The sequence below is a fragment of the Rutidosis leptorrhynchoides genome, chromosome 1 (assembly GCF_046630445.1).
Source record: "Rutidosis leptorrhynchoides isolate AG116_Rl617_1_P2 chromosome 1, CSIRO_AGI_Rlap_v1, whole genome shotgun sequence".
Taxonomy (NCBI): domain Eukaryota; kingdom Viridiplantae; phylum Streptophyta; class Magnoliopsida; order Asterales; family Asteraceae; genus Rutidosis; species Rutidosis leptorrhynchoides.
In genome coordinates, this window is record NC_092333.1 from 409,250,376 (window position 1) to 409,394,554 (window position 144,179).

General features: G+C 33.2%; 1 non-coding gene across 1 annotated transcript; it reads right to left on the reverse strand.

Annotated features, from left to right (window-relative positions):
* Positions 1 to 69,596: 69,596 nt before the first annotated feature.
* Positions 69,597 to 69,703, reverse strand: LOC139886745 (small nucleolar RNA R71). The gene has a single exon (XR_011772613.1). It is a non-coding gene; the product is annotated as a small nucleolar RNA R71 (small nucleolar RNA).
* Between the last annotated feature and the right edge of the window lie 74,476 nt (positions 69,704 to 144,179).

The window sequence follows — 144,179 nt, forward strand, 5'->3', positions numbered from 1 at the left end:
CATAACACTTAATAATTAATATATTATTATTAATATAATAATATAGGCCATAGAAATGACGTAGCACAAATAACAGTTAACGGTCGTTAAATAATTAACGGAAAAGATAACGGAAAAAGTAGGGTCGTGACAGTACCTTCCCGTTACAGAAATTTCGTCCCGAAATTTAAGCAGGTGCAGGGGTTGACTCAGCATCTGGGAACAAATGCGGGTACTTCTGCTTCATCTGATCTTCACGCTCCCAAGTGAACTCGGGACCATGTCTAGCGTTCCATCTAACCCGGACAATAGGAATTCGGCTCTGCTTAAGAGTCTTAACTTCTCGATCCATAATTTCAATAGGTTCCTCAATAAAGTGTAGTTGCTTATCAACATGAAGTTCATCTAGAGGAATGGTTTCATCGGCCTCGGCCAAACACTTCTTCAAATTCGATACATGGAAAATGTCATGAACAGCACCGAGTTCTTGTGGCAACCTCAAACGATAAGCCACGATCCAACTCTCTCAATAATCTCAAATGGTCCAACAAAACGAGGATTCAACTTTCCCCTTTTTCCAAAACGTACCACGCCTTTCCAAGGTGATACCTTCAACATAACACGGTCACCGACCTGAAATTCAATATCGTTCCTTCTCTTATTGGCATAACTCTTTTGCCTACTTCTGGTGGTTCTCAAACTTTCCTTAATCTGTACGATCTTCTCGGTAGTCTCATGAATAATTTATGGACCTGTGAGCTGAGCATCCCCAACCTCATTCCAACATATAGAAGACCTACACTTTCTACCATACAGATCTTCAAATGGTGCGGCTTTAATACTTGCATGATAACTGTTATTATAAGAAAATTCAGCCAACGACAAGTACCTATCCCACCCATTACCAAAATCAATGATGCATGCTTGTAACATGTCTTCCAACGTTTGAATGGTCCTTTCACTCTGACCATCTGACTGTGGATGATAAGCAGTGTTCATATACAATTTAGTTCCCAAAGCATCTTGTAAGGATTGCCAAAACCTCGATGTGAATTGACTATCTCGGTCTGAAATAATAAATACAGTGTGACGACCCAGAAATTTCCGACCAAATTTAAACTTTAATCTTTATATTATTCCGACACGATAAGCAAAGTTTATTAAGTTAAATCTCAAGAATTTTAAACTGTGTTCATACATTCATTATAACCTCGACCAAATTCCGACGATTCACGAACCGTTATATATAAATAGATATGTATATGTATATATATATTATAACTTGAGAATATTAATAAAGTATTAAACGTATAATACTTTATACGAACGTATTTGTTTCAATATGAATTTCTGCGAAATTAAAAAATATATATATTAAATGATTGAATTATCAGAAACATTGAATTATGATTACAAGTCTCTGTTGAGAGGTCCACTATGATTTGAGAAAATCTATTCCTCTTAACGATATTCAGAATAATTTGTAAAGCTATTTATAAATAAAAACAAAAAGTGTCATTTACGAAAGTTAGACAAAAGTTAGTGGAGAATTGGTTTCCATAATATTCTATTAATCTATTTTCAAACGTACAAAGACGTTTTCAGTTTAAAAAGAACTTTATTATTAAAACGTATATAACTTTTATAAATATCTAGAATCACTTTTGACAACTCATTACTTAACCAGTATAATAAATATAATGATATTTATATTTTATTTCATTAAATATATATAACGATTTAAATTAATATTATATATATTTATACGCATATTATACATACATAGTTTTTATACTTTTACTATACTTTAACTTTACATTTACTTTACTTTTACTTTACTTTAACTTTAATAATTCATACTTTAATAATTCACTTTAATAATTCATACTTTAATAATTCACTTTAATAATTCATACTTTAATAATTCACTTTAATAATTCACTTTAATAATTCATACTTTAATAATTCACTTTAATAATTCATACTTTAATAGTTCACTTTAATAATTCATACTTTAATAATTCACTTTAATAATTCATACTTTAATAATTCACTTTAATAATTTAAAAATCTATTATAAATAGAATTCAATAGGTTTCATTATTTCATAGAAACTTGAAAATATATTTCTCTAAACTCTCTCAATCGATTTATATATATATATATATATATATATATATATATATATATATATATATATATATATATATATATATATATATATATATATATATATATATATATATATATATATATATATATATATTTGCTCTGTATTATTTCAAGATATTATTAGTATACATAAAATATTACGACGGAGTGGTGTCCGAGTGATTTCAAAATAGTTTTTTTGAATGAGTCGAAGCTAAGGAAATTATGGGTTATAGCTATGGAGGTGATGAGTATGGTTCATGGGTATGCTCGTGAGGTCAATCTAGTGTTTATCATCTCCGTTGCGTCTACGTACTTTCCTGCAATATTGAATCTAAATATTGATACGTTCGTGAATCCGAGGCTAACCTTGCACTTGTTAAATGACGTTATATGTATTTTTACTACGAAATACAGTATTGTGAGTTTCATTTGCTCCCTTTTTAATTGCTTTTGCAATATATATTTTTGGGCTGAGAATACATGCGCTGTTTTATAAATGTTTTACGAAGTAGGCACAAGTACTAAAACTAATTCTATGTGGGTTTAAACCAGAAATATACCCTTAGCTTGGTAACATTAAACTACTTGTCTATGTACGGTAGGCGCGAATCCTAAAGATAGATCTATTGGGCCTGACAAACCCCATCCTGACTATGGGATGCTTTAGTACTTCGAGGTTATTTTAAACACACCTGATCTGGTGTACTTCAGAGGGTAAAACATGAACGTTAAGGCTTGTTACCGGGTGCCTACAACTTATAGAATACTTTTATACACGTGCGAGTGTACATATATTTATAAACGGAAATCTTGTGGTCTATTAATATATTGAAATGATTGTTATGATAAACCTATGAACTCACCAACCTTTTGGTTGACACTTTAAAGCATGTTTATTCTCAGGTATTAAAGAAATCTTCCGCTGTGCATTAGCTCATTTTAAGGATATTACTTGGAGTCATTCATGGCATATTTTGAAAGACGTTGCATTCGAGTCATTGAGTTCATCAAGATTATTATTAAGCCAATTATAGTTGGATGTATTATGAAATGGTGTGCATGCCGTCAACTTTCGTTGTAAAGAAAGTTTATCTTTTAAAAATGAATGCAATGTTTGTAAAATGTATCATATAGAGGTCAAATACCTCGCGATGTAATCAACTATTGTGAATCGTTTATAATGTATATGAACGGGTCCTTTCAGTTGGTATCAGAGCGGTGGTCTTAGCGAACCAGGTCTGCATTAGTGTGTCTAACTGATAGTCGTTAGGATGCATTAGTGAGCCTGGACTTCGACCGTGTCTGCATGTCAAAAGTTTTGCTTATCATTTTTGTCGAAAATTGCCTGCTTATCATTCTTAGTCTAGACACGTCTTACTGCATTGATTTCATGAATAGTGTATAGACAAAATTCATATCTTAGCGTATCTGCTAATCCATATCTTAGCATATCTGTTACTGTAAACTTTGCCTGACATATCTCGTAATTTCCTCCGTAATCTACGAAATCTTTTGCGCTATATATATAGATATTCTATGTAATTAGAATACCACCCGATAGCCGAAAAATCATTTCATATCGAAAAATTCTTTATTCAATCGAATGAAATGGAATTCGTCATTAGTTCAAGTCCCTCGAATTCCGATATGGAATCCCACTCAAGCTCCGAAAGCAGTGTGACCGGAATGGATCAACCAATTAGCCATCATCTATTATGAATGAATTGGGGATAGGTTCGTAGCCTCCTCAATAATTGGAGACAAGAAGAAGGTGATCCCTTCCATCCACCACATTGCCCTCTTGGCGATGAACCTGAAGCACTTACCGGCGAACCGGTCCGAAACACCATTTTCTCTCTCATTTTCAGAGTATCTCGTCACGATTATATACTACATCAAATTCTAGATTTTATTTATCCCCTCGTCCGAACCGACAATCACCTCGGCGTAATAGAAGAAGTCAACGCGCTTCGCGCTCGAGTAGTGGCTTTAGAGAATATGGTGCAAGGGTTACAAACACCAACAAATAACGAAGTATTAATTCATAATTTCAATTTTATTGAATAAATACTCCGTAAAAGTTATGTAATTTCTAAAGTCTTTAGGGATTATTCAGTTCTAGTTTCACCCGTAAATCAAATGAGTTTAATTTAATATTAACTCATTAAATCTATGTTACATCTGAAGAAAATATGCACATATATATTTTCATAAAGACTGTAATAAAATTCTGTTGTACAAAATATTAATTGTGAAATTTTTTTAACGGGTAGGTAATACCCGAGAGATATATAAATTCACAATTAATATATTACATTTTTCGAATCTGAATAAGCAAATCATCAACTATACTCCCAAAATCTCACAACAATATACATTCTTGTATAGAAATCAAAACAACCATTCTCACCCAAATTTGATTACGCATTCTGATTTTGACAAATCAAAATCCAAGTCATGATTTAACAGAAGACATCACTCTTAGATTCCTACATCTTTCAAAGCTATACTTTGACTTCAAAACCGTGTTAGAACATCATATCTATATTAACGATTACAAGCTGTGTTCAAACTCTTCGAAGTTTTCGAAGACACTTCAAACAATGAACAATCGAGATGATGATCCAACCACATATTACCCACATTTATGTACCTAAAAAGCTCTCGAAGCCAAAGTCATAGTTCGACGCGTATCCGTGTCAGACCCTTTGGCATTTATTAGCTAAAATGACTTTTCAATTCCTTTTCAAAGTAGACAGTTTTGTCACAGATCCAGCAAGTCAACTTCGACTTTTCAGTCGGACTAGTCTTATTATAACCTCGATAGATACGTTGCCCTTTCGTCATTGTTACTGGGGACCTTTCATATCTCACCACCTTAGCAATAAACTTACCAACAACTTTAATTATCTTTGACTTTTCGAAAAATCATTATATTTATTGAAATCACATCATTTACTCATTCGCATCTTGTAACGAGAATTGTCATACGAATCATCGAAAAACAATAACCAGTATTTTGAAATCTCGCAGCATGTCTACGCCAACAGTTATATGTGTACGTAAAACGTCTATCTCCTGGACTTACATACTTTGAATGTGAAGTTCTGAAAAATATTTTGAACTGCAAACTAGTTCTTGAAATGCTGATGAAGCAGCAAAAACTGTAAACGACCTTAACAGTAAAAAGTTGGATGATAAAGGATAGTATATTGGCAAAGCTCAGAAAAAGAGAAGATTTGGAACTGGAAAACGGATTGAGCAAAGTATGAAGGAGGCTGTGGACAAATCACAAAGGCTGAACCTACCTTCAAAGAATCCAAATGATTCAGTACTTGCTGAAGTCATTAACGAATACCTTGCTCCTGACTCTAAACCCCTGCGGACAATATCCTTCATCATCCTCTGATATTAGACATTCTAAGATATCATCGTATCTTTCATTATAAATATCATCCATACTTCTGAAGATATTTTTATAATTATTCTTATCTGAAATCATTTACCTCTTCGCGCTATCTGTATTATATCATAAAAGAAACTATTTTAGTTTCTAAATTCTGAAACATTTGAGTTTAAAATAGAAATATTCTTAAAGAAGTGTTGGGAGCTGAAGCATGAGTTAGTATAATATAATGAAACTTGATCAACATGATTATATTACAGTAATTCATGCTGAGTTTCTAAATGGAACATGATGATTCACAGATCATAACGTCATCATGTGCTATGTTACACGACTCTTGTATTCTCTTTGATCTCTAAATATCAAGAAAATATTTCTTGATGATTCGGCCTTTTCCGAGGTATTCTGGTAATTTGACAAGTCAAGATCGTGTCATTACAATTTCCTTCCTAGAACATTAACAATGTTCATTCCAAAATTTATATCTGCGAATTCTGGACCATTACAAGCGGTGCTTAATTGCAAGAAGAAGAAACGAAAGGACAAAGCTCCGAACTAGAAATGGGAGTATAAATCGTAGCAAATAGAAGAGAGCATTAACTGTGGATGACAATGATTATAGAAGAAGCAAGGACTTTGAAATATAAGGGAAGATATAAAACCCAACAACAACCCAGAAATCACAAACCGTATATATCAATGCATATAGCAATATACAGACACGGGAGAACTGAAAACACTATAAAACCAAGAGTATAGTAGAAGTAAATAGATTCTTCCGGAGGCAGATGAAAAAGAAGAGCGATAGATATGAAAGTGAGGAGTATATCAAGAATCAGCACTGGATGAAGCATATTGACAAATACTTTAAAATATGAGTTGAGAAGGTGTGAGTTGTAAGAAAACAAATGAGGTGGATTTATAGTGAAATATCCGACAGATAAATCAAAATGGATTATCGCATTAATTTGAAGAGGATCATAATTTCCTTAATCGCCGAATAATCAAATCCAATATAGATTACAAAGATTTTCTTTTCGGAGATCAATCGTGATGACGTCAAAAGATACGACGAATCACTATTATCTTATTTCATTCATTTACGATAACTTCACTCACACGCTTCAAGTAATCGAATTATTTTATCCATTCTTCTTGAACATGATAAAACTCTATAATTGTTATAATAACATTCTCATTGTTAGTCATGACGACCTCTATCAAATTTCGGGGACGAAATTTCTTTAACGGGTAGGTACTGTGACGACCCAGAAATTTCCGACCAAATTTAAATTTTAATCTTTATATTATTCCGACACGATAAGCAAAGTTTGTTAAGTTAAATCTCAAGAATTTTAAACTGTGTTCATACATTCATTATAACCTCGACCAAATTCCGACGATTCACGAACCGTTATATATAAATAGATATGTATATGTATATATATATTATAACTTGAGAATATTAATAAAGTATTAAACGTATAATACTTTATACGAACGTATTTGTTTCAATATGATTTTCGGTGAAATTAAAAAAAATATATATATTAAATGATTGAATTATCAGAAACATTGAATTATGATTACAAGTCTCTGTTGAGAGGTCCACTATTATTTGAGAAAATCTATTCCTCTTAACGATATTCAGAATAATTTGTAAAGCTATTTATAAATAAAAACAAAAAGTGTCATTTACGAAAGTTAGACAAAAGTTAGTGGAGAATTGGTTTCCATAATATTCTATTAATCTATTTTCAAACGTACAAAGACGTTTTCAGTTTAAAAAGAACTTTATTATTAAAACGTATATAACTTTTATAAATATCTAGAATCACTTTTGACAACTCATTACTTAACCAGTATAATAAATATAATGATATTTATATTTTATTTCATTAAATATATATAACGATTTAAATTAATATTATATATATTTATACGCGTATTATACATACATAGTTTTTATACTTTTACTATACTTTAACTTTACATTTACTTTACTTTTACTTTACTTTAACTTTAATAATTCATACTTTAATAATTCACTTTAATAATTCATACTTTAATAATTCACTTTAATAATTCATACTTTAATAATTCACTTTAATAATTCACTTTAATAATTCATACTTTAATAATTCACTTTAATAATTTATACTTTAATAATTCACTTTAATAATTCATACTTTAATAATTCACTTTAATAATTCATACTTTAATAATTCACTTTAATAATTCAAAAATCTATTATAAATAGAATTCAATAGGTTTCATTATTTCATAGAAACTTGAAAATATATTTCTCTAAACTCTCTCAATCGATTATATATATATATATATATATATATATATATATATATATATATATATATATATATATATATATATATATATATATATATATATATATATATATATATATATATATATATATTTGCTCTGTATTATTTCAAGATATTATTAGTATACATAAAATATTACGACGGAGTGGTGTCCGAGTGATTTCAAAATAGTTTTTTTGAATGAGTCGAAGCTAAGGAAATTATGGGTTATAGCTATGGAGGTGATGAGTATGGTTCATGGGTATGCTCGTGAGGTCAATCTAGTGTTTATCATCTCCGTTGCGTCTACGTACTTTCCTTCAATATTGAATCTAAATATTGATACGTTCGTGAATCCGAGGCCAACCTTGCACTTGTTAAATGACGTTATATGTATTTTTACTACGAAATACAGTATTGTGAGTTTCATTTGCTCCCTTTTTAATTGTTTTTGCAATATATATTTTTGGGCTGAGAATACATGCGCTGTTTTATAAATGTTTTACGAAGTAGGCACAAGTACTAAAACTAATTCTATGTGGGTTTAAACCCGAAATATACCCTTAGCTTGGTAACATTAAACTACTTGTCTATGTACGGTAGGCGCGAATCCTAAAGATAGATCTATTGGGCCTGACAAACCCCATCCTGACTATGGGATGCTTTAGTACTTCGAGGTTATTTTAAACACACCTGATCTGGTGTACTTCAGAGGGTAAAACATGAACGTTAAGGCTTGTTACCGGGTGCCTACAACTTATAGAATACTTTTATACACGTGCGAGTGTACATATATTTATAAACGGAAATCTTGTGGTCTATTAATATATTGAAATGATTGTTATGATAAACCTATGAACTCACCAACCTTTTGGTTGACACTTTAAAGCATGTTTATTCTCAGGTATTAAAGAAATCTTCCGCTGTGCATTAGCTCATTTTAAGGATATTACTTGGAGTCATTCATGGCATATTTTGAAAGACGTTGCATTCGAGTCATTGAGTTCATCAAGATTATTATTAAGCCAATTATAGTTGGATGTATTATGAAATGGTGTGCATGCCATCAACTTTCGTTGTAAAGAAAGTTTATCTTTTAAAAACGAATGCAATGTTTGTAAAATGTATCATATAGAGGTCAAATACCTCGCGATGTAATCAACTATTGTGAATCGTTTATAATGTATATGAACGGGTCCTTTCAGTTGGTATCAGAGCGGTGGTCTTAGCGAACCAGGTCTGCATTAGTGTGTCTAACTGATAGTCGTTAGGATGCATTAGTGAGCCTGGACTTCGACCGTGTCTGCATGTCAAAAGTTTTGCTTATCATTTTTGTCGGAAATTGCCTGCTTATCATTCTTAGTCTAGACACGTCTTACTGCATTGATTTCATGAATAGTGTATAGACAAAATTCATATCTTAGCGTATCTGCTAATCCATATCTTAGCGTATCTGTTACTGTAAACTTTGCCTGACATATCTCGTAATTTCCTCCGTAATCTACGAAATCTTTTGCGCTATATATATAGATATTCTATGTAATTAGAATACCACCCGATAGCCGAAAAATCATTTCATATCGAAAAATTCTTTATTCAATCGAATGAAATGGAATTCGTCATTAGTTCAAGTCCCTCGAATTCCGATATGGAATCCCACTCAAGCTCCGAAAGCAGTGTGACCGGAATGGATCAACCAATTAGCCATCATCTAATATTAATAATGATAGTTACTATAACATTATTAACGATAATACTAATAATTATCTTAATGATAATATAGTAATAATAATAATAACAATAACAATAACCATTTTTAAATAATGATATATATATTAATAATGATAATAATAATAATAATAATAATAATAATAATAATAATAATACTAATAATAATAATAATAATAATAATAATAATAATAATAATAATAATAATAATAATAATAATAATAATAATTGGATAATAATAATAATACTAATTATAACTTTAACGATAATAACGATAGTAATAATAAAAAAAAATAACAATTTTTAATGATAAATCCCTTTTATTGATAAAGATAATAATAATGATAATAATAAGATAAAACTAGAACGACGATAAAAATGACGATAATAATAATCATTTTTAATAAAAATATCGAAAATTCAATTGCTTATAACTTCTGATCCGTTCATCGAAACCATTCGATATCTAAAGGAAAAGTTCTTAATTTTTCGCTAGCTTTCCAAGGACATGCATATCTTATACCTTATCTCAACCGCAAGTGTAACTAATTCAAGATTCAACCTAACCTGTCTAAGGGCAATATCAAAAGTACAAGCATGCATAATCCTAAATACTCGAGCACTAGTCAGGGATACATTATTAGTATGTAAAAGTTAAATTATGAGTACTCACGTATCAATATTGAGATTCAATATTGCAGGAAAGGTACGTAGACGCAACGGAAATGATAAACACTATATTGACCTCACGAGCATACCCATGAACCGTACTCAATCACCTCCATAGCTATAACCCATAATTTCCTTAATCCTATCCTACTCGAAAAACAATTTCGAAATCACTCGGACAGCACTCCGTCGTAATATTTTATGTATACTAATAATATCTTGAAATAATACGGAGTAAATATATATATGTAAATCGATTGAGAGAGTTTAGAGAAAAATATTTTCAAGTTTCTATGAAATAATGAAACCTATTGAATTCTATTTATAATAGATTTTTGAATTATTAAAGTGAATTATTAAAGTATGAATTATTAAAGTGAATTATTAAAGTATGAATTATTAAAGTGAATTATTAAAGTATGAATTATTAAAGTGAATTATTAAAGTATGAATTATTAAAGTGAATTATTAAAGTTAAAATAAAGTAAAAATAAAGTAAAGGTAAAGTTTAAGTATAGTAAAAGTATATAAAACTATGTACGTATAATACGCGTATAAATATATATAATATTAATTTAAATCATTATATATATTTAATAAAATAAAATATAAATATCGTTATCTTTATCATACTAGTTAAGTAATGAGTTGTCAAAAGTGGTTCTAGATATTTATAAAAGTTATATACGTTTTAATAATAAAGTTTTTTTTAAACTGAAAACGTTTTTGTACGTTTGAAACTAAATAGATCAATCGAGTCTTTATGAGATTCAATCTTCCACTATCCTTTATCTAGTTTTCAATGATTGACAATTTGTTCTTATTTATAAATCACTTTACCATTTTCCGAATATTGTTAAAATGGAAAGATTTCTCAAATCAACGTGGGCCTTTCAACAGAGACTTGTAATCATAATTCAATATATCTGATAATTCAATCATTTGATCTTATCTTCTAATTCCATTAATAAACATTTTGAAACAGATACAATCATATAAAGTATTTAATCTAATATTTTGTTTACGTTTCAAGTTATAATATATATACACATATACATATATAATCATATTCGTTTAATGGTTCGTGAATCGTTGCAACTTGGTCGAGATTGAATGAATGTATGAACATAGTTTAAAATTTTTGAAATTTAACTTAACAAATATTGCTTATCGTATCGGAAACATATAAAGATTAAAGTTTAAATTTGGTTGAAAATTTCCGGGTTGTCACAGTACCTACCTGTTAAAGAAATTTCGTCCCGAAATTTGAGTGGAAAGGTTGTGAATGATAATAAGTATGTTTTCATGATGCATACCGGCTGAAAATTAGGGCCTGTTTACCTTTTTTTTTATTAAGTTCTATATGGGTATAGATGGCAGTATGGATATAGATGGCAGAATGCATTAATCAGTTAATGATTAATTTTGTTTACTTTTTATGCTGAATAAAAAGTCTGAATGATAAAATTTACCTTTTTACCCTTGAATTAATTAAATACATTATTTCTTTGGCAATCCTTCAAACAACATGGCAATCTTTCAAACCACCTAACGCTCCAAAACCAATATAATAGCACTTAATAGTTATCCTTTAAACCCACCCTAATTTTGATATTCTCTCTACCACAAAGAGAAGGCGAACGCTATATATCTTCAAATAGAGGGCTTCGTCAATTCATATAAACTGTGTACCACTACAATTTCCGGGAAATTTTGTCGGCAACCCGAAGTTCATTCCAACTTCGGCAACCCAAAAATTTTTTCTGCCAAATTTGTCGTTCAACCCAAAGTCCATCAGTACTATCTTTGCACTCCATTTCCCTACAAATCCTTCCAATTTTTAAACTATGATTGCTTTTAGGCGTTTCTCAATCTCTATCTATTTCCTATATGGGTCAATTTTAGCCAAGGACACTGTTGCTATTATTTAAAATCATAATCGGTAGTATTAAAATTAGTAATTTGGTGGTTGTTATTAAGAAATTATGTGTTGATAAAGGGAAGTGTATGTAGGGTGGAAGGGTAATATCGAGAAAGGTTGGTGAAAATAAAGACTAGATGGGGACAAGTGTGAATTTTCAGACTTTTGAATAATCTATCTATATAGAATTTTCATTAATTTAGAGGTCAAGTAAACACCATATGTGCTGACTAAATAAGTGTTATATTCACCTCAACCCTATTAATTCATTAGTAAACAGCCCCTTAGAGTTTTATCATCAGCGAATAATTTGGATAAACAATCCATTTATATGAAGAGTACGAATGAAGCTAACATAGAAGAGTGAAATGAGTAAGTGTAGATTCATTTTATCATTTGACGTAGATATGATTGATTCCCAGATTTCAAGGGATTTGAAGAAAATCTTCTTAATAAGATTTGACTCTCCGGTAATCAAGGGAATTAGGATCCGCTTTAAATGCGATCGTCCATTTTAATTGTTCTGTTGGATATTTTCTTATAAATTCACCTCCTTCGTTTCCTTACAACTCACACCTTCTGTTAATGCATTTTATGCAAGTCCCTAAACATCTACCCACGTCCGTTGCAGGTACAACAGTTTACAGGCCACCATGATTGCTCGTTATTATCCTATCCGTATTTGTATGTGGTTATAGGAACTGCAGGAACGAGATTTAGATGTTTAACTATGTTAGACTTAGTCAGACGTACGAGTGAAGCCTCACTAGTACGGCTGATAGGCTCATACGCACGGTTGATGCTGAGCTAAGTCACAATTACAACCTAAATGAGAAGACACGAGTGAGTGATCACCCGTACGGCTGATGAAGCTAACTCGTACGTGTGATGAATGAATCGTATGGGTGAGTCAACAGCAGGGGTATATAAAGTCTTATGTTCTTCATTTTAGGTTAAGCCTCTCATTTGTTACACACACTCAGATCTAGTGAGCTCCTCCGATTCTCTCTCAGTCCAAATCACCCAGGTGGTGAATAATAGCTCTAGGTGTTGATCTAATCACACTTGATTTAGTTGTGGTTTGACTAAATTAATCAAAAAAAAAAAAACTTAACCTATTCATTAGAGGGTTTGATTCACTTATTCCACCATTGTGTGAGTTAAATCTGTTGATTTCCAAGTTCCTAGCCATGTTTTATCACTTTCTATTCTTTCCCCCTCAACTCATATTTTAAAGTATTCATCAATATGCTCCATCCAGTTCTGATTCTTGATATACTTCTAACTTTCATATCGGTCATTCTTCTTTTTCATCTATCACCGGAAGAATCTGTTTACTTCTACTATACTCTTGGGTTTATAGTGTTTCTAGTTCTCCCGTGTCTTTATATTGCTATATGCATCGATATATATGGTTTATAATTTCTGGTTTGTCGTTGGGCTTTATATGTTCCCTTATATTTCAAAGTCTCTGCTTCTGTCTTCTATAATCATTATCATTCACAGTTAATGCTCTCTTTTATTTGCTGCAATTTATACCCCAATTTCTATTTCAGAGTTCTGTCCTTTCGTTTCTTCTTCTTGCGATTAAGCACCGCTTGTAATGGTCCAGAATTCACAGATATGAATTTCGGAATGAACATTGTTAATGTTCTAGGAAGAAAATTGTGATGGCACGATCTTGACTTATCAAATTACTAGAATACCTTGGAAAAGGCCGAATCATCAAGAAATATTTTCTTGATATTTTAGAGGTTAAATAGAATACAAGAGTCGTATAACATGGCACATGATGATGTTATGATCTGTGAATCATCACGTTCCATTTAGAAACTCAGCATGACTTACGGTAATATAATCACATTGATCAAGTGTCATTATATTATACTAATTCATGCTTCAGTTCCCAACACTACTTCAAAATATTCCTATTTTAAACTTGAATGTTTCAGAATTTAGAAACTAAAATAGTTTCTTTTATGATGTAATGCAGATAGCGCGAAGAGGTAAATGATTTCAAATAAGAAAAATTAAGAAAATATCTTCAGAAATATGGAGGATATTTATAATGAAAGATATGATGATATTTTAGAATTTTTAATATCAGAGGATGATGAAGAATATTGTCCGCAGGGGTTTAGAGTCAGGAGCAAGGTATTCGTTAATGACTTCAGCAGGTACTGAATCATTTGGATCCTTTGAAGTCAGGTTCAGTCTTTGTAATTTGTCCACAGCCTCCTTCCTACTTTGCTCAATCCGTTTTCCAGTTCCAAAACTTCTCTTTTTCTGCGCTTTGCCAGCACACTTCATCATTATCATCCAGCTTTTACCGTTTAAAGTCGTTTATATTTTTTGCTGCTTCATCAGCATTTTTTCCATTTTCGGAGAACCAATTCGTAGTTCGGAGTGTTTTTCAGAAACTTCACATTCAAATTAAGTCCAGAAGATAGACGTTATATATACACATATAACTGTTGGCGTAGACATGCTGCGAGATTTCAAAATACTGATTGCTAATTCCCAATGATTCGTATGGCAATTCTCATTACAATATGCGAATGAGTAAATGATGGGGTTTCAATGAATAATTATAATGACTTTTTGGAGAGGCTAAAGTCAAAGGGTAATGAAGTTGTTGGTACATCTGCTAATAATGTGGTGGAATGTAAAAGGTTCCCTGGTAACGATGGTGTATATCTCAAGGTTATAATAAGGTTAGTCTGACTGAAAAGTCGAAGTTGACTTGCTGGAGCTGTGACAAAACTGGCTACTTTGAATAGGAGTCGCAAAGTTATTTTTGCTAATAAATGCCAAAGAATCTGACTCGGATACGTTGTTTAAACTTTTACTTTGGTTTCAAGAGTTTTTCGGGTACATAACTGTGGGAAACATGTGGTTGGATCATCATCTCGATTGCTCATCATTCGAAGTGTCTTCAGAAATTTTCGAAGTGTTTGAACACAGATTGTAATTGTTAACATACATTTGTTGTTCTAACACAGTTTTGAAGTCAAAATATAGCTTGTGAAAGATGTAAGGATCTAAGAGTGATGATTTTGGTCATATCTCAAGTTGAATTTTGAGATTTCAAAATCAGAATATGTAATTAAATTTTGAATGAGTATGGTTGTTTTGATTTCTATAAAATAATGTATATTGTTGTGAAAGTAGGAGTATAATGGATGATTTGCTGAATCAGATTCGAAGAATGTAACATATTAATTGTGAATTTATATATCTCTCGGGTATTACCTACCCGTTAAAAAAAAATTTCACAATTAATATTTTGTACAAAAGAATTTTATTACAGTCTTTATGAAAAAATATATATGTATATTTTCTTCAGATGTAACATAGATTTAATGAGTTAATGTTAAATTAAACTCATTTGATTTACGGTTGAAACTAGAATTGAATAATCCCTAAAGGCTTTAAAAAGTACATAACTTTTACGCAGTATTTCTTTAATGATATTGAAATTATGAATCAATACTTCGTTATTTGTTAATGTATGATGTTCGGTTCGTGGAACTCTTGTGAATTTCGCAAAGTACGAATGATGTTATTTGAAAAGTTTCGGGCACATCGATGATGATAGTGTAAAATCAAATATATACTTGATTTATTATGAATTGGAATTTGTTGAATTGCGAGAGAGATTGTAGTTAACGCTGGTTAAGTTGCGGCCGAAGGACGTACATTATTGCATATTTGTAATATGAATTAACCGAGTAGTTAAGATTCACACACAATAGCTTAGCACGGAAAGATTTATTTCAAAAGATATATATATATATATATATATATATATATATATATATATATATATATATATATATATATATATATATATATATATATATATATATATATAATATACATATAATTTCTTCAGAGGAAATGAGTTAATTCTTCATAACTCGTTGATACAATATACACGTTAATGATTCGTAATGATGTCCATAGTGATTCTTGAACTGACGGAGTTTGTGATGTTAACGGTGTTATTGATTCGGATGTTGACTGTACTGACGATGCTGGTAATGCTGACGGTACTGTTGATGCTGTTGGTAAAGCAAGTATAGCTTGTTAATCACATACTATTTTTGTCAGGGTTTCTACTCTTCCTTCTATCATTTTGGTTCGCTTAACTGATTTATGGTTAGGGCTAGATTAGATAATCTCTAAGACTTTAGAGATTATATAATCGCCGCGGAATGTTTCTCCAATGAAGTTATGAATTAATACTTCGTCAGTTATTGTTGTTGGTACTCCTTGGTATCTATGGTGCGTATGACGTTGATGCTCATGGGATAGATTGTGAAGTTGAGGTTTACGACGCGGTTGTGGTTGGAGGTGGTAATGGTACTGTTGGCGTTGATGATGGTGGTACTGGTTATGCTGCTGCTGCTGCTGGTGTTTGTAATCTCTGCACCATATTCTCCAAAGCCACTACCCGAGCGCGAAGCTCGTTGACTTCTTCTATTACACCGGGGTGATTGTCGGTTAGGACGAGCAGATAAATAAAATCTAAAATTTGATGTATATATAATCGTAATGAGATACTCAGGAAATGAGCGAGAAAATGGTGTTTCGAACAGGTTCGCCGGTAAGTGCTTCAGGTTCTTTGCCAAGAGGTGAATTCGGTTGGTGGAAAGGATCGACTTATACTCATCTTCATTGATTAATTCGACTACGAAACCATCGGATGAATTGAGGATGGATGATTGGTTAATTCATTCTAGTGACGCTGCTTTCGGAGCTTAGGTGAACATCCATGTCGGAATAGCTGTCGGAATAACTATCGGAATAGCTATCGGAATCTGAGGGACTCGAGCTAGTTGAGGGATTCATTTCGTACGATCAGACGAAGTATTCTTAATGAGAAATAGATTATAGGATGTAGATTAGTACTCTGCAATACATAATTTACATATGCATATATAATACTAAAATCCCATAAGTTACGGAGGAATCTACGGAAGCTATCAGGCAAAGGTAACAATAACAGATACACTACGATATGAATTTATCTATACACTATCCATGCAATAGAGGCAGTAAGACGTGTCTAGACTAAGAGTGATAAGCAAATGATTCCCTAAGAATGATAAGCATGCAATTTTTGACACGAAATGATAAGCAAAACTTTTGACATGCAGATATGGTCGAAGTCCAGACTCACTAATGCATCCTAACAACTACTAGTTAGACACACTAATGTAAGACCTGGTTCGCTAAGACCACCGCTCTGATACCAACTGAAAGGACCCGTTCATATACATTATAAACGATTCACAATAGTTGATTACATTGCGAGGTATTTGAACTCTATATTACAAACATTGCATTCGTTTTTAAAAGACAAATTTCTTTACATCGAAAATTGACAGGCATGCATACCATTTCATAATATCCACTATCCAACTATAAATTGATTTAAGAATAATCTTTGATGAACTCAATGACTCGAATGCAACGTTCTTCGAAATATGCTATGAAAGACTCCAAGTAATATCTTTAAAATGAGCAAATGCACAGCGAAAGATTTCTTTAAATCCTGAGAATAAACATGCTTTAAAGTGTCAACCAAAAGGTTGGTAAGTTCATTAGTTTATCATAATCATTTATTTTCATCATTTTAATAGACCACAAGAATTTCATTTGCAGTTCTCATAAATATACGTCCCATGCATAGAGACAAAAATAATCATTCATATGGTGAACACCTAGTAACCGACATTAACTAGATACATATAAGAATATCCCCTATCATTCCGGGATCCTCCTTCGGAAATGATATAAATTTCGAAGTACTAAAGCATCCGGTACTTTGGATGGGGTTTGTTAGGCCCAATAGATCTATCTTTAGGATTCGCGTCAATTAGGGTGTATGTTCCCTAATTCTTAGATTACCAGACTTTAATAAAAAGGGGCATATTCGATTTCGATAATTCGACCATAGAATGTAGTTTCAATTACTTGTGTCTATTTCGTCAAACATTTATAAAAGCGCATGTATTCTCAGTCCCAAAAATATAAAGGGTAAAAAGGCAAATGAAACTCACCATACTGTATTTCGTAGTAAAAATACATATAACGTCATTGAACAAGTGCAAGGTTGGCCTCGGATTCACGAACCTAAATTAATTATATATATTTATGTGTTGGTCAATTTTTGTCTAACAAATTAGGTCAAGTCATAGTGTACCACAATCTTAATGCTCGAGACTAATATGCAAAAGTCAACAAAAGTAAATTTGACTCAAAATAATTTCCGAAAATCTATACATGATTAATATATAGTTTAAATATCGTCATTTTATATTTTTAAATATTTTAAAAGATTTATTAGAGTAAATAATATAATTTTTTTATTAATAAATAAAATTTTATATTAAATTTATATAATAAAATATACTTTTATATATATTAAGTAATAAAATTTATAGGGTTCATTTAATATCATAAAGATAATATGATAGGTATTATTAAAGTAAGTTATTACACGTAGTAAAATATGTTTGTATCACATATTTATTTGATAAAATAATATCTATAATAATAGTAAGTAAAAGTTGTATTATTTTGTAATAATAATTATTATTATAAAAATATCAATATTTATAATTACTAAGATGACATTATGATAAAACGATAATTCTAATTATGATAACTTTAATATTTACGATAATTTTTAATATTATCTTTAAAATAATAATTCTATTTAAAATAATAATTCTATTTAAAATAATAATAATAATGATATTTTATAGTAACAATGACATTTCTATTAAAATAATAATTTTTGTTAAAATGATAGTTTTAATACTAACGATACTTTTAATAATAATAGTAATGATAAAAATAATAAGAACGATAATTTTATCTAAATCAATATCTTATAATATTTTAATTTCATCATGATACTCTTACTCATTATTTCCTAATCGTTTCGTTTAATAGCTTTTAATCGTCTTTTATATCGTGTTCATAATAATGATAATAATAATAATCAAAATAATTAGGTGTTACAAATATTTGTTTTAATTACACTAATATTAATAATGATAGTTACTATAACATTATTAACGATAATACTAATAATTATCTTAATGATAATATAGTAATAATAATAATAACAATAATAATAACCATTTTTAAATAATGATATATATATATATATATATATATATATATATATATATATATATATATATATTAATAATGATAATAATAATACTAATAATAATAATAATAATAATAATAATAATAATAATAATAATAATAATAATAATAATAATAATAATAATAATAATAATAATAATAATAATTGGATAATAATAATAATACTAATTATAACTTTAACGATAATAACGATAGTAATAATAAAAAAAATAACAATTTTTAATGATAAATCCCTTTTATTGATAAAGATAATAATAATGATAATAATAAGATAAAACTAGAACGACGATAAAAACGACGATAATAATAATTATTTTTAATAAAAATATCGAAAATTCAATTGCTTATAACTTCTGATCCGTTCATCGAAACCATTCGATATCTAAAGGAAAAGTTCTTAATTTTTCGCTAGCTTTCCAAGGACATGCATATCTTATACCTTATCTCAACCGCAAGTGTAACTAATTCAAGATTCAACCTAACCTGTCTAAGGGCAATATCAAAAGTACAAGCATGCATAATCCTAAATACCCGAGCACTAGTCAGGGATACATTATTAGTATGTAAAAGTTAAATTATGAGTACTCACGTATCAATATTGAGATTCAATATTGCAGGAAAGGTACATAGACGCAACGGAAATGATAAACACTATATTGACCTCACGAGCATACCCATGAACCATACTCAATCACCTCCATAGCTATAACCCATAATTTCCTTAATCCTATCCTACTCGAAAAACAATTTCGAAATCACTCGGACAGCACTCCGTCGTAATATTTTATGTATACTAATAATATCTTGAAATAATACGGAGTAAATATATATATATGTAAATCGATTGAGAGAGTTTAGAGAAAAATATTTTCAAGTTTCTATGAAATAATGAAACCTATTGAATTCTATTTATAATAGATTTTTGAATTATTAAAGTGAATTATTAAAGTATGAATTATTAAAGTGAATTATTAAAGTATGAATTATTAAAGTGAATTATTAAAGTATGAATTATTAAAGTGAATTATTAAAGTATGAATTATTAAAGTGAATTATTAAAGTATGAATTATTAAAGTAAATTATTAAAGTTAAAGTAAAGTAAAAATAAAGTAAATGTAAAGTTTAAGTATAGTAAAAGTATATAAAACTATGTACGTATAATACGCGTATAAATATATATAATATTAATTTAAATCGTTATATATATTTAATAAAATAAAATATAAATATCGTTATCTTTATCATACTAGTTAAGTAATGAGTTGTCAAAAGTGGTTCTAGATATTTATAAAAGTTATATACGTTTTAATAATAAAGTTTTTTTTAAACTGAAAACGTTTTTGTACGTTTGAAACTAAATAGATCAATCGAGTCTTTATGAGATTCAATCTTCCACTATCCTTTGTCTAGTTTTCAATGATTGATAATTTGTTCTTATTTATAAATCACTTTACCATTTTCCGAATATTGTTAAAATGGAAAGATTTCTCAAATCAACGTGGGCCTTTCAACAGAGACTTGTAATCATAATTCAATATATCTGATAATTCAATCATTTGATCTTATCTTCTAATTCCATTGATAAACATTTTGAAACAGATACCATCATATAAAGTATTTAATCTAATATTTTGTTTGCGTTTCAAGTTATAATATATATACACATATACATATATAATCATATTCGTTTAATGGTTCGTGAATCGTTGCAACTTGGTCGAGGTTGAATGAATGTATGAACATAGTTTAAAATTCTTGAAATTTAACTTAACAAATATTGCTTATCGAGTCGAAAACATATAAAGATTAAAGTTTAAATTTGGTTGAAAATTTCCGGGTTGTCACAGACACGCGATCAACCTCGAATTTCCACACAATTTCTCTAAAATGATTTCTTAAACAATGTGCTAAGGATAGCACAAGAGACAAAACATCAAAAGTAATGAATAGGAATAACGATGACATAAAAATGTCTTCGAAGTACCAAGAATATCTAAAAGTCAAGAATGACGTTTTTCGGTTCAAAAACCAAAGCACATAGGCACAACGGCACAAAGGCACGTAATATAACAAGAATGTTATATACCTAAACATAATGGCTGACATTGAAATGCCGAGCATTTAGAAGTCAAGAATGACATCTCGCGTAAGATAACTCAAACGTTATATACATAACCATAATAGATGACATAGAAATGTCGAGAATTTCAGAAGTCAAGAATGACATTCCTCGGTTTCACCAACCGACGTGTTCTTATAAAAGATAAACTCGCATGAGTCGGAGGATACGTTTAAATCAGAATGGAAGTTCCTCCCGGATTGAGAACATATGAAGGAGATGTACGTATGATAACAATATACATACCAATACGATACAAATAATCACATATAATAATACATTATAGGCCGGGCTGTAGACTAGACTCACTAATGCACCCTATCGACTCGGGTAACGACATCAATGTAGCCTAATTCCCTACAACCAGAGCTCTGATACCAACTTTAACGACCCATCAAAGTACACTTGACGACCATCGTTATCTTGGTCCCACAGCTTGATCATAACTCTATATGAATTAAATAAATAACCTTGCATTCTTTATTTAAAAATGATTTCCTGTAAAGGAAACCTATCAAAATATGTAAGTTTAGAAAAACCATACATTATTACTTAACTAAAAGTTGACCAAAACAAAGTCAACAACATCCACTATTAAATGTATCAAAATAGAATGCAAGTTATTGTTTAACAAAAGCTGCCATCATAAATATGCAGACTCTCTAAGCATAGCGGAAGCAATCAATCATGAACCTGAGAATAAAACATGCGAGTAACTGTCAACAAAAATGTTGAGTGAATTATAGGTTTAATATTGTAAACAATATCTAATTTAAACCATAAAAATTTATGTTTGAAAGCATAAAAACTCCTTTTTGGACCACTAAATTATATGGTAGAAAACATATAAAAATATTATTCCATTTTTCGTGAGTCACATGGTAACCACTTAACCATTTATTTACCCTTGCCAAACACAATAAATAATATACACCGAACAAGTGTATCTACAACAAAATACGAAGTACTAAACATTCCGATTATAAATTGCTAGCGCGACTAGCTCGAAATAGGGTTGTCAAACCCGATAGATCTATCCGTAGGATTTGCGTTCACTAGTAGAAACCAGTGATTACAGTTACCAGACTAGGGAATATTTTTGTTCAACTCACAATGAATAATTTAAACCAACTTCCACTTGTGTCCAAAATATAAAATGAATTGCATGTATTCTCATCCCCAAAGATTTAAAATAGAAAATGGGACTATAACTCACCTTAAAAGTAATGAAGTAACCAACACAATTAAGCGAACAACAAATGTAGTACAGTGATCATGAATGATCACAACGCCGATCTATAAATAAAGCAGGTCGATATAAATAACTAACTTAGGTCAAGTCTTAGTATGATAGCTATTGTACATGTTGCAAGTAGTCATAGAGCAATACTCAATATGCATCGGTTTGATCGGAACAGCTTACGGACACACACTTTCTATTTTTAGAAAGTTTCTATTTTTAGCAGGTTTCCATTTTTAGAAAGTTTCTATTTTTGGAAAGTTTCTATTTTTGGAAAGTTTCTATTTTTGGAAAGTTCCTATTTTTGGAAAGTTTCTATTTTTGGAAAGTTTCTATTTTTGGAAAGTTTCCAAATTTAGAAAGTTGCTATATTAGGAAAGTTTATAAGTTAGGAAAGTTTCCTTAATTAGAAAGTCAACAAAAGTTAACTGAAAGTCAAAGTCAACCTTGATCAACCATAGTCAACGTTAATTTTAAAAGTGTAATTTATAGTAATAATATAAGTTATAACGTTTATTAAAGTTAAATATATCTAATTATGTCATAACATAAGTTTAATTAAATTAAAATGAATTATTAAAGTTAATATAAGTTTAAATGATATAATTAATATAACATAAGTATTTAATTAATTAATTAAATATTAGTCATAATGTAAGTATTATTAATTAATAATAAATTTTAAATCATATCATAAGTATTATTAATTAATAATGAATTATTAATCATATCATAAGTTTCTAATTATAATTATTAAATCATATGTATTTAATAATTAAATTATAATTAAATAATAACTAAGCCTTATAATAATTAAATAATTAATTAATCCTTATTATAAGTCTTATTATAGTAATCTCATAATATAAGTTTAATACTTATCATAAGTATTTTCCATTAATAATAAAAGTATTATTAATCATAAGCTTAATCAAAATGTTAATTAAATCATAAGCATTAATTAAATGATATAATAAATGTATATCATAAGTTGTAAATAATAATAATTACTTTTTTTTATCATAAGTAATTAAATGATAATGAAATCCATTATTTATAACATAAGTTTAATAATTAATCACAAGTTTTAAATCAAAAGTTCATCGGGTCGTATCCTGAGCCCCGGGTGTCGGTTTTCGGCGAGCCTTACATATATCTCCGCCTAAGCAAACCACCCGACACTTTGGTACACTCAAGAACACACCATGAACAGCCCACAAGTCATGATATGCAGCCAATACACTACTTGGAACTTCAATTCAACCAAAAACGTGTTTGAGACGTAACGGGTGATTCGTGGCTCGGATTGAGATGACCCGAACATGAAAGTTCATCCCACCATCAGTCCTAACACACTAACACACCCTAAAGTCACCAAATATGGTCACAAGGTCGGACCAAACCTGGTTCATACAAAAATCACATTTCAATCTTAACAAAATACCATTTTGATCATAATTAGGGTTCCGGGAATCGAAACGACATGAATCCGGAGTCTAAAATTAATGTCTTGATGAGAGGAACTCATTTATATACTTTATTTTATGATCAACCTCAGTTACAAAGTCAGAAACACACGAACAAGCTGCTGTCCCAATTTTATCAAACTGAAAAATATGTTTACGAGTAATTCTACGCATACAATCAACATTACAACAACTAATAATCATCATACTAATAATATAAACATAAAATACAGAAAAATAAATAAAAATTAAAAGTTCTAGGGTTAGGGTTTATACCCTAATCAAGAATCAATTAGTATAATCGCGTAGAGAACGGAACGAGGAACGCGATTGTATGAACGATCTCTAGATCCAAGCTTGAAAAATTGATGAAGATGATGATGTTATGGGGTGATGGTGCCATTGCCAAAGGGAGAAGGAAGAGGGAGGAGAGCAAATTAAATTTAGGTTTTTAATTAAAAGTGGAAGTGATAAAATTAAAATGCCAAAAAAAGAAAATGGGGAGTATTACTCCCTCCCCCTTGGAATTTCGGCTGAATAGGGGTGTGTGGAGTGGGCCCCACTATCCCAAGTTGCTAAGTGATTATTTCTCGATGGCCCGAAAGCCCAAACGAGTCCCGAAACGCGAAAACGCACTTACGCGATTAAAAATTCGGAAAGATAACAAACGCGCGACGAAAAATAAATATAAATACTATATATAATAATATGATCTTAAAATATCATATTTAAAATAATTAGGATTTAAATATCCCAAAAACGAGACCGTTGGTTTAAAACCGAAAAGATTCGCCGGATAGAAATCCGCGACACGTAGAAACGTATAAATTAAAATATGAATACAATTATTCACATAACACTTAATAATTAATATATTAATATTAATATAATAATATAGGCCATAGAAATGACGTAGCACAAATAAGAGTTAACGGTCGTTAAATAATTAACGGAAAAGATAACAGAAAAAGTAGGGTCGTGACAGTGACCCTTTCCATCCACCAAATTGCCCTCTTGGCGAAGAACCTGAAGCACCTACCGGCGAATCTATCCGAAACACCATTTTTAGCCTCATTTCCAGAGTAGTTCGACACGATTATATTCTATCCACAATTCTAAACCTTATTCATCCGCTCGTTCCTACCGACAATCATCCCGGAATAATAGAAGAAGTTAGCGAACTTCGCGCTCGAGTAATCAATTTGGAGAATATGGTGCAAAATCTACCAGCTTCAGCAACATCACCGGCACCAACATTACCATCAATAACAGCACCAGTACCATCAATAATCCATGCCTCAATATCACCATCTGTACTTCGAGTATGATCTTCGTGTACGTATCGTTCTACCTCATTTATCTTCGTTCGACATGGCGAATATGTAATCTCTAAAGTTTTAGAGATTATTTATTCTAGTTCCAACCGAAAACTAAATGAGTTTAATATTATGTTAACTCATTAAATCCATGATTACATCTGAAGAAAATATATATGTATATATGTTTTCATAATGATTGTAATTAAAAATTCTTTTGTACAAACTGTTAATGGTTAAAATATTTTAACGGGTAGGTAATACCCGAGGAATATTTAGATTTCACATTAATAAGTTACATTGTACGTTCTTCGATTCTGATTCAACAGTCATTTACTATCCTACTTACATCCACAGATATACGTATCCGTTCACCGCAGAATAACCATTTTTATTCAATTTCATATTTGAATTTTGACCTATCAGAATCCAACACGTGGCATAATGAAGAAAACATTTGACAAAATAAAATTTGTTAGAAACAGACAAATTAACTATGAGGAATTCTGTTAAGAATTCACGCTAACAAATTCCTAGCTAACTGTTCCTAGCTAACTGTTAATTCCGTATTACATTTATTTATCACAATTTATTTATCGCAATTAATTTATCGCAATTTATTTATCGCAATTTAATTATCACAATTTTAATTCTCGCAATTTTATTTATCGTCATTTAATTTCTGTTATTTATTTTACGCACATTATTTATCGTCATTTAAATACTGTTATTTACGCATTTTAAATATCGGGACACGCATACAAGGTTTTGACATATCATATCGACGCATCTATATATATTATTTGGAATCATCATAGACACTCTATATACTGTAATACTAGAGTTCGCTATACAGGGTTGAGGTTGATTCTATAATAATATATATACTTTGAGTTATGATCGAGTCTGAGACATGTACACGGGTCATGATACGTATTAATTAATTCGAATATTATAAGCTATGTATGAATTATTGGACCGTTAACTGTGGATTATCGACTGTGGACTAAAACATTGGACAATTAAAATGAATTAAAATATTGATTATAACATATGAAACTAAACATTTCTTCAAGTTTGCCACTTGATTTCATCTTAAACCTCATTTGTATCTTGACAGTTACAATCCACGTTCAAACCTTTCACGATTCTTGAAAATGCCTCAATCGAAAGGATGAACCAACCGCACTTTATCTACAGAAGGAAAGATTTATGCATATAGGTATGCACCTGAAAAACTCTCGAAAACTGAGTAAACGTTTAACACGTATTTGTGCTAATTCCTTAGTGTTATTATTTCCCAAAATAACTTGATAATTCCTTTCAAAGTAGCAAATTTTGTCACAGCTCCAGCAAGACAACTTTGACTTTTCATTCGAAACAACCATATTATAACTTTGATATATATGCGTGCTCTTTTATTGTTACCGGGGAACCTTTCACATTCCGTCATATTACCATTAGAGTTTAATCATCTAAAAACACAATTCTCCTAAAACCACCTCGAATTGATAACCGATGATTCAGATATCGTAGCATTAAATGCAGAGGAAACAGAAAAATGGTAGATGGTCAAAACGGCCAAACATTTGATGATAAAGAAAGGAGTATTAGGAACGCTCGATAGAAAATTTGGTACTGAAAAACAGATTGAGCTAACCATGAAGGAGACCAAGGACAAATACAAGGACCATACCATATATTCAAAGAATCCAAGTAATTTTGGATCCGATGAAACCTTCAACGAATATCTTGCTCCGTACTCATGTTAAAATCTTGCGGAAAATCTTTCTTCATCAACCATCGAACTTAGAAATTCCAAAATATCATCATAAATATCTTCGATATTTCTGAAGATATTTTCATAAATATTCTTGTCCGAAACTATCTATCTCTTTGTGCTATCAGTGTTACATCATATAGAAACTGTTAGTTTCTATATTATGTAAACTTTCGAGCTTAAAATATGAATGTTATTGAAGTAATGTTGGGAACTGATGCATGAGTTAGTATAATATAATGACACTTGATCAACGTGATTATATTACAGTAAGTCATGCTGAGTTTCTAAATGGAACATGATGATTCACAGATTATAACGTCATCATGTGTCATGTTATATAACTCTTTCATTCTGATTAACTTCTGAACATATCAAGAAAATATATTCTTGATAGTTCTATTCTCAGTGATTCTGGTAATTTGACAAATAAAATAGTGCGATTACGTCCCTTCTTGTTTAGAACATTAAGTTCATTCGAAGTTCCATACTTACGAATTCTGGACCGTTACTCGCTTTACTAGAGGTCGAGAGGATAATAAAAAGGCAAAGAGATCCAAAATATAAGAGAAAATATAAAGCTCAATAACAACACAGAGGTTACAAATTGTAGATATTAATACGAATAGCAATATAAAGACACAGTAGAATTAAGAATAGTATCACCCCAAGGTAATAGTAAAATTAAACAGATTCTTCTGGTGGAAGGTTAAAAAAAAAAAGGATGACATAAATGATAATTAGAAAAATATCAAGGATTAGAACTGGATGAAGCATTTTCACAATCTTTTAGAAGTAAGAACTAAGAAAGAAAGTATAGGAATGGTGAGAATAATGGAACGGAAGAGTTTGTTTATAATGGAAACAACAGACAGAGTAATCGAGGTAGATCACCGTACTAAATTATAGAGATCTTAATTTCCTTATTCGCCGAAGAATCAAATCTTTTAGATTTCGAAGATTTTCTTTGAAATCCCTTGAATTCCGGAATCCAACCATGACTAGTGAAGAGTTATGATGAAACTTGTCTATTTCTTTTCACTATTAAGTGATAGCTTCACTCGTACTCTTCGAATAATCGAATTATTTTATCTTTATTACTCAATGATGATAAAACTCTATTTATCAACTCACATTCGTCATGAAAACATTTTTTTTGTTAGCCATGACCACCTCACTCAAATTTTGGGACTAAATTTCTTTAATGGGTAGGTACTGTGACGACCCGGGAATTTCCGACCAAATTTAAACTTAATCTTTATATGTTCCCGACACGATAAGCAAAGTTTGTAATGTTGAGTCTCATAAATTTTTTGAACTGTTTACATGGATAACATTTACCCTTGACTATTTCCAATGATTCACGAACGATTAAATTGTAAATAAATATGTATATATATATATATATACATATATATAAATGTAAAGATATATAGTAATTTGAATTTATAAAATATAACTTAAACATTGAAATATGTAAAATAAGTTACAAAATAAATATGATGTAATTTAAAATGAATTTATATATATAAATATGTATAATTATTTTTATACAACATATATAAAATCTATAAATAATAATGAGTCAAAAAAAACTATTACATAATATGTTATATGATTAATAGGTATCACAAAATTAATAATATATAATGCAAGTTAAATATATAGTTGTTATATTAAAAATTATTACTTATATTATTATTATAATAAATATTGTTAATATCATTATTACAACTTGTAGTGAAATTAAAAATTATATTTATTATGATTAATATTGGTATTATTATTAGATATTATTATATTATCATTAAGAACTATTATTATTAATTTTTTTTATTAGAATAAAGCATTTCTATTATTATTGTTATTAGTATTTTTATTAGTATTAATGATATATTATCCCTATTACCATTATCATTATTATTATTATTAATTCTATTAATATATTTAATATTAGTATGAATATTATTAATAATAAACATATATAGTTATAATCAGATACATATATGTATACATATACCAGATACAGTGTGTATATAAATTCAGTGCATATACAGATAAAGATATATAAAAATAAATCAATACAGTAACTTATAAATATATAAAAAAAAATTATATACAGATATATATATGAATCTTACGCGTAATTTGTTTGAACCCAAATCTGTTTCCCATCTCAATCAACTTTCTTAAAATTTTGTTTCTGTCTAAATATGATCACACATCGATATCAATCAGGTACCAATTTGTTAGCAGTCTTTATCTCCATTAATTTTTTTATTTTAATTTTTGGTAACTGCTTATACTGTCGACTCCAATCAATTATATAACTCGATTAATACAAGCTGTTAAGAAGTTTATTCACTCTTCTATCACCAATTAACAAATACACATTTCAAATATCTACTGAAATTGTCTAATGGAATCAGAAATTTTAAGAAAACCAACCGGGTCCCCTGTTCATGTAACTTTTTAACAAAAGCTCGTTTATGAATCAAATTGCAAAATGTATAAATGTAGTGTTATTAGGAATTGTCTTTTCAAACTAACTGTAAAGTTTCAATCTTTAATTCATTCGGATGAGGTTGAATTTCTGAGTCAAAGTTATTTTACACAAAAGTCAAACGACTGGTTCTTGAAGAAATTCACAATTGTGTTTATGTTTCAAGTCAAATTATGATTATAGAAAGTTTATATGTGTGATTTTAAACCATGTTTATGTAGAAAGTTTAATCTGAAACATTCTAAAATTTCAAAATTGGTTTTGAGTTGTTTTGGTGTTCATCAGCGATTTATTTTTTTTCTTTTTCCAGCTTCTGTTATTTTTCCTTCTTATTCTTTTCTGTTTTAAATAAGTTAACCAATCCCTAATTTTTTTTGTATCTGTAATAAATTCTAAATTTAATTAAGAAACATATTGGGATAGGAGTTGTTCACGGATCGAGTTAAGTTTCAAAGGAGAAGAAGAAATAAGTTGAAACAGAAAAACAGTTTAAATAAAATTTGGAATGGTTAAACTTAAGAAAGACAGCACTGGAGCAATGGTTTGGGAGAGTGACGGGTGAAATGTCCCGTTCTTATTGATTAAAAACGTTCCATATTAATTGATTTCGTTGCGAGGTTTTGACCTCTATATGAGACGTTTTTCAAAGGCTGCATTCATTTTAAAACAAACCATAACCTTATTTCATCAATAAAGGTTTAAAAAGCTTTACGTAGATTATCAAATAATGATAATCTAAAATATCCTGTTTACACACGACCATTACATAATGGTTTACAATACAAATATGTTACAACAAAATAAGTTTCTTGAATGCAGTTTTTACACAATATCATACAAGCATGGACTCCAAATCTCGTCCTTATTTAAGTATGCGACAGTGGAAGCTCTTAATAATCACCTGAGAATAAACATGCTTAAAACGTCAACAAAAATGTTGGTGAGTTATAGGTTTAACCTATATATATCAAATCATAATAATAGACCACAAGATTTCATATTTCAATACACATCCCATACATAGAGATAAAAATCATTCATATGGTGAACACCTGGTAACCGACATTAACAAGATGCATATATAAGAATATCCCCATCATTCCGGGACACCCTTCGGATATGATATAAATTTCGAAGTACTAAAGCATCTGGTACTTTGGATGGGGTTTGTTAGGCCCAATAGATCTATCTTTAGGATTCGCGTCAATTAGGGTGTCTGTTCCCTACTTCTTAGATTACCAGACTTAATAAAAAGGGGCATATTCAATTTCGATAATTCAACCATAGAATGTAGTTTCACGTACTTGTGTCTATTTTGTAAATCATTTATAAAACCTGCATGTATTCTCATCCCAAAATATTAGATTTTAAAAGTGGGACTATAACTCACTTTCACAGATTTTTACTTCGTCGGGAAGTAAGACTTGGCCACTGGTTGATTCACGAACCTATAACAATATATACATATATATCAAAGTATGTTCAAAATATATTTACAACACTTTTAATATATTTTGATGTTTTAAGTTTATTAAGTCAGCTGTCCTCGTTAGTAACCTACAACTAGTTGTCCACAGTTAGATGTACAGAAATAAATCGATAAATATTATCTTGAATCAATCCACGACCCAGTGTATACGTATCTCAGTATTGATCACAACTCAAACTATATATATTTTGGAATCAACCTCAACCCTGTATAGCTAACTCCAACATTCACATATAGAGTGTCTATGGTTGTTCCGAAATATATATAGATGTGTCGACATGATAGGTCGAAACATTGTATACGTGTCTATGGTATCTCAAGATTACATAATATACAATACAAGTTGATTAAGTTATGGTTGGAATAGATTTGTTACCAATTTTCACGTAGCTAAAATGAGAAAAATTATCCAATCTTGTTTTACCCATAACTTCTTCATTTTAAATCCGTTTTGAGTGAATCAAATTGCTATGGTTTCATATTGAACTCTATTTTATGAATCTAAACAGAAAAAGTATAGGTTTATAGTTGGAAAAATAAGTTACAAGTCGTTTTTGTAAAGGTAGTAATTTCAGTCGAAAGAACGACGTCTAGATGACCATTTTAGAAAACATACTTCCACTTTGAGTTTAACCATAATTTTTGGATATAGTTTCATGTTCATAATAAAAATCATTTTCTCAGAATAACAACTTTTAAATCAAAGTTTATCATAGTTTTTAATTAACTAACCCAAAACAGCCCGCGGTGTTACTACGACGGCGTAAATCCGATTTTACGGTGTTTTTCGTGTTTCCAGGTTTTAAATCATTAAGTTAGCATATCATATAGATATAGAACATGTGTTTAGTTGATTTTAAAAGTCAAGTTAGAAGGATTAACTTTTGTTTGAGAACAAGTTTAGAATTAACTAAACTATGTTCTAGTGATTACAAGTTTAAACCTTCGAATAAGATATCTTTATATGTATTAATCGAATGATGTTATGAACATCATTACTACCTTAAGTTCCTTAGATAAACCTACTGGAAAAGAGAAAAATGGATCTAGCTTCAACGGATCCTTGGATGGCTCGAAGTTCTTGAAGCAGAATCATGACACGAAAACAAGTTCAAGTAAGATCATCACTTGAAATAAGATTGTTATTGTTATAGAAATTGAACCAAAGTTTGAATATGATTATTACCTTATATTAGAATGATAACCTACTATAAGAAACAAAGATTTCTTGAGGTTGGATTATCACCTTACAAGATTGGAAGTGAGCTAGCAAACTTGAAAGTATTCTTGATTTTATGTAACTAGAACTTGTAGAATTTATGAAGAACACTTAGAACTTGAAGATAGAACTTGAGAGAGATCAATTAGATGAAGAAAATTGAAGAATGAAAGTGTTTGTAGGTGTTTTTGGTCGTTGGTGTATGGATTAGATATAAAGGATATGTAATTTTGTTTTCATGTAAATAAGTCATGAATGATTACTCATATTTTTGTAATTTTATGAGATATTTCATGCTAGTTGCCAAATGATGGTTCCCACATATGTTAGGTGACTCACATGGGCTGCTAAGAGCTAATCATTGGAATGTATATACCAATAGTACATACATCTAAAAGCTGTGTATTGTACGAGTACGAATACGGGTGCATACGAGTAGAATTGTTGATGAAACTGAACGAGGATGTAATTGTAAGCATTTTTGTTAAGTAGAAGTATTTTTATAAGTGTATTGAAGTCTTTCAAAAGTGTATAAATACATATTAAAACACTACATGTATATACATTTTAACTGAGTCGTTAAGTCATCGTTAGTCGTTACATGTAAGTGTTGTTTTGAAACCTTTAGGTTAACGATCTTGTTAAATGTTGTTAACCCAATGTTTATAATATCAAATGAGATTTTAAATTATTATATTATCATGATATTATCATGTATGAATATCTCTTAATATGATATATATACATTAAATGTCTTTACAACGATAATCGTTACATATATGTCTCGTTTAAAAATTATTAAGTTAGTAGTCTTGTTTTCACATATGTAGTTCATTGTTAATATACTTAATGATATGTTTACTTATCATAGTATTATGTTAACTATATATATATATCCATATATATGTCATCATATAGTTTTTACAAGTTTTAACGTTCGTGAATCACCGGTCAACTTGGGTGGTCAATTGTCTATATGAAACATATTTCAATTAATCAAGTCTTAACAAGTTTGATTGCTTAACATGTTGGAAACATTTAATCATGTAAATATCAATCTCAATTAATATATATAAACATGGAAAAGTTCGGGTCACTACAGTACCTACCCGTTAAATAAATTTCGTCCCGAAATTTTAAGCTGTTGAAGGTGTTGACAAATCTTCTGGAAATAGATGCGGGTATTTCTTCTTCATCTGATCTTCATGCTCCCAGGAGAACTCGGGTCCTCTACAAGCATTCCATCGAACCTTAACAATTGGTATCTTGTTTTGCGTAAGTCTTTTAACCTCACGATCCATTATTTCGACGGGTTCTTCGATGAATTGAAGTTTTTCATTGATTTGGATTTCATCTAACGGAATAGTGAGATCTTCTTTAGCAAAACATTTCTTCAAATTCGAGACGTGGAAAGTGTTATGTACAGCCGCGAGTTGTTGAGGTAACTCAAGTCGGTAAGCTACTGGTCCGACACGATCAATAATCTTGAATGGTCCAATATACCTTGGATTTAATTTCCCTCGTTTATCAAATCGAACAACGCCTTTCCAAGGTGCAACTTTAAGCATGACCATCTCTCCAATTTCAAATTCTATATCTTTTCTTTTAATGTCAGCGTAGCTCTTTTGTCGACTTTGGGCGGTTTTCAACCGTTGTTGAATTTGGATGATCTTCTCGGTAGTTTCTTGTATAATCTCCGGACCCGTAATCTATCTATCCCCCACTTCACTCCAACAAATCGGAGACCTGCACTTTCTACTATAAAGTGCTTCAAACGGCGCCATCTCAATGCTTGAATGGTAGCTGTTGTTGTAGGAAAATTCTGCTAACGGTAGATGTCGATCCCAACTGTTTCCGAAATCAATAACACATGCTCGTAGCATGTCTTCAAGCGTTTGTATCATCCTTTCGCTCTGCCCATCAGTTTGTGGATGATAGGCAGTACTCATGTCTAGACGAGTTCCTAATGCTTGCTGTAATGTCTGCCAGAATCTTGAAATAAATCTGTCATCCCTATCAGAGATAATAGAGATAGGTATTCCATGTCTGGAGACGACTTCCTTCAAATACAGTCGTGCTAACTTCTCCATCTTGTCATCTTCTCTTATTGGCAGGAAGTGTGCTGATTTGGTGAGACGATCAACTATTACCCAAATAGTATCAAAACCACTTGCAGTCCTTGGCAATTTAGTGATGAAATCCATGGTAATGTTTTCCCATTTCCATTCCGGGATTTCGGGTTGTTGAAGTAGACCTGATGGTTTCTGATGCTCAGCTTTGACCTTAGAACACGTCAAACATTCTCCTACATATTTAGCAATATTGACTTTCATACCTGGCCACCAAAAATGTTTCTTAAGATCCTTGTACATCTTCCCCGTTCCAGGATGTATTGAGTATCTGGTTTTATGAGCTTCTCTAAGTACCATTTCTCTCATATCTCCAAATTTTGGTACCCAAATTCTTTCAGCCCTATACCGGGTTCTGTCTTCCCGAATATTAAGATGCTTCTCCGATCCTTTGGGTATTTCATCCTTTAAATTTCCCTCTTTTAAAAATCCTTGTTGCGCCTCCTTTATTTGAGTAGTAAGGTTAGTGTGAATCATTATATTCATAGATTTTACTCGAATGGCTTCCCTGTCCTTTCTGCTCAAGGCTTCGGCTACCACATTTGCCTTCCCCGGGTGGTAACGAATCTCAAAGTCATAATCATTCAATAATTCAATCCACCTACGCTGCCTCATATTCAGTTGTTTCTGATTAAATATGTGTTGAAGACTTTTGTGGTCGGTATATATAATACTTTTGACCCCATATAAGTAGTGCCTCCAAGTCTTTAATGCAAAAACAACCGCGCCTAATTCCAAATCATGCGTCGTATAATTTTGTTCGTGAATCTTCAATTGTCTAGACGCATAAGCAATCACCTTCGTTCGTTGCATTAATACACAACCGAGACCTTGCTTTGATGCGTCACAATAAATTACAAAATCATCATTCCCTTCAGGCAATGACAATATAGGTGCCGTAGTTAGCTTTTTCTTCAATAACTGAAACGCTTTCTCTTGTTCATCATTCCATTCAAATTTCTTCCCTTTATGCGTTAATGCAGTCAAGGGTTTTGCTATTCTGGAAAAGTCTTGGATGAACCTTCTGTAGTAACCAGCTAGTCCTAAAAACTGGCGTATGTGTTTCGGAGTTTTCGGGGTTTCCCACTTTTCAACAGTTTCTATCTTTGCCGGATCCACCTTAATACCTTCTTTGTTCACTATGTGACCGAGGAATTGAACTTCTTCCAACCAAAATGCACACTTTGAAAACTTAGCGTACAATTCTTCCTTCCTCAATACTTCTAACACCTTTCTCAAATGTTCACCGTGTTCTTGGTCATTCTTTGAGTAAATAAGTATGTCATCAATGAAAACAATGACAAACTTGTCAAGGTATGGTCCACAAACTTGGTTCATAAGGTCCATGAACACAGCTGGTGCATTAGTAAAACCAAACGGCATGACCATAAACTCGTAATGACCGTAACGTGTTCTGAAAGCAGTCTTTCGAATATCATCTTCTTTCACCAGCATTTGATGATACCCGGAACGTAAGTCAATCTTTGAATAAACAGACGAGCCTTGTAGTTGATCAAATAAGTCGTCGATTCTCAGTAGTGGGTAGCGGTTCTTAATGGTAAGTTTGTTCAACTCTCGGTAGTTGTTACACAACCTGAATGTACCATATTTCTTCTTGACAAACAAAACAGGAGCTCCCCACGGTGATGTGCTTGGTCGAATGAAACCATGCTCTAAAAGTTCTTGTAATTGGCTTTGCAGTTCTTTCATCTCGCTGGGTGCGAGTCTGTAAGGAGCACGAGCTATTGGTGCAGCTCCTAGTACGAGATCTATTTGAAATTCAACGGATCGATGTGGGGGTAATCCCGGTAATTCTTTCAGAAATACATCGGGAAATTCTTTTACAATGGGAACATAATTGATGCTCTTTTCTTCAGTTTGTACTTTCTCGACGTGTGCTAGAACAGCATAGCAACCTTTTCTTATTAGTTTTTGTGCCTTCAAATTACTAATAAGATGTAGCTTCGTGTTGCCCTTTTCTCCGTACACCATTAAGGGTTTTCCTTTTTCTCGTATAATGCGAATTGCATTTTTGTAACAAACGATCTCTGCTTTCACTTCTTTCAACCAGTCCATACCGATTATCACATCAAAACTCCCTAACTCTATTGGTATCAAGTCAATCTTAAATGTTTCGCTAACCAGTTTAATTTCTCGATTCCGACATATATTATCTGCTGAAATTAATTTACCATTTGCTAATTCGAGTATAAATTTACTATCCAAAGGCGTCAATGGACAACTTAATTTAGCACAAAAATCTCTACTCATATAGCTTCTATCCGCACCCGAATCAAATAAAACGTAAGCAGATTTATTGTCAATAAGAAACGTACCCGTAACAAGCTCCGAGTCTTCCTGTGCCTCTGTCGCATTAATATTGAAAACTCTTCCGCAGCCTTGTCTATTCATGTTCTCCTGGTTCGGGCAATTTCTAATAATGTGGCCCGGTTTTCCACATTTATAACAAACTACATTGGCATAACTTGCTCCGACACTACTTGCTCCGCCATTACTCGTTCCGACACCATTTGTTCCTTTCGTTCTATTAACCCCTGGTCCGTAGACCTCACACTTCGCCGCGCTATGACCATTTCTTTTACACTTGTTGCAAAATTTGGTGCAGAACCCCGAGTGATACTTTTCACACCTTTGTCATAGCTGCTTCTGATTGTTGTTGTTGTTGCGGTTATTATTGTTGTTGGGATGATTGTTGTAGTTGCTGTTGTTGTTGTTGTTGTTGTTGTTGTTGGGCTGTTTGTTGTAGTTGCGATTGATGTTGCGATTGTTGGGATAATTGTTGCGATTATTGTTGTAATTGCTGTTGTTGTTGTATTGGTGATTCTTATCACCGTTTTCCTCCCACTTTCTTTTGACTTGCTTCACATTGGCCTCTTCAGCAGTCTGTTCTTTAATTCTTTCTTCAATCTGGTTCACTAGTTTATGAGCCATTCTACATGCCTGTTGTATGGAGGCGGGCTCGTGTGAACTTATATTTTCTTGGATTCTTTCCGGTAATCCTTTCACAAACGCGTCGATCTTCTCTTCCTCATCTTCGAATGCTCCCGGACACAATAGGCACAATTCTGTGAATCGTCTTTCGTGCGTGGTAATATCAAATCCTTGGGTTCGTAACCCTCTAACTTCTGTCTTGAGCTTATTGACCTCGGTTCTGGGACGGTAGTTCTCGTTCATCAAGTGCTTGAATGCTGACCACGGTAGTGCGTACGCATCGTCTTGTCCCACTTGCTCTAGATAGGTATTCCACCATGTTAATGCAGAACCTGTGAAGGTATGCGTAGCGTACTTCACTTTGTCCTCTTCAGTACACTTACTTATGGCAAACACCGATTCGACCTTCTCGGTCCACTGTTTCAATCCGATCGGTCCTTCGGTTCCATCAAATTCCAAAGGTTTGCAGGCAGTGAATTCTTTGTAGGTGCATCCTACACGATTTCCTGTACTGCTAGATCCAAGGTTATTGTTGGTATGTAGCGCAGCCTGTACTGCGGCTATGTTTGAAGCTAGAAAAGTACGGAATTCCTCTTCATTCATATTCACGGTGTGTCGAGTAGTCGGTGCCATTTCCTTCAAAATAGTCAAATGGAACAAGTTAATCATACAGAATATTAAGAGTAGTTAATAGTATTTCGTAGCATAATATGAACTCATTTATAAAAGCTTTTTCTTCATATTAGCGTTTTATAAGTTTAAATTCGGGTAGTACCTACCCGTTAAGTTCATACTTAGTAGCTAATATACAATTCAACTACTACAATTCTATATGAAAAACTGATTATAATAGTATTTCGCGTTCAAACTTTTACACAATATTTTACAAACTTACAATACCGCTTATTTTACATATAGCATGAAATATAGCACACAATAAATTTGATACAAGATGGTTGTGAAGATAATTCTAGCTAGTACACAAGTCGTTCAGCAAAGGCAATAAAGACACGTAATTCATACGTCCAGAAACAAGTCATGCATTCTAGTTTTACTAGGACTACTTCCCATCCTTGGTCTTGTGGAACATAACCGTTATGGCCATTGATAAGACAGTGTGTTGTAACGTCGTCAAAGGGACGAGGGTTACGTAATGTCCAACAGTCCCGTAACAATCTAAAAACCTCATTTCTTACCCCAACTACCGACTCCGTCACTTGTGGGAACGTTTTATTTAATAGTTGTAGCCCGATGTTCTTGTTCTCACTTTGGTGAGAAGCGAACATTACTAATCCGTAAGCATAACATGCTTCTTTATGTTGCATGTTAGCCGGCTTTTCTAAATCACGGAGTCCAATATTCGGATATATTGAGTCAAAATAATTTCTTAACCCATTGCGTAAAATAGCATTTGGGTTCCCCGCAATATATGCGTCAAAGTAAACACATCGTAACTTATGGATTTCCCAATGTGATATCCCCCATCTTTCGAACGAAAGCCTTTTATAAACCAAGGCATTCTTGGAACGTTCTTCGAATGTCTTACAAACTGATCTCGCCTTAAATAGTTGTGCCGAAGAATTCTGACCGACTCTAGACAAGATTTCATCAATCATGTCTCCGGGTAGGTCTCTTAAAATATTGGGTTGTCTATCCATTTTGTGTTTTTATACTGTAAAATAGACAAGAGTTAGATTCGTAAAAAAAAATACTTATTAATACAAGCAATTTTTACATATATCATAAAGCATAAGCACACTATATTACATATATTACACCACACGAATACAACTATCTTATTCCGACTCGCTTGTTTCTTCTTCTTCGGTTTTGGTTCGTTTTACCAAGTTTCTAGGGATATATGATGTTCCCCTAATACGATCCGTCGTTTTCCACATTGGTTTAGAAAAACCTGGTGGTTTAGAGGTTCCCGGGTCATTGTTACAACTTAAGGACTTCGGGGGTTGACGATACATATATAGTTCATCGGGGTTGGAATTAGATTTCTCTATTTTTATGCCCTTTCCCTTATTATTTTCTTTTGCCTTTTTAAATTCAGTTGGGGTAATTTCTATAACATCGTCGGAATTCTCGTCGGAATCCGATTCATCAGAGAATTGGTAATCCTCCCAATATTTTGCTTCCTTGGCGGAAACACCATTGACCATAATTAACCTTGGTCGGTTGGTTGAGGATTTTCTTTTACTTAACCGTTTTATTATTTCCCCCACCGGTTCTATTTCTTCATCCGGTTCCGATTCTTCTTCCGGTTCCGATTCTTCTTCCGGTTCCGACTCTTCTTCCGGTTCCTCTTCAGGAACTTGTGAATCAGTCCACGAATCATTCCAATTTACATTTGACTCTTCATTATTATTAGGTGAGTCAATGGGACTTGTTCTAGAGGTAGACATCTATCACATAATATCAAACGCGTTAAGAGATTAATATATCACATAATATTCACATGTTAAAAATATATAGTTTCCAACAAAATTTGTTAAGCAATCATTTTTCAAGTAAACACGGTCGAAGTCCAGACTCACTAATGCATCCTAACAATCTCGATAAGACACACTAATGCAAAATTCTGGTTCTCTAAGACCAACGCTCGGATACCAACTGAAATGTCCCGTTCTTATTGATTAAAAACATTCCATATTAATTGATTTCGTTGCGAGGTTTTGACCTCTATATGAGACGTTTTTCAAAGGCTGCATTCATTTTAAAACAAACCATAACCTTTATTTCATCAATAAAGGTTTAAAAAGCTTTACGTAGATTATCAAATAATGATAATCTAAAATATCCTGTTTACACACGACCATTACATAATGGTTTACAATACAAATATGTTACAACAAAATAAGTTTCTTGAATGCAGTTTTTACACAATATCATACAAGCATGGACTCCAAATCTCGTCCTTATTTAAGTATGCGACAGCGGAAGCTCTTAATAATCACCTGAGAATAAACATGCTTAAAACGTCAACAAAAATGTTGGTGAGTTATAGGTTTAACCTATATATATCAAATCATAATAATAGACCACAAGATTTCATATTTCAATACACATCCCATACATAGAGATAAAAATCATTCATATGGTGAACACCTGGTAACCGACATTAACAAGATGCATATATAAGAATATACCCATCATTCCGGGACACCCTTCGGATATGATATAAATTTCGAAGTACTAAAGCATCTGGTACTTTGGATGGGGTTTGTTAGGCCCAATAGATCTATCTTTAGAATTCGCGTCAATTAGGGTGTCTGTTCCCTAATTCTTAGATTACCAGACTTAATAAAAAGGGGCATATTCGATTTCGATAATTCAACCATAGAATGTAGTTTCACGTACTTGTGTCTATTTTGTAAATCATTTATAAAACCTGCATGTATTCTCATCCCAAAATATTAGATTTTAAAAGTGGGACTATAACTCACTTTCATAGATTTTTACTTCGTCGGGAAGTAAGACTTGGCCACTGGTTGATTCACGAACCTATAACAATATATACATATATATCAAAGTATGTTCAAAATATATTTACAACACTTTTAATATATTTTGATGTTTTAAGTTTATTAAGTCAGCTGTCCTCGTTAGTAACCTACAACTAGTTGTCCACAGTTAGATGTACAGAAATAAATCGATAAATATTATCTTGAATCAATCCACGACCCAGTGTATACGTATCTCAGTATTGATCACAACTCAAACTATATATATTTTGGAATCAACCTCAACCCTGTATAGCTAACTCCAACATTCACATATAGAGTGTCTATGGTTGTTCCGAAATATATATAGATGTGTCGACATGATAGGTCGAAACATTGTATACGTGTCTATGGTATCTCAAGATTACATAATATACAATACAAGTTGATTAAGTTATGGTTGGAATAGATTTGTTACCAATTTTCACGTAGCTAAAATGAGAAAAATTATCCAATCTTGTTTTACCCATAACTTCTTCATTTTAAATCCGTTTTGAGTGAATCAAATTGCTATGGTTTCATATTGAACTCTATTTTATGAATCTAAACAGAAAAAGTATAGGTTTATAGTTGGAAAAATAAGTTACAAGTCATTTTTGTAAAGGTAGTCATTTCAGTCGAAAGAACGACGTCTAGATGACCATTTTAGAAAACATACTTCCACTTTGAGTTTAACCATAATTTTTGGATATAGTTTCATGTTCATAATAAAAATCATTTTCTCAGAATAAAAACTTTTAAATCAAAGTTTATCATAGTTTTTAATTAACTAACCCAAAACAGCCCGCGGTGTTACTACGACGGCGTAAATCCGGTTTTACGGTGTTTTTCGTGTTTCCAGGTTTTAAATCATTAAGTTAGCATATCATATAGATATAGAACATGTGTCTAGTTGATTTTAAAAGTCAAGTTAGAAGGATTAACTTTTGTTTGCGAACAAGTTTAGAATTAACTAAACTATGTTCTAGTGATTACAAGTTTAAACCTTCGAATAAGATAGCTTTATATGTATGAATCGAATGATGTTATGAACATCATTACTACCTTAAGTTCCTTGGATAAACCTACTGGAAAAGAGAAAATGGATCTAGCTTCAACGGATCCTTGGATGGCTCGAAGTTCTTGAAGCAGAATCATGACACGAAAACAAGTTCAAGTAAGATCATCACTTGAAATAAGATTGTTATTGTTATAGAAATTGAACCAAAGTTTGAATATGATTATTACCTTGTATTAGAATGATAACCTAATGTAAGAAACAAAGATTTCTTGAGGTTGGATGATCACCTTACAAGATTGGAAGTGAGCTAGCAAACTTGAAAGTATTCTTGATTTTATGTAACTAGAACTTGTAGAATTTATGAAGAACACTTAGAACTTGAAGATAGAACTTGAGAGAGATCAATTAGATGAAGAAAATTGAAGAATGAAAGTGTTTGTAGGTGTTTTTGGTCGTTGGTGTATGGATTAGATATAAAGGATATGTAATTTTGTTTTCATGTAAATAAGTCATGAATGATTACTCATATTTTTGTAATTTTTTGAGATATTTCATGCTAGTTGCCAAATGATGGTTCCTACATGTGTTAGGTGACTCACATGGGCTGCTAAGAGCTGATAATTGGAGTGTATATACCAATAGTACATACATCTAAAAGCTGTGTATTGTACGAGTACGAATACGGGTGCATACGAGTAGAATTGTTGATGAAACTGAACGAGGATGTAATTGTAAGCATTTTTGTTAAGTAGAAGTATTTTGATAAGTGTATTGAAGTCTTTCAAAAGTGTATAAATACATATTAAAACACTACATGTATATACATTTTAACTGAGTCGTTAAGTCATCATTAGTCGTTACATGTAAGTGTTGTTTTGAAACCTTTAGGTTAACGATCTTGTTAAATGTTGTTAACCCAATGTTTATAATATCAAATGAGATTTTAAATTATTATATTATCATGATATTATCATGTATGAATATCTCTTAATATGATATATATACATTAAATGTCTTTACAACGATAATCGTTACATATATGTCTCGTTTAAAAATTATTAAGTTAGTAGTCTTGTTTTTACATATGTAGTTCATTGTTAATATACTTAATGATACGTTTACTTATCATAGTATCATGGTAACTATATATATATATCCATATATATGTCATCATATAGTTTTTACAAGTTTTAACGTTCGTGAATCACCGGTCAACTTGGGTGGTCAATTGTCTATATGAAACATATTTCAATTAATCAAGTCTTAACAAGTTTGATTGCTTAACATGTTGGAAACATTTAATCATGTACATATCAATCTCAATTAATATATATAAACATGGAAAAGTTCGGGTCACTACAACGGGTATACGGGAGGTCGTGGGTTCAAGTCCCGGCTTGGGCAAATTGTTATTTTTTTTATCCTCTAAGGTAGTAAATCATTTTTATTAGTATTTTTATTAGTATTATTATTATTATTATTATTATTAATGTTATTATTAGTTATTGTTATTATTATTAATACTAGTATATTAGTTATTAGTATTAATATTTTTTGTACAAATAAAAAGTAGTAGATACCCTTTTATTATTATTATTATCATAATCATAATTGTAATTACAAGTGGGATTAATATTATTATTATTATCATTATTGCTAATATTATTATCATCCCCAATATTATTATTAAGTAAAATGTTATTAATATTATCATTAGTATTATTATAAATATTACTAAAAACATAATTTTTACCATTTTAGTATTATTATCAAAATTATGATTATGATTATTATCATTATGAAAATAATACAAATTATTATTATTTTCGTAAATATTAGTATTAGTATTTTTTTTAAATAATATAATTGTTAATATTAACATAAGTATTATTATTTGTATTATCACGAGTATTATTATTATTTAAATTACTAAAATCAGTAACATAACTATTGTTAACAGAAAAATTAATATTTTACAAATATAATTATTAATATCATTATTATTATCATTAATAGAATTATTAATATTATTATCTCATTAGTAATATTAAGTATTATAATTATTATCATTTTTACCACTATTAATATTATTTTTGGTTTTATTATAAATACTATTATTAACATACAAATGATATATATATATATATATATATATATATATATATATATATATATATATATATATATATATATATATATATATATGTGTGTGTGTGTGTGTGTGTGTGTGTGTGTGTGTTAAAAATATATTTAATACATATAACATAACGAAAATATATATTTTATATAACAACATGAATATATGAAACATATATATTATTAATATAAAAAGTATACAACTAATAAATTTATATATATTTGTTCGAATTACCATTACAAATATTAATATACATGATTGAATAATAGGTTCGTGAATTCGAGGCCAACCATGCATTGTCCAGTTATTCAATGCCGTCATATGTATTTTTACTACAAAATACAGTATTGTGAGTTTCATTTGCCTTTTTACCCTTTATATTTTTGGGCTGAGAATACATGCGAAATTTTTATAAATGTTTTACAAAATAGACACAAGTAATCGAAACTGCATTATATGGTTGAATGATCGAAGCTGAATATGCCCCTTTTTACTTGGTAACCTAAGAATTAGGGAACATCACTAATTTTGAGAACTAGTGCACGCCTAATTGACGCGAATCCTAAAGATAGATCTATGGGCCCGACGAACCCCATCCAAAGTACCGGATGCTTTAGTACTTCGATGTTGTTTTATATCATGTCCGAAGGATTTCCCGGAATGATAGGGGATATTCTTATATGCATCTTGTTAATGTCGGTTACCAGGTGTTCAATCCATATGAATGATTTTTGTCTCTATGCATGAGATGTTTATTTATGAGAACTGGAAATGAAATTCTTGTGGTGTATTAAAATGATGGAAATGATTATTTATGTTATACTAATGAACTCACCAACCTTTTGGTTGACACTTTAAAGCATGTTTATTCTCAGGTATGAAAGAAATCTTCCGCTGTGCATTTGCTTATTTTAAAGATATTACTTGGAGTCATTCATGACATATTTCAAAAGACGTTGCATTCGAGTCGTTGAGTTCATCAAGATTATTATTAAATCAATTATAGTTGGATATATTATGAAATGGTATGCATGCCGTCAACTTTCAATGTAATGAAAGTTTGTCTTTTAAAAACGAATACAATGTTTGTAAAATGTATCATATAGAGGTCAAGTACCTCGCGATGTAACCAACTATTGTGAATCATTTGTAATCGATATGGACTTTGTTCGGATGGATTAGGATGGGTCATTAGACGGCCCAACTAACAAGGCAAGATCACGGCCCAAGATCAATTGTCCGTTATTTGATTAATGAATTTTGAAGCCCAAGCCCAATTCTTACTAGATTAATTCGTGAATTAAGAGATAGGAAAAGGAAACCGTAATAGTCAGTTGTAACAGAAAAGTAAACAACACAGTAGCATCTTCATACTCCTCAACCCGTCCCTATTCATTCTCATCATCATCGCAGGTTATCATGGCATCATCCGTTCATCATATCTCTTCTTCAACATCATCATCGTTATCTTCATAATTCCATCACCATCATCGTTATTTTATGTATTACACCATCATCATCATCTCAAATATTCGCTAATCAACATAACTTTTTAATCAAATTTTGGAACAACTTTTATTTTAAAACTTCATATATATATATTAGACTTATTTTAAAAATAATTAAACGTCAACCGAAAGTTACAGACATTTACCATTTAAGCACAAAATTAATTATATTTAATATACACTATGTATATATATATATATATATATATATATACAATTTTAAATAACAAAATTTACTACGCACATAAATATATATTAAATAATTAAATTAAATATTACAATATATATATACAAGAAATATACATATAAAATAATAGTTTTTATTACAATGTATTTTATTGTACATATTTATTTATAACAATAAATGTATATAATAGTTTATTAATGTTCATGTTATTATATATATTATACATATATTTAGATATACACATATTTATATATATCCACATATTTACAAGCAATAGTTTGTGAATCATCGGGGACAGTCGAAGGTCACATGAATATATGAAAATAGTTCAAACCTTTTGAGACTGAACTTTACAGACTTTGCTTATCGTGTCGAATTCATATGAGGATTAAAGTTTAAATTTGATCGAAAATTTCCGGTTCGTCACATGATGAATGCAAACCAAATAATCCGTAACCGCTAATGGAAAGTACCTATTCCATTTGTCACATAACAAACAACACAATTAGGGTGGATTATCAACCAACCCAAATTGATACTTAGTGCAATTTTGACCCAATTGCACTTCCAAGTACAAACAACGCCCAAACTAACCAATAATCACTCAACGCTTGTGAAAATGGTCCTATAACGCCAATTAAACTGAAACACAAATATTAAATACTTGTCTTTCCCAATTTGACCCATAAACCCTAATTTTTGACCCAATTCAAAATTAGTCTTCCAAATACACCCAAATGGGTTCCAATACTTCTATAATCACTAAACCTAGTGATTAAACTTCAAATTACTAGCCCTAACATGGCCAAATCATCAACCAACCCAAAATCCACTAACGAGGGTCAACCACACCGCCTAAATCACCCATTATTAATTAGTGGGGTTTACTCAAGAACATACAAGTTCAAAACCCTAATTTGAAAAATAATCATAAGCAATGAAACTCAGACTCAAGACTTATCACTACCACCAAAACGTAGCTAGGAAGGAGGTGAACAACTTTAACTCTCGAGCTTTGGTGAGAAATGAGCTTCTTCCTCCTAGATCGGAGCTTTCTCACACTAAAAAGTATTTCTCACTCTAAAGAGATGAGAGTGAAGAGGATGATGAAAATGAGATGAAATGAGGTGGAATCGGTTTTGTGGCTAGAAATCCATCTCCCATGTGAACTAACCAAAAAGCCCCTCATTTAAACCCTTTTAAAAAGTAAGTCAGCACCAGCCCACATTAAAAGGCGCGACGCGGCTCTATAACCCGCGGCGCGGCCCAAAGCTAAAAATCATACCAGTCGTTTTCCAAAAGGTTCACCATCACCTCACACCTTAAGCGCGACGCGCCTATATCCACCGCGGCGCGGCTCACTCTTGGGAAAAAGGAATTTGGGATGTTACAACTCTCCCCCACTTATAATGGATCACGTCCTCGTGATCTAAACCTCATCGCAAACAAGGAAAATACGCCTTCCTCAACTTTTCGAGTTCCCACACAACCCTGGACCCTTCGATGCCGCCATTGCATCCTATAAGTCCCACTTCTTTGGAACGTAACGTTCTTTCCACACAACGATCCTCCATCATTCCTTGGCACACTCTAATTTACGAATTAGAGTATCCTCACCAACTATCAACTAATATGGGTCATCCACGCCACTCACACGGTGGTTGAACTTCCCACACGCTCTCCGACAACTCCAACCGACACACAATCTTACTCGATTCCCAACTCGTCCATCACTAACATACGGACCTTCGCCTTAACTGTCCATTAAGGATGATCTCGTCACTTCTCGCACATATAAGTCCTCAATACTCTAGAGAACTCACTCTCGAACGCGCTCAACATCCACATGTCTCTACATGAGATAATCAAAATCAACACCCTACGTCCCGCGATCGCTCACTAAACGGGACAACTTTCGGTAAATCGCTCGAACACGCCTACTAAACCGAGGCAACACCGTACCCTCCTGGTACATACTCCCCCACTTAGGGTTTTAACCCCACACTTTCACCGCCAAGATTATAACACCCCACGAAATTCAATATTCCACTACGCATATGACCGGTCTCGACGTTAGTCATACTCAACAACTCTCCGCTGAATTACTATAAGGCACTCGAACCTCGACATTTCAAATTAGTCAAATCATTAACGCCCGCTAAACACCGCAACCAAATCACAATTGTATCTTCGGGTTTCTCAGCAGTACCCAAGTATAAAGTAATCACATCAATGGAGTGAAGCATTCCACTAGCAGGTATAAGGAGGCACCTGATGCAGTGTTATGCAACTCCCATCACTACCACCGAGTCTCAAGAACTCGACCCTTACGAGGTCTACTCCTGGTGTCACACGTCACCCAATGACTCGAAGTCACACAAATCTAACGAACCTCGGGGCTTATCGCCCACAACTTTTCTAGCGACACCCGCTAGTCACAATTCGCTTAGGCCGCACAGCTAGCCTAAAACCTTCCACTCATAACTATGGAGATGCTCGGAAACACCAAGACTTACACCCTTCCGCACACCTTCACAACTGTTAACACGGTCACCTTCACATGTCAAAGCATGTCAACAACCATGACTCTACTCGCACACGCACGTGGTCGACGAAAGCGCCTCCCGTATGGCACTACCATGCATACACACGCGAAAAAGTGGTGGACAAAGAGTGAACAACACTCACACGCAAAAGTGGCCGACGAAGAGTGTACAACACTCGCCAGTCGCATCCAACCGCAATCATGGTTTACGAAAAATGAAATCTCACGGAATCATTCACCACATTACATCAAGTGGCCAACGAAGAGAGAATCCTTATGCCAGGATGTCACTCACCCCTTTACTCACGATGAGCATCAAAACACAACATTCTAGATAAGCCAATCACACGTCATGTACCCTCACATGGTGATAAAACACCCGGTACACACTAACCCAATAACACGTGCACACGAGGGAACGGTACTCGCACAATGACCGTTGGTACTCGCACAATGACCGAAAGTGTACATACGCCTTGTAACACTAACCCCTAGGTGGTATCGAACTCGCAAACTTAAACCCACCTAACACGCCCACGCACACATGATGATATGATATTGAATGATATGCCAACACGATGTGGTATCGAACACGCGAACTTTAAACCCACATCGCATCCACGCTCTTTTGGCCTCGATTACTCAACGAGCAGTGTAACATCGCGCCCTGTATACACTATAGTGAATCCGGGCGGATATTACTAACCGTACCACCGCAAACAAATAAATCCTTATATATATACGCATAATCATTCTATTCACTAGGACACTATCACACCCAATGTCCTACAGGTCTCACTCAAGCGAGTTTAACGACCCTAATACCCCCAAATGCCTAAGAAACAAAAGACTCACATCATAGAGTCAAGGCATCGCACATTAACCACACACTCTACCGAGTGTAACATAAAACCACAAACGTAAGCCGACCGTTCGCTACAACTTATCTCTAACGGAGAATAAAGTTCGCTAAGGCTTACATACACACCGTATGCTATAACAAAATGTACAACACACGAATATTACACTGAAAGTACCTGGACGTCTTCTTGCGATGCCCGTCCCTGCTAGCTCGGGACACTCCGTCATGCGATGCCCTTCATCACGGCAATAGAAACATACACCGTCATTACTATTCGATTCAGGGCATTCCCAGAATTTGTGACCCCTTTCACCACAATTAAAACATCTAGACGTATAAGAAACCAACATCCCTTTCCTCATACTACTCATACCCCCAACTGTGCTTTAAGCTCTCTTGCTCGGAGCGCCATATGAGTTAACCATTTTCTTACTCGAAACATTAACAATCATTGTCGAAGCATACGATTCAAAACCCTTAGCTATGGCAAATAGCTTAGCAAAGGAGTCCACTTGCCCAATGTTAATTCTCCCGTGCAAATCATCATTCAAGGTCTTAAGGAAATCCTCCATCAACAACCTATCATTATTAGCATACTCGGGGCAAAATTGAGCCTTAGACAAAAAGGTAGCCCTAAGAATATTTAGGTCCATAGACTCTTGTCTCAACTCCCGTATCTCATCACACATCCTTGTCAAGTCAGCTTGCGTTCGAAATTCTTCAAAGAATTCCTTCTTAAAATTATCCCACGACAACCTCATGAATGGTTCTTAACTAGCGATATCAATCTTAGCATTCAACCAATTCTTCACATTACCCCCCAACTGATAGTATTTCGTATGCCCGAGAGACGTATTAAATTAATGTGGCTAATATATTATGATCCAAGTCGGGTCATACCCAATAACAGGCTTACCGACACCTTATTCGTATTTAATCTTAACAATTGGTTTGTTAAATAAATACGCGACACTTGAATTTCAGAAAATCGGTTTTCTGAAACATTATCACTTGAGATAAATTATTTGGATAATTTATATATAATTATTTATAGGTTTAAATAATTATATTGTGTTATATTTTATAAAAGGTTTATAAAATATGAAAGTAACATAAAATTATACATGTCTTATATATATATATATATATATATATATATATATATATATATATATATATATATATATATATATATATATATATATATATATATATATATATATATATATATATATATCAAGTTTATATATATGCAAATACATTGTTGTTTTAAATACATAGTGGCAGATTTTGGGTCTCCAAGACTCATAAGCATGCATTGTTATTGTTACTTTTAAGGACACACAAGTCTATACATGCATAAGGAACTCTTAGACCAAGGATAGACTTATTCTCTCAAGGATAACTACAACTAAGAGCTTGAAAAAAAACTGCACATCCTGTTTTCTGCTGGAGCTGCTGCCGTGACCTTCTTTGGGTTCAAAAGGAGTTCTAAATTTGTTTTTCAAGCTCATAACTAGTGTCAAACAAAATCCTAACAAAAGGCATAGGTGTTGGGGTTATAGCTTGGGGTATGCAACACTTGAGGCTTCAAGTTAGAGGCTAGGTTCATCAATAAGTTCATCAACTTTCTGCTCAAATTAGTGTTGCTGCTGATTGGTTTATTCAAGTGCAAAAGAAGTGGTTTCAAGCTTGGATAGCAAGGTTATAAAGGCTTAAAGGTTCAACCAACTCAAGGGTGTGTTGAAGCATTATTTCTTCATCATCTTCTTGCATCAAAACAGCCCTTAAACTTAGTTTAAGGAGGTATAAAACACTCTTCCTTCTCTTGTTAATTGTAAGCATATATTTAACAACTTGATCCTTGTAGGATTTAACTTCAATTGGTTTAAAGATAACAAGTAAAATTTGATAATTACACGCTTCCGTTTATAATGATTCTTAAAGGTTTTAAGATTTATGAACTTGTTAAATCCCAACAATGGTATCTAGAGCCGAAGTTGTTGAAATATGCTTCGAATTGTTGTTTTAAAACCCATCAACTTTGCATTATAAGTACATGCATGAAAGAAGAATGCAAAAATTGTTGGATTTGGGTGGGTTTATGTTTAATGCCGAATTGGTTAGGGTCCAAAAGTGGGTTTGGGCTCTTCCATTTGGTTCATATTTGGTTGCATGTTGAAGTTCACAATCTATGCCTTGACCTTGTGTTGATTGCATGCTATATTTGGTTGATTTGTTATATTCATTTGGTTTGTAATAATAATTATTCAATGGCATGTAATAATTGTTCAATTGGTTTGTAATAATTATTTCATTTGGTTATGTAATTCATTTTATATTTGGTATGTAAAATAGAATAGGTTGTAATTTCATTTTCTAGATAAAATGTATTAGGATACATATTTTGTAAAAATGAAGATACAAGGTGATGAAGACTTGAAGAACACAAGGAGCATATGGATGCAAGATTAAGTGGGAGATTTGAAATCTCCTACTTTGTATGATTAACCCTTACCCGGTGACATTTGTTTTTGGCTAAACAAATGTCCACCAAAATGGCTAGATTGTGAACATACTTATTTTGCATGTGTAGTTGTTTGTATGTTTATGGATTGTATGTTTGATTGCAACAAATTAATCACACAAATTAACAACAAACAAAACGAAAATTTAATTGGTTAAATTAGACGTATTAACAACATGCAAAACGGCAATTTAAATGGTTAAATTGAAAAAGGCAACCAAAAACCTTAATAAATGGTTATTAAGAACAAAAAAAGGATAACGTATATAAAATGGTTTATATCAAGTAATTGGCTCAATTACAAGACATGAAATTGGTTTTTCATAAGTACCATACACTAAATGCATGTTGGTGTATGGCATAAAAGTTTTCTCAAACTAGAATTAACGAAAACTTAAAATCCCTTTTACAAACAAGGTAAACAAGTTTAACGCCATCCTATTGTGTGACACTTAAAAGTATTAGGGAACTCATGATGGGATAAAGGTCACCTAACCATTATGAGCAAACTAATATGATTAAGGTAAATTTCGCATGCTTGTGGGATAAAGGTCACCTAACCACTTGTATGTTAAATTTACAAGTCTATACAAATAGGACGACTTGATTTGGGAATCATGAACTTAGGGTCACCGAAGCATGAGGAACAAATAGGCGTTGATGGGATAAATATGCCATGCAAAAGGATTACATGATCCCATACTCTAGAAGTTGCAAATGGATTGCAATTGTCATTTATTGACTACCTAGCTAAATCAAATTGCGGGATAAAGGTCACCTAACCGAAATTTGGTTTACCGTTGGATTCTAGAATTTAATAACTCAATTGGATTTAAAGGGTATTGAATGTTAAATTAAAATCGACACTTAAATAAACTTTGTTAATTTTGTAGATGGCCGCAAATAACAACAACATGCAAAATGCACCACTTAACCTAAACAACCTATCATTAAGGTCTCTCCTCGAGAAAGACAAACTCAACCATACGAACTTTATGGATTGGTTCCGTAATCTTAGAATTGTCCTCAAACTTGAGGATAAGGCGTATGTGTTGGAAGACCCCATTCCCGATCAACCCGACGAGGATGATACGGAAGGCATGGCTTATTGGGATAAGTATTGCGCCGATTCGGTGCAAGTCGCTTGCCTAATGCTTGGGACTATGATACCCGAACTCCAAAAGGATTTCGAACATCATAGTGCATATGACATGATTACGCAATTGAAGGAGATGTTCCTTCAACAAGCACGTGTCGAGCGCTTCGAAACGGTTCGAGCGTTACATGCATGTCGTATGGATGACACCCAATCCGTATCCTCTTATGTCCTCAAAATGAAAAGCCTTATTGATCGCGCAAACCGTCTTAATCTCAACATATCTAATGAGCTAGCCACTGATCTTATCCTAAACTCCCTGTCAAAGAGGTTTGACCAATTTGTAATTAATTACAATAGGAATGGGATGGATAAGACCATTGGTGAACTTCATGGCATGTTAAGGACGGCAGAAACTAGCATGGGTAAGAGGGCTTCACCCGTGCTAATGATCAATGATGGTGGGTCCAAAGGTAACAACACCTCTAAGCCAAAGGCGGCTAAGAGGAAAGGACCCGCCCATCAAGGCAAGGGAAAGGGGAGGATGGTTACCCCAACCAAAAATAAGAACAAGAAGCAAAAGGTTGCCGGACAAGCAAACCCCAAGGAAGACCCGTGCTTCGGTTGCGGTGAAATGGGTCACTGGAAACGCAATTGCCCGGTCTACCTTAAGGAGTTGAAGGAAAAGAGGGATGCGGGGCAATCCTCAGGTAACATATATATGGTATATATAGAGCTTAGTATTACTTCTTCTAATACATGGGTATTAGACACTGGATGTGGAACTCACATTTGCAATTCTTTGCAGGGGTTCAAAAGAAGTAGCAAGCAAACGGGAACATCAAGTCTCTTTATGGGTAATGGAGCCAAAGTGCAAGTGAAGGCTCAAGGAGACTTTGTATTAAAGCTTCCAAGTGGTTTGGAACTTATTTTGAACAATGTTTTGTATGCACCGGATTTATGTCGAAACATTATTTCAGTTTCCTGTTTAAAACAATGTGGTTTTTATCTTAATTTTGTTAATGATGATATCCACGTTTATTTAGATAATGTATTTTATTTTAAGGCTTCGCCTTCAAATGGAATTTATGAATTGGTTCACGATGACACATCATCTAGTAGCTCAATATACCATACTAGCACCAAGAAACTCAAAAGGGATTTGAGTGATTCCTACTTATGGCATTGTCGCCTTGGTCACATAAACAAGAATCGAATGCATACACTCCAAAAGAATGGCCTTTTGAAATCAAATGAACTAGAATCGTTTGATGTATGTGAATCTTGTTTACAAGGCAAAATGACTAAAGCACCTTTCAAAGGGACCTATGAAAGGGCTAAGGACTTATTGGGATTAATACATTCGGATGTATGTGGACCCTTTAAGCCCATAACTAGGAATGGTGAAAGATACTTCGTTACTTTCATTGATGACTTCAGCCGTTTCGGATATGTCTACTTGTTAAAACATAAGGACGAAACTTTTGAAGCATTCAAAGAGTATCAAAATGAAGTACAAAATCAACTCAATAAGACAATCAAGGTACTTCGTACCGATAGAGGAGGTGAATACCTAAGCGATGCTTTCCAAGATCATCTTAGAAGTTGTGGGATTATCTCACAACTCACTCCTCCTGGAACACCCCAACTGAATGGAGTTTCCGAAAGGAGGAACCGAACCCTAATGGATATGGTTCGATCTATGATGGCTAGAAGCTCGTTACCTCTATCATTTTGGGGTTATTGTCTATGCTCCGCGGCTCGTATTTTAAATATGGCCCCAACCAAGAAAGTGGAACGAACACCTCATGAGATGTGGTTTGGAAAACCTCCATCTCTATCATACTTAAAGGTATGGGGATGTGAAGCTTACCCTAAGCGTTACGTCCCTAATAAGTTGAATGCTCGATCCACGAAGTGTATCTTCATAGGATATCCCAAGGATGATATGGGATACTATTTCTATGATCCTTCCGAGCAGAATGTATTTGTTGCTCGGAAGGCTGAATTCCTTGAAACTAAGTTCCTAATGGAAGGCAAAAGTGAAAGGAAGATAGATCTTGAAGAGGTCCAAGATCAAGTAGATGATACACAATTGGCTGACACTAGCACTCAACATGAAAATGTTGAGAGTGATCAGATGGATGATCAAAATACACAAGACGTTCGCAGATCTGGTAGGATTAGTAATCCTCCTGAGAGATATGGGTTTCTCATGGATGGTTGCTATGTGGTTGATTTGGATGAACCAATAAACTACCAAGATGCTTTATCAAGGATTGATAAAGATAAATGGTAGGAAGCCATGAATGCTGAGATGCAATCCATGTATGACAACCAAGTTTGGGAACTTGTTGCGCAACCTCCTGGCTCTAGGCTAGTTGATTGTAAATGGCTGTTCAAAATGAAAACCGACATACATGGAAACTTGGATACATATAAAGCTAGACTTGTAGCAAAAGGTTTCACTCAAACTCAAGGGGTTGACTATGATGAAACTTTTTCGCCTGTGGCGATGCTAAAGTCTATTAGGATATTACTTGCCATTGCTGCTCATTATGATTATGAAATATGGCAGATGGATGTCAAGACCGCTTTCCTAAACGGACATCTTGAGGAAGATGTCTATATGGTTCAGCCTGAGGGTTTTGTTGATCCGAAATATCCTAAAAAGGTATGCAAGTTAAAGAAGTCAATCTACGGATTGAAACAAGCATCTAGAATGTGGAATCATCGTTTTAATGAGGAGGCCAAGAAATTTGGCTTCATTAAAAATGGTGATGAAGCTTGTGTATACAAGAAAGCTAGTGGGAGCGCTATCATGTTCCTTGTACTATATGTGGATGATATATTGTTATTTGGAAATGATATTCCGGCAATGCAAGGTGTTAAAACTTGGTTAAGCAAATGCTTCTCCATTAAGGATCTTGGAGAAGCACAATACGTTTTGGGGATTGGGATCTACAGGGATAGATCCAAAAAACTGATAGGTTTAAATCAAAGTGCATACATTGAAAAGATCATGAAAAGGTTCAAGATGGAGAACTCTAAGAAAGGTTTGGTACCTATTCAAAAGGGAACACTTCTCAGTTCATCTCAGTGCCCCACCACGAAAGATGAACAAGAGAGAATAAAGAAAGTCCCATATGCATCTGCCATTGGGTCAATCATGTATGCAATGATATGCACTAGACCGGATGTGTCATGCGCTCTAAGCTTGACAAGTAGATACCAGAATAACCCAGGAAACAGTCATTGGATTGCTGTTAAAAGTATATTGAAATACCTTAGGAGGACTAAGGATATGTTTCTAATATATGGGTCTGGTGAGGAGGAACTCGCTGTAAAAGGTTACGTGGACACGAGTTTCCAAACTGATCGAGATGATTCTCGATCACAATCCGGTTATGTCTTCACGTTAAATGGAGGTGAGGTCTCTTGGAAGAGTTCAAAACAGGATGTTGTTGCATTATCCACTACAGAGTCGGAGTACATTGCCGCCTCATTGGCAGCGCAGGAAGCTGCATGGATGAAGAAATTCATCGACGACTTAGGAGTAGTCCCTTCCATTCAGGACCCTCTTGAGATCTTTTGTGACAACGAGGGTGCGATTGCTCAAATCAAGGAACCTCGTGCTCACCAAAAGACCCGTCACATTGAGCGGAGATTCAACTACATAAGGGATGAAGTTGAAAAGGGAAAGATATGTATTCGCAAAGTTCACACAGATCTTAATATAGCGGATCCTCTCACGAAGCTCTTACATGGATCAAAACATGCAGGACATGTTTGTGCATTAGGGCTTCGATATTCTAGTGATTGGTAATGATCTGTTTTAAGTATTGTAACGGAACGAAATTGTTCAAACTCACTAATGTAATTATGGTATTAATTTATTTTGAGTTATGTTCCTATTTTGCATATTTTATCCATGAATAAGTAATTATTCTAAATTCCGTAGTCAATCACGTTTGTGGGAGAAAATGTGAGGTTTAGACTATTATGAACTCGGATTGGTATACATTCACGAGATGAATGTGGTGCAAGGTTGCAACCAAGGTTCATAGATATTTGTGGGATACAAATATTGGAAGACCCGCTCTCAAGATTTACTGAATAGAGCCTTTGTGGTTGATCACATGTAATCTTGAGTAAAGGCGAATATCATTGTATCCTCTGACCTGAGATACATATTGGGTTCGGATATTTACCAAGTATCGTGCCTTGATTCTTTCCTTCGCTATTCTGAAATATGGTAGCTCATAAGGAAGAGCTCAGGTATAATGCAAGGTATATATATTTAGGACGTATGTAGTCAAGATGGAATTTGTCCCTCTTATTCGTTGAGAGTCAGATGTCTAAGGCCTGATAAAGTTAGATCTAAAAGAGAGTGATCATTCTGTGTCTCTTGGATTTAACATGACATCTAGGACGAAAGGAAACAATGAAAGATTCACCTATTCATGTTCGAGACGGGAACTCGAAAAGGATGATGTTATTGAATGGCACAAAGTCATAACATATTGGGGGTGATGGACGGTCGTTAGGTGGTATCCGTCACTTGCATTAATTTCTTACGTTTCTCGTGCAAGTGGGAGATTGATAGTATTTCGTATGCCCGAGAGACGTATTAAATTAATGTGGCTAATATATTATGATCCAAGTTGGGTCATACCCAATAACAGGCTTACCGACACCTTATTCGTATTTAATCTTAACAATTAGTTTGTTAAATAAATACGCGACACTTGAATTTCAGAAAATCGGTTTTCTGAAACATTATCACTTGAGATAAATTATTTGGATAATTTATATATAATTATTTATAGGTTTAAATAATTATATTGTGTTATATTTTATAAAAGGTTTATAAAATATGAAAGTAACATAAAATTATACATGTCTTATATATATATATATATCAAGTTTATATATATGCAAATACATTGTTGTTTTAAATACATAGTGGCAGATTTTGGGTCTCCAAGACTCATAAGCATGCATTGTTATTGTTACTTTTAAGGACACACAAGTCTATACATGCATAAGGAACTCTTAGACCAAGGATAGACTTATTCTCTCAAGGATAACTACAACTAAGAGCTTGAAAAAAAAAACTGCACATCCTGTTTTCTGCTGGAGCTGCTGCCGTGACCTTCTTTGGGTTCAAAAGGAGTTCTAAATTTGTTTTTCAAGCTCATAACTAGTGTCAAACAAAATCCTAACAAAAGGCATAGGTGTTGGGGTTATAGCTTGGGGTATGCAACACTTGAGGCTTCAAGTTAGAGGCTAGGTTCATCAATAAGTTCATCAACTTTCTGCTCAAATCAGTGTTGCTGCTGATTGGTTTATTCAAGTGCAAAAGAAGTGGTTTCAAGCTTGGATAGCAAGGTTATAAAGGCTTAAAGGTTCAACCAACTCAAGGGTGTGTTGAAGCATTATTTCTTCATCATCTTCTTGCATCAAAACAGCCCTTAAACTTAGTTTAAGGAGGTATAAAACACTCTTCCTTCTCTTGTTAATTGTAAGCATATATTTAACAACTTGATCCTTGTGGGATTTAACTTCAATTGGTTTAAAGATAACAAGTAAAATTTGATAATTACACGCTTCCGTTTATAATGATTCTTAAAGGTTTTAAGATTTATGAACTTGTTAAATCCCAACACCAACAAACTAGTAGCGAGTCTCGTTTTCTTGTCCGGAAGACATTTACTTGTACAAAAACAACCTTCGACATCCGAGATCCAACCGGTACTCACTAACGGATCAGGATCTTCGTAGTACATGGGAGGTTTAGTCACTCTAAAGTTCTTGTAACTAAACTCCTTTTCACCATCATCTCGAGGTTTGAGAAACCCCCTTTCAAACTCTTCTCGGAGCGCACTCATTCACTCCGTAACCGCGGCTTCAATCCTAGCCGTCATCTCATCATTGTCACTTCGTTCTCCATTCGAAGTCCCGCTTCTCGGCGTCATTCTAAAGTATGCAAATTGATAAAATAACGAAACGCAAATAAACCACACACAACACCGCCCCATATTGCTTAACACCCATCTTACATCACTTGTTAGACACGATTTGCACTCGTAACAATGGTAGCTTGTCATTATTAGATGTACACGCCATCTCACCTCATTAGTACAACGACTATCTTGCTCGATGATATACACAAACACAAACACAAACACAAACACAAACTCTACGCGATATAAATGCACGCAAGAATAATATCACGATACAAGCCACAATCTTAGTTAGTTCACCTACACACTAAGGCACTAACCAAATCCCCGTCTGACCCGTACTCCTACAAGTCCCGCAACAAATAAGCACACACAAAAGTCTAAGTCTAAGCACCTATCTCAAGTCGCCTAAATCCCTTAGACCATGCTCTGATACCACTTGAAACGACCTAAACAGTTATTAGACGCAATTTTTTTTAAAGAGGCTGATCATCTTTGTCATCCAGATTCAGCTGCTGCGCGCCAGATTCAGCTGCTGTGCGCCAGATTCAGCCGCGGCATGCCAGATTCAGCCGCGGCGCCACTTACCATGGTTACTGAAGGTCAGTAACCATCAAAGTCTCGGGTCCCAAATTGTTCATTAATTCGTGACGCGCCTCAATAGGCCGTGGCATGGCTTAGGCCTTGGCCTGATGCTGATTTCCATTTTAATTCATTAGTCTAATTTTAGCAACCACAAAATGTCAATTGACACCAAAAGATGTTTAATGAAATAAATACATAATTTAAGTTACTTTAGATCAACGAAACTGGCACGACGACCCCAGGAACACAATGACTCGTTTTAACATAACCTAAAAGACACTTTCGACCCAAAGCGTTTAAATTCTACATAAAGCCGAGCATGGTGATTGGGATTGCACTACCCAATCCTAGGTCCAATCTAAAAGCAAGTCTTCTAAAGCAACCCGCAATAGTACACTAATCCCCGCGCTTACCCTTGCCACCTCTTCCACGCGAATCTATAAAAATATAAACAACGAGAGGGTAAGCTATAAAGCTTAGTGAGGATAAACATACTATATACATACATATGCATAAAATGAATACTTACCACAAACACAAGTAATAAACACATACCGCATCCTTGTATAACTAAGCAAAGCTATACATAATGTACCACCATGCCAAACCGCAAGATTAGCTACGACACAACAACATATATATATATATATATATATATATATATATATATATATATATATATATATATATATATATATATATATATATATATATATATATATATATATATATATATATATATATATATATATATATATATACATACCCATATACGAAAATATAGCCAATACGACAAGGTTAACCCCTTAACCTCAAACACATGAAGGTTGGCCGACCTACACATGCTTAAGTAAATCTGAACTACACGAGATTCACTACCTTCCTCCCGACTACAATTGAGGATGGCCGAACTACACATGCCTTATGAATCTGAAAACCACACAAGATTCATACCTCAACTAAATGACTATAGGGTTGGCGAAACTACACACACCCGAGTGGATCTGAACTACACAAGATGCACACCCTAAGTCATAACAATACAAATGGGAATGTCGGAACTACACACGACATCGTGGATTTGAACTACAAAAGATTCACCATCCCAACACACCTCATCAACATCAACGGGTTTGACCTACTTGTCATTGTGAATCCGTAATGCACTAGATTCACTACCCCAAGGGTGATAACCCAAAATGAACAAACGTGCCAAGTGGATCCAAAACTCACAGAGGCCATCATCCCGCACACATGTAAAGTGAACCCGAACGCACAAGAATCACTCTACCCCACCCACACCCATCCTATGCATACATACGCATATAATATATTTACACTCACCTTGTCGCCTTGATGAATACAAACCAAATAATCCACAATCGCCAATGGAAAGTACCTATTCCATTTATCACATAATAAACAACACAATTCGGGTGGATTACAAACCAACCCAAATTGACACTTAGTGCAATTTTGACCCAATTGCACTTCCAAGCACAAACAACGCCCAAAATAACCAATAATCACTCAACGCTAGTGAAAATGGTCCTATAACGCCAGTAAAACTGAAACACAAGTATTAAATACGTGTCTTCCCCAATTTGACCCATAAACCCTAATTTTTTTTCCATTTCAAAATTAGTCTTCCAAATACACCCAAATGGGTTCCAAGACTTCTATAATCACTAAACCTAGTGATTAAACTTTAAATTACTAGCCCTAACATGGCCAAATCATTAACCAACCCAAAATCCACCAACGAGGGTCAACCACACCCGCCACTAGCCTAAATCACCCATTTATTAACTAGTGGGGTTTACTCAAGAAAATATAAGTTCAATACCCTAATTTGAACAATAATCATAAGCAATGAAACTCGGATTCAAGACTTACCACTACCACAAAATGTAGCTAGGAAGGAGGTGAAAAACTTTAACTCTCGAGCTTTGGTGAGAACTGAGCTTCTTCCTCCTAGGTCAGAGCTTTCTCATACTAAAAACTATTTCTCACTCTAAAAAGATGAGAGTGAAGAGAATGCTGAAAATGAGATGAAATGAAGATAAGAATGAGGTGGAATCAGTTTTGTGGCTAGAAATCTGGCTCCCATGTGAATTGACCAAAAAGACCCTTATTTAAACACTTTTAAAAAGTAAGTCAGCACCAGCCTACGTTATAAGGCGCGGCACGGCTCTATAGCCCCCGGCGCGGCCCAAAGCTAAAAATCATACCAGTCGTTTTCCAAAAGGTTCACCATCAGCTCACACCTTAAGGCGCGGCACGCCTATATCCGCCGCGGCGCGGCTCACACCTAGGAAAAAGGAATTTGGGATGTTACACAACCCAAGTTAACTCGGTTTATCTACCCTTTTATAGACCATATACTGAACCGATGTATCTTCTTCGAAGTACTAAACATTTCCTTAAAGACTAGCGCGACTAGGAAGGAATGGGGCAGTCAGGCCCGATAGATCTATCAATAAGATTCGTGCCTACGGTACTGAGCCCGTAGTTACAAGTTACCAAGCTAAGGTATATTTTTGTTCAACTCACTAATGAATAAGTTACCATTTTTCATTACTTGTGTCTAACATGTAAAAGCAAAAAACATGTATTCTCATCCCAAAAAGACTTGAAATAACAGAAAAATGGGACTATAACTCTCCTTAGAATGCATTGTAGATAATTCACAGATATACAAATAACATAGATCAGAAATGATCTAGACTTCAACCTAATTAATAAAAATTGGTCAGGTTATATCTAACTTAGGTCAAGTCAATCTATGATAGTCCAAGTGTTTGAAGTGGCTTTGGAATTATGTGACAAAAGATTTGAATAAGTATTACGCGTACTTCAAAAATTCATATCTTGAGTTCTACATATCCGTTTAAGATGAATCCTAAACGAAAATCGAAATGACTCATCGAGAGGAACGCAATGAGCAACAGAGTTTCATAGAAAAATCGTGGCACGGTTCCCGAAAATAGCACACTCAGTTTTGTCCGAATTTTTATATATCGAAAAATTGTGTTTTTAACATATTTTAATTGTTTAAACATCACCACAATTATTTCTAAGCACTATAACTATACATACATGCAAAATATCAACATAATTATGAAAAATTAAAAAAGATGGAGTTTTATGACTACCTCAAATCAATAAACGGAAAAGATAGATGTTTAGATCGCGTTGCAAGGAACCCGATTAATTATGAAGATGAGATTGTAATTAAGTGATGAAGATGATGATGGTGATGAATGTCGACCAACGAAGAAAAAAATGAGAGAAAAAGAGTTTTGATTATTTTTGTGATTTGATAAAAATGAGGATAAAATCAAATATTATGTAAATCAAATAAATTTCCAAAATTTTGAGATATATCCCCTTAAATGGCCGGCCCCCTTTTTTTTATTTATTTATTATTTTTTTAAAACAAAATATTATCCTAAATTAGTTTGATATTATCTCAGAAGTTAAGTAAATTTACACACACACACACACATACACACACACACACACACACACACACACACACACACACACACACACATATATATATATATATATATATATATATATATATATATATATATATATATATATATATATATATATTTGAAATAATATATAATCTATATACTTTTATTTATTTATTTAAATTTTAAAAATGGGCTAGATACGCTTTTGAAAAGGAAAATGTATTAGTCCATTGGGCTATGAAAATAATCGACTATATTGGGCTAAATTGGCCCAATTTAAAATTTTTGGCCTTTTGACATTGCCCCGAAAGATAAAAGAACTCGATCCGAATACTGTAGAATATTACACGATTTATGATACGTGAGAGGAATAAGAATTCACGTAATATAATATATGATTATTATTTAGGTTATCTAGAATAAAATCTTATTCACATAAAATGATATGGCAAGGACACCAATTAACAAAAGTTAAATACTTAACAGAAAAAGATAACTGAAAAAGTAGGGTCGTGACAGCCAACCCATTAATATTTGTAATAACGGGTTGTTTGAGCGGATTACATAAGAGATACGAATTGGGCTTGGGCCCAGATGTTGGATCCATTGAATTTAGGGGAATAGAAGGTATCTTTTGTGTTTTCCCAACGAATGGCGGACTACGAGCCACTCTAAAAGTACTTTCTAAATTGATTTTCAGATTATTTGCATCCTTAATCCTTGAAAGGAAGCTACAACATACCTTTGCAGCTAAAACTTTTTGCTTTTTTCCTTATCAAGTGCAACCTTTATCTTTTCAAATCCTAAATTTATAGTAGGGGTGTCAATGATTTCCACTGTTAAATTATTTTTGTCCGTTGACAAACAACCCAATTCAAAATCTAAATCTCTGTCGACATGATCATTATCTCCAGCCGGATAGGTGTCACCGGTTCCTTGTCGGTTGATGCCAACCCTCCTGCCCCTTCTCTTCAATAATGGGCACCTCTTGGTTGTTACAACCATGCTCCTCCTCCCTTATCACATTGCTAACACTTTCAATAAAATCATCATGAACGTCAAAATCGATGTGTTCCATGGGATTGAACTCTGTCCCCACTTCATGAACCCATAAGTTTATTTTCTGATATTTGTTTTTACATCAGCTATCACCTCTTTTTGGATAGAGCCAGCTTCAAACACCTCCATAAAATCAAACAATGATTCGGCTTAGGTAAGCTCATATGAACTTTTAGCAATGTATAAAACATTACCTAGCCCTTGTACTGCAGCTCCGATGTTTTCCATGCCACAATAATCAACTGGAATACCTTTTATTTCTACCCAAACGGCTCTTGAAAATGTTCCACGCCTGTATCTCATCAAAATCACTTTGATGAATTCCATATTTCCACTTTTCAGGCTTTGACATATGTTTTAAAAACTTTCAACATTTGTGCATCTCACAATACCTCCATACTTGCCCCAAAAGCAACATTTATCAATCTTAACCTTACATTTAATTATCCATTAAACTAACTTATCTTTAGAGAATAGGATTTTGTCGAATATTAAAGCTGTACGATCCATTTCTTTACCGATGTTCTCATTAAGTTGTAGTTGAAACTGTAAGTAAATAGAGGGGGGTGAATAGTTACTTAATACGTTTTTTAAAACTTTTTCGATTGATCACTAAACTTGAAGAACTATGATCAAACAATTCAACTCAAACTTGATGTGTGTGGTGTTTATGTTCAAAATGACAAGTAAATTAATGTAAAGTACATAGACACAAGGATTTATAGTGGTTCAGGTGGATGTTAACTAATCCACCTTAATCCACTCCCCGATTACACTAATCAGGATTTCTTGCTTCACTAAGCACTTTTCTCCAAACCCGGTGGAGATCCGATTTACAAGTCTTCTACTTCTTTGGTAGACAACAAACCTAATATTTCTAACCCTTTGAAAGACCAACTCCAACCTAGCTCAAATTGTCTTCAACTTGGACAAGTATTAATCTCCAACTAAGATTAATTAACTTCCTAAGTCCCTTTAAGGAAGTAGATTACTAAGTTAGCATATGCTTATACTAATTGAAGTTACAAGACTCATACAATTAGTGATGATAATCCTAAGACAATTCTAGGACATACATCACACTAAGTAAACTCACAAGATAAACAAATTTGATTAGTAAGTTTACAACAACTAAATTCTATATCTATAAGATCATAGAATCTTCTCTTGCTTGATCACATTTGAGTAGTAATTAAAGCCCTTGTGATCTCTGGAAATATGCCTTTGAAATGTGCAAGAGGGTCAGCTTCAAATGCTCTCCAATGCTTGCTATTTACGGTGGAATTCAAAAACTAGCCGTTACCAGACGGTCACTGTCACGGTCGACCATGGTTCGACCGTGGGCGCCCGTGTCCAAAATTTGTATCTGTTGTTTAGCCGTTTGACTCAGATTTGAACATCATATTTTGGAATCTTTACTTCATTTAGCACCTGCAAAAGAAATCCAATATCCTATACAAGTACTACATGCATTAAGTGTGTGAGATTTGGTCTTATTGTGTGAAAATGACATAACACTCCAAATGTGGTAAACCCAACATTCTTGGAGAAGTGTCTTGATTGTCATTTTGGGTAATCTTAATTTGGTCAAGACTTAGTTAGGTTCATTAATGCATTTGGTTCAATCCTAAAGACTAGTCAACATGTCATTAACTTCCTAGTTTCAATTAATCACAAATCATTAAGTGTAAGTTGTACTTGGACATGTTACACAATGTGTGTTACTAGACAAGACCAAATAGATTATTGACCATTATCATTGACAAAATTACTGAAATAGTCCTTGTGGTTTGTATCAAAATGATGGTTTCGTCCCTGTACTTTTTTTTCGACTGATTTGGTCCTAGTGGTTTGTCAATGTTGTTGATTTAGTCCCTATTTCTAACGTCCGTAAAAATTCCTTTAACTCCAGTCATGTGCCAAACATGTTAGGGTATTTTCATCTATTTCTTTTCTTTATTGACAAATTGCTGAAATGGTCCTTGTGGTTTGTACTAAAATTGTTGAAATGGTCCCTGTAGTTTGTACGAAAAGCTGGTTTCGTCCCTACAACCATTTCATCATTTTCAGATCCGGATCTTGTTTAGTCTGGGTAGCAGTGTTGCGATTCGAAATTTTCTGATCTGTATGAACACTTGAATTCGTGTTTAATTTGTTTAAATTTCAGATTTAGAACTCGATTTTGACTTTTATTATCTTTTGATCGATTTATATTTGTAGAACAAATTAGTTAAATCTAAAAATGAGGAAAGTTTCGAAAACACTTAGTGATGGTGTCTACAAAATTTAAGACATTAATTCCTCATAATGATTGAGTTATCGTTGTTTTTATGTTAAAAAAATGAAACTGAAATCGACTTTGTTTACGTTATTATTCTTACTTTTGGAAAAACTAAAATTGCAGATGTGTTTAAGATTACTTAACACAACTTTCTGGAAATTTTCGTTGCTTAATTTGGTGTATTGAGATACTTTTACACTCGCCGCTTAACTACCAAACCACCAGATCTGAAAACGAAGAAGTGGTTGTAGGGACGAAACCAGCATTTTCGTACAAACCACAGGGACCATTTTAGCAATTTTGGTACAAACCACATGGACGATTTCACCAATTTTGTCAATAAACAAAAGAAAGAGACAAAAATACCCTCACATGTCTGGCACATGACTAGAGTTAACGGATCTTTTTACGGCTGTCAGAAATAGGGACTAAAACAGCAACATTGACAAACCACTGGGACCAAATAAGTCAAAAAAAGCACAGGGACAAAATCAGCATTTTGATACAAACTACATGGACTATTTCAGCAATTTTTTCATTATTATTTGTGAACCATGTTACACTTAATTCCTTGAAATAACTAGTTATTTGAATCCTAGTGTTCTAACTTATAACACATAGCAAGTTTAAGAGCATGTTAACAAGTTGACAAATTAATGAGTATCAAACATATTAGCAAGTAGCAAGTAATACTCACATATAGCAAGAGATAGTTATTCTAATATCAACCATATAGATATTTGCACAGCAATATGGTTTAAGCTTTAGGAAACTTACTTGCAATATAAAACATTGGATGATTAATGTGTAAGCACACATTAATGTCCAACACAAGTATAAGGGAACAACAATCTCTAGTTGGGACTTGGTGATATTGCTCAAATTATACACGTTTTACCTCACAATATCTCCCTCATTTCATTCGGTTTTGAGGATCATTGGGCTCGAAAGTTGTTTATTTCCGCAAAAGTGTTGATTCAAGGCTTAAAACTCAAATTGGTGTAAAATTGACCAAAATCTAGCCTATTTAGTGAACCAAAGTGCACGGCAAGATCCAAAGTGGAAAGGGTTTGCAAAATGGGCAATTCCAAGTGAAAAATGAAGATTTTAGAAGTGCAGTATAGTGGTGCCGCGCACTAGACTCAAAAAGCGGCGCACCTTAACACTAAAAAGCCAAAATTCGAATTCAGAACTTGAAGATTAAAATTTTAGTTATAAGGTGCGGCGCACCTGCCTTATGGTTTGGCACACCCCATTCCCACGTTATAAGGTGCGGCGCACCTGCTTGAGGTGCGACGCACCTCGCTGTTTTTAGGAAGAATTTTTTGGGAACTATAAAAGGAATGAGATAGGGTTTCAAGGTCAGAGCTGCAGTTTTTAGCACGATTTTTCATCTCAAAACCCTAATTTCATCATCAAGAAGGAGATTAAGGCTAATTTGGAAGATAAAGCAAAAGCTCAAGAAATCTTATCATTAAATCTATCTAGTTTTGTCATTTGGGGTGTAATCTCCACCTTTATTTCTCTAGTTTGAATTGAATACTTGTAATGGCTTAATATGATGTTTATTTGTGTTTCAATGCTTATGATTAGTGTAATCTTAGCCATGCTTAGCTAATTTGATTGTGTTTGCTTATCTATGATTCTCGAGTGTAAGGATTTACCCTAAATCAATTGAATAAAGTTGTTTGAATGAAATACATGAGCAAGTGTTATTGTGTTAGCTATAGATCCATTGCTATGCATTTATTTTAGGTTTTACTTTGATTACATAGATTGAGTAGCTCTCTTAGTGATTTGAGAAGTGAATCAATTTGTCCTTCAACACCTTAGGTGATCTAGACAACTAGGTTAAGTGTTTCAAGTGATGGTGTTCTTAGTCTATGTTGGTTTTCAATTGACCTTTAGTCAACATAGTGGTGTTCGATTATCTTAAGTGATTTTGATAGTTGAAGGGTTCTAAGTGATTTCAACCCAAAATCTCAATGACCACTCATGCTTAACTTGATCTTGGAATACAATGCGTATGTGAGTTTGCAAAGTGTAATTTGATTAAGGTTTGGTAGTGATGCTAAACATTAAATAGTTCAACAACTAATACGATAGCAAAATGGGTAAAACGCGCAATCTAAGCATAGAGAGGATTAGGTAAGTGAACACTACTTAGTTAATTGATTTAGTTCTCAATATTTAGTTACTTGCTACTTGTTGCTAGTTATAATTCTTAGTTTAAGTTTTGTTCATTTGCGAAAGTTTAGTTGATAGTTAAAATCAATCAAACCCCCTCCCCAAATCAAACAAACCCTAGGACAATTAATAGTTTCAATTATTCAACTTACACCGCTCTCTTAGGACGAACTTGAAACGAATACTTACATTAAAGTGCTCGTTAGTTGTGTGTGCTTATTTGTAGTGTTTGAATCTAGTTTAAATTTTGAGGGTAATTGATGTATTATTCCACACGCATCACACTTTCTTGGCGCCGCTGCCGGGGAGCGGTTAGCTAGTTGAATATTTGGTTTAAGCTTTTAATTGTTTGATCCTTTTGTAAGGATTTATCCTTGCAAAAGTTACTTTTCTTGTTTTTATATTTTATTTTGTTTTTGGAAAACCACTTGTGTTTGTGTTGTGATTGAAGGTTAGGTACTTTGGTGTATGAAAAGAAGGTCCCAAACGGATCAAGAGTTTGCACATCCATTTTTTGATCTAGAGAAACACGTTCACGGGGTTTACAAGTGTAGAGAAAAAAGGGTATTAAGGAAAAATTTTGAGGTTTTGCCATTTTGCTTAGAAGAGATGGATGGTAACGGTCAACCAATTCACAATGAGGAAAATCCATTCGGTCATGGTATTCCCAATAATCTACCTCCGATTAATCAAGAACAACAAGATGATCCAAATGACACACCGATGTGGAACACTAGATTGTTGGCACCAACATTGGTACCTCCGGCTATTACTAAACCGCCCATCGGGGCCGATAATTGGAAGATCGAGGGCAACGTTTTCATAATGATCAAAGATATGCTATTCATGGGTTGATGGAAGACAATCCTTTCGAACACATTCAACACTTCAATGATGTTTATGATATCTATAAGAACAAAGATGTCACCGATGACGCTTTTAAGTTAAGGGCATTCCCCTTTACTCTTCAAGGTGATGCGAAAGCTTGGTTAAGAAATTTGCCACCCGATTCAATTAGGACTTTTCAAGATTTAAGCGATGCGTTTATCAATCACTTCTTTCCACCATCAAAGGTGGAACGACTTATAATGGAAATTAATGGATTCACTCAATGGGGTGATGAGTCTTTGTATGATGCATGGGTACGTTTCAAGAAGATGCTAAGAGCTTGCCCACCACATGGTTTAACTAAGAAGGAGTACATCAACACATTCTACCGGGGTACTAATGCTTTGACTAGACAATATCTTGATTCCTCCTTGGGAGGAGTGTTTATGTATAAATCACCTAATGCTGCCAAAATAATGTTAGAAGACATCTCGGTTAATAATTACGAATGGGCTCCTTTACCTCGAGATTTGACAAGGAAAAGTGTAGTTCAAGTAGAAAGTAAAAAAACGGCCAATTCACCCTTGCAAGCTTAAACAATCAATTTTAAATGTATGGGAAGGAGTTGAAAAAGCTACAACAATCGATAGTTGCTATGCAAGTAGATTGTCAACGATGCGAGGGCCCATATCTCACAAAGAATTTTCCTCAAATCAACCAATGCAACCATATTGATCTTGATGACATTCCCATGAATTCGGATGCTCATGTCAACTACGTGAGTAATCAAAACTATCAACGTGGTGGAACATCGAACCAAGGCAACAATTCCTATCAATCAAACCAAGGCTACTACAACCCTAGCCAAAAGCAATTTTGATTCAACACTCAAACCAATACATCACTCAAATTTACAAACTGAAATCGAAACCAAGGTTATAACCCGAACTATAACCAAAACCGAAACAAGAATTACCAATCTCAAAACCAACAACCTTAAAACAATCAACCTTATAACAACCAACCCAATTCGAATTACCAAGGCAGTCAAGGATATCAAAACAACCAAGGTTATAGTCAACCACAAAATAACTAAGGTTACAACCAACAAAACAATCAACAATCCCAACCTTCAAAGAGTTTAGAAGAAATCATGCAAAATTATATCAAGAAGGTGGAAACAATCAAAGCATTCTTGTTAAAGGAGAATGAGTTCTTGAAGAAACAATTGAAGCACCAACAAGCATCATTTCAAAACTTAGAAAGTACCGTTGGAAGACTTTCAAACCAAGTTGCCGAAAGACCTCAAGGCACTTTGCCATCCAACACTCAAGTCAATCCAAACAATAACTACAATAATCAAAACAACTAAAACCAAAACAACAACAACACAAGAACCATCCCCATTGAAAACGTCAACCGAATTGAGATTGTCGACGCCATTTACAAAAGAAGTGGTTTAACTTATGAAGAACCAAAAATCACAACACCCCCAACCCAAATATCCAACCCTATAACACCTTCTTCACAAACCATCGAGAATGAATCAAGTGTTCATGGGGAGTCGCAAGAAGCAAGGGTTAAAAAGAGTGAACCACCGAAGGTTAAGGGTAAAAAGAATGATGGCGCACCTTTGAGAAAGTACATGGAACCGATTCCATATCCGCAAAGTTGAAACTCAATGAAGGGACTTCATGGAAATGATGAAACAAGTTCATGTCAACATGCTGCTCATCCAAGTGCTTAAGAGCATGCCTAATTATGGGAAGTTTATTAAAAATCTTTTATCTTCAAAAGGCAAATATGAGGAGGTATCGGCCACATTTCTCGTAGAGGAATGCTCGGCCATTTTGCAAAAGCAAAAGATGCCTCCCAAATTGGGTGATCCGGGTCAGTTTGTAATCCCATGTAACATGGGTGGGTCAGAAGTGTATGATGCACTTGTTGACTTGGGGGGCTAGTGTAAATCTTATGCCCTATTCAATTTATAAAAAGTTAAATCTCGGTTAACTAAAACCGACCCGAATGGTATTTGTAACAAACCTGCTTTTTCCGGCACTTACGTTAACTTTCTGTTAATTAATTTAACGGCGATTACTTGACTTTTGGGTGTTTATGTGTAATAAATACATACTTGATCCTTAGAGGATTACAATAATTAATATGGGTTGATATTAATTCGAATAAATATTTTGGATAAAGAAATACGATAAAAACGTTACGGTTTTGATAACTGCTTTTTGAGCAACGAAACGCTCGGGTTTATTTTAATAATTATTAACTTTTTAAAAATATTTAATTTATTTGGGTTTTTGATAAATTAAACGGTTGGTTGCATTTTAACGATCGGTTTAGCATTTCGGGCCTTCGGTACGACTAAACGGCACTTGAAACGAGCCACGAGTACGCGCTTTTGCAAAACACGAGCCCGGGGACTCACCCCATGGGCCATTCGGCCGACCCCCACTCCCCTTCCCCCTTTTATTTTATCTTTTGTAACTTAAGGGACTTATTTGTAATTAGTATTAATTAAACCTAATATAAATTAGAGTGTAAGCCAAAAATTAATCAAACCCTCACAAGAAAAAGGCTGTAGTCGATCCTCTCTCCCTCCCCCTATACCGTCGACTTCATCATCATCACCATACCATCAAATTTTTACTTTTTGATCAAACCTCAAGCACAAACGTTGTAATTCCCTTCATCCTCTACGCGTTAGTATAATTCTTTTCGCGATCAAAGGTATATTTACATAAAATCTAATCTTTAAAATCAGATTTTTATAAAGGTTTCATGAATTAGGTTGTCTATTGCTCAAGTGTTGATGATTAGTGATTGTTAGATGCGATAAATCACTCGTTTTGATTGTTTGTTGCGAAAACGGAATTTGTTATTGTGTGTACAGTGATTTTAAAATTTTCAAATGCATGATATTATGTTATATTCAGAATCCTTGTGAAAAACTATTAATTTTAGGCTTTGGATTCGCTTGATTTCGTTTCCGGATGATCAAGTTATGGCCAATTGAAATTAACGTTGTGTTTTGTTGTGTAATCACAAATCTGGGTTTGATAGACCACGAATTGGATTCTAAAATTAAATACCACTGGATAGGTAATTTAAAAACACTCATGCACTAGGATATCATGTTTTTTGCTTATGTATAACTTGAGATATGATTAAATTAGTGTAAAAGTGGATTTATACAACACTTGCATGAAAATAGCCTTGTAATATAAAATATGTTAACTTTTGTATTTAAAGCTTTGAATATTTAAAATGTACACAAAAAGTACTTCACTTTTCATATAGACATCATAGTCTAATTGTATCTAGATCTTCGGATAATTGCGTACGAATGTGACTAGCTAAACTAGGATCGAAACAACAACTTGCTCTCTGTTCTATACTCTGTGGTTTGTGTTTATTGAATTAGCATGTATGCTTCTGGAAAATGAATCTTAACATGATATGTGACTTATGGTTGATTAATTGTAATCTATGAAACCTTATGCATTGGGCACAATAGGGCCATACATTGTGTAAATTCTGAATTAAGCTGAAATCTGAACATTCAACTTGCACGAATAAGCTGTACAAACTGACTAAACAAAAATTGCTCAACTTTTGATATGAATTAGTTTAACTTGTGCTTGAACCATGGCCACTGGTCTTGTATCAATTGTATGTCCCTATCTCCGGTTATAGCCAAAATGAAATCAGTGCGCGGTCAGAAACTGACTTGGCAAACTACATATGTACCCCTTCTGATTCCTGATTTTTAATTATTGTATGAGACCCTGTTTGGACTTTTTGGAATTTATTTTTAGTATACTTATGATCTGGAGTTTTCCATGTTTACTTGAATTTTGTACTATGAGATAATATGCTAAGTTTGCTACATGTACATGAACTTTGTGCACAACGATAAACTGAAATTGTGAGATTGATCTATTATGACCTAAAACGTGTTGTTTGACTTAGGTTTGACATGTTGACCAGCATTTGACATGAACCTACTGATGTTGACTTTAGTTGACTACTTTGACCAAGTTTAACTTTCGGTTTGACTTCGGTTGACTTTGTTTGACTTGCATGAACTAGTTGACTGTATGTTGACTTCTACTTTGAAACGCGTCAAGTCGAGCAATAAGACAACTTATACTATGAAACCACACTTGTTTAAGACATGTTTATTGACCAACCTAAATACGTATACTTAGGTTGCTTTACTCGGCACTAAACCATACAAGTTATTTGTCCACTTTTCAATCCGAGCTTTATTCAAAGGTGAGTCTACAGTCCTGCTTTTTACATGTTTTCAGGGATGAGAATACACACTATTATACTTACATTATCAAATGCTTTTGTATTGACACGAGTACTATATATGCATATTGAGTTTGTTTAAAAAGCCTCTAGCTTGAATACTTTTAATACCATCGGTGTAAGCATAATTTAGATGGACGAATCCGTTAGGTTGACAACCTCACCCTACATTATTAACTGTGGTGCATTTACTTTAAACATTAGATACTCTCGAACAAGTGTATAACATTTTATGAGGTAAAGGCGGGTATAGTGGTTTCTATACTCGGGTCATTGCTAGTATTCAGGTGCTCATAGATTATGCAAACGTTTCGCAACTTGGAGTTGTACTTGTAAAATCTCGTGGTCAATAATCTTGAACTTATTTTTGATAACTGTTTTTCAGATGCTATACAACGTTATGTAAAACTGTGGTTTACGAACAAAATGAGATTAAACTTGACATGGTATTGTTTACAGATATTTGAAACTTGACATAGTAGTGTCAACAAACTTTTGAAACGGGACACGGGGTTACCTACAAATATTTAACATTAAACCTTGGTGGTCTTCCACTAATAAACGTTTTTTGGAATATTATTTCTTAAACATACTGTATTGTTTACCTAAAACCTATCGATTCACTCAACATTATTATGGATCCTGTTTTGCGTGTTTTATTCTCAGGTATTAATTGCTTCTGCTGTAGAATATTGCTGTTACATAGAAGTCAAGCCAAGCACTGGGATCAGAGTTAACATTCCATTAAAGGGATTTTTGACGGGGTGTTACATATGGTATCAGAGCTTTGGCTATAGGGAACTAGGATACATTAGTGTGTCTAACCGTAGGGCGCATTAGTGAAGTCTAGTATATAGCTGTGTGTCTTGGATGACTTTTATACCCCATACTTGCACTGTTTGCTTCACAATACTACATATAGGGCTACACCTTACATCACATACATATACACCTTATACCCATATGATATGGACTTGAACTAAATGCTATACTACGAATCGCATACGTACACACGACACGAGGTTTAACTGATTTAAGTTGACTACGCCATCTTGAACTCATGGAGTGATGTCGAATGGAAATGTGAGATAGCGTAATGTAATGACCGGGATTACATTACGGTAACTCATATAGAAGTTCCGACATCGCAAAATAAGGAATTGGGGCCGAGTCAAGTAGGTTACTTGGATAAACAACGTTTAGAAAACAAACCGTGTAATCTCAAATGTGAGAAGAAACTTACCATGTGCAAATTGATTGTTAATATAACTTGTAAGTAGCTTGTTATCTTGACCTAACTCATCACTGCTCGACATTGTTTGTCACCACCGATCACTACTTGTCACTACTAAGACACTACTTGAATATACTCGTCATCTCATACCACTACTCAGAACTGTTTAACTCTGCTAACTACTACTCAACCCCATCTCTCACTGCTAGTCATGACTAATCACTACTTCTCACTGCTTTTCATTACTAAATAAGACTTTAGTATTTACTGCTATCCATTGATACTTGCTACTACTCAATACTACTCATTATTACTTACCACTACTAAGTACTACTCGTCACTACTAACACCTCCACACTTTACTACTCACTGCTGTGCATCATAACTCAATTCTGATACGTCATTAGAGGAGAATTTCCTGGTAACAGCCCGCACAATACGTAGTAGATATTGTCCACTCGATTTCCAACTTACCTATCATTCAGCCACCCGCCATTCATGATTTTGTTTTCCAATACGAGCCTACTGACTGATGACCATTATGTCTTACTGGGTGCATTGGAATACATGTGTATATACTTATGATGCGAGCATGCTATCTAACAACTTATACATCACTACAATCATCACTGCTTATCACAACCCATCGCTACTTATCGCTAACGCCATCACTCATTGCTACTAGTAATACTACTCGTTACCATATCCCTCCTCATTCTGTTCCAACGTACTATTCGTAAGCGGCAATCATTTTCATTATACCCACAAACAATACCAACCACCTTTGAACACATTGACGCAAACTACACTTCATCTGTTCCCACAAGACACACCCGTCTGGGAGTTTGTACCAACCCATTTCGATTAACTATCAGATTTTGTTCGAGTTGCCATTACACCTTGTTCATTTTCGTTTTCCATGAAATTCATCACGAGATTGTTCTCACTCATCGATCATACTGTTTATATATGCTGTCAACACCGGTGATGATAGAAGCTTTAACGCTAGAGAATTTGGTCACAACGTTTATAATCATGTACCTTCCTTAGGAAACGTGTACCCTATAGAACTATTAAACTGAGAAGTTTTAACCTCGTGGTTGAAACAAACTAGTTATCTAACGATACAACCAAGGCAGCTATAACCAGAAGGCTATTCGAATTCCTTTCACTGACGGTATTGGTGTACGGAGAGGAGATTAGTACACCGTCATGTTACACTAATCACTCGAAGGCCTAGAAGTATTTGAGATGAGAATGTCTCGCAATTCTGGCGCATGTGACTAAAGATGAGCCGACATTTAAGAGACCCGAATATTTCCCGACTATTAGAGATTGCCCTGAGGTTACACGACCACCCTACCGTGAAGTCGAATTTCGAATTGATTTGGTGCCAGCAGCTGCACCCGTTACGCGTATAATATACGGATTTTCACTTTTAGAACTATAAGAGCTTCCCATAGCGAAGAACATCAGGGTTGTAATGCCCTAATGTGACAGGTACTAGAAGGTGGGTCACATAACCATGAATTTCCGAGTTGGAGCTTTGGTCTTATTTGTTAAAAAGAAGGATGGGTCGATGAGATTGTGTATCGACTAAAGAGAATTGAACAAGTTGATAATCAAGAATCGGTATCTGCTACCGAGGATTGATGACTTATTTGATCAGCTACAGGGATCTAGTTGTTATTCAAAGATTGATTTGAGATCCGGGTGTCACCAATTGAGAGTCAAAGAAGCGGATGTCCCGACGATGGCGTTTAGGACACGTTATGGATATTATGAGTTTACAGTGATGCTGTTTGGTTTGACGAATGCACCAGCAGTGTTCTTGGACCTCATGAACCGTGTGTGTAAGCCATACCTAGATAAATTCGTCATTATGTATATTGATGATATATTGGTGTACTCCAAGAACAAAGATGAGCGAACAACATCTACGTTCGATATTGACCATGCTTAGAAAAGAGCAGTTGTATGCAAAGTTCTCTAAGTGTGATTTTTGGTTACCAGAGGTACAATTTCTTGGCCATGTTGTATGGGCCAATGGAATATAAGTCGATCCAGCGAAGATTGAGTCGGTTAAGAATTGGGAAACTCCAAAGACGCCAACTCGGATCTGACAATTTTTGGGTCTAGCTGGTTACTACCGGAGATTCATTGAAGGATTCTCTAAGATTGCCCGACCATTAACCGCGTTGACTCATAAAGGCAAGAAGTATGAGTGGTCAGAACCGCAAAATACTGCATTTCAGTTGTTGAAGAAAAAGTTAACAACTGCACCAGCATTGTCTCTACCCGAGGGAAGTGAAGATTTTGTTGTTTATTGTGATGCCTCACGTCAAGGAATGGGTTGCGTGCTTATGCAATGAAATAATGTTATTGCTTATGGATCGCGTCAGTTAAAGATTCACGAGCAGAACTACAATACGCACTACCTTGAATTAGGAGCTGTTGTCTTTGCACTTAAAATGTGGAGACACTACCTGTATGGGACCAAGTTTACTATCTTCACCGACCATAAGAGTTTACAGCACATATTCGATCAGAAACAGCTCAACATGAGATAACGACGTTGGATGGAACTGCTAAACGATTATAACTGTAAACTTCAATACCATCCGGGCATGGCAAATGTTGTAGCGGATGCTTTAAGCAGAAAAGAGCGAGAGAACCCCCTTAGGGTTAAAGCGCTTAACATAGTTGTCCGTACGAATCTCACATCACAGATCCGCGAAGCACAAGGGGAAGCCGTAAAACAAGAAAAAGTTGATATTGAATTTCTCAGAAGAATGGATAAGAAATTTGACATCAAGGAGGACGGAACACGGTACTTTGCTAATCGAATCTGGGTACCAAAGTTTGGTGGATTGAGAGAACAAGTGTTGGAGGAAGCACACAAGTTAAGGTACTCAATCCATCCGGGATCAGATAAAATGTACCAAGATTTGAAGGCATTTTATTGGTGGCCAAATTTGAAAGCTGACATTGCTACCTATGTCAGAAAGTGCTTGACTTGCGCTAAGGTCAAGGCCAAACATCAGAAGCCATCAGGGTTATTGACTCAACTAGAGATTTCCAGTGGAAATGGGAAGGTATTACAATGGACTTCATCACGAAACTGCCGAGAACGCTGGGAGGTTACGATACTATTTGGGTTATCGTGGAACATCTCACTAAGTCTGTACACTTCTTACCGATAAGAGAAACTGATAAAATGGAGAAGTTGGCTCAAGTTTACATTAAGGAAGTCGTCTCTAGGCATGGAGTGTCTATATCTATTATATCCGATCGCGACAGCAGATTCACTTCCAGATTTTGGTAGTCATTACAGAAAGCAATGGGGACCCGTTTAGATATGAGTACATCATATCACCCCAGACAGATGGCCAGAGCGAACGAACTATTCATACTTTTGAGGACATGTTGCTAGCATGTGTCCTTGATTTCGGAAACGGATGGGATAAGTACTTACCACTAGCTGAGTTCTCATAAAATAACAGCTACCATGCGAGCATTAAAGCTGCATCTTTCGAAGCGTTGTACGGAAGGAAATGTAGATCTCCCGTATGTTGGAGCGAATTAGGGGATAGTCAGTTGACAGGTCCCGAGATCATTCAGGAGACAACGAAGAAAGTCCTACAGATCCAAGAACGATTGAGAATGGATCGGTGTCGTCAAAAGAGTTACGTCGATGTTAGACGGAAGGACATAGAATTCCAAGTTGGTGACAAAGTTATGCTTAAGGTATCACCTTGGAAGGGTGTTATACGGTTTGGGAAACGAGGTAAATTGATTCCTAGATATGTTGGACCGTTCGAGATAACCGAAAGGGTTAGACCTGTGGCTTACAGATTGGAGCTGCCACAAGTACTCAGTGGTATACACGACGTTTTTCATGTATCCAACCTAAAGAAGTGCCTAGCCGATGAGAATTTGATTATTCCTTTAGAGGAACTGCGTATCGATGACAAACTTCATTTCATTGAAGAACCTGTCGAAATCTTACGCTGTGAGGTCAAACAGTTGAAGCAAAGCAGAATTCCTATCGTTAAAGTTCGGTGAAACGCGAGAACATGACCAGAGTTCACGTGGGAGTGTGAAGACCAAATGAGACTAAAATTCCCGCAATTATTTCCAGAAGAAATTACTTCAGCGGACGATCACTAAACTTTCGGGACAAAATTTTCAATAACAGGTGGGTAATGTAACAACCCTGCTTTTTTCGTCACTTCCATTAACTTTCTGTTAATTAATTTAACGGCGATTACTTGACTTTTGTGTGATTATGTGTAATAAATACATACTTGATCCTTGGAGGGCTACAATAATTAATATGGGTTGATATTAATTCGAATAAATATTTCTGATAAAGAAATACGATAAAAACATTACGGTTTTGATAACTGCTTTTTGAGCAACGAAACGCTCGGGTTTATTTTAATAATTATTAACTTTTTAAAAATATTTAAATTATTGGGTTTTTGATAAATTAAACGGTTGGTTGCGTTTTAATGATCGGTTTAGCATTCTGGGCCTTCGATACGACTAAACGGCAAAACACGAGCCCTGGGACTCACCCCATGGGCCATTCAGCCGACCCCACTCCCCTCTCCCATTTTATTTTAACTTTTGCAACTTAAGGGACTTATTTGTAATTAGTATTAATTAAACCCTAATATAAATTAGAGTGTAAGCCAAAAATTAATCAAACCCTCACAAGAAAAAGGCTGCAGTCGATCCTCTCTCCCTCCCCCTATACCGTCGACTTCATCATCGTCACCATACCATCAAATTTTCACTTTTTGATCAAACCTCAAGCACAAACGTTGTAATTTCCTTCATCCTCTACGCGTTAGTATAATTCTTTTCGCGATCAAAGGTATATTTACATAAACCCTAATCTTTAAAATCAGATTTTTATAAAGGTTTCATGAATTAGGTTGTCTATTGATCAAGTCTTGATGATTAGTGATTGTTAGATGCGATAAATCACTCGTTTTGATTGTTTGTTGCGAAAACCGAATTTGTTATTGTGTGTACAGTGATTTTCAATTTTTTAAATGCATGATATTATGTTATATTCAGAATCTTTGCGAAAAACTCTTAATTTTAGGCTTTGGATTCGCTTGATTTCGTTTCCGGATGATCAAGTTATGGCCAATTGAAATTAACGTTGTGTTTTGTTGTGTAATCAGAAATCTGGGTTTGATAGTCCACGAATTGGATTGTGAAATTAAATACCACTGGATAGGTAATTTAAAAACACTCAATTTTCACTAGGATATCATGTCATTTGCTTATGTATAACTTGAGATATGCTTAAATTAGTGTAAAAGTGGATTTATACAGCACTTGCATGAAAACAGCCTTGTATGATTAATGTGTTAACTTTTGTGTTTAAAGATTTGCATATTTGAAATTTACACAAAAATTACTTCACTTTTAATATAGACATCATAGTCTAATTGTATCTAGATCTTCGAATAATTGCGTGCGAATGTGACTAGCTAAACTAGGATCGAAACAGCAACTTGCTCTCTGTTTTATACTCTGTGGTTTGTGTTTATTGAATTAGCATGTATGCTACTGGAAAATGAATCTTGACATGATATGTGACTTATTTTTAGTTAATTGTAATCTCTGAAACCTTATGCATTGGGCACAATAGGGCCATACATTGTGTAAATTCTGAATTAAGCTGAAAACTGAACATTCAATTTGCACGAATAAAATGTACAAATTGGCTGAACAAAAATTGCTCAACTTTTGATATGTATTAGTTTGGATTGTCCTTGAACCATGGCCACTGGTCTTGTATCAATTTCATGTCCCTAGCTCCGGTTATAGCCAAAATGAAATTAGTGCGCGGTCAGAAACTGACTTGGTAAACTACAAATGTACCCCTTCTGATTCCTGACTTTAATTATCGTATGAGACCCTGTAAGGACTTTTTGGAATCGATTTTGAGTATACTTATGATCTGGAGTTTTCCATGTTTACTTGAATTTTGTACTATGAGATAATATGCTAAGTTTGCTACATGTACATGAACTTTGTGCACAACGATAAAATGAAATTGTGAGATTGATCTGTTATGACCTAAAACGTGTTGTTTGACTTAGGTTTGACATGTTGACCAACATTTGACATGAACCTGCTGATGTTGACTTTAGTTGACTACTTTGACCAAGTTTGACTTTCAGTTTGACTTCGCTTGACTTTGTTTGACTTGCATGAACTAGTTGACTGTATGTTGACTTCTACTTTGAAACGCGTCGAGTTCAGCAATAAGAAAACTTATACAATGAAACCACACTTGTTTAAGACATATTTATTGACCAAACTAAATACGTATACTTAGGTTGCATTACTCAGCACTAAACCATACAAGTTATTTGTCCACTTTTCAATCCGAACTTTATTCAAAGGTGAGTCTACAGTCCCGCTTTTTATATGTTTTCAGGGATGAGAATACACGCTGTTATACTTACATTATCAAATGCTTTTGTATTAACACGAGTACTATATATGCATATTGAGTTTGTTCAAAAAGCCTCTAGCTTGAATACTTTTAATACCATCGGTGTAAGCACAATTTTGATGGACAGATCCGTTAGGTTGACAACCTCACCCTACATTATTAACTGTGGTGCATTTACTTTGAACATTAGATACACTCGAACAAGTGTATAACATTTTATGAGGTAAAGGCGGGTATAGCGTTTTCTATACTCGGGTCATTGCTAGTATTCAGGTGCTCATAGATTATGCAAACGTTTTGCAACTTGGAGTTGTACTTGTAAAATCTCGTGGTCAATAAACTTGAACTTAAATCTGATAACTGTTTTTCAGATGCTATACAACGTTATGTAAAACTGTGTTTTACGAACAAAATGATATAAAACTTGACATGGTATTGTTTACAGTTATTTGAAACTTGACATGGTAGTGTCAACAAACTTTTGAAACGTGACACGGGGTTGCCTATAAACATTTAACATTAAATCTTGGTGGTCTTCCACTAATAATCGTTTTTCAGAATATTATTTCTTAAACATACTGTATTGTTTACCTAAAACCTGTAGATTCACTCAACATTATTGTTGATACTGTTTTGCGTGTTTTATTCTCGGGTATTAATTGCTTCCGCTATAGAATATTGCTGTTACATAGAAGTCAAGCCAAGCACTGGGACCAGAGTTAACATTCGGTTAAAGGGATTTGTGACGGGGTGTTACAGTATTGAAAATGGGAAATGAAACGTTTGGTACACCAATCGGCATAGTCGAAGACCTTGTAGTCAAAGTTGATAATTTAACTTTTCCAGCCGATTTCGTGAACCTCGAAATGAATGAGGATGAACATGTCCGAATAATTTTGTGACGACCTTTTCTAAACACCGCCGATACAATTGTTTACCTACAACAAAATAAATTAAGTATCGGGGTTAAAGACGAAAGATTTTATTTTATGTGCATGAAGTTGATAAGAAACCAAATTTTCAAGTGTTGAGTCTTTTTGTCAAATCGAGGTCATGGATTTATGTGAAGAAATTGAATTAAAAGATTTATTGTCGGTTGACACTTTGGATGTTGACCAATTTGATAAAATTAAGGATTTTGATGTTGATAAAGAGTTTGAAATTTTTATGAAATCTTGTGATGAAAACGATTTTGAAAAAGCTTGTGAAGGTATTGTTGATGAGAAACTTGGTGAAAATGTGTTAAGTAACCCCAACATGGTCAAGGAAGTAAATTTGGACCTAAATGTAGGGAGGATGTTGTTGGTAAAAAGGCCATTTTGGACCTAATTATGAAAAATGTTGTTGAGAAGGTGGTTAAACCCACCCAAGTTCTTAAAAAGGATGAAAAATGTGTTTTTGATAAAGTTAAAAGGAAGTCATTACAAAAACTGGTTTTAAAGGATATAGTCAATGTTGATAATCTCTATGTGAAACACCAAAGGTTCAAACCGGGTGACAAAGTCTTATTATTTAATCCAAATCTCAAAATATCACCCGGTCGGTCTAAATCGAGATGGCATGGGCCGTTTGTTGTTAAAAACCTACTTGAAAAAGGATTTGTTGAGTTGATTGGAAAGGGCAACCCATTTAAAGTTCACATGGACCGGGCTCGAACCCGCGACCTCTCGTTCCCCTACCAAACATCCAACCATCTACTCTACTTCTCATTTCTGTTTTTTAATTCATACCCATGTCTATATATGTGTATTCGGCCCAAGTGAAGAATATTATTTTGGCCCAATTCTTGTATGTCCAACTGAATTAATGAAACCCAACATGTATACTAGCCCAACAACTAAATTAAATCTCGGCCCACTTGAAATGCAAGCTATGTCTCGGTCCAAAATATTAATTAACCATGTCCTTATTATGTATATTGTGAGTTAGTAAAATAGCTGGAAAGTTTATCAATTGGTAGGGTTCGGTTTCAACTAAGAATAAAAGAAATAATATCACTCAATTATTCATAATCATTTTCTTTACTTCCACTCAACACCTTCACTTCCTGTCTCCATCATCAACATATTCGATCCTTATTATATTCTAATCATCATCATTTTATATACTTAATCCATCGTCTTTACCATAATGCATCATCATTATTATCAATATTGTGTGTGTGGGTGTTCTATAATCCGAGTAGTAGCGACCAAGACAGGAACACATGCATAGCAGCGAACCAGGAACACACTTACAGCAATAATTTGATGATCTAATAGTGGTGTTTGTCTTTGACGGTTGATAAAACAAATGATAGAAATATAAAAGTGAAGCAGCAGTTTTTACTTAAGTTTTCTTGCTGATGTTAATCGGAACAGTAAAAGGAAAACAGTATAAATGGCGGTTTGGGTGGGTTATCACACAGGAACAACAGCAAGTTTGTTGTGGTTCGATGGTGAGGTGGAATAGAACAGTATAGTAACAGAAATGTAATAATATAGCAGCTTGGATAATAACAGTAGTTCGAATGGTTTAGGTTTTTGATTGAGGTTTAATTAACGAAATAGGAAAACATGATAAATGATGCTTAACCATACATATAGCAGCAGGTTAATTTGGTTGTTATTATCACTTCAAACAGAAAAACAGTACAAAGCAGCAGCAGAACTTACGCATAATAGCAGTGGTTTCCGGTGAGTTTGATGAAGAAAGGAAACAAGAAGAATACTTGTGAAGGTGGTGGATGTAATGATGTTTGAAGATAGTGGTTCTCGGTTTGGGTTTAGCAAACGAAATAGGAACAAAATGGTTTGATGGTTGTTATATGGTTTGGTGTCGGGTTGTAGTGAGAGTGAAGATGGTGATTTGATTCTTAGACCGAAACATGACATGAATTGTAAAGGGTTCTTGAATGTTCTATCTTCCTATGTAGGTTATGTGTGTGTGTGTGTGTATATATATATATATATATATATATATATATATATATATATATATATATATATATATATATATATATATATTATATATATACATATAATAAATATAATAAATGCAGTTTTCAAAAAAGAAATAGTAATAAACAGTAATATTACTTATAATCATTCAATCTTGTTTGAAATTTTGTGAAACTTATTTCATTATGTCGGCTGAACAAAGACAGGTAACCAAATATCATTATAATAATATATATGAAATGTTAAAAGAATCTTGAAACACAGTATAGCCATCTTACAAATTGGATTATTCTACCGACAGTTTTTACGGACTGTGTATCGTGCAAAATCAGTGGCAGATAAAAGTGTTCAGAAAAATCCCATATTTTTAAATTAACTATATTTATTTATTTTGCTCATTATGGTATAAAATTCGATCATTAACTATTAAATAAAAATTACATTAATTATTCACTTCCAACCCCAAGTAAAATATAAAAAGTTTTAAAATTTAATAACTATATCCTAAATACATTTTTAGTAAGCCTAAAGTTTATAGAACTCATTTTCGAGTCACTGTTTATTTTAAAATCATATAAGTTTGAATTTTAACATGCTTAATATCATTCGAAACATCAACCGAGTATTACAATTATTTAATATTTATTTTTAATATACTTTTATTTATATATAGATATGTTTATAAATAATAATTATTATATATTTCATAACAACAACATTTAATATTTCAAATTATACTTCTAATTATTATTTATATATATACACACATATCTATTTACAAATAGTTGTTCGTGAATCGTCGAGAACAGTCGAAGGTCAATTGAATATATGAAAATAGTTCAAACTTTTTGAGATTCAACTCTGCAGACTTTGCTTATCGTGTCAAATTCATATTAAGATTAAGTTTAAATTTGGTCAGAAATTTTTGGGTCATCACAGTACCTATCCGTTAAAGAAATTTCGTCCCGAAATTTGATTTTGATGGTCATGGATGATAATAATTATGTTTTCATGACGCATACGAGTTGGGAATTAGAGTTTTATCATCATCGAGTAATATAGACAAAACAATTTAATTTTGTGGAGAGTACGAGTGAAGCTATCACAAAAGATAGAGGTTTAACTTCTGACGTAATCACGTTTGATTTTCGGATTTCAAGGAATTTAAAGATAATCTTCGAAATTTATATGTGATTTGATTCTTCGATAAAAGAGTAAATTAGGATCCTCTTTAATTAAATGCGGTAATCTATCTTGATTGTTCTGTCTGATATTTCGCTATAAATCCACTCTCTTCATTTCCTTATTTTCACAGCTCATATTTTCTATTTTTTCTTTCTCAATTTATGCTTTTGTTTTCCCTTCTAGACTTTAAGTAGCAAGTAATGAGCCAGAATTCGTAGATATGAAGTTTTCATATGAACATGACTAATGTTCTAAGAGAGATTGTAATAGCACAATCTTGATTGGTTAAGTTACCAGAATTCAAGAGAAAAGATAGAACTATCAAGAAAATATGTTCATGAAATGTTTATAGATAGGTAGAATGTAAGAGTCGTGTAACATGGCATATGATGACGTTATAATCTGTGAATCATCAAGTTCCATTAGAAACTCAGCATAACTTACTGTAATATAATCATGTTGATCAAGTGTCATTATATTATACTAACTCATGCTTCAGTTCCCAACACTACTTCAAAAATATTTATATTTTAAATTTGAATTTTTCTGAATTTAGAAACTAAAACAGTTTCCTTTCTGATGTAACACTGATATCGCGAAGAGATAAATGATTTCAGATACGAATAGTTATGAAAATATCTTCAGAAATATCGAGGATATTTATAATGAAAGATACGATGATATCTTAGAATTTCTAATATCGATGGATGATGATGATGATTTGTCTGTAAAGGTTTAGAGTCAGAAGCAAGGTATTCGCTAAAGATTTCATCAGAAACAGAATCATCTGGATTCTTTATGTACAAGTTTAGTCGTTGTGATTTGTTCAAAGAGATTTAAACCAAGGAGCAACGAGGTTGCTGGTACGTCTGCTGGTAATATGGTGGGAAAAAAAATTCTCCGGTAACAATAAAAGAGCAAGCACATATATCAAGGTTATAATAAGGTTAATTCAAAATGAACAATCGAAGTTAATTTGCTGGAGCTATGACAAAATTAGCTAATTTGAAAAAGAATTGCAATGTTATTTACGGTAATAACAATGCCAAAGGAGCTAGTACAGATACGTGTTAAAAGTTTACTCAGGTTCCGAGAATTTTTCAGGTGCATAACTATATGCATCAATCTTTTCTTCCGTATATGAAGTGCGGTTGGTTCATCCTCTGGATTGAAATGTTTTCAAGAATCATGAAAAGTTTGAACGCAGATTGTAATCGTCAAGATACAAATAAGGTTTAAGATGAAATCAAGTGGCAAACTTAAAGAGATGTTTAGTTTCATATGTTATAATCAATATTTTAATTCATTTTAATTGTTCAATGTCATTAGTCCACAATCGATAGTCCACACTTAACAGTCCAATAAATCATATATAGTTTAATATATAATATTCGAATTAATTAATACGTATCGTGACCCGTGTATATGTCTCAGACTCGATCACAACTCAAAGTATATATATAATTGTAGAATCAACCTTAAACCTGTATAGCTAACTCCAGCATTACTGCATATAGAGTATCTATGGTTATTCCAAATAATATATATAGATGCGTCGATATGATATGTCAAAACCTTGTATACATGTCCCGATATTTAAAGTGCGTAAAATAAATAACAGAAATTAAATGACGATAAATAAAATTGCGAGAATTAAAATTACGATAAATAAAATGCGATAAATAAATTGTAATCAGTTAGCTAGGAACAGTTACCTAGGAACAGTTAGCGTGGATTCTTAACAAAATTTCTCATAGTTAATTTGTTTGTTTCTAACAAATTTTATTTTGTCCAATGTTTTCTTCATTATGCCACTTGTTGGATTCTGGTAAATCAAAATCCAAATATGAAATTGGATGAAAATGGTTATTCTGCGGTGAACTGATACGTATATCGGTGGTTGTAAATGAGATAGTAAATGACTGTTGGATTAGATTTGAAAGAATGTACAGTGTACTTATTAATGTGAAATCTAAATATTCCTCCGGTATTACCTACCCGTTAAAATATTTTCACTATTAACAGTTTGTACGAAAGAATTTTTAATTACAATTTTTACGAAAATATACTTACATATATATTTTCTTCAGATGTAATCATGGATTTAATGAGTCAATATGATATTAATCTCATTTGATTTACCGTTAGAACTAGAATATATAATCTCTAAAACATTAGAAATTACATAATCGTCATGTAGAACGAAGATAAATGATGTAGAACGATTCGTAGAACGATGATTATGCTCGAGGTACAGAATGAGATATTGGGGCATGTGATGTTGAAACTTGTGTTGTTGGTGGTACTGTTGATGCCGGTGATGTTGCTGAAGCTGGTACGTTTTGCACCATATTCTCCAAATTGATTACTCGAGCGCGAAGTTCGTTGACTTCTTGTATTACTCCGGGATGATTGTTGGTTGGAACGAGTGAATGAATAAGGTTTAGAATTGTGAATAGAATATAATCGTGTCGATCTATTCTGGAAATGAGAGAGAAAATGGTGTTTCAGACAGGTTCGCCGGTAAGTGCTTCAGGTTCTTCACCAAGAGGGCAATGTGGTGGGTGGAAGGGATCGCCTTCTTCTTATCTCTAATGATTAAGTAGACTACGAACTCATCAGTTGAATTGGGGATGGATGATTGGTTGATTTATTCTGGTGACACTGCTTTCGGAGCTTAGGTGAAACTCCACATCGGAATAGCTGTCGGAATCCGAGGAATTCGAACTGGTTGAGGGATTCATCTCGTACGATCAGATGAAGTATTTTCGATAAGAAATAGATTATAGGATGTAGATTAGTACCCTGTAATACATAATTTACATATGCAGATATAATACTAAAATACCATAAGTTACGGAGGAATCTACGGAACTGTCAGGCAAAGTTTACAATAATAGATACGCTATGATATGAATTTGTCTATACACTATCTATGCAATGGAGGCAGTAAGATGTGTCTAGACTTTAAGGATGATAAGCAAGTAATTTTCGACACGAAATGATAAGCAAAACTTTTGACATGCATACACGGTCGAAGTCCAGACTCACTAATGCATCTAAACAACTATCAGTTAGACACACTAATGCAAAACCTGGTTCGCTAAGACCACCGCTCTGATACCAACTTTCATGACCCGTCCTAATCCATCTGGACGAATACATTACAATTGATTTCATCGCGAGGTACTTGACCTCTATATGATACATTTTACAAACATTGCATTCGTTTTTAAAAGATAAACTTTCATTACATCGACAGTTGACGGCATGCATACCATTTCATAATATATCCAAATATAAATAACTTAGTAATAATCTTGATGAACTCAATGACTCGAATGCAACGTCTTTTGAAATATGTCATGAATGACTCCAAGTAATATCCTTAAAATGAGCTAATGCACAGCGAAAGATTTCTTTCATACCTGAGAATAAACATGCTTTCAAGTGTCAACCAAAAGGTTGGTGAGTTCATAGGTTTATCATAAAACAAAAAAAATTCATCATTTTGATAGACCACAAGATTTAAATGCTGCATGGTACAAATGGGCCCGAATCCTATACCCACCTGTAATGTACATGCGATATCTTTTAAATACAGTACACCTTTCTTGTGTACGAAACCATTTTTCATAAATCTTAGTAACCGTGCACATATCTTGTGCACAAAAATAACATACACATAACCTGTGTATAAAATCATTCTCTCGATACATAACATTCACTTTTCATTGCTTTTATAGCTTGACTTAGTAACCGACCTTAACATATAATGCGCATAATAATATCCCCAAAACAGAACATCTCGTCTGTATAATAATCATATAAACTTCGAAGTACTAAACACCACGCCCACTAGCCCTCCCGTCTAGTGAACATTCTGGGTGGGGGTGTTAAACCCGGTAGCTACCTTTAAGATTCGCGTGAATTAGGGCCATACCCAATTCTAATTCTTAGGTTACCAAGCAATAATAATCAGGGGAAATATTCACAACAATTAGTGGCAATTATAACGTCCAACTAATTCAATAATAATCCACGAAACTTCTGTCTGCATAATAATTCATTCGAGGAATGTTTTGCTTGTGTCTATCTCATCAAACATTTATAAAAGCATTTCATGTATTCGTAGTTCAAAATATATTTCAAAAGCATTTAATAAAGCAGTTGTAAAAACGGCGCATGTATTCTCAGTCCCAAAAATGTAAAGAGTAAAAGGGAGCAAATGAACTCACTATACTGTATTTCTTAGTAAAAATACATATTACGTCATTGAACAAATGCAAGGTTGGCCTCGGATTCACGAACCTATATCAAGTATATATATTAAGTAATTTCATCTATTTATTATATAATATATATATATATATATATATATATATATATATATATATATATATATATATATATACACACATATATAATTAGTATTATATCAGTAATTTGTTATATGTATCCTATATATATATATATATATATATATATATATATATATATATATATATATATATATATATATATATATATATATATATATAATATGTTTAATATATAATTATATGTAAAAATATATATATTTTCATATGCAAAATATTTATTTGTCATAAAAATAATGATAATAATAATGATCTTTAATAAAAATGATAGTTTTAATAAACATGATAATTTTTGTAATAATGATAATACTAATAATAATAAGAATGATAATAATACTAATAATAATAATAATGATAATAATGATAACAATAATAATAATGTTAATAATCTAAAAGGAGACTACCTTCAAAGAGATTAAATAAACTTCCTAAAAAAATGTCAGAGCCCCCGGGCTCGAACCCGCGACCTCTCGTTCCCCTACCAAACGTCCAACCATCTACTCTACTTCTCATTTCTGTTTTTTAATTCATACCCATGTCTATATATGTGTATTCGGCCCAAGTGAAGAATATTATTTTGGCCCAATTCTTGTATGTCCAACTGAATTAATGAAACCCAACATGTATACTAGCCCAACAACTAAATTAAATCTCAGCCCACTTGAAATGCAAGCTATGTCTCGGTCCAAAATATTAATTAAACATGTCCTTATTATGTATATTGTGAGTTAGTAAAATAGCTGGAAAGTTTATCAATTGGTAGGGTTCGGTTTCAACTAAGAATAAAAGAAATAATATCACTCAATTATTCATAATCATTTTCTTTACTTCCACTCGACACCTTCACTTCCTGTCTCCATCATCAACATATTCGATCCTTATTATATTCTAATCATCATCATTTTATATACTTAATCCATCGTCTTTACCATAATCCTTATAATGCATCATCATCATTATCAATATTGTGTGTGTGGGTGTTCTATAATCCGAGTAGTAGCGACCAAGACAGGAACACATGCATAGCAGCGAACCAGGAACACACTTACAGCAATAATTTGATGATCTAATAGTGGTGTTTGTCTTCGACGGTTGATAAAAAAAATGATAGAAATATAAAAGTGAAGCAGCAGTTTTTACTTAAGTTTTCTTGCTGATGTTAATCGGAACAGTAAAAGGAAAACAGTATAAATGGCGGTTTGGGTGGGTTATCACACCGGAACAACAGCAGGTTTGTTGTGGTTCGATGGTGAGGTGGAATAGAACAGTATAGTAACAGAAATGTAGTAATATAGCAGCTTGGATAGTAACAGTAGTTCGAATGGTTTAGGTTTTTAATTGAGGTCTAATTAATGAAATAGGAAAATAGGATAAATGATGCTTAACCATACGTATAGCAGCAGGTTGATTTGGTTGTTATTATCACTTCAAACAGAAAAACAGTACAAAACAGCATCAGAACTTACGCGTAATAGCAGTGGTTGCCGGTGAGTTTGATGAAGAAAGGAACCAAGAAGAATACTTGTGAAGGTGGTGGATGTAATGATGTTTGAAGATAGTGGTTCTCGGTTTGGGTTTAGCAAACGAAATAGGAACAAAATGGTTTGATGGTTGTTATATGGTTTGGTGTCGGGTTGTAGTAAGAGTGAAGATGGTGATTTGATTCTTAGACCGAAACATGACATGAATTGTAAAGGGTTCTTGAATGCTCTATCTTCCTATGTAGGTTATGTATATATATATATATATATATATATATATATATATATATATATATATATATATATATATATATATATATATATATATATATATATAATAATGCAGTTTTCAACAAAGAAATAGTAATAAACAGTAATATTACTTATAATCATTCAATCTTGTTTGAAATTTTGTGAAACTTATTTCATTATGTCGACTGAACAAAGACAGGTAACCAAATATCATTATAATAATATATATGAAATGTTAAAAGAATCTTGAAACACAGTATAGCCATCTTACAAATTGGATTATTCTACCGGCAGTTTTACGGACTATGTATCGTGCGAAATCAGTGGCAGATAAAAGTATTCAGAAAAATTCCATATTTTTAAATTAACTATATTTATTTATTTTGGTCATTATGGTATAAAATTCGATCATTAACTATTAAATAAAAATTACATTAATTATTCACTCCCAACCCCAAGTAAAATATAAAAAGTTTTAAAATTTAATAACTATATCCTAAATACATTTTTAGTAAGCCTAAAGTTTATAGAACTTATTTTCGAATCACCGTTTATTTTAAAATCATATAAGTTTGAATTTTAACATACTTAATATCAATCGAAACATCAAACGAGTATTACAATTATTTAGTATTTATTTTTAATATACTTTTATTTATATATAGATATGTTTATAAATAATAATTATTATATATTTCATAACAACAACATTTAATATTTCAAATTATACTTCTAATTATTATTTATATATATATATACACACATATATCTATTTACAAATAGTTATTCGTGAATCGTCGAGAATAGTCGAAGGTCAATTGAATATATGAAAATAGTTCAAACTTTTTGAGACTCAACTCTACAGACTTTGCTTATCGTGTCGAATTCATATTAAGATTAAGTTTAAATTTGGTCGGAAATTTCCGGGTCATCACATTTAACAGTTTTGTTTGGACTTTTCATATGATCAATTGAATGCATGTAGTAAACACAGATGAACAAGAGGATATATTTTTTAAGCAAACATACTATTGTCTTAAACATTCAACCATAAGATAGTCAAACAAGTCCATAAGAACTTCTTAAAATTCATCACTTAAATCTTCGTCTTCCACATTTCCTGACCTACAAGTCAAGCTCCTGATCACTCCCTTTAGAAACTTTTCACCTTTGATTCTTTCTTCAAACTTTTAATTTGAGTTTGATAGATTCTATCCATTTTAGCGTTTTCCCATCCCCTTCTTCATCTTCATTATCGGAGATCTCAATAGCTCCTCTGCTAGTTATTTCCTCATTGGTAGTTCTTCTTAGTTTAGAAGTTGATCCTCCCGTTGTCTTTGGTGGTAAAATAGGTTTGTGAGTAAGTGGAAGAGAGTCATTGTTTGAGATATTGAGGTGTCTAAACAATTTGTTGAGATGCATTTCATATGGTAATGCTCGAATTGTTTCGGTGATAGTTCCGTTCATTCTGGTTGCCATTAGATAAGCTATATTCACCTTGATACCATGTTCCAGGCACCACATTAGAGCAAATTGAGTGGCGTGGATGTTGGAGTAATTTCCTGATTTGCAGTAGATATTATAGTCAATTACTTTATTCCAAACATCATACTCAGGGGAGAGGTGTCTTCCTAGTACTCCAGATCTTTCGATTTTAGGTCGAGGAGCATCCTCCTTGCATAGTGTATCGATCAGAGCCATTTTGTTAGAAATAAAACTCAGAAGATACGTCAGTTCATGACGCGTACTAAAGAATTCTTCACCATCTGTTGGAACTTGAAGAATGCAACCAAAGTACTTGAAAGAGTAGCGATATTTTTTGCCTTGAAGATTGAAGTGAACTTCATTATTCACAAAGTTGAAGTTTGCATAGAATTCTTGAACAACAGATGGGTAAATAGGACCATCAAGAGTGAGAAATGCTCCCCATTTAAGTGCTTCGAATTGTCTCACGAGTTCAGGCATTGATTGTGGGCAACTCTTCTCCCTTCAGCAATTTGTCGGTCAGAAAGAAACTCAATGTTGTAGTTAATTCTTTCTGTTTGATCTGTTGGTGTATAGTATGAATCCCTTCTTCTTGGTTCGGTATTCTTTCCTTTTCCTCTTGCCATTTTCTACACAATGATACTACAAATTAACTCAAAGTGTATGTATAATTCAATTGTAGGCAACGAGTTTTGTGTAAGACCCGAATATTTTATTGTACTTATGTGTGTATAAGTTATTCAAGTTGTAGGGTTTAGGTTGTATTTAATTAAAAGGCAAAAGAAGCTGAACTAGGCATTTGGCCCGCCGCTCGGCCTTATGGCGCACCGCGCCATTACGGGCTGACAGCTCACTTTATTTTTAATTAGATATTTTGAGGGCAATTGGGTAAATTCACTTGAGGGCCAACCTTAAGGCCCTAGATCAGTTTTGGGGAGCCTCATAACTCTATTTTCATCTACTTCACTTCTTCCAATTTAGTTTCTAGAGAGAGAGAGATTCTTAGTGAGGGAAAGCTTGAATCAAGGAGGAAGAAGGAGGCGATTTCGGATCAAAGTGCGGGTATTAAAGTTGTTCATCTTTCCTCTAGCTACGTTTTGATCATAGTGGTATGCTCTAATCTTGATTTCCTTGTTTAATTTGTGAAAGGGTTAGAGTTAGGTGTTAATGATGAACTTAAAACCCATTTGTGGGTGAATGGGGTGTTTTTGGATGAATTTCGGTCATGAAGACTCAAAGATGACTAACTAGGGTTTTCAAGTGTTAGATTGATGATTATAAACTTAATTGATTAGTTAAAGTACTAGAACACTTTAATGATATGTAAATGGGTGTTATTGGGTATGGATGACCCAAATGGGTGTGTTGACTTTGAAATGGGTCAAATGAGTCTTTAATGACCTAAGCGGCCTAGCAAGTATGAAAACGAGTTAGCCTTGTGACCTAAGTGTGTTTTAAACCCATCTTGACGAATGATTAGGGTTTTGGTGTGTGTTGACCCAATTTAGGGTTAAGGGTGCAAATGGGTTGAAATTGCACCTTGGGTCAAAATGGCTTAGAATGGTGAAAGGGTTTGGTTGACTGACTTGAGTTTGCTTTTGATTATATGTATAATGTGATAGGTACGTTACTTTGAGGTTTCGCAAGCTCGGGCATCTTTTCACAAGACTTTGAGGTGAGTGGAATAATTATATGCGTATGTATATAATGTATCTATTTGTTGTAGCGTGAAATGTGTAGTGTCGAAGTGCTAAGACACCATGTTTCACGTGAAGAGTGTAGCATCGAGGTGTTAAGATGCCACTCGGGTGTAGCATCGAGGTGTTAAGATGCCACCTAAGAGTGTAGTGTCGAGGTGTTAAGACACCACTCCGTAAATTAATGAGTGATGCATCGAGGTGTTAAGATGCCACTCGGGGTGATGTGCCGAGGTGTTAAGGTGCCACCCTAGGGGTTAGTGGTGTGAGGTATTAAGTGCCCTAACGGATGTTGTAAACACCGATGGCGTTTTCGCGAGCGCCGTTCCCTTGTACTATTGGTTAACCATGGTTATTTGTGTGGTAAGCATATTATATTATTCGAGTTATATTTATATGCGGTTGTTATGCTAGCTTGTGGTATTGGAGGTTTATAGCTTGTTATTGCGACGATAAGCTAATTGTGTTTGTTAGCATGTTTGCGGTTTGTGTAAGTGTATGCAAGTAGGTATAATTATATATGTATTCGTATAATTATTGCATTCACTAAGCTTTGCTTACCCTCTCGTTGTTTACTATTTTTATAGGTTCGGTTGTGAACAAGGGCAAGGGCATTATCATGGATTAGAGATCCCGCTTGTTGATTAGGGGACACTTTTTGGAAGTGTTAGTTCTTGGAGTTTGACCGAGACTTGGGTAGTTTAATCCCAAACGCCATGCTCGTAGTGTAGTTTGGTACTTAAACTTTTTGGCGGTCGAAACTCATATTTTGTATTAAACTCGTAAAACGGCCGAAGTGGGCCCCGCTTTGTAAAACTTATTTTACGTTTGAATTATGTTAGTTTTACATATTTGAATGTGTGGTTAAAAGTGTGTCGTCTAAAAATGTCGGGAACTGGTCGATCTTTTTCGTATTTTGAAACTTTCCGGACAGGCCCGAATGGCGCGCCGCGCGGCCATCCTGGCGTGCCGCGCCACTTCTCTGTACAGCAATATTTTTTTTTATTTTGTATTCTGGTCGCGGTTTGGTTTGGGTTGTTACAAGTGGTATCAGAGCATGGTCTAAGGGATTTAGGCGACTTGAGATAGGTGCCTAGACTTAGACTTTAATGTGTATGCGCTTTTTGCGGGACTTGTAGGAGACGGGTCGGACCGGGGATTTGGTTAGTGCTTAGGTCTATGTGAACTAACTTTGCACTAATCGTTTTGTGTTGTTTTAGCAATCATCAAGCGAGATAGACGTTGTACTAGCAAGTTAATGCGACGTGCTCGCGTAACAATGATTAGCTACCATTGTTACGGGTTCAAGACGTGTCAAACAAGCAATGTACGACGAGTATCAACCAAGATGGGGCGGTATGGTATATGTATGTCTTTCCTTTTCGTTTCGTTATTTAATCTATATGCATTCTTTAGAATGAAGACGGAAGATGGAACCGGAACGGACGCGCCTATTCATGAGGGGAAGGATGAGTTAACATTAAGGATTGAGGCGGAGTTCGAACGCTATATCTTGATTTTTGCCAACAAGGTTAAGCAAGTTCTCCAAGAGTCGTTCGAGGGAATAGTGACCGAGATGGTTCGAGACCGAGTGCCTAAGGTCGTGAAGGAAGAGTTAGAAAAGAGGTTTCCTAAACCTCAAGGTGACGGTGACGAAGGAGCAACTATGGGGATTGAATCTCATGCTTCAAAATTTGCTGATCACTCTTTGGGTAAGAGAAAGCTAGAATCAAGAGGTGCTCCTAGTGAAACGGCAAGAAGTACGCCCGGAGGTGTTGAAAAAGTGAAGAAGAGGAGTAAGACAGGTTATGGGCCTACGTGCTTTCGGTGTGGAGGACGAGGTCATTTTGCACGGGATTGTACGAGTGTACCTTTAAGCACGATCAAGTGCTTTATTTGCCAAAAGAAGGGACACCGTAAGTCGGAGTGTTCCGAATCGTTTGTAGATCGGGTTAGGAGGTTAGAGCGTGACTATCTGATGATCAGTGGAGCGCAAGGGTCCAACAATGATGTTTCAGGTATTTTCGTCTTTGGTACAAATATGCCTTATTATTGTTTATTTGTGCCGATGGATTCGTGTATGTATTAGGGACTTAAACTTTGCTTCAAGATCTATTTAGACTCAAGTGAACTCGGTGAAGATTCGGTTTGTTGATGGTTTTGATGATAGTGCACCAGGGTAGCGCCTGAGTCGTTGACTCGTGGAAACGCGCCCTGGGGACGAATGCATAGTGGTAATACATAGTATTGATTCGGGTGACATTCCTAATGGAAACACCCTATGATGACATTTGTATTGACGGACGAGGGCGTAAGACTTGGTGCAACCAAGCATTTCTTAGTGATAGGGTAAATGAATCCACTAAGCCATGAGAACGAACTTTGGAGTTAGGTTTTGAGCGCGTGTTCGCGTTTGTAGTGAAGTGGGTGAAACCCTTGAGAGCATGTGTGTATCGTTGACCGGATGCTTTCGTAGTGGTAACGGGTAGAAAGGATTTGATAGTTAGAAAAGTCTACCTTGCGGGTAGCGGTAATTTCATTCTAAAAGGATACGTGTTATGTTGACATTGTGCCATCACTTTAGTGGCGCAATCGGGTGACGGTAGACGTTAGTATTTATTATTATCGAATTGAGCTCTCGAGAATTCAGGAAGAGGGACCGACGCCAAGTATGGTCGTGTACGACGGTAAATGGCGAAATCGTTTGACTTTGTAATCTTGACGATTTGATTTAGGAACGAGGTTCTACGTTGGGAAGTTGGTAGTGTTACATCAAAGAAATTGTGTCCACTTTATTAGGATTTATATTCCTACCGAGGAAGCGTAATGGGATTTGAGAAAGGGTACGATGCCTCATTGTCGTATACTTTGGGTAGTAGTTACAAAATAGCCATTTTGTGTACTACGAGGAAATTAGATATATGTGTTTATTTGGGGTCATCTCTCTGTTGACCGCGTTTGACTTGTGATAGGTGATGAGGGATATCTGGAAAGATTAACTCTTCGTTACCACCCTTGGTTGTGATGGATGGCAAGCGGCTCTCGGGAAGAACCGTTACTTGTATATTTACGATTTTAATTGCCCGTAGGAATTGTGCACATAGCCGTTTTGTGCACATGGTTGTGAGTAATATTCGGTTTTACTCACACATTGGTATTAATAGTGCGGTAGCCGTGTTTCACTCACATATTGTTGGTAGTGTTGCAATAGCCGTTTTTGCGCACTACGGATATATCACGATAGCCGTTTTTGTACACCTTGAGTTTTGTATTGAATAACCTTCTTATTGTTAGTATTGAAAACTTCTGGTTGTATACACCGGTGGTTCAGTCATGAGGACCATGTTGTGTGACTAGTGATACAATAGCCGTGTTCTGATCAAATACTTGTGGTAGATGCGTATTATCCGTGTATGCGTACTAAGAGGGGTGTTAGGTGGAAGGTGTTATCCGTAAGGATTCATTTTTACTTGGCCTTCATCTTTTGGGTTGTTGACATTAGGTTGAGACTTGGTGGTTTTTAGCATTGTATTTGGTAAGGGTACACTAGGGGATTGATATCTTGGCACGAGATCGGTTAAGTTCTTCCCGATATAAGGGAATGAGCAAACTTTGTGCTCGGAATTGTGAAATTTAGTAAATTACGGGTGACAATTTGGTTATTAATGTTGACTCTTAGAGAATGATTGCCTAGAGAAGTTGGAAGAATACGTGACTACTTCGCGTATTCTAAGTGATCATTATAGACTTCGGATGTTGTATGTATTGCACGTTTCGGAATGCGTGCAAGTGTGTATTTAGTTATTGGAATAATCTTCAAATTAATGATTAATTGACGATTCGATTTCAATGGTGGTTTTGTGATTGTGTGGCGAGTGTTGTACGCTCTTGACGGCCACTCTTTTCTTTTATGATTTTGAGGGTGTACGCGGTGTGCCGTTCTAGAGGCATTTCCGTTAATCGCGTTCGTGTGCGAGTAGATTCTTGGTGGTTAACTATCCTTATGTATGTAGGTAACCGGGTTAATGGTTAGGACCAAGTTGGAAAGGTGTAAGCCTTGGTGTTCCAAGCGCCTCCTTAGTGTTGAGATGGAATATAAGTAGACTAGCTATGTGGCCTAGGTGGATAGTGACTAGCAGGTGCCGCTAGGAAGTCATGGGTGTCGAGCCGTAAGGTTCGTTAGATTTGTGTGACCGCATGTAGTTAGGTGACGTGTGACATCAGGAGTAGACCCCGTAAGGGTCGAGTCTGGGAGACTCGGTGTTAGTAATCGGAGTTGGATAACACAACGTCAGGTGCCTCCTTATACCTACTAGTGTAACTTTTGACCCCGATGATGTGATTGCTTTGATTTTGGGTACCGGTGAGAAACTTGAATTTACAACGGTGGTATAGTGTGATGCTTAGCGAGCGTTGACACTCAAATGATTTGAAAGACCGAGGTTCGAATATCTTATAGCGAGTCCTTGGAAGGATTATTTAGTATGACCAACGCCGGAGAATGCGGAAAAGTTCCTATCTAGTAGACGTGATGAGCGAACGGGTGTCGCTCATTTAGGAAAGGAAAGGTTCGATGGTCTTCAAAAAAGTCCCAAGTTGGACTTTGGAGTTAATTGCGAAGGTAGTTAGCGACGTGAGACGGTATGGCGAAGTTCCCGATAGAGGGATACGAGAGATTTTCGAAAAGTGTCGGGATGATTCCCGAATATTCCACGATTGATAGGCGTGACGACAATGATTGTCGGTGGATTGTACTACTTTTAGGACGATTGTGGAGTGTAGGGTACGAGTTTGGATACTCGGCGTAAGAGTAAACGGTTGTAGTTATTGGGTCTCGTGGGTTGATTACCCGATATCGTGAAATGATGGAGTGCTATGGCTTTTGGAAAGATATATTATGATGTTTTCACGGTGTATTTCCGAGTGAGTGGTGAGAATTTTAATCGAATGGAAGTGTGAAGTACGGTTGTTGTATTATGATGCGTTAGTGTACGAAGTGAGAACCCGGATGAGTGATTGCTACAAGTGTAATTCCGCATTGGAGACGGAAATGTTCAAGTTAGAGTGCTTAACTTCTCGTATTTGGTGCGGATCACGAGGACGTGATCCAATCTAAGTGGGGGAGAGTTGTAAGACCCGAATATTTTATTGTACTTATGTGTGTATAAGTTATTCAAGTTGTGGGGTTTAGGTTGTATTTAATTAAAAGGCAAAAGAAGCTGAACTGGGCATTTGGCGCGCCGCGCGGCCTTATGGCGCGCCGCGCCATTACGGGCTGACAGCTCACTTTGTTTTTAATTAGATATTTTGAGGGCAATTGGGTAAATTCACTTGAGGGCCGACCTTAAGGCCCTAGATCAGTTTTGGGGAGCCTCATAACTCCATTTTCATCTACTTCACTTCTTCCAATTTAGTTTCTAGAGAGAGGGAGATTCTTAGTCAGGGAAAGCTTGAATCAAGGAAGAAGGAGGCGATTTCAGATCAAAGTGCGGGTATTAAAGTTGTTCATCTTTCCTCTAGCTACATTTTGATCATAGTGGTATGCTCTAATCTTGATTTCCTTGTTTAATTTGTGAAAGGGTTAGAGTTAGGTGTTAATGATGAACTTAAAACCCATTTGTGGGTGAATGGGGTGTTTTTGGATGAATTTGGGTCATGAAGACTCAAAGATGACTAACTAGGGTTTTCAAGTGTTAGATTGATGATTATGAACTTAATTGGTTAGTTAAAGTACTAGAACACTTTAATGATATGTAAATGGGTGTTATTGGGTATGGATGACCCAAATGGGTGTGTTGACTTTGAAATGGGTCAAATGAGTCTTTAATGACCTAAGCGGCCTAGCAAGTATGAAAACGAGTTAGCCTTATGACCTAAGTGTGTTTTAAACCCATCTTGACGAATGATTAGGGTTTTGGTGTGTGTTGACCCAATTTAGGGTTAAGGGTGCAAATGGGTTGAAATTGCACCTTGGTCAAAATGGCTTAGAATGGTGAAAGGGTTTGGTTGACCGACTTGATTTTGCGTTTGATTATATGTATAATGTGATAGGTACGTTACTTTGAGATTTCGCAAGCTCGGGCATCTTTTCACATGACTTTGAGGTGAGTGGAATAATTATATGCGTATGTATATAATGAGCGTGAAATGTGTAGTGTCGAGGTGCTAAGACACCATGTTTCACGTGAAGAGTGTAGCATCGAGGTGTTAAGATGCCACTCGGGTGTAGCATCGAGGTGTTAAGATGCCACCTAGGAGTGTAGTGTCGAGGTGTTAAGACACCACTTCGTAAATTAATGAGTGATGCATCGAGGTGTTAAGATGCCGCTCGGGGTGATGTGCCGAGGTGTTAAGGTGCCACCCTAGGGGTTAGTGGTGCGAGGTGTTAAGTGCCCTAACGGATGTTGTGAACACCGATGGCGTTTTCGCGAGCGCCGTTTCCTTGTACTATTGGTTTACCATGGTTATTTGCGTGGTAAGCATATTATATTATTCGAGTTATATTTATATGCGGTTGTTATGCTAGCTTGTGGTATTGCAGGTTTATAGCTTGTTATTGCGACGATAAGCTAATTGTGTTTGTTAGCATGTTTGCGGTTTGTGTAAGTGTATGCAAGTAGGTATAATTATATATGTATTCGTATAATTATTGCATTCACTAAGCTTTGCTTACCCTCTCGTTGTTTACTATTTTTATAGGTTCGGTTGTGGACAAGGGTAAGGGCATTATCATGGATTAGAGATCCCGCTTGGTGATTAGGGGATGCTTTTTGGAAGTGTTAGTTCTTGGAGTTTGACCGAGACTTGGGTAGTTTAATCCCAAATGCCATGCTCGTAGTGTAGTTTGGTACTTAAACTTTTTGGCGGTCGAAACTCATATTTTGTATTAAACTCGTAAAACGGCCGAAGTGGGCCCCGCTTTGTAAAACTTATTTTACATTTGAATTGTGTTAGTTTTACATATTTGAATGTGTGGTTAAAAGCGTGTCGTCTAAAAATGTCGGGAACTGGTCGATCTTTTTCGCATTTTGAAACTTTCCGGACAGGCCCGAATGGCGCGCCGCGCCACTTCTCTGTACAGCAAATTTTTTTTTTTATTTTGTATTCTGGTCGCGGTTTGGTTTGGGTTGTTACATTTTGCAAACTTTAATTATCATCTAACACTTAAGTGTTTTGATTTTGATGTTAATGTTCTTCACATTTTCACTCTCAATTAGTGTCAATAAGTTTGCAACTAGATTATGATTTTCACAAAGTTCATACGTGTTCTAGATTCTTAAGATTATCATTAACACAATTATTATCACACTCAATTTGCAACAATGTAGTTTATATCATATGAACAATGATTTGATGAAAATCTAACCTAGATGTATAATGAACCCTAGAATTCTCCAACGTTAAATCAATGCATAGATAGGCATCACTGCCATCGTTTCTAAGTTGTTTTCAAGAACAATTTTGATTGTTTTCATCAATTTAGGTTTAGAGACATTCTAGTTAGGGTTTCTTCACAAGATTAGTAAAGAGTTCATCATACGAACACAATTGAATGATAGGAAATCAAAGATTAATCATACCAAAAGTAGGAATTGAAGTGGAGGGAATGCGTGTTCATCAATTCGCGGTCGATCTTCTCAGCCGTGCAGAGAGTTTATGTTTTGGATTGATTTTGAATGGAATGAAAAGTGGAAATTTTATTCAATTAAAAATAGTGTCAGGTCGCGCATGGTCGAAGTACGGTCAACCGTGGCATTGGTCGTGGAGGAAAACCTTCTAGAAGGTTGGAACAGGTGTCTGCGATCGAGTATACGGTCAATCGTGCTTCATCCGTGGATCTCCTGATGCAGAATTTCTTCACTTCTTCTTCTTTTAAGTTCGTTTTGACGATTCTTGGGTTTTATAGAATACTTGAGGACAAGTTTTTCTTTCCTAACATTGAATGATCACATTCATCCGATGTTTCATCATCAATGACACGTAATATACTAAATTTATATATATCAATATATATTTACACATATAGAGTACACAAAACATATTTACTCGTATGTAGCATGCAATTTATAATTTCATTTAAATATACAATCCTAATACAAGTAGACTTCCTTCAACATTCCTTTTAAAATCATTTTCAAAAACAATTTTTCATTTGTATGAAAAACCTTTTATTATTTTAAAGTCTTTTGAAAAGGTTATTCTAATTAGCATTTTGATCATTAGTTTTGATTGGTTTTAAGGTTACCCAATCCTTGACTTATCCCTTCCATTGAAATGCTAGTTTGGCCCATTCTTCCCATGTTTTCAATTCTCCTAATAATAGACAATGGACTTTGATTACATGATTTGTATTTGCTAGAGTCGTGACGCAAATTCATTTCAAAATTATCTTTTGATGAATTATAAATAGTTGTCTTTACAAGGTTTCTTTTCAAAGAATTATTTTTATCAATTGGAACTGTGTTAAGTTGCTTAACTTTGTGTAATTTTTTTTCTAAAAATTTTACTTTATCACGACTACTATCATATACAAATTTGATAGTTTTGTAATCATTTAGCAATTCTTTATAATTAGATGGATAGAATACATGTACCTCATTGCATTCCATGCTTGAGACATCATCTTCTTTGTAGGGAGATTCAACCTCTTCTTCACTTTAACCATCTTGATTGAAAAGATTCCAAGAACCCATGAGGCAAAAATCTTCCTCTCCATCCAAACCCTTTTCTTGAGCATCTTTCTAATTCCTATCAAGATCCCCAAGCTTCTTCAATTTCTCTGTTACCCTTTTACCCATTGTTATTTGTGAACCATGTTACACTTAATTTCTTGAAGTAAACTAGTTATTTGAATCCTAGTGTTCTAACTTATAACACATAGCAACTTTAAGAGCATGTTAACAAGTTGGCAAATTAATGAGTAACAAACATATTAGCAAGTAGCAAGTAATACTCACATATAGCAAGAGATAGTTATTCTAATATCAATCATATAGATATTTGCACAACAATATGGTTTAAGCTTTAGCAAGCTTACTTGCAATATAACACATTACATGATTAATGTGTAAGCACACATTAATATCCAACACATGTACAAGGGAAGAGCAATCTCTAGTTGGGACTTGGTGACCATCCTAAATGTATCTAAGTGTATTTTAGGATTACAAGTCTTTACTAGTTACACTTTAAAATTTTGTTCTTCATTTAGCCTTAATTTGTCACTAAGTAATCTTTAATTGTAATTAGTATTCTAGTGACATTAGCTTATGTGTGTTGGTACTTGGTGACCATCCTAAGAATGTCTAGACAAGTTTTAAGATCACAAGTTATTGATTAACACTTATGTGTTATACTCAATCATGGTTAAATTGTCGTTAAGGTGTAATTAAGCGTGATTAACCAAGATTAGCATTTTTATGACCAAAACTCAATTGAGTATGGAGGAGGAATCTATTCTAAGCGTGTTGAGAAAGGTTTCATGAATTATAGATGACGGGAAGTGGTCAAACTAAATTTGGTCAAAAATGGTGACAGTGAAATCTACGGTCGCACTGCGGTTGACCGTGGTGACGACCATGGTGACGACCATGGTGATGACCGTGCAACTTGTTTTCACAAAACTGCGTTGCAGATTCAGTTTGGGCTTCTATGGTCAGGTATACGGTCGACCGTCCCTTTGATCGTGTAACTTTAATTTCATTCTAAGGTTTGTTTGATTTGGTCATTTGCAAGATCAAGTATGGATTAGTGAACTTGCGTGTTTTATATTAAGATGTGTCATCACTTATGCATATGTATGTGTCATCATCAAAACATATTCTTTGGTTATTTGTCGGTTAGTCTATTAACCAACATTCAACCAACAGAAACATAGAATGATCTCCACCATAACTCTTTTTAACCGTTCCTTGTTTCTTTGCCAAAACATGGAGATAGTCCCTTCCTCTCCCATTTTTCCCTCTGTTGAATGAGGTTTTTTCGAACTTCGCAAACCTCATTCTTAGTTTCGAACCCATCAAGATCTTTTCGTTCAAAGAACTTATAGCATCTAAGGCTTCTTCAAAATTAACAAACCTTGTGAACGCATTATTATGTCTAGCTCTCCGGGCTATATATATTGAATCCAACCGAATCTTCTAAAGGCATTGCCAATCACCGAAGGGTTCACATATCTTAACATATTTCCCAAGTACACCGTAGAAATTCTCTTATCCTTGTGTATATGACTGCCTTCTGTTGTACCTGGACGATTAACATAGGAGTCATTCTTAACTAGATTGTTGCCCGTAACCAAATCGGCATACGTTTGAAAGTTAGTGTCAGTTTGAACGTTGGGTTATGTTTTCAAGTTGGGTTGTGGTTGTTGTGGAGTGTGAAGGTCAGTGTTAGGTTAAATGTTGGGTTGTGAGGTATGATGTGGTGAGTTAGAAGTTGAGATGGGTAGTGAAGTGTAAGTGGTGTTGATCGGAATGTCATCGGAGGTTTGTTTGGAAGGTTGTAAATATATGTTGAAGGTTGTGGTTTTTGATAAGTTGGTGGGGATAGCTGAAATGTGTACGGAGAGCATTGGAGGTTTCATAGGTTGAGTGGACTAATCATGAAATTCTGCTTTGACTTTACTTACTCCCCACTTATTTATTCCTTGTGGGGCCCACAACAGTAGTTTTCTTTTAATGCATGTACCAATCAATATATGGCTGTATATTCTTTTTCAATCTATTGTTATAAAAATAGCGATTAATTAATATAGTTAAAGTTAATATCTATTGTTGATACTTATTTTCGGCTAGCGGCTAACAAGTAATACAAAGCTAGAACTACTTAGCGTGATGAGGTAGGTTTCTGATTGATATTTTCCCTCGGGACGGATCCCTGCAGACCCGGTTCACGGCCAGAATGTTGTGGGGTGGCTTTATCAATCTTATGGAAACAAACTATGAGTTGGTCTGTCTAGCGCTCTGCGGCTAAGTTTTTAAGTTCTAGAGTGAGAAAGTACTATGTGAGAAAAAAGTGTGTTCTCTGCCTCAAGTCCAGTTAGTTGTAAACTGATGGCCCAGGTGACCTATTTATAGGCATGAATGCTCCGTGATACACGTGTCATGATGCTATTGATTGATTTATGTGAGATTTACGTAACTGACTTTATGCTAGATAGTGACGTGGCATGTGTGTTGCTCGCATGCTTACTTAAGGGCTTAAGCAAAGAAAGCTACATTCAGGGCTTACGCAAAACACTGGGTGGCCTTATATGTAATTTATTTATTGTTCTTGACGGACCACGCTGAACGAGTAAATGTTAAAAATGCGTTTAACACTGTTTTTATGTGTTCCAAACGGTTCTTCTTTATAGAAATGATGTTTTTATGCGTGTAAACCATATGATATACCATTAAGTCCCCCCAGTTTAATGTCTTCATTTTGTAAAAATAAAGAAATTAAACTATAATAAAGTTATAAAATGTCTTTTTCCTTGGGAAGATATACCTGCCATCGTGGCTTTTTACTGACTTGATTTGACACTTAATGATGACTTTTGTAACTATATTATTTATTTGTTTTAGATTATTCATGAAAAAATAAAATTATTTTTGTGTAATCCAAATCATCCACGTGTATAGCCAATATAAATTTCCCCAATTTTTAACCGCCTCTTGTTTTTTAAGTGGATTTAACCCTAGTTTGAAATTTTGTTTTTCAATATATCTGTTTTTACCTTATCTTCTTTCATAGTTGATCTTCACTTGTTCATATTCTTCTAATGGCTATTCTCGATGTTGCTGAAGTACACAGCTCTGTTACTCCATCATATTTAGCAAATATCAGTAAACAATTTCCACGATTGTTTGTTGTTGATGCAATTTCTCCATTACCCACTGATTGTGCTTCTCATCCACCTCCTGGAAAAGTAGCAGTATATGCTCGTGCATTTTCATTTTCTAATCTATGCCTTTTTTGGCTGTTTACAACTTCTATGGTGTTAGTGTTGGTTAATTCGACGCAAAATCATTATTTTAGAGATGTATTACCGAGCTCGAAATATAAATCCTTCTATTCGCATCTTTTCTCATTTAATGCATGTTAATACTTGTGATAAAGGTTGGTTTTGTTTTGATAAATGCCATGGACTATTTCGGCAATCTACTGATGCTGCGAATGATTGGCAAAATTCATTTTTCTTTATTAACAGCGATGCTATTCTAGATGCATATGTAAACGCCCATTTTTGGCAATATACAACACAACCTCGTTCAATTGTTCTTCCTAGATTGTCTCCTGATGAAAGAAAGCTTTTAAATGTAATGAAAGCAGATGCTATTTCAGATCGTAAATATGCCGAATGTATGCTTTCATTAACATCGATGAATGCTAATTGGGACATCTCTAATGATCTTCCGATTATCCTTCTCAATAATAAAGGTATGACCCTTACTCAATTACTGCCTCTAACTGTTTACTTTTCATGTATTTATTGTGCTACTTTTGTTTAATTTTCTACATAGATTTCTCCTCTTGCTGCCATGCTTTATGAAGATTATAGCGCCCTGTGCTTTACGACTGAACTTGTTACTGATGAAAAAGACGTTTCTCCAAGAAAAGTAGATGACTCTTCTTCCTCTCGAATGACATGGGCTGACTCTTGTAAATGTAGAGCTACTGGTTATTTGTCTTTTGAACGTATTGCAGATCATAATCTTTTTTTAATTTATAAGATGCCTAGTGTTAGAGGTTTTTACAATCCAAACCTTTTTTACTATCCAAAGATAAGTTTTAATTCAACACTTTCTTGTTGGGAAAACTTTTTTCATAATAACTTTCATTTTGCTTCAGCACCGTCATCCGCTCAACAACAGCCACTGATATTGGCTAAAAAGTCACGTTTTTACCCCGGTATTAAGGCCCCAAAACAATAAAGTTCCAAGATTTATGGCCAAAATGCCCACTTTTTCAGTTAAAATTGAAGATCAAGTGATTACGAAGACGGTGCAAAAAGAATCAAGAGAATCGGAGCTAAAACGAAGATTCTAGAGCGAAAACGGTGAAAGACAAGAAACCAAGCTACGATCAAAGAAATCAAGTTGCGAACCAGTGAAATCAGCAAACCAAACGGCTTGCCAAACAGCCTGCAAAAAGGGAAAACGGCCTGCCAAATGGCCCAGGAAAACGAGCATCAAAAACGGCTGACCAGTGCAAACGGGCATCTAAAACGGCCTGCCAAACGGCTTGCCAGCTGTTTGCAGGCCAAATCCACTTCTATTTAAAGGGTCTTTGTCATTCATTTTTACACACACTTCAATTACTTCTTTCTCTCTCTTTCTACAATATTAGTCATACTTTCAAGGTATTCGACTTCATGCGGGAAACCTAGTACCCGGAGAAGATCGTCGAAGATTGTATTAGGAGCGGTCTGGAGTTTGAAGTTGTCACTTTTGTATTCGGAACTCGTTTAATCTACTGGTACTTTTATCCTTTGTCTTTATATAATGTATTACATTATTATGCTTTGTAATATTGTTGCCATGATTAGCGAGTATTTATCTTTAGTGTACGCTATGATGTAGTCAGTTATAATTTCGAAATAATATTATGATTTGTGTATGTTGTCGAGATGCTTTCTGATTATGCTTTTAAACTCAATCGCTTTTCCAACTAATAGAACTAGTTATCGGCTCTGTTATTGGGAAGTCACGAACCCCGATTCAGAATACACTATCTGTGTCACCCCTTGGTGTGACAACCCGGAAATTTTCAACCAAATTTAAACTTGATCTTTATATGTTTTTCGACACGATAAGCAAAGTCTGTAAGGTTGAGTCTCAAAAATTTTGAACTGTTTCATATATGTAATTGGCCTTCGACCATTTCCGACGATTCACGAACAACTATTTGTAAATAGATACATATATTTAAATATGTATATGTATGTATGTATATATATATATATATATATATATATTTACTTTAATTTAAAATATAATTTGAAATAATATACGATTTAATTGTTAGAAATAAATATGTAAAATAAAATGCGATGTAATAAAAACTATTATTATAATATATATATATATATATATATATATATATATATAAATATATATATATATATATATATATATATATATATATATATTACTTGTAAATATATAAAATTTTATTAAATCTAATGGTTTAAAAATATATAAGATATTTATTTTAGTAGTTAAACTTGCTATTTAAATGTATATATATATTATATTGAAAATGAATGATTTCAAATCTATTTAGTAAACGACGGTTACACTCATTTATCTTTCGATCAATATTAAACAAGTTAAAATCTAACGTATGTGATTTTAAAATAAACGATGATCCGAAAATGAGTTTTACAAATTATAGACTTGTTAAAAATGTATTTAGGAACCATTTGTTGAATTTTAAGACTTTGTATATTTTTACCTGGGGTTGGGAGTGAACAATTAATGTAAATTTTATTTAATAGTTAATGACTGAATTTTAGACCATAAAGACTAAAATAATTAAAGATATTTAATCTTAAAATTTGGGGTTTTTCTGAAGACTTTTATCCGCCACTGATTAACAAAGGAGTACGAAATAATAGTGCGTGAATTAGTGTCGGTAGAATAATCCAATTCATGTTTGATGGATTTGCTATTTGAGATTCTGTTTCATTTACATTCTTCACATGTGATTATAGGATTATTATTATTATTATTATTATTATTATTATTATTATTATTATTATTATTATTATTATTATTATTATTAAATTAATTATTATTAATATTATATTTATATATAAAATATATATATATAGAAGAGATGTATGCAGAGAGATAGGCACATATAGCCAACACTACCCTATTCTCTTCAACCCCACACCACTGGCTGCTACCACCGTAGCACCATAACAACCGTCAACCACCACTTAAACTACCACTTCACCACCTCTATTTATCACCATCCAACACCACCCAAATGTTTAGTTCTGTGTTATTTAGATCACCACCATAACTCACCATCATACGCCATCTACTGCAGCTGCTAGCCGTCCAAACCACCACCATGGTTCCACCACAAACAACCACCACTTCTCCATAACCGCGATCACCACTGCTACTGCAGCTACTTATTTCTATTTCAATTCACAAATCACCCTTATTTTCTCTGCAACTATATCAAAACCACCATTTAAGAACCTGCAACTGTGATTTGCAGCTATGTTTTCTATTTCTGACGTGAACAACTGAAGCACCACCACCATACATCCACCTTACCATTCGACTGCAGCTGCTATTTACATCTGTTATTGTTCTTGTGTTTGTTTATAATTCCACCACCAATTACACACCACTAACACGAGGTGCTACTGCTTGACGATGGAAGATGATAAACAGGAAGATATATGATGATGAAGGTGATGATGAATAGTGAAGGTGATAACGATTAAGTGAATAATGATGAAGACGGTGATGATGACATGATAATGATGGTGAGGCACGATGTATCATGATGATGGTGATTATGAATTAAACGATGATGATGTTACGGATGTTATGATGTCGATGAGGCTGATGATCAAGATGATGAGATGGTGAGGATATCGTGATGATGATGAATGAGATATGATGATCATGATGAAGATTCGATTGATGATGATGATGCATCAAAGTCGTAACCTGCTATCATTAATTTTTTCCGGTTCTTTTTTGTTTGAGTTAATACGAAACCAAAACAATTTCATTTATTATTTTTTTCGGTCGTGAATGAGTTTATGATGATGGGCAGCCATTCATTTTTGTTTTGGGCCGGTATAATACTTTTCCTATTTGGGCCGAACCAAATTTTTAGTACGGTGATCATCGTGATTAATGATAAAACTTGAAGGTGATCGTAATGATGATGATGTAGAAGAAGAAGAAGAAGAGGAACATAGAAAATGAGTTAAATGAAAACAGAATCCATATTAAATCAGAAAGGAAAGTGCAGAAGGATGGTTAGGGGTGTTGGGTTTAAGCCAGAGGTCTCGGGTTCGAGCCCGGGCATAGCATTTATTTTTGGAACTTTTTTTTGAAAGGTAGTTATTATTATTATAATAATAATAATAATAATAATAATAATAATAATAATAATAATAATAATTATTATTATTATTATTATTATTATTATTATTATTATTATTATTATTATTATTATTATTATTATTATTATTATTATTATCATTATCATTATCATTATTATTATTATTAATATTATTATCATTATTACTAAAATTAGTATTAGTATTATCATTATTATTATTAATACTATCGTTATCATTATTATTATTACTACAAATAAAATGACTAAGGTTATTATCAAAATTATTGTTATCAATATCATTATTAAATCTAATTATTAGTATTATTATCATTATTTTAGTATTATCATAATTATATTTTTTTACAAACAAAAGATAATTATATAATAATATAATTATTACATATATCATAAGTATACCTAATTCACTATTTTAATATAAAAATAACATATATAGATATATATTGTATTAGAAATAATAAATACATTAATATTTTTAACAAGTAATATATTTTATAAGTAATATATATAAACTGGATTGAACACCATTATATGCTTATTATGTGTTAATATATATATATACTTGATATAGGTTCTTGAATGCGAGACCAACCCTGCACTTTTTCAGTGCCGGCATACGCATTATTGCTACAAAATATAGTATTGTGAGTTTCATTACTCCCTTTTTATATATATTTTTGGGACTGAGAATACATGCGCTGCTTTTATAAATGTTATACGAAATAGACACAAGTACTCAAAACTACATTCTATGGTTGGATTATTAAACCGAATAACACCCCTTTTAGCTTGGTAACCTAAGAATTCGGCAGACGAGAGGTTCTGTTCCTAATTGACGCAAATCCTAAAGATAGATCTATTGGGCCTAACAACCCCCATTCAGGTTATGGATGGCTTTAGTACTTCGAGATTATATTATACAGACGAGAGGTTCTGTTTGGGGATGTTCTATGCATTAAGTTAATGTCGGTTACCAAGTGTTCAATTCATATGAATGATTTTATCTTTATGCAGACGAGAGGTTCTGTTTATAAATATGAAAATCTTGTGGTCTATTAAAATTATGGAAATGATTGTTTATGATAAACTAATGAACTCACCAACCTTTTGGTTGACACTTTAAAGCATGTTTATTCTCAGTTATGAAAGAAATCTTTCGCTGTGCATTTGCTCATTTTAGAGATATTATTTGGAGTCATTCATGGCATATTTCAAAAGATGTTGCATTCAAGTCATTGAGTTCAGTAAAGATTATGATTAAATATATGATATATGTATATATTATGAAATGGTATGCATACCGTCAACTTTCGATGTACTGAAAGTTTGTCTTTTAAAAACGAATGCAATGTTTGTAAAATGTATCATATAGAGGTCAAGTACCTCGTAATGTAATCATATGTTATTGTATTCGTCCTGATGGATTAGGATGGGTCTTTACATGTGGTATCAGAGCGGTGGTCTTAGCGAACCAGGTCTTGCATTAGTGTGTCTAACTGATAGTCGTTAGGATGCATTAGTGAGTCTGGACTTCGACCGTGTCTGCATGTCAAAAGTCTTGCTTATCATTTCTTGTCGAAAATTACATGCTTATCATTCTTAGAGAATTATCTGCTTAATAATCTTAGTCTAGACACGTTTTACTGCATCGACTGCATGAATAGTGTATAGACAAAATTCATATCTTATCATATCTGTTACTGTAAACTTTGCCTGACATATACTGCAAATTCCTTCGTAATCTACAAAATCTTTTGTTTTGTATATATAGATATTCTATATAATTAGAATACCATCCGATAGCCAGGAATCATTTCATATCAAAAAATCTTTTATTCAATCATACGAAATGTAACTCTCCACTAGTTCAAGTCCCTCGAATTCCGATATGGAGTTTCACTCAAGCTCCAAAAGCAGTGTGACCGGAATGGACCAACCAATCAGCCATCATCTATTCTGGATGAATTGGGGATGAGTTCATAGTCTTCTTAATCATTAGAGACAAGAAGAAGGCGATCCCTTCCATCCACCACATTGCCCTCTTGGCGATGAACCTGAAGCACTTACCGGTGAACCTGTCTGAGACACCATTTTCTCTCTCATTTCCAGAGTGTCTAGTCACGACTACATATTATCTCAAATTCTAGATCTTATTCATCCGCTCATCCGGACCGCCAATCATCCCGGTGTAATAGAAGAAGTCAACGAGCTCCGCGCTCGGGCAATGACTTTGGAGGATATGGTGCAAAGGTTGCAAGCACCAGCAGCAGCAATGGCAGCAACGGTACCACCATCACCGGCACCAACAGTACCATCAACAACCACATCCACACCGCAAACCTCAACTTCACAATCTATTCCACGAGCATCAACGTCGTACGTACCATAGATACCAAGGAGTACTAATAAGAATCAACGATGAAGTATTGATTCATAACTTCATTGAAGAAATATTTTGCGGCGATTATGTAATCTCCAAAATCTTAGAGATTATTCTGATTCTGATTACAAATCAGATGAGTGAATAGAGACAGTAGAGTAGAAACCCTGACCAGAATGGTGCACGATTTACAAGCTAGACTCGTTTTACCAACAGCATCAACAGTATCGTCAACATCACCAGCACCGTCAGTACCAACAGCATCTATAATATCACAAGCTTCGCCAGTTCAAGAATCACAGTGGACATCATTACAAATCAACAACGAAGTATTGATTCATAATTTAAATTTCATTGAAGAAATACTTCGTAAAAGTTATGTAATTTCTAAAGTTTTAGGGATTATTCAATTCTAATTTTAACCGTAAATCAAATGAGTTTAATTTAATATTAACTCATTAAATCTATGTTACATCTGAAGAAAATATACACTTATATATTTTCATAAAGACTGTAATAAAATTTTTGTACAAAATATTAACTGTGAATTTTTTTTACGGGTAGGTAATACCCGAGAGATATATATAAATTCACAATTAATATGTTACATTCTTCAAATCTGATTCAGCAATCACCAACTATACTCACTACTCTCACAACAATATACATTCTTTTTTTAAAAATCAAAACATCCATTCTCATCAAAAATTGATTACATATTCTGATTTTGACGAATCAAAATCCAAGTCAAGATTTAACAGAAGACATCACTCTTAGATTCTTACATCTTTCAAAGCTATACTTTGACTTCAAAACTGTGCTAAAACATCATTTCTATTCATAGAACCTAGAAAATATTTGTGTCATTCAAAATCCTAGAACATTATATGTATATGATGTTATGCAGAGGTGTATATGAAATAGCTTATATTTTACTAGGAAAAACTATTAAATACGATACAATTTTACACAAGATATTTATTTATTTATAGAATGGATATACTTAAACCTTGCTACAACACTTATAGGCAGTGTACCTAATCGTACAGTAGTGTAGTTTTTAGTAAGTCCGGTTCGTTCCACAGGGAAAATCTTTAAACAAAGCTTAACGCTATATTAGTTTTAATTTATAAAAATACAAATATATAAATAAGTAATATTATTATTATAAAGGGGGGTTTTTACCGTTTAATGACCGGTTTGTTGATTTTTAAAACTTTAGTCGCAGTTAAAACCTAATGTAAAATATTAACAATAAATACAAGACTTAATTTAAAGCGTAAAGTAAATAACGATAATGAAATTGCGATAAATAAAATTGCGATAAAATAAAATTACGATAATTAAAAAGTACGATAATTAAAAGTGCAATTAAATAACAATAAATAAAAGTGCGATAATTAGAAGTGCAATTAAATATAAAATAAAGGAAATTAAATATAAAATAAAATAATTATACTTATTTAAACTTTCGTAATCATGATGTTTGACGTGTTGATTTTAGTTTTATGCCCATGGGTTAATTGTCCTTTGTCCTGGATTATTTAATATGTCCGCCTGGTTTTTGTCCATAACAGTCCATCAGTCATAAATATAAAGTGCGAGTATCCTCGTCAAATTATCCTTATACCCGAAGTCAAATATTCCAATTAATTGGGGACTTAAACTGTAACAAGGTTTTAATACTTTGTTTAATAATTACACCAGGTTATCGACTGCGTGTAACCCAAAGTTTTAATATTTTGTTATCAATTATGCCAAGTGTCCTTGTACATAATTTCACCCCTGTTTTAATAATTCCATAGACTATTAATCCATTCCCGTGTCCGGTTAAATGAACGATTATTCATACATATAAATATCCCGCCCATCGTGTCCGATCAAGTGTATATGATTATTTATAGGGACGTCCAATTGTAAATCTTTATATTAAAATTAACAAATTATCATTTAGTTAAACAAATATAAAGCCCATTAATAGCCCATAGTCTAATTTCCACAAGTGTCGTTCTTTTGTCCAAACCCCAATTATGGTACAAAGCCCAATTACCCAATTTTAATAATTAGCCCAACATCATGATTACTTCGGCATTAAATAAGCATAATAATAACTTAGCTACGAGACATTAAATTAAAAAGGTTGAACATAACTTACAATGATTAAAAATAGCGTAGCGTTACACGAACAGAATTTCGACTTACACCCTTACAACATTCGCTAACATACCCTTATTATTAGAATTAAAATTAAAATTAAAATTAAAATTATAATATATATATATATATATATATATATATATATATATATATATATATATATATATATATATATATATATATATATATATATATATATATATTACGTATGAATGAGGAGAAGAAAAAGATATATAAAACGATCAAAATGCGTTAGCTTTTATAGGCATTTTTGTCCAGGGTATCTCCGCGAGTCGCGGTCCCTTTGCACTACAAACTTCGCAAGTCGCGGAGTTTGTAAACCCATCTCACACAGGTTTGGATCCTAGTCTGCCAACGGTTTTAATATATAAATATAATATATATATATATATATATATATATATATATATATATATATATATATATATATATATATATATATATATATATATATAATTTATATAATTAATTATATATTATATTATATTTATATACATAGTTAACTTGTAATTTTTAGTCCGTTGCGTCGAGCGTTGAGAGTTGACTCTGGTCCCGGTTCTGGATTTTCGAATGTCCTTGCGTACAATTTAATATATTGTACTTTGCGTTTTGAATCTTGTACTCTTGTAATTCTGAGACATTTCTTATCAATAATTGGAACCTCTTTAATTATATTTTGTACTTTTGAGCTTTTTGGTCGTTTGCGTCTTCAATTCGTCGAATCTATCTTTTGTCTTCACCTTTTATTATTTAAACGAATATCACTTGTAAATAGAACAATTGCAACTAAAAGCTTGTCTTTCTTGAAGAATAATGCTATGAAATATATGTTCATTTTTAGCATTATCAAATATTCCCACACTTGAGCGTTGTTTGTCCTCAAGCAATATAGTCTTGAAATACTAGAATCACTTCTTTATTCTTCACACTTTGTACAACTGTGATTTCTATACGGCGGTATAAACAATGGTAGTAACGATGTGGTTTACAGTCCCACATGACTATAAAATTTAGATCCATTAAGGAAATTGGATCTTTATGAAAACATTTGATCTTTTGAAAATTCATTCTAGCTTTTACCATAGTTAAGTTTTCCAGAATAACCCTTCACCGGTGTTTGCAAAATATTTTTGTGGGTTTGGTGGGTTTCAGATTTGAAAATTTTAGCTCAAAACTTGTGGTTTTGTGTCACCCACTTGCTAACCTTGTATTAGGAAAGCAACACGTCCAGTATACTTGCTTCGTATATTACCTTTCGGTAAACTACCGTCCGGTTGTAAAGGAAAGCGTTGAATAAGCAACTGTTAAGGTAATGTCTCCTGACATGCTTTTAATTATGGTCTATAACGTGTCAGACGCAATTACTATCCTTTGTAGGAGCAATAGTAAAGCTCACCCTTATAATTTTTCGGTCTGGCACAAGGTCCTGTCTTTGACCATACTATGCAACCACCGTTCCTACGGTTGACACCCGATTTGGTTCAGGTGACCTAATGAATTCCAGGTGAATTCCTAGGATTTTACGTTCAATGGTAATGAACGCATTGAAAATGGGTTTTTAGAAAACAAATCGGTTTGAAATTTTGATCAAAATATTTTCTCGTTCAAGCTCGAGTTTAGATATCATTGAATTCCATGAGTTTGTAATTCTCAATCTTTAAGGTCAATCTCTAGGATTGAGTAATATCAGTCTTAAAAGCTGATTTTTGATCTTTAAGGAGATTATCCTTTCTGGGGATCTGATTCATTAGTCTTATCCAGCTAATTTGCATGGCGTCCTCCCCATTTTACGAGACAGATCCTCTCATGGTTAGGATAAGTCTGACCACTTGGCGACCCTGTTTTATGCTGAGGTTCGTGGATTTTTTGCTGATTTTAGAGATGACTTTTCTAGGTTTTTCGTCAACCTACAGCTGGTCTGGACGACAACTTCATGACCTAAATCAAGAAGCGCGTTTCTTTTTCGGAAGACTTTACTTCCTTTTAATGATGGAATTGATTCATCGTGTAGATCCATCTTTCTTACAGTAAATCGGGTAAAACTTTTTAGTTTAGTCCAAAGCAAAAGTATTTTCAGATATTTGTTACAGAAATATGTGACATATGTTTAAAATAACTTGGTAAATTTCCCACACTTGGCTTTTATTTTCCTTTTTATTATCCTCTATTCCATTTTAAATGAATTCTAACATTTTGGTTTGTTTCTCAATTTATGTCCTTTCTGAGGTAACAATAATTGCTGTATTAACACCTAGTTTTATCGTTCATAAATATGTATAAACAAGATTTTGAGTTCATTTAATTGAAAATTTTGAAAAATTTTACTAGAATTGGGTAGTCAGTATATAAGACTAGGGCTGTTATTTGTTATCAGAGAGCACTAAATTCTAATACAACTACTATGTTACTAGTATTTTTAATGGTAACCAAGTGTTTAAGTTAAAAATTTTAAAAATTCTGAAAGAATTTAACCCCTTCCCACACTTAAGATCTTGCAATGCCCTCATTTGCAAGAAATCAGTAACAATTTAAATTATTGAGGGTGATTAGCGTAGAAAAATGATTAAATTTTACCAAAGTTTCCAAACATATTGGCGTTTGTTTGCTAACTGATAAATGGTGCTCATCATTTGTTCATTCCGTCTTGTTGTTACATCACATTTGTTTTTCATTTTTTATTTTTTTTTATATAAAAATCTTAACTTATAAAACAATTAATTAATTAATTTTAAAATTTTGTTTCCTTTGTTATTTAGGACGAGGTCGTTTCGGAACGATGTCCTAGTCCGTCCCTTGACAAAATTTTAAAATTTGTCTATTTAAAGCGCGGTTTTAAAAGCAAAGATTTTTGGGTTTTTTAATGTTTTTGGCATACTTTAAATCAATAAGATTAAAAATAATGATAATAAAATTTCTCGTCCCTCCCTCGGGTAAAGCAATTTCGGTTCAACGACCTAATCTTCAACTTACGACGAATTTTTAAAAATCATATTTTTAACTTAGCAAAATAAAGTAAATTTTTGTTTTTTAAATTCACACCAAACTTAAATTTAAAATGCATAAAATTAAAAATTCATATTTTAAAAATTTACACCAAACTTAAATTATATTTTTGTTTTTATACATACAAACTTATATTAAAAATATTAATTTTTCAAATATTTACAATTTTAAATATATTGATTTAATTTTAACAAGTTTATAATATTATTTTAATATTAATTTTAAAAATAAAGTAAAAATAAAATTAAAAATCTTTTTGGCTTTTATCCCACTTTAATCAATCAAATATTATCAAAAATATACGTCCCTTTTTTCAGTAAAGTAATTTCGGTTCCATAACCTACTTTAACTCATGATGAATTTTTGAAATATTTTGAGTTGATTGATTAAAGATATTTATACCTTAAGAATAAACGTTAAATTTCGCAGTGATGTAATAAATTTTTGTATGATTTCAATAATTTAGGTCGCAAGACCTAATTTCATCTAATACCAATTTAATACTTTATAGCGAACAAATTAGCGTTTATTATCAAAAGGTTAAAAATAAAAATAAAAATAAAAATAAAAAAATAAAAATGAAAACTATACAAACTTACCTGTGAAATATATTTCTTAGTGATATGCTCTAGCCCACTCATAAGATATTCGGACTAATTGGTTTTCCATGTCTACATAGGCGTAACCTCGAGCATTCAGTGTTTTTTCTTCTAAACATATGAACGGTCCATCTCTGCATAAAGTAACAAATTCGGTGTTTGAATAGTTTGATTATTTGAACATTTACCTTCGTGTGACCATTTTCCGCATTTGTGACATCTTTCAAGGTGCCGTGCTCTTCTTTTCGCTGCGGATTTTGATTTTCCTTTACCAAATTGTAACTTATTATCTTCGCATCTGGATTCTTTTCTTACTCCGTCCAAATTTTCTCTGATTACTGATACCAATTCACTCGGTAGTGTGTCATTATTACGTTTAGTGATCAAAGCGTGTAGCATTAGACCATGGTTTAGTTCACAGGAAGTCTTCATTTCATAAAAACCTAAAAAAAATAAAAATTCAGAATGTGGGGAGAAGACTAGTTCTTTAGGGTCTGCTAGGGAAAGACCATTCGGGTTCCATTTTCGAGAACTACACGAAAACAGAAAATCTAACTCTAACAGAAATACATATTATCCTTTAAAGACTTGATTCTCCCCACACTTAGTTAGCTGTGGTATCGAAATTGTGATTAACTGCGTTGTCAATTTCCATCGGACTATCTATGTAATGTTTAACTCTGTGACCATTAACCTTAAATTCAATCCCATTTAAATTTATTAATTCTACTGTTCCGTATGGGAAAACTCTTTTGACTATGAATGGTCCAGACCATCTTAATTTCAATTTTCCAGGAAATAGCTTGAATTGTGAATTGAAAAGAAGAACTCTGTCTCCTTCTTTAAATTCTTTTGAACTTCTGATTCTTTTATCATGCCATTTCTTCGTTCTTTCCTTATAGATTAACAAATTTTCGTATGCTTCATGTCTTAATTCTTCTAATTCGTTTAGTTGACTTAACCGTAGACGTCCAGCTTCATGTAAATCAAGATTACATGTCTTCAAAGCCCAAAATGCTTTGTGTTCAATTTCTACTGGAAGATGACATGCTTTTCCGTAAACGAGTTTAAAAGGTGTGGTTCCAATTGGAGTTTTGTCGGCTGTTCTAAAAGCCCAAAGTGCATCCTCCAATTTAATGGACCATTCCTTCGGATTTGATCCTACGGTTTTCTCTAGAATACGTTTTAAAGCTCGGTTGGTATTTTTAACTTGTCCACTTGTTTGTGGATGATATGCGGTGGAGATTTTATGAGTTACTCCATATCTTTTAAGAACTTTCTCAAGTTGATTATTACATAAATGAGTTCCCCGATCACTTATTAAAGCTTTCGGTATTCCAAACCTTGCAAAAAGACGTTTTAAAAAGTTGACTACAACTCGTGCATCGTTAGTTGGGAGAGCTTGTGCTTCCGCCCATTTAGATACATAATCAATGGCTACGAGAATATAGAGATTATTATGAGATTTTGGAAATGGACCCATAAAGTCAATACCCCAAATGTCAAATACTTCACATACTTGAATGACATTTTGTGGCATTTCATCACGTTGACTTATTTTTCCGGCCCTTTGACAAGCATCACAGGATTTGCAAAGAAGGTGTGCGTCTTTGTAAATTGTAGGCCAATAGAATCCAGCATCATAAACTTTTCTTGCTGTTAGTTGAGGCCCATAATGCCCTCCTGTTGGTCCTGTGTGACAATGGTTTAAAATTTTACTAGCTTCATCTTCGAATACACATCGGCGTATTATTCCATCGGGACAACTTTTAAACAAATGTGGATCTTCCCAGAAATAGTGTTTTATATCACTGAAGAATTTCTTTCGTTTTTGGTACGATAATCCTTTTTCAAGGAATCCACATACTAAGTAGTTTGCATAGTCTGCAAACCATGGAATTTCATTATAATCTATCTTCAATAGATATTCATCAGGAAAGTTGTCTTGTATGGCCGATTCATTTAGAACTTCTAATTCGGGATTTTCAAGACGAGAAAGATGATCAGCGGCGAGATTTTCTGCTCCTCTTTTATCTCGAATTTCAATATCGAATTCTTGTAAGAGTAAGATCTAATGGATTAATCTTGGTTTGGCATCTTGTTTCAAAAATAGGTATCTAAGAGCAGAATGGTCGGTATAGACCACCGTTTTAGCTAGAACGAGATATGAACGAAATTTGTCAAAAGCAAAGACAATAGCAAGGAGTTCTTTTTCAGTGGTTGTGTAATTCGTTTGTGCTCCTTGTAAGGTCTTACTAGCATAATAAATATGTTGAAATCGTTTTTCAATCCTTTGTCCTAAAACGGCTCCCATTGCAAAATCACTTGCATCGCACATTAGTTCAAACGGTAGATTCCAATTTGGAGTTATCATGATCGGTGCATTAGTGAGTTTTTCTTTAAGAATATTAAAAGATTTGATACATTCATCTGAAAAGATGAATGGAGCATCCTTTTCTAGGAGTTTATTCATAGGAGTGGCAATTTTAGAAAAATCTTTTATGAAACGTCGGTAAAAACCGGCATGCCCTAGAAAACTCCTAACTCCTCTAACATTGGTGGGATGTGGAAGTTTAGCAATTACATCTACTTTAGCTCTATCCACTTCAATTCCTTCTTTTAAAATTTTATGACCAAGAACGATGCCTTCTTTAACCATGAAATGGCATTTCTCCCAATTAAGAACTAGATTTGATTGTTCGCATCTAATAATCATTCGTTCAAGATTAGCTAGACATGATTCAAAAGTATCCCCGAAGACTGAAAAGTCATCCATGAAAACTTCCATGCATTCTTCTATCATGTCGTGAAAAATTGCCATCATGCACCTTTGAAAGGTTGTAGGGGCGTTGCAAAGTCCAAATGGCATGCGTTTGTAAGCAAAAGTACCATAAGGGCACGTGAATGTGGTTTTCTCTTGGTCCTCGGGTGCTATTGGAATTTGAAAATATCCGGAAAATCCATCAAGAAAACAATAGTAGCTGTTTCCGGCTAACCTTTCCAACATCTGATCAATGAAAGGTAAGGGAAAGTGATCTTTTCTGGTGGCATCATTTAATTTTCTATAATCAATACATACACGCCATCCTGTTATAGTCCTAGTAGGAATAAGCTCATTTTTTCATTTGTAATGATAGTCATGCCACCCTTCTTAGGCACGCATTGAACTGGGCTTACCCATGGACTATCAGAAATTGGATAAATTAAACCTGCATCTAGCAGTTTAATAATTTCTTTCTTAACTACATCTTGCATATTAGGATTTAGTCTTCATTGGTGTTGCACATACGTTTTATGACCTTCTTCCATAAGGATTTTATGTGTGCAATACGAAGGACTTATTCCTTTAATATCATGAATTTTCCATGCAATAGCTGGTTTATGAGCTTTCAACACAGAAATGAGTTGAGATTTTTCATTTTCAGTAAGAGAAGACGATATTATTACAGGTAATTCAGATTCACCATGTAAATAAGCGTATTCCAAATGGTTTGGAAGTGGCTTTAACTCTAATGTTGGTGGTTCTTCTATCGATGATTTATATCGATATATGTCTTCTTCTTTTAGCATTTGAATTTCTTCTGTTGTTGATTCATATCCATTAGCCATTAGTGTAACTAACATTTCAATTTCATCAATTGGTTCAGTTCCTTCTCCAAAAGAACATTCTCCTGTTCCTTGTAATTCTGGAAATTCTTCTAACAATTCTGCATGTGAATCTATAGTTTGAATATAATAACAAGTATCATCTGCAGATTGCGGTTGTTGCATTGCTCTATCAACTGAAAAGGTAACACTCTCATCCTCTATACTTAGGGTCAATTTCTTACCAAACACATCTATCATTGCTTTAGCCGTGTTTAAGAATGGTCTTCCTAATATGAGAGGAACTTGAGAATCTTCTTCCATGTCCAGAACAACAAAATCTACTGGAAATACTAAAGTACCAACTTTAACTAGCATGTTCTCCATTATCCCTCTAGGATATTTTATTGATCTATCGGCTAGTTGTATGCTTATTCTTGTTGGTTTCAATTCTCCAAGGTCTAGTTTAGCGTATAGTGAATACGGCATTAAATTTATACTAGCACCTAAGTCTGCCAATGCTTCTATTGAACTGAGACTTCCCAGAAAATATGGAATTGTGAAACTTCCTGGATCTGATAGTTTTTCTGGTATCTTATTCAACAGCACTGCTGAACAATTAGCATTCATAGTAACAGCCGAGAGTTCTTCCATTTTCTTTCTATTCGAGATTAGATCTTTCAGAAATTTAGCATATCTAGGCATTCCTGAAATCGCATCAATGAAAGGAAGATTTACATTTATTTGTTTAAACATATCTAAGAATTTGGATTGCTCGGCTTCAAGTTTCTCTTTTTTCATTTTACTCGGGTAAGGAAGTGGTGGTTGGTATTGTTTAACATAAGGTTTAGCTTTAACTGTGTTATCTTCATTAACCTTTTCAACCACCGGTTCTTTTTCCTTATCTTCCTCAGGTTGTGGTTCTTGTGGAGTAGAAATAGCTTCATCAGAAGTTACAGGTATTTCAGGTGGTTTAAGTGTAATACCACTTCTTGTGGTAATGGCTTTAGCTATTTCATTCCGGGGGTTAGCATTTGTATTACTAGGTAGACTTCCCGGTTTTCTTTCACCTATTAACCTTGCTAGGTTACTTACTTCTTGTTCCAGATTTTGAATAGAAGCTTGTTGATTTCTAAATGCTTGAGCATTTTGTTCATTGGTTTGTTTCTGAGATGTGAAAAACTGTGTTTGAGATTCAACTAGCTTTGTCATCATATCTTCTAAATTCGGCTTTTTATCATCGGTTTGTTGTGGTTTGTTTTGAAAATTAGGTCTTTGCTGGTTGTAAGTATTATTGGATACTTGTTGATTGCTAGGACCTTGTTGGTTATTGTATGGAACATTTCGGTTATAATTCTGGTTTTGATTGTAAATTGGTCTTGGCGGTTGATAATTATTCTGATAATTATTTCCAGGCCTTTGGTTTATGTATGAAATATTCTCTCTTTGTTCTATTGTTAATTCAATACTAAGACAATCTTTTGTCAAATGTGGTCCTCTACACTGCTCACAACTAATTCGTATTGAGTGTATATCCTTAGTCATCTTTTCCATTCGTCTCTCGACAGCATCTATCTTTGCAGAAATGGAATCTAAGTCATGGCTAGAATCGGCTCTAGCTGCTTTAGATGATCTAACGATATCTTTTTCTTGGTGCCACTCATGTGAGTGGGAAGCAGTGTTATCAATAATTTTGTAAGCATCAGTTTCTGTTTTCTTCATAATAGAACCACCAGCTGCTATATCGATGTCTTTCCTTGTAGTGATGTCGCATCCTTGGTAGAATATTTGTACTATTTGACAGGTGTCTAAACCATGTTGCGGATATCCTCTTAATAACTTTCCACATCTTGTCCACGCCTCATATAGAGTTTCATTCGGTTTCTGTGTGAACGTAACAATTTCTCCTTGAAGTCTTACGGCTTTAGATGCCGGAAAGAATTGTTTAAGAAATTTTTCAACTAAAACGTCCCATGTATCAATCGCCCCTTCAGGTAACGATTCCAACCAATCTTTGGCTTCTCCCTTTAAAGTCCAGGGAAATAACATGAGATATATCTGTTCATCCTCCACTTCTCTTTTTTTAAATAGTGTGCAGATCCTATTAAAGGTAAGAAGATGTTTATTTGGATCTTCCTTCGGCGCACCACTAAATTGGCATTGATTAGTCACCATATGTAGAATTTGTCCTTTGATTTCATAATCTGGCGCATTAATGTCAGGATGAGTAATTGCGTGACCTTGGCCAGTGCGTTTAGCTCGCATTCGGTCTTCCATACTTAGAGGTTCCAGATTTTACATAATTAAATTTGTTGAATCTGAATCACTAGAGGATTCTGATTTAATGGTTCGTTCCTCAACAATCTCTGTTTGAATGATTGGTGGTTCCGGAGGAAAAATTAATGATTCAGGATCTATGAATCGTCCCTGAATATTCTCCGGATTCTCAATTGTGAGGTCGGGTTCAAAAAATAGATTATCGGAAATTTGAATTGGAGTACTTGGTTGACAGGATGACGATTCTAAAGAAAAATCAACGGCGACAATATTTGCTAGATGTCTTGATCTGGTTACAGGTGGTGAACGTACAAAAGGTGGTGAACATTTTGCTCGGTGCTTTCACTGAATATCTTATTAGTTTTTTAAAAAGAAAGAAGAATTATATAAGTTATCCAATTAATAGACTTTTCTGATTTTGCCCACGTTTCGAATAGCCAAAAGATGCAGCAGAGGGGCAGGATTTGTTTGGCCTCAATATAATTGAGTACTGTTTGGCTCCAATAACCCGGTCCACGTACAAATTCAACTATTACTACGAACCAGAAAATTTTGATGTCTATCAATTTAACCACTTAAAATAAATTTTCGTAATTTTATGAAATTTTAAAAAAGAAATAGAATAAAAATCTACGTCCTAAAACTAGAATTGCGAGAAATAAGAAAGAAAAAGAGCGCGTCGGTATTAAAATTGGAGAAATAAGAAAGAAAAAGAGTGACTTATAAAACTTTTAAAACACTCGACTAACCCAACCTTATTATTATTACCAACTTAAAATTAAAATTGCAAATTGAGATTACTAATTGGACTGATAATTGATACATAGGTAAAAGGCGTCGAAAAATAAAAATAAGAAAGTAGCGCATTAAAACTTAAAAAGGAACTAAAAACTAAAAAATTAAAAGTTGCGTCTAAAAATATTAAAGCTTAAAAGAAAAACTATATCCCAAATGGCAATAACTTAAAAAGGTACTAAAACTTAAAAAGGCGTCACAAAATTCTAAAGCACCTAGATCTTAGTCTAAAGAGAAAGCACTTAAGGGATTTTACGGCAAAGCCTAAAAATCTAGAAATAAAAATAAGCTACGGCAAATACTAGAACTTAAAATTAGATACGAGCAAAAAATATAAATATTACGAATAAACGATTAAAAAGTTACAAAAATAAAAATAGGCTTAAAATTGATAAAGAGTACAATTTTTATAAAAATATTATTTTTTTATTATTTATTTTATAAAAGTATTAATTTTTTATATACAAATAAAACTAATTATAATTTAATATTATTAATTAATTTAAAAAACTTAAACTATATAATAATAATAATTAAACTAATTTAGGGTTTATTAATAATAATAATTAATAATACTCCGTAATTAATGCGATTAGGGTTATGCCAGGCGCGTCAGGTTAAACTCCGCGAGTGCGGTGCCTAGCTGGCAACAAACTCCGCGAGTCGCGGAGAATGAAAATTCAAATGACAGGCTGGTTTCGTTCGACAGGTTTTTTTTATTTATTATGTTTTAAATAAATACGAAATATTTAAATAAAACTTATATTTTTTTTATATAGCGTTGCGCTTCCGGCTTTTAAGCTAGATTGGTCCCCGGCAGCGGCGCCAAAAATACTTGATGTTATGCAGAGGTGTATATGAAATAGCTTATATTTTACTAGGAAAAACTATTAAATACGATACAATTTTACACAAGATATTTATTTATTTATAGAATGGATATACTTAAACCTTGCTACAACACTTATAGGCAGTGTACCTAATCGTACAGTAGTGTAGTTTTTAGTAAGTCCGGTTCGTTCCACATGGAAAATCTTTAAACAAAGCTTAACGCTATATTAGTTTTAATTTATAAAAATACAAATATATAAATAAGTAATATTATTATTATAAAGGGGGGTTTTTACCGTTTAATGACCGGTTTGTCGATTTTTAAAACTTTAGTCGCAGTTAAAACCTAATGTAAAATATTAAAAATAAATACAAGACTTAATTTAAAGCGTAAAGTAAATAACGATAATGAAATTGCGATAAATAAAATTGCGATAAAATAAAATTACGATAATTAAAAAGTACGATAATTAAAAGTGCAATTAAATAACAATAAATAAAAGTGCGATAATTAGAAGTGCAATTAAATATAAAATAAAGGAAATTAAATATGAAATAAAATAATTATGCTTATTTAAACAGATGTTTGACGTGTTGATTTTAGTTTTATGCCCATGGGTTAATTGTCCTTTGTCCTGGATTATTTAATATGTCCGTCTGGTTTTTGTTCATAACAGTCCATCAGTCATAAATATAAAGTGCGAGTATCCTCGTCAAATTATCCTTATACCCGAAGTCAAATATTCCAACTAATTGGTGACTTAAACTGTAACAAGGTTTTAATACTTTGTTTAATAATTACACCAGGTTATCGACTGCGTGTAACCCAAGGTTTTGATATTTTGTTATCAATTATGCCAAGTGTCCTTGTACATAATTTCACCCCTGTTTTAATAATTCCATAGACTATTAATCCATTCCCGTGTCCGGTTAAATGAACGATTATTCGTACATATAAATATCTCGCCCATCTTGTCCGATCAAGTGTATATGGTTATTTATAGGGACGTCCAATTGTAAATCTTTATATTAAAATTAACAAACTATCATTTAGTTAAACAAATATAAAGCCCATTAATAGCCCATAGTCTAATTTCCACAAGTGTCGTTCTTTTGTCCAAACCCCAATTATGGTACAAAGCCCAATTACCCAATTTTAATAATTAGCCCAACATCATGATTACTTCGGCATTAAATAAGCATAATAATAACTTAGCTATGAGACATTAAATTAAAAAGGTTGAACATAACTTACAATGATTAAAAATAGCGTAGCGTTACACGGACAGAATTTCGACTTACACCCTTACAACATTCGCTAACATACCCTTATTATTAGAATTAAAATTAAAATTAAAATTAAAATTATAATATATATATATATATATATATATATATATATATATATATATATATATATATATATATATATATATATATTACGTATGAATGAGGAGAAGAAAAAGATATATAAAACGATCAAAATGCGTTAGCTTTTATAGGCATTTTTGTCCAGGGTATCTCCGCGAGTCGCGGAGTTCGTAAACCCAGCTCACACAGGTTTGGATCCTAGTCTGCCGACGGTTTTAATATATAAATATAATATATATATATATATAATTTATATAATTAATTATATATTATATTATATTTATATACATAGTTAACTTGTAATTTTTAGTCCGTTGCGTCGAGCGTTGAGAGTTGACTCTGGTCCCGGTTCCGGATTTTCAAACGTCCTTGCGTACAATTTAATATCTTGTACTTTGCGTTTTGAATCTTGTACTCTTGTAATTCTGAGATGTTTCTTATAAATAATTGGAACCTCTTTAATTGTATTTTGTACTTTTGAGCTTTTTGGTAGTTTGCGTCTTCAATTAGTCGAATCTATCTTTTGTCTTCACCTTTTATTATTTAAACAAATATCACTTGTAAATAGAACAATTGCAACTAAAAGCTTGTCTTTCTTGAGTAATAATGCTATGAAATATATGTTTGTTTTTAGCATTATCAGTATATTAATGATTACAATATGTGTTCAAACCCTTCGAAATTCCTGAAGACACTTCAAATAATGAACAATCAAGATGATGATCCAACCACATGTTACCCACAGTTATGTACCTGAAAAACTCTTGAAACCAAAGTAAAAGTTTAAACACGTATCCGCGTCAGATTCTTTGGCATTTATTTGCAAAAATAACATTGCGATTCCTTTTCAAAGTAGCCAGTTTTGTCACAGCTCCAGCAAGTCAACTTCGAATTTTCAGTTGAAACATCTTATTATAACCTCAATATATACGTTGCCTTTTCACCATCGTTACCGGGGAACCGTTCATGTTCCACCACATTAGCAATAAACTTACCAACAACTCCACTGATCTTTGATTTTTCTGAAAAATCATTATATTTATCAAAACCCCATCATTTATTCATCTGCATCTGGTAACGAGAATTGCCATACGAATCATCGGGAATTAGCAATCAGTATTTTGAAATCTCGCAGCATGTCTACACCAACAGTTATATGTGTACATATAACGGACTTACATACTTCGAATGTGAAGTTTCTGAAAAACACCCCGAACTGAGAAATAGTACTCGAAATGCTGATGAAGCAGCAAAAACTATAAACGACCTTAACAGTAAAAAGTTTGATGATAAAGAATAGTGTGTTGGCAAAGCTCGGAAAAAGAGAAGGTTTGGAACTGGAAAACGGATTGAGCAAAGTATGAAGGAGGCTGTGGACAAATCACAAAGACTAAACTTGCCTTCAAAGAATCCAAATGATTCAGTACCTACTGAAGTCATTAACGAATACCTTACTCCCGACTCTAAACCTTTACGGAAAAATCTTCATCATCATCCATCGATGTTAGAAATTCTAAGATATCATCGTATCTTTCATTATAAATATCCTCGATATTTTTGAATATATTTTCATAATTATTCTTATCTGAAATCAATTGTCTCTTCGCGCTATCTGTGTTACATCATAAAAAAAACTATTTTATTCCTAATTCTGAAACCTTCAAGTTTAAAATATGAATGTTTTTAAAGTAGTGTTGGGAACTGAAGCATGAGTTAGTATAATATAATGACACTTGATCAACGTGATTATATTACAGTAAGTCATGATGAGTTTCTAAATGGAACGTGATGATTCACAGATCATAACGTCATCATGTGCCATGTTTCACGACTCTTGTATTCTATTTAACCTCTAAAAATATCAAGAAAATATTTTCTTGATGATTCGGTTTTTTTCGGATATTCTGGTAATTTGACAAATCAAATCGTGCTACTACCTTTCCTTTCTACTTTGTATATTATGATAATTCGAAACTCCATACCTACAAATTCTGGACCATTACTTACGAAAAGAAAACAAAAGCATGAAACAAAAGAAAACAAAAGAATGACAGATATGAAAGTTAAGAGTATATCAAGAATCAGAACTGGATGAAGCATATTGACGAATGCTTTAAAGTATGAATTGAGAAAGAATGGAAGGTGTGAGTCGTGGAAATAAGGAAACGAAGGGGGTGGATATATAGTAAGATATCCGACAGAGCAATCAAAACAGGTTATCGCATTTAATCAAAGTGGATCCTAAATTCCTTAATTACCGAAGAATCAAATCTTATTACGAATATTTTCTTCAAATCCCTTAAACTCTGGAGATCAATCCTATCTACGTCAAAAGATATGACGAATTTACACTTACTCATTTCACTCTTTTGTGATAACTTCACTCGTACACTTCACTTAAGCAAATTGTTTTATCCATATTACTCGTTGATGATAAAACTCTAATTAATAGCTCGTATGCATCATGAAAACATACTTATTGTCAACCATGACCATCCCAATCAAATTTTGGGACGAAATTTCTTTAACGGGTAGGTACTGTGACAACCCGTAAATTTCTGACCAAATTTAAACTTGATCTTTATATATTTCCGACACGATAAACAAAGTCTGTAAGGTTGAGTCTCAAAAATTTTGAACTGTTTCATATATGTAATTGGCCTTCAACCATTCCCGACGATTCACGAACAACTATTTGTAAATAGATACATATATATTTAAATATGTATGTATATATATATATATATATATATATATATATATATATATACACACTTTAATTTGAAATATAATTTGAAATAATATACGATTTAATTGTTAGAAATAAATATGTAAAATAAAATGCGATGTAATAAAAACTATTATTATAACTATATATATATATATATATATATATATATATATATATATATATATATATATATATATATATATATATATATATATATATATATATATATATATATATATATATATATATATATGTATGTATATAAATATTTCTTCTAAATATATAAAATTTTATTAAATCTAATGGTTTAAAAATGTATAATATATTTATTTTAGTAGTTAAACTTGCTATTTAAATGTATATATATAGTATATTGAAAATGAATGATTTTGAATCTATTTAGTAAATGACGGTTACACTCATTTATCTTTTGATCAATATTAAATAAGTTAAAATCGAACGTATGTGATTTTAAAATAAACGATGATCCAAAAATGAGTTTTACAAATTATAGACTTATTAAAAATGTATTTAGGAACCATTTATTAAATTTTAAGACTTTTTATATTTTTATCTGGGGTTGGGAGTGAACAATTAATGTAAATTTTATTTAATAGTTAATGACCGAATTTTAGACCATAAAGACTAAAATAATTAAAGATATTTAATCTTAAAATTTGGGATTTTTCTGAAGACTTTTATCCGCCACTGATTAACAAATGAGTACGATATAATAGTGCGTGAATTAGTATCGGTAGAATAATCCAATTCATGTGTGATGGCTTTGCTATTTGAGATTCTGTTTCATTTACATTCTTCACATGTGATTATAGGATTATTATTTTATTATTATTATTATTAAATTAATTATTATTAATATTATATTTATATATAAAATACATACATATATATATATATATATATATATATATATATATATATATATATATATATATATATATATATATATATATATATATATATATATATATATATATAAGAGATGTATGCAGAGAGATAAGCACATATCGCCAACACTACCCTATCCTCTTCAACCCCACACCACCGGCTGCTACCACCGGAGCACCATAACAACCGTCGACCACCACTTAAACTACCATTTCACCACCTCCATTTATCACCATCCAACACCACCCAAATGTTTAGTTCTGTGTTATTTAGATCACCACCACAGCTCACCATCATATGCCATCTACTACTGCTGCTAGCCGTCGAAACCACCACCATGGTTCCACTACAAACAACCACCACTTCACCATAACCGCGATCATCACTGCTACTGCAGCTACTTATTTCTGTTTCAATTCACAAGTCACCCTTATTTTCTCTGCAACTATATCAAAACCACCATTTAAGAACCTGCAACTGTGATTTGCAGCTATGTATTCTATTTCTATCGTGAACAACCGAAGCACCACCACCACACATCCACCTTACCATTCGACTGCAGCTGCTATTTACATCTGTTATTGTTCCTGTGTTTGTTTATAATTCCACCACCAATTACACACACCAACACGAGCTGCTACTGCTAGACAATGGAAGATGATAAACAGGAAGATATATGATGATGAAGGTGATAACGATTAAGTGAATGATGATGAATACGGTGATGATGACATGATAATGATGGTGAGGCACAATGTAAAAGACGATATGATGATGGTGATTATGAATGAAACGATGATGATGTTACAGATGTTATGATGTCGATGAGGCTGATGATCAAGATGATGAGATGGTGAGGATATCGTGATGATGATGAATGAGATATGATGATCATGATGATGATCATGATGAAGATTTGATTGATGATGATGAAGCATTAAAGTCGTAACATGCTATCATTAATTGTTTCCGGTTCTATTCTGATTGAGTTAATACGATACCAAAACAATTTCATTTATTTTTTTTTTGGGTCGTGAATGAGTTTATGATGTTCGACTGCCATTCATTTTTGTTTTAGGCCGGTATAATACTTTTCCTATTTGGGCCTAACCAAATTTTTAGTACGGTGATCATGGTGATTAATGATAAAACTTGAAGGTAATCGTAATGATGATGATGTAGAAGAAGAAGAAGAAGAAGAAGAAGAAGAGGAACACAGAAAATGAGTTAAATGAAAACAGAATCCATGTTAAATCAGAAAGGAAAGTGCAGAAGGATGGTTAGAGGTGTTGGGTTTAAGCGAGAGGTCTCGGGTTCGAGCCCGGGCATAGGCATTTACTTTTTAAACTTTTTCTTGAAGGGTATTTATTATTTTTATTATTATTATTATTATTATTATTATTATTATTATTATTATTATTATTATTAATATTATTATTATTATTATATTATTATTATTATTATAATTATTATAATTATTATAATTATTATAATTATTATAATTATTATTATTATTAGTAGTAGTAGTAGTAGTAGTATTATCATTATCATTATCATTATCATTATTATTATTATTATTAATATTATTATCATTATTAATATTATTATCATTATTACTAAAATTAGTATTAGTATTATCATTATTAGTATTAATACTATCATTATCATTATTATTATTACTACAAATAAAATCACTAAGGTTATTATCAAAATTATTGTTATCAATATCATTATTAAATCTAATTATTAGTATTATTATCATTATTTTAGTATTATCATAATTATATTTTTTTTACAAACAAAAGATAATTATATAATAATATAATTATTACATATATCATAAGTATACATAATTCACTATTTTAATATAAAAATAACATATATAGATATATATTGTATTAGAAATAATAAATACATTAATATTTTTAACAAGTAATATATTTTATAAGTAATATATATAAACTGGATTGAACACCATTATATGCTTATTATGTGTTAATATATATATATATATATATATATACTTGATATAGGTTCGTGAATGCGAGGCCAACCCTGCACTTTTTCAGTGCCATCATATGCATTATTGCTACGAAATACAGTATTGTGAGTTTCATTACTCCCTTTTTATATATATTTTTGGGACTGAGAATACATGCGCTGCTTTTATAAATGTTTGACAAAATAGACACAAGTACTCAAAACTACATTCTATGGTTGAATTATTAAACCGAATATCACCCCTTTTAGCTTAGTAACCTAAGAATTCGGCAGATGAGAGGTTCTGTTCCTAATTGATGCGAATCCTAAAGATAGATCTATTGGGCCTAACAACCCCAATTCAGGTTATGGATGGCTTTAGTACTTCGAGATTATATTATACAGATGAGAGGTTCTATTTGGGGATGTTCTATGCATTAAGTTAATGTCAGTTACCAGGTGTTCAATTCATATGAATGATTTTATCTTCATGCAGATGAGAGGTTCTGTTTATAAATATGAAAATCTTGTGGTCTATTAAAATTATGGAAATGATTGTTTATGATAAACTAATGAACTCACCAACCTTTTGGTTGAAAATTTAAAGCATGTTTATTCTCAGGTATGAAAGAAATCTTCCGCTATGCATTTGCTCATTTTAGAGATATTATTTGGAGTCATTCATGGCATATTTCAAAAGACGTTGCATTCAAGTCATTGAGTTCAGTAAAGATTATGATTAAATAAATGACAGATGGATATATTATGAAATGGTATGCATGCCGTCAACTTTTGATGTAATGAAAGTTTGTCTTTTAAAAATGAATGTAATGTTTGTAAAATGTATCATATATAGGTTAAGTACCTCGTAATGTAATCATATGTTATTGTATTCATCCAGATGGATTAGGACGGGTCTTTACAGTTGGTAAGAGAAGTCTATCGGATACACCGTAAGTTTGACTGAGGCACACCGGTTGTCAGTAAGTCCGTCGAGCCTTGGATTCCGACTGAGGACTCTTTCTTAGTGAAACATCTAACTAGACCCCTAGTACATTGTCGATCATAGACCATGCTAGTGTAGTTTCTAAGCATATAAACTTTGTACGTACACTCTGAAGTACAACGGTTGTTGTAAGCTGTACCTCTGCTGTGTAAGGCCATGGAACCCGGTCAGTGCTGATAAGTATAGTACACTTCACCATAACACGGTCTCAAGCATTGCACCCCGCTTGAGGGATTCTTAATTAATTAAGGAACTGTTTGTTTAGACATTTAAAAGATTAGACCGCTAGGATAACCGAACGTGTTCATGGAAGTCAAGCCTAACTTGGCCATTGTGTTCTTTATGGTTGAACTCTTTTAAAAGGCCTAACTACCTTTTTAACCCAATCATTAACGAAAGCATCGAAACACATCACGTCTCTCAGATATTGCAAACCCTGTATTCTATTATGCTTAAGAAATTTTAGAGCATTGTGGAATGTTAATACGTCACCCAACTTAGTCGCTCAATTAGATGAGCCGTCTGAACATGTATGCCTGTAGTCAGACTGCACGGGCGTTGGGGGTAAGGGACGTTACTGTCTATTCAGAATCTTCAAGCCTAACGCATTACCCAGTGACATGTCTTATGACATGGGCGTTCTGGACCAGTGTAATGAATACAAGGTCACTACCTATTCATGAGCCAGCATTACATAATCTCGGCAAAGTAACTGATGAAATCATAGTATGCGCTTGTTTTAACCTTATCTGAATTACAAATTTTATGGCATTTACTTTACTTTATCTTATAAACTAGAAAACCCAAAAATAGGTCATACTTCCCTTACTCGTAATAAGGAGTAGTACGATTTAGGCCCCGCTAAATATAAATTTAAAACTATTGATCCCCCCATCTTGGAAACTGATTCTGACGCCTTGCGGCCTAACGACACCGCATAAATAAAACCTTCCATTTCGGTCATATCAAGAGGGAGTCAAGTTTTTGGCGCCGCTGCCGGGGAAATGGTATCAAAAAATACTGCTTTTATCAAACTCATTTATAAGCATTTAGTGGTGTCTAAGAAAGACAATTATACACAGACTTAGTTGTTGGATTTTCCGAACAGTCTCCAATTATATTGGAACTAAAAGGATCATGCATCTCCGTAGTCGGCCTGGCCACTTGGTTTGTTGAATAGTTCGTGCGAAGCTCTGTTATCAAAATACCAGGGAAGTAGTAGCAAGAACTAAATGTGACGACCCGTTCCAATTCATAAGGACGAATACAATAACATATGGTTACATTGCGAGGTTTTGACCTCTATATGATACATTTTTACAAACATTGCATTCGTTTTCAAAAGACAACCTTTCATTACATCAAAAGTTGACAGGTATGCATACCACTTCATAATATCCAAACTATAAATGACAAAATCTATCATTTACTTAATAATAATCTTTATTGAACTCAACAACTTGAATGAAATGTCTTTTGAAATATGCCATGAATGACTCCAAGTAATTTCTCTAAAATGAGCAAATGCACAGCGGAAGATTTCTTTAATACCTGAGAATAAACATGCTTTCAAGTGTCAACCAAAAGGTTGGTGAGTTCATTAGTTTATCGTAATCAATCATTTTCATAATTTTAATAGACCACAAGATTTCATTTATTCAATAATCATACACTCGCAAGTATTTAAAATTCATTCATATGGATTGAACACCTGGTAACTGACCTTAACAGGATGCATATAGAATATCCCCATCATTCTGGGACTCTCATCGGACATGATAAATCGAAGTACTAAAGCATCTGTAACTTGGATGAGGCTTGTTGGGCCAAATAGATCTATCTTTAGGATTCGCGTCAATTGGTGGCAATTATCATAAACACCAATTCTTAGGCTACCAAGCTAAAAAGGGGCATATTCGGTTCGATAATCCAACCATAGGATGTAGTTTCGATCACTTGTGTCTATTTCGTAAAGCATTTATAAAAGCAGCGCATGTATTCTCAGTCCCAAAATTATATATTGCAAAAGCATTTAAAAAGGAAGCAAATGAAACTCACAATACTGTATTTCGTAGTAAAAATACATATGTCGTCATTGAACAAGTGTAGGGTTGGCCTCGGATTCACGAACCTATATTAAGTATATATATTTATATGTTGGTCAATATCTGTCTAACAATTTAGGTCAGGTCATAGTGTATCACAATCCTAATGCTCGAGACTAATATGCAAAAGTCAACAAAAGTCAACTTGACCCAAAATGACTTCCAAAATCTATACATGATTATTATATAACTTAAATATAGTCATTTTATATATTTAAATATATTTAACAGACTTTATTAGAGAAAATAATATAAATCATTTATTAATAAATAAAAATTTATATTAAAATTTATATATAATAAAAATATATTTTTATATATCTTAAGTAATAAAATTTTTAAAGCTCAATTAATATCATAAAAATATAATGGTATGTATTATTAATGCAATTATATTACATGCGGTAAAATATATTTGTATCACATATTCATTTAATAAAATAATATTGATAATAATAATAATAAGTAAAAGTTGTATTATTGTGTAATAATAATAATAATTATTATTATTCTACTAATAAAAATAACAATATTTATATTTACTAATGATGATATTAATTATGATAAAATGATAATTCTAATCATGATAATTTTAATAATAACGATGCTTTTTAATATTAACAGTAATAATAATAATAATATTTTATAAAAATAATAATTCTATTCAAAATAATAATTTTAATAATAATAATAATAATACTAAAATGATAATAATAATGATATTTTATAATAACAATGATATTTCTATTAAAAATTATCATTTTAATAAAAGTGATAGTTTTAATATTAATAATACTTTTAATAATAATAATAATAATAACAATAATGATAAAAATACTGAAAACAATATTTTTATTTAAATCAGTGTCTTACACTATTTTAATTTCATCATGATACTTATACTCATTATTTCCTAATCGATTTGTTTAATAGCTTTTAGTCCTCTTTTATATCGCATTCATAATAATGATAATAATAGCAATCGTAATAATTAGATGATACTAATATTAGTTTTAATGATAATGATATTAATAAGTATTATGATAATAAATAATAATAAAAATAATAATAATAATAATAATAATAATAATAATAATAATAATAATAATAATATTAATAATAATAATAATAATAATAATAATAATAATAATAATAATAATAATAATGATAATATTAATAATAACCTTAATGATAATAACGATAGTAATAATAATAACAATTTTAATAATAATACTTATATTAATAATGATAATAATAATAATAATAATAATAATAATAATAATAATAATAATAATAATAATAATAATAATAATAATAATAATAATAATAATAATAATAACGACGATAATAACGACGATAGTAATAATAATAATAATCATTTTGACCATAATAATACTAAAATTAATAATAATTCAGTTGACCATATCTTTTAATCCGTTCATTGAAACCATATGCTTTCTAAATAAAAAGTTATTAATTTTTCTTCAGCTTTCCAACGACATGCATATCATATACCTTATCTCAATCGCATATGTATCAAATTCGTGATTTATCATAAACTAGCTAACAAAAATATTAAGCATACAAGCATGCATAATCCTATATACTCGAGCACTAGTCAGGGATGTACTATTAATATATAAAAGTTAAGTTATGAGTGCTCACGTATCAATATTGAGATTCAATATTACAGGAAAGTATATAGATGCAACGGAGATGATAAACGCTAGGTTGACTTCACGAGCATACCCTCAAACCATACCTATATCCTCCAAAGCAATAACCCATAATTTCCTTAGCTCTATCCCTCTCAAAAACCCATTTTGAAAATAACTCGCTCATGACCTCGTCGTAATATTTTATGTACATAATAATAATAATACTCTTAATTATAAGATTAGTAATAATATTAATCTTATTATTGATGATAATAATAATAATAATAATTATATATATATATATATATATATATATATATATATATATATATATATATATATATATATATATATATATATATATATATATATATATATTCTGGTTCTGTGAATCATTCCATCCATCTATCTCTCTCATATATATATATATATATATATATATATATATATATATATATATATATATATATATATATATGAGAGAGATAGATGGATGGAATGATTCACAGAACCAGAAATCGATCGAGCTTTATACACCTCTCCTGACTCCCACTGCCATGCGATCGCATGGGTTATGAGTGCAATGGCCATGCGATCTCATGGTCTAGCTATACTGCACCCAACGTTTTGTTTTCATTCTGCCGACGGTTTATATAATATATAATATATATTATATATATATTATATATTATATATATATATATATATATATATATATATATATATATATATATATATATATATATATATATATTTATATATTATATTAAATTCACGTGCATAGTTGACTTGTAATTTTCATTCCGATGACTCGTATGTTGTCACTCGACTTATGTGCCAGTTCCGGTTTCTCGAACGCATTTCCGTACGCTTAGAAAACTCGTACTTTACATTACGCGACGTGTACCTTTATTAATAATTAGACTTAAATTAGTGAACAACTAACCCATTCAAAGTGTAACCTAATCATTCGAGTGTTGTGGTCATTTGCTTCCATAAATTGACATCTCATTATATATACATATGCATATATATATATATATATATATATATATATATATATATATATATATATATATATATATATATATATATATATATATATATATATATATATATATATATATATATATATATATATATATATATATATATATATATATATATATATATATATATATATATATATATATATATATATATATGTGTGTGTGTATGTGTGTATATGTATATATAATAGTATTAATTTAAATAAAACGTTCTTATAAATAAAATTAATATTAAATCTTATTACGTTGTAATATATATATATATATATATATATATATATATATATATATATATACTTTCATTTCGAAATATAAATTTGAAATATTTATTTCATAATATAATATATAATTTTTCAAAACTAAATGTATTTCAAAGACCATTATATAATTTAAAACCATTTAAATATTTAACAATGGTTATGTCACATAACGTTTACATAATAGAAATTATTATATCATATAACGTTTTCATTTTTAAAACTTAACTAAGTATAGTTCATTTATGTACTAGCGTTTATTTTAACTTCTTAAACGTACTAGTTATCCTATCTACATATTAATTGAATCACTTAAGCGGGTGTTACTATCATTTACTTAACTAATTTAATATACATAAACATGTTTTAAATACACGATGCAAGTTATATTTAACAATTAACATTTCGACTTATTGTACATATTCAAATTCATTCTTTAAAAGGTTTCTCCTATATCATAAATGTTTTTAATAATATAAAAACTAAATAATTATCTTGTCAAAGACACGAGGCAATCATTGCATTGAAAGTTAAGCAGGAATCTCTACTAACCTTTGTCCAGTTATCGTTAATTGATATATTTGTTCTTACTTGTAATTCCCTTTACCATTTTCCGAATATTGTTAAAATAGAAAGATTTCTCAAATCAACGTGGACCTCACAACAGAGACTCGAATCCTATCACAATGTATCTGATAATTCACTCATTTGATATTATCTTTTAATTTTGTCGATAGATATATTAAACATATATTGAAACAAATACGTTCATGTAAAATATTATACCTTCAATACTTTGTTAACGTTTTCAAGTCATATAATAATTTCATAACCCATTCTCATATCAACCAAACCGTTAAATGTTTTTATTAATACTTCTCAATTTAATAATCACACATATGTATATATTCATACGTATCTATTTACACATAATTATTCGTGAATCATCGAGAGCAGTCGAAGGGTAAATGAATACATGAACACAGTTCAAAGTTTTTGAGATTTCAACATTACAGACTTTGCTTATCGTGTCGGAAACACATAAAGATCAAGTTTAAATTTGGTTGGAATTTTCTGGGTTATCACACCAAAAACATATATAAACTTAGGATAATTACCTTAGATTTTCCTAGATTACCTTAGATTACCTTAGGTTAATTTAGATTGCCTTGGATTAAATTAGGAACTTAGTTTATCTACCATAAAATTTAAAACAAAAAGGCATACCCAGTGTATGACCCAAACCCGATCTAGACCAGGGCCGTTGTTTTTCGTACCTGATCCAGATGCAATAATCTCTAAAGCACGCAAGCACCAAAGAAGAACAAATCAGAAATCAAATGGTGTTACGCGTTACTTTAGCAGAAAACACCAAACCCTCGATTGAAGGTCGAGGAGGGCCGATCAGATTCCCGGAGATTCAAGGACACTCGTTCGAGTTAAAGCATCAGATTATACAGCTTATCCAAAATAGTTGTCATTTTCATGGATTACAGAATGACGATCCTAACTCTCACCTTGATAAATTCATATCTCTTTCGAACTCCTACAAACAGCCAGGGATAGGACAAGAGATAGTCCGGCTATACTTGTTACCCTATTTTCTCACTCATCATACACAAACATTGAAAAAGATTCCATCACGTCATGGACGGAGATGGCTACTAAATTCCTAACCAAATATTTCCCTCCTTCTAAACAAACCAAGCTTAAGAATGACATCATTAAATTTAAACAAAGTTATGATGAATCTCTTTACACTGCATGGAGCGATTTAAAACGGTCAACTCAAATCTGTACCTTCTACAATGGTCTTACGGTAAATCATAGGACGACGATCAATGCATCAGCTCAAGGAAATCTGATGAATCAAACCGCAGACAAAACATGGGAGTTGCTCGAGAACATGACAATGCATCATCATGAATGGAACAGTGGTGAAACAACTTCATCATCTACCCCACTCTCCGCGCTTAACAATCAAATGGAGGCCATCAAATCCCTAACGGATAAGATGGAATCTCTTACCAAACAACTCGAAGATTGAAGACGCGGCCGTAGCTGGTTAACCAGGTTCAAACATGTGTTAATTGTACCCACCCGTAACCCACAGAAGAATATCAAGTTGAGTACGAGAACCTCGACGATTCAGTCTATTACGTTCAATACCCAACTCGTCAATCAAATCTCGGATTTAATCAACAACCTAGGGTTAACCAGTTTCAATGAAACACCCAGCCTTTTCGCTATCGTTACCCACCTTATCCACCTCAACAATCTCAATTGACCTACGATCAACCACTTCCACTCACTGGTCCACCAGCTGAGGAAAATTCCCCAACCACCTAAATTAAGAAAGTAACCAACCCTACTCTCGGGACTGATGATCAGTTGACTCAGTTCATTCAAGGACAACAACAGCTAAATCAGAGAATTGCATCTAGCCAAGATCAGACGGAGATACTAATGAAAAATCAATTGGCTCTGTTCAAAAGTCTAGAAACACAGCTTGGACAGTTATCACAACGCCTTGAAACCCGACCACAAGGAAGATTACCTAGTAATACTATCCAAAATCCCTACATAGAGGAAGCTAAGCAAATGGACTCCATAATCCCAAGGGAAGAACCACGGAAAAGGTCAGCTAGGCTCAAGAACAAATCAACATATACTCAGAAGCTGCCCCCCAAACTCTAGTTCGTGTACCTTATCCTAGAAGGCTACAGGAAGAACCATCCAAGCTCGATACCTACAAACTTGATGGAAGATTCCTGGACACCATGTCCAAAGTTCCCAACCAGAAGAGATACATCCGAAGGCTTCTCTCTACGAAGGAAAGGATAACAGATTCCAACAAAATTCCACTGAGTGAAGAATGGTCGGCATTACTCAGAAACTCTTTACCACAAAATCTAGGAGATACGGGCCGATTCATTTTCCCGTGTTCGATCTACCAATCTGGAACCATTCATGCGCTAGCAGATTTAGGAGCAAGTATCAACCTAATCTCATATTCTCTCTACAAGAGATTAGAGCTAGGATACTTGTCACCAACTAAAATGGCAATCTGACTTACCGATCACACAAATCGATATCCTAAGGGCATAGTTGAGAACGTCTTGGTGAAAGTCGATAAATTCTTATATCCAATGGATTTCATAGTGATGGACATCAAGGAGGACCTTCACACACCAATAGTGTTAGGAAGTCTTTTCATGAATACGGCTAGGACTATCATTGATGTGTACAATCAAACCTTGATTTTGCGATCACATGGGGAGAGCGTTACCTTTAAAATTAACCGACCTTCCGATCTTTCTAGACATGCAGAGATGATATCGAGATGGGTGTCGAATCACAGTCTGATGACGACCCAAAAATGGAAGAAGAGGATCCCAACAAAGAAATAAAGGAAGAGGAAGAATCTGAGGAGGAAGAGGAAATGGGAGACATAAAAGAAACTGCGATAATACCCTCTCTAAGCTTGAAACGTCACGAAGATTTAATGATGATCGAGATGGAAGATCACGATTTAATTATTTGTTTTAAGAAGAAAACTAATAAGGCTGAGGTTAAAGATATAGAAATTGACCCTGCAAGTGTCGAAGTGAAGCACCAAAATACTGAAGAAGTCCGTTCATCAGAAGAATCCACAGAAGAATAATATACCGATGATCACGAGGTACTTGACCTCTATATGATACATTTTACAAACATTGCATTCGTTTTTAAAAGACAAACTTTCTTCACATCAAAAGTTGACAGGCATGCATACCATTTCATAATATATTCAACTATAATTGACTTAATAATAATCTTGATGAACTCAAGGAACTCGAATGCAACGTCTTTTGAAATATGTCATGAATGACTTCAAGTAGTATCTCTAAAATGAGTAAATGCACAGCGGAAGATTTCTTTAATACCTGAGAATAAACATGCTTTAAAGTGTCAACCAAAAGATTGGTGAGTTCATTAGTTTAACATAAATAATCATTTTCATCATTTTAATAGACCACAAGAATTTCATTTCCAGTTCTCATAAACATACGTCCCATGCATAGAGACAAAAATCATTCATATGGTGAACACCTAGTAACCGACATTAACAAGATGCATATAAGAATATCCCCTATCATTCTGGGAAATCCTTCGGACATGATAAAACAACATCGAAGTACTAAAGCATTCGGTACTTTGGATGGGGTTCGTTAGGCCCAATAGATTTATCTTTAGGATTCGCGTCAATTAGTAGATCGGTTTACTAATTCTTAGTTTACCAAGCAAAAGGGGCATATTCGGCTTCGATCATTTACCCGTATAATGTAGTTTCAATTACTTGTGTCTATTTCGTAAAACATTTATAAAAATTGCGCATGTATTCTCAGCCCAAAAATATAAAGGGTAAAAAGGCAAATGAAACTCACCATACTGTATTTTGTAGTAAAAATACATATGACGTCATTGAACAAGTTTAGGGTTGGTCTGGGATTCACGAACCTATTTCAGTAATATATAAATTAACACATATAATTATAACCGAATAAGTTTATATAT